General features: G+C 43.8%; 2 protein-coding genes across 6 annotated transcripts; one reads left to right on the top strand and one right to left on the bottom strand.

Moving 5' to 3' along the window:
- Positions 1-18,693: 18,693 nt before the first annotated feature.
- On the top strand, positions 18,694-77,250 carry LOC134035195 (cadherin-7-like). Its single transcript, XM_062480109.1, has 12 exons — positions 18,694-18,927; positions 23,173-23,812; positions 37,508-37,802; positions 45,847-45,966; positions 53,671-53,838; positions 56,026-56,213; positions 57,608-57,861; positions 59,384-59,520; positions 61,187-61,308; positions 68,616-68,733; positions 70,361-70,609; positions 75,254-77,250. The coding sequence occupies exons 2-12, from the start codon at positions 23,546-23,548 to the stop codon at positions 75,775-75,777; spliced, it is 2,442 nt and encodes an 813-aa protein (XP_062336093.1). The 5' UTR covers positions 18,694-18,927; positions 23,173-23,545; the 3' UTR covers positions 75,778-77,250.
- A 13,604-nt stretch (positions 77,251-90,854) lies between these two features.
- On the bottom strand, positions 90,855-105,203 carry cdh19 (cadherin 19, type 2). 5 transcript variants are annotated; one of them, XM_062479810.1, is made up of 13 exons: positions 104,993-105,202; positions 100,472-100,871; positions 100,055-100,349; positions 98,632-98,751; positions 97,814-97,981; positions 96,665-96,852; positions 95,856-96,109; positions 94,353-94,486; positions 93,835-93,956; positions 93,341-93,458; positions 92,827-93,078; positions 92,493-92,539; positions 91,585-91,723 (listed from the first exon to the last, which is right to left on the bottom strand). In XM_062479810.1, exons 2-12 carry the CDS (start codon positions 100,703-100,705, stop codon positions 92,526-92,528), a joined length of 1,899 nt encoding a protein of 632 aa, XP_062335794.1. In that variant the 5' UTR covers positions 100,706-100,871; positions 104,993-105,202; the 3' UTR covers positions 91,585-91,723; positions 92,493-92,525. The 5 variants fall into 5 exon arrangements, with proteins under 5 accessions (XP_062335791.1, XP_062335790.1, XP_062335794.1 ...); XM_062479811.1 differs by having other exon boundaries at positions 91,600-91,723; positions 92,489-92,539; XM_062479807.1 differs by lacking the exon at positions 92,493-92,539 and having other exon boundaries at positions 90,855-91,723; positions 100,472-100,893; positions 104,993-105,203.
- Positions 105,204-107,500: the final 2,297 nt, after the last annotated feature.

Below are 107,500 nucleotides of genomic sequence, written 5' to 3'. Positions count from 1 at the left end.
GTGTAAAATATAAATCCATAGCCTTCATTCCCTCATGACTCTCATGCCTTTACCTCTGTAAAGGATCCGTCTCCTGATATCCTCCCCCTTTCTGCTCCTCCTCTTCCTCCTCCCTCTTTCAGTCTCCCACTGTCCTTCAGACGGACGGTCTGCAGGCCCTGCTGCAGTAATTAAGCTGCAGCGGTATATCTGGGGAGATCCTGGCAGCGACCATGGAAAATTAGACTGTGGGATAATGAGGGGTGAGGGACATGTACTGACGCTCCACACTGCTGCATTAAAATAAAAGGACTTTCACAGCTAATTGGAGATGGGTTAAACTGCTTGGCCCGCACCCCCCTCGCACCCCCCCCCCCCCATTTCACCCCTAGGATACAACTGCCGTGCTTGGATTGTGGTTCTGTGTGCCTTTTTCCTTATCAAGTCATTATTTTGGAGATCTGTAGTGGATATTTACAACACAAGAGAAGGTGGCTTGGTCTCAACGCATCATGGGGCGAATGTAGACATTACATGTATTGTGCTGTAAATACTTCTTGCAACGTTCACCCACCCCCCCACCCCACCTACATCTCATTCTTCCCTAATCTAAAGGGGTCAGACTGTTCTCTTATATTGGTTCTGTCTCACGAAAAGCAGATGTATAATATTAATGCAGTGTTCAGTGGTAAGTTATGGTTATATATATTTTTATACCATGCTACTGAACGCACTGGACTGGTCATTGCTTGGTTCACGCCTCCACAAGTTTGAATTCCAGCACACAACATTTAGACTCACTATCAAGAAGTTGTCATAACTCCCATTGGTAATGTTGATATTTAACTTTTCAAATGAACACTGTCTACCAGTGTGTCTGCCTGCTGCTAAGCACGTAACCCAGAGTCTCAGTCAAGCATCTACCACTGCCGACACCGTCAGTCATTAGTGATGGGTACAATAGGTTCTGACAGATGAAAGGAGCCAATTACTGCAGGAATTATATTAAAATCCGAGGTTTTGTAAACCTTGAGTGTGTTATGAGGCTGACTCCGGGAAACCTGCACATTCTGGAAAAAATATATTTGAGGCATTCTCAGGTTGGTGACAGCTTTATGAATAAACTATTTCAGTTTTAAGAAAGGCTCTTTTTATTCACACCTATCCTTCTTTTATCCTGTCACACAATCAAAGTGTACATCAAACACACAGAGAAATAAGCCAGGTGATTTTTTTCATATGTTAAAAATGACGGCTTTGCTATATTCTTTTACCAACGTTGGTTTCTGGAGGATTCTGGAGAGGATGGAATTATATTCCACATGTCAAAATACAATCAGGACAAACGCTTTTATATGGATAGAGAATACTATTTATTAGACAAGCCAGAATAAGACTCTTGGATTCATTATATAAACAAACCCGATACAAACAAAGTCCATACCCTTCACTAATGTGCTTCAATGTGATTAATCAATTTATTTATTTTTCTTTCCTCAACAACTATATTGAATGACTAAATAAGTCATTTCTTCAATTTTTTTCAAATGTTCCACTCTAACCAAGCCCTATTTTTTCATTATTTTATTATCCAGTTTTCAGACCAAAGAGTTTCTGGCGTGTGAGAGAAGCTTGGCTCGTGATAGTTAGGCGGAGGCAGGGATGTCCATAGGGATGGGCTGGAGAGGACAGAAGCATAGAGGAGATCTGAGGAGTCTTTCTGCTGTTCACCAACCAAATAAAGCTGGCTGGTAGACGATATTATACTTCATGGTTCCTTCGGCTATTCAATGGTGAATTGTTAAACCCATAGCAATGATTTCTTACAGTAAATGGTGTTGTTCTTCTGTTACATAAAAACAAGTGATTTCACTTTCAGTGTCTTCAGAGAAGTGACCCTGCTACAGGAGACTAAGGGCCAGTGTCCCTTTCTGTGAGTAAACATGTCTTGCTATTGATGTGTGTGTGTCTGAATATGTTGATGCCTGTGCGAACTTTCCACCCAGAGGGAACTCCTAACAGCAGCATCGCCGTACAAAACACACACAAAAAGATCCAGACTATCCATTAACCCAGCAAAAACATCTTGTTGTGTGTGGCAACGATTACTTCTGCTTTCCATAATCACACTCATGTGGAAAGAACAGCAAGAATTTATGTTAAAAAATCAGAATGAGACAAAAAAGTACAGCAACTGCTGTTAGTCAACTCCCTTCAGCTGCATTGTGTCTGGTAATGAAATGTATGAGACTGAGAGAGAGAGAGAGAGAGAGAGAGAGAGAGAGAGAGAGAGCCTTCCGAGACCAGGGATCCCTCTCTGCCAACAGATGTTTGTGGAATGAAAGGCCCAGTTGAAAGGAAAAGAAAGCTGGTTAGGGAGAGAAAGAGAGAGTGAGTGAGAAGGAGATAGAGAGAGAGAGAGAGAGAGAGAAGGGGGGGGGCAGGAAAACAGCAAAATTGCAATCTTGAGATGGAAGGAATGTGGTTGAATGCATTCTTTATTTTCGACAAGGGCTACAGGGACAAAGGGACCGGGGCTGATTTCTACATTGTAAATGTATTAGAGTGCCATCTCGCCAGCCCAGGAACGCTGCGTCAGGATCTAGAGTTAAACAATGTCGCCCGCCCTTTATCTCTCTACCACACTCTCCGGAGGACCCCGTGGAATAGACTTGTTAGCGATCCCCAGAGGAGAACAGCCCAAGAAGCTACCCTCGTTCAAGTGCCAGGGGTTGAATCCTGCTTGAAATATGCTCAAATCCAAGTTCACTCCAGTGTGACTGCTTGTCACTTGGCAGAGACCTCCACAGTCTGCTGGTTTGTGGAAGAATGAGTTTCAATTGGCTGAATGAGGAAAAGAGCTGCTCTTCATTTAGATCCTTTGGGCGGCATGGGGATGGGGTGAGGGGGTTGGGGGCTGGGGGATGGTGGGGGAGTGACGTAAGTTACTTTTAATTTTACAATGTTATTTGCACTATTGTGCCCTAATACACCTTCTTCTACACATGAGCCAGAAGTAGAGACCATTACACATTTAAAAGTGTGTTAAGTAAACCTTAATAAGTAAAGTATTTATTTCTCGAGTCAAGGACTTCAGCTTTCAAAAGACAGAAAGGAAGAATAACTTGTTCTTAAGATGGCTTCATGAAGTACACTACATGTATAATATACAGTATATTGCTTATATAAAGAATTCATGTAAAGTCTGTGTATGTAATGTATTCACTAAATAAAATAAATAAATGTATATCCAGTGAATAACCTTAACTACATTTACATTTACATTTATTCATTTAGCAGACGCTTTTATCCAAAGCGACTTCCAAGAGAGAGCTTTACAAAGTGCATAGGTCACTGATCATAACAACGAGATAGCCACAAAACATTGCGAGTAGCCAAAACATGAAGCACACATTGTGAACAAGCAAAATAAGTGCCAAAGGCAGCGAGATTTTTCTCCCCCTCAGACAGGGGAGAAAAATAGTTTAGACATTTAGTCGGGTCAGTCATGGAGGGTGAGAGGGTAGGACAGGTGGGCTTAGGGAACCGACTGCTAATGTCGGCGACTTTTTTCTCAAAGAAGGAGGAGAAGTCGTCTGTTGTCAGGGTGGAGGGAGGGGGTGGGGGAGGTGGGTTAAGAAGCGTGGAGAAGGTAGAAAAAAGTTTGTGGGGGTTTGAAGCAGAGTTAATTTTGTTCAGAAAGTAGAGGGTTTTATCACCAGTTATGTGAAGAGAAGGATTTGAGGAGGGAGTGATACTTATCAAGGTCCGGACCGCATTTGGACTTGCGCCATCTCCTCTCAGCTGCCCGAAGGGTGGACCGTTCTTCACGGATAACATCCGTAAGCCACGGGCAGGAGGGAGAAGATCGTGCAGGCCTGGTTGACAGGGGACAGAGAGAGTCAAGTGATGCAGTTAAAGTGGTTAACAAGGTGTCAGTGGCAGTGTTAGTGGGGTGGGACGAGAACTCGTCAATGGGGGGGAGGGAGGATGTTACAATAGAGGAGAAATGGGAGGGGGATAGGGAGCGGAGGTTGCGCCGGAAAGTTACAAGGGGAGGGGAGGTAGAAGGAGTTGGAGGGAGAGAGATAGAGAATTGGATAAAGTAGTGATCAGAAATATGCAGTGGGGTTACAGAGGTAACCCCTATTGAAACTAGAAAGCACATTGAATGACTTGCAGCACAAAGAAACAAGGACACAGAGTGCAATACCTCCAAACCAACCTTCTCCTTTTTGGAAGCAGATGTCCTTGTCTTCAACTTCATTCACATACCCTGCACATTGGCCATGTCAGGGTTGGGTGAAATTGCAGTATGTTTTACTTTTAATAAACCGACAAAGATGGCCTCCATCGACCTTCAGGTAAGACAAAACATCAGCGTGTACAAGAATCGAGGAGTTAGATGGATTGAAGAGGTTAAGACACCGTCATTCTCTCTTCTCAGCCCTTGCCTCTGTATGGACGCTAGTTAAAGAGCCTCTCTCTGCGGGTCCTGGGGTGTCTCTTTTGATCAAACTCACTGAAAACACAGTGTGTTCCCACGAGGGACAGACAAGTACAGGTGATTGACATTGCCACAGCTGTGTGACACTGTGAGGCACTCTTCCATCATCTCTGCCATGTTATTATCACTTAATAGATGAAGCAAATGAAATCCAACCACTCTGTCTTCAACATGATCCTTATCTGCAGACACAAACGGCGGACCACACTTGAACAGCACTAGTGGCTTGCAGCGATTTATTGAATACAAGTTACGATGACAGTTAGATAACACACCCAATCTACGTGCAAACAAAATCAAATCCTGAAAACGTAGGCATCTGGGAGAGAGGAGGGCTTTAATTACAATAATGAAAAAGCTGAGGAACAACTTTGAGTTTCAGTGTGGAATCTGGAATGAACACATTAGCGGCCTCTGACAGATGAGTTCTAATTGTTACCTCTGGCAAAGAAAGAGACTTCACAGGAGAGAACAAAAGACACCCTTCCAGCGCCTGGCTTAATGCAATGTGAGGATGACCTTGGTGCATCGCACTCTTCTGAAACATCCTTAAAGAGTTGATCCTGACCAACTCCCCAAATGCAGTCTTCTAGGTGTCTGGCTGATAGACTGATTCATTTACCTCTGTCACGATTTCAGGCTGCCGCGACGGTCGCTCGCGCACAGATAAATGTTCTCTTGTTTCTCTGTCCCTTTGACTTCCTGCACTTTGCGAGTCTCTTTGTTACGTCCTCTCCTCCTGTCCTTGAGCGATTACCTCATCACAGTTATCGTTTTCATGAAACAATTACTTTTTGGAGGTGACTGCTGATTTCGTATTCCAATAGATGCACTGCACCTGAATTGTAGGTATTGCTTGAAGGAAGATTTGGAAGTTTGTGCCATAATTGTCACCACTTGCATCAAAGGAAAATGTGTTTATGTGTCCGTGCCTGTCAAGACGTAAAACAACAGGAAATGTTTGTCTTCAGAATGTGTGTAAAGTAATGTCTGTCACTGTTTCTCTTCTGTCCTGTCACCATGGTGACCTTGTCTGCACCCAGCCCCTTGCCCCCCCTTGCCCCCGTTGCCCCAGTGGCATTCTGATTGACGTCTCAATGATGCAAACAAACAAACTTGCAGAGTCAAGAAACCACGACTGTCTGCCTCTCCGCCTGAAGAATGACTTAAGATGGGATCTCCTTATTTCCTCTCTCAACATGTTGACGCCCCCCCCCCCCCCTCTACCCCCCCCCCCCCTCTGTGTTTAGAAGGATGAGTGTGAGAGGTGAAAGCTTCACGCTTGTCAAGGAGAGGGAAATAGAATCCGTGGGCAGTCAAGTCATCACTCAACACGGTCAAGGTTCCCTTTGGCCAACCAAGGCCGGAGTCCAATAAAAAAACATCCATTCAGATTCAGTTAATGTGAATCCTTGACTTCTTCTCTGATGCTTCCTCTCTTTGCTGTTAATGACAATGCATTGATGGTCTTCTCTGTCTGTTTGACCGGTAGTGGACAAAGGTTCTATTATGAAATTATATACTTAATATAGTTTATAATACATGTTCAACCCATGAATGAAAGTGGTGTTATTGCAGAGGAATTTCCCTGAAAGACCTTCCACTGTGTCACTATTATAAATACCTCAGTTGACTGTCTGTGTTTTTCTGGACTACACCAAAGGACATGAACAGTCATCCCTGCACACGCTTTGCTTGTATATATATATATACATCCTTAATACTGGTCTATATATATACATAAATATACTGTATATATACATTCGTATGTGTTTGAGATTTGCTAACAGAGTTATCCAGTTAGCACAACTTAAATTGCTTCCAAGTTGTGAGTATAGTGTGAGATGAGCTTGTCTGTGTTTGTGTGGGCTTGGGTTTGGGGGGTTAAGTTGGGGGGGTTGTGCTAGATGAGCCATTGATCCCTCCCAGCGTGCTGTCCCTCTGGGTCCCCCCTCCCACACCTCCCCTCTCTCTCTCACCTCCCCTCTCTCACCTCCCCTCTCCCTCACCTCTCCTCTCTCCCCAACCCCTCTCTCCCCCACCTCCCCTCTCTCTCTCCCCTCCCCTCTCTCCCCCACCTCTCCTCTCTCCCCCACCTCCCCTCTCTCTCTCACCTCCCCTCTCTCCCCCACCTCTCCTCTCTCCCCAACCCCTCTCTCCCCCACCTCCCTTCTCTCTCCCACCTCCCCCTGCCACCATTGACTTCCTGCCCAGACGTTCCGCTGTCACGGCAGGACCTGACATTTAATGATCCTTTGATGGAGTAACGTCACATTTATCACCGATCGCGGCCCTACGTGAGAGAGCGCTGTCCGAGTGGTGAACACACGCCAGGAGAACAAACACAGCGAGGAGAGCTGGCAGGAGGGGAGCTACCGTGTGCTGAATGACAACAGAGCCTAACCCATCAGGAGTAATATAGAACTAACCCATCAGGAGTAATATACAACTAACCCATCAGGAGTAATATACAACTAACCCTGTCTAGAGTGATATAGAACTAACCCTGTCTGGAGTAATATAGAACTAACCCTGTCTAGAGTGATATAGAACTAACCCTGTCTAGAGTGATATAGAACTAACCCTGTCTGGAGTAATATAGAACTAACCCTGTCTAGAGTGATATAGAACTAACCCTGTCTAGAGTGATATAGAACTAACCCTGTCTGGAGTAATATAGAACTAACCCTGTCTGGAGTAATATAGAACTAACCATGTCTGGAGTAATATAGAACTAACCGTGTCTGGAGCTAACACTGTATTCCATGTCACAGGTGTGTCTGAAATGAATTAGATTTGTTTCCTAAACACTCAAGCTACTTGGACTGTATACCACTGTCCACTATACTTACGTACATCGGCCTAGGACTGATTTGCCTATGAAAGGGTTTTAAATGCCTCAGCTAACAGGATAATGTCCAACAGTCAGCTGAAAGCCAAGCCCATTATCTGAACCCTTCTCAGTTCATTATCTGAACTCTATCCTCCTAGCATAGGAATAAAAGTAGCTCATTACAGAACCAAGGGTTACACCTTAAGCACTGGTGAGTACAAAGACATCCAGAACACTCTTTAGCCCAGAGCGCTCGGCGCGTGTCGCCCGAGTGGTGGAAACTGCTCCGTAAGTTAAAACAGGGACTACTCTGAGCTGGGGTAATTATGCATCGCTCCCTGTGACATATCACTGCACAGAAAAAGCTGCTTCGCTAATTTTCCATTTTCTCTGCAAAAGAGAAGGCGAGGCTAAACACTGGAGCAGCTTTGGAAGAGATGTGTTAATTTACAAAAGGCTCGAGGAAGACTTAATTAAGCCAGCTGCGGGATGTGGGGAAAAAAACGCTGAGTCCTGGAGACACAAAATATTTATTCATCAGCATATTAATGTTTAATTCCTTTTTTCCTATTTTTAAATGGAGGGAGAATGGAGGAAAGCTTTGAACATTTGACCCTATATGTAAAAGTATAGGCTCAGTAAGGATCGCCTTGGGGAGATTCATAGTCATAAAAAGTCCATTATGAACTGGCGGGGAAGCAATGCACCTATGAATATGTAGAACATCTCTTTTAAATCCTCTTAAACACCTCCTCCGCCATGTAATGGTCAATCTGAAGGAGCGGTTTAATCTCTTCTCCATCAAATATGTGTTCAGGAAATGAAAGATTAGTAGGTTAGTGGGGAGCTAACGCTCGTTCTTTCCTTCAATACGTTCCTCTAAAAGCATGTGTGTGTGTGTGTGTGCGTGTGTGTGTGTGTGTGTGTGCGTGTGTGCGTGTGTGTGTGTGCAGTGTGCGTGTGTGCGCGTGTGTGTGTGTGTGTGCATGTGTGCGTGTGTGTGTGTGTGTGACCTTTGTCCCAGACTTGTTTTCCTCATTGTGGATGGGTGGGTGGATGGGTGTGTTTGCAGTTCACAGATTTCTTCAGACTTCTCAGGATAACCATAAAACCAACCATAGTCACAATCTGGAACAAAGACGATACATCGAGATGGTTATCAGCAACATTTGGCATTTGACATGAATCCCAGCTTTACCAAACCATGTGGTGATCTCACTCACTTAACCCTCCAGTTGGTAATTGATTGACATAAGGGACACATGACATTTAACATCAAAGCTTCAACTGGACTGAACTCAGAAATGCAATACTGATATTGGAAGCTTAAATAACATTCTATATCTCTCACCCATGCACTCCTAGCACTGTTGGAGCCATAAGAATGGGAAATAAAGATAAATAGATGATGAGAGATGCCTGATGACGAGAGTAAACTGAGCCAGAGGAAATGGTGTGTTTTGACTCAAGCCTAATTACATAGCAACAAATGAGTTGTCAATCCTGAGAACGCATTGTGTGCCCTATCTTTGGAACCATCAAGTCCACCCAATTAGAAGCCACAATGAAAGAGAGAGAGAGAGAGAGAGAGAGAGAGAAAAGGAGAGAGAGAGAGAGAGGAGAGAGAGAGAGGAGAGAGAGAGAGAGAGAGAGAGAGAGAGAGAGAGAGAGAGAGAGAGAGATGAGAGAGAGAGAGAGAGAGAGAGAGAAAGGAGAGAGAGAAGGACAGAGAGAGAGAGACACAAAGGAGAGAGAGACAGAGAGAGACAGAAAGAGAGAAAGGACAGAGACAGAAAAGAGAGAGAGAGGAGAGCGATGGCAGCAATGAGCGGACCCCTCGTTCAGCTAATTCATGATTGCCAATTAAACAGAATAGCGAGCAAAGTTGTAAAGCTGTCGGGAAGGGGCCAGATGAATTACCCTCTTCCTCTTTGAATGATGGATGCTTTCATTTCTCTACCTTATCTTATTTATTCTCAAGGTGTGAGAGGGAGGAGGTGTGTGTGTGTATATATGTGTGTGTGGTGGGGGGAGCTGCAACCATTTAGTGTGTGTCGCTAATGAACAAGGCGTTGAGACTCTGACAGTAACTTTTGCACAGTTTGTTTTCACTCCCAGTCACCTCTCAGATGATGTCAGCTTGCCTAATTAAATCACTGATCTGAGTCCCAGGCTGCACCGTACCTGAGACGTGCACCCTTAAACGCCTTCCTCTGAACTAAAACAACCACCTGCTGTAAAGTTGCCACCATTACCAGTCACCTCACCAGTGGATGGATACATTTCTTTCTTTCATTGGTGGCTGAAATATGATTTGTAGGGCTATTACAACAACGTTTTCAAATTGTCACACAACTCCAGAACATTCTGTGTTCATGTACCGTCCATAGCCTGCCCAGGAGAAACAGCAACCAGCTATACAATTAATCTTGTCATTTCTGAGAAAAAAAGTCCCCCACTGGCCCAATCCCCCCCCCCCCTCCTTTGCAGTAAATGTTGTGTAAGAACAATAGTGAAATGTAGGCAAGGTATCGTGTCCTGACAGTGTCTTCTGCCCCATTAGCCAGTGTTGCCTCACTATTGATGGTCTAATTAAAACACGTCAGCATGAAGTACTGAAATATGTCCCCATATTTTAAGGCTTGAATTGATAGCTTACATTAATTTCCACTTTCTCAATATGACTTTTAATTTCACTGGCAAAATGTGAACTTGTGTCTTCACATGCACTCCCCCCACCCTCACCCTGCTCACAGGATCATACATCAAAGTCCAACCATGACAGTGTTCATCACCTTTGCCGCAGTGATGCTTTCCAGACATACACACCTACACCCGCACACTTAGGCTCTCGTATAACTGTTGAACTTGGTGTTCAGGGAATATCAAGCCTATCTGCTGCCAAAGTGCGACGCAACTGATGGTTTGTTGGAACAGTTATTTAGAGAATTGCGTCCTCTCTCCTCCCCCACTGTCTCCTGTAGGTCAAAGGGACAAACCAACAAGGCCCCTCCAATCAGAAGTCTGGCTCCCCCCGTGTTACCATTAAAACCCTGTTGTATCCTCTTGATGAGATCGCCCCCCTGGCGGATTCAAGAAGCCTATGATGAAGACACCTTGCTGACCTCATTGGCCAGATTTATTTATTCACTATGCTGCAAGGGAGGAGGGGGTGGGGGGTAGGGGCTCGGTAGGTCAGGCCTTTTGTAGCAGATTAAAAGAGGCTGTCACCAATGTCAGCTATCCCGGGAATCGATGAAGTGGCGCCGGAAATGAAAGCTGTGACGGACACGGACCACCCAGTCAAGCCGCCCTCGCCCTGCCGGTCCCCGCTCCCGGCCTCATCTTACCGGCCGCGTGGGAGCCCCGGGAGGCCCCATGTCAGCCTAAGCCAGTGTGGCCCACACACACCCCAGGCCCCCTGAGTGGAAGGGGGGCTCTGAGCCAGGCGGAGGTCCTCTGCCACAGCACCCCTGGGGGCCCTGGCTCAATCAAGTGCTGCCAGCCTGGACCGCTGATCCACAGCTTCACTGCTGAGGGAAACTCTGATGTGAAGGGAGACAGGAAGTGCTGGACCCCTGTCTCACTCTCTCTTTCGCTCTCTCTTTCTCTCTGTCTTTTTCTGCTTCCAAATTGACTTTTCCCTCTAGCAGTGCATGGCTTTAGACATATGTGAAAGTTACTGTTGGAGTTTGATTTAAGAGGGGTTAGAGAGACAGAGAGAGAGTGAGTGAGTGAGAGAAAGAGACATTGAGGGAAAGGATTGAAAGGGAGTGGATGGTGTTGATGTTATGAGCTAGAAGCACTGTTTGGCTTTGTTTGAGAAATGCTGTGTTATTCCTATTGGCACCCAGAGATGCTAATCTTTGTGCAATTTCTGTTTTGTGTTTCAATTGCTTCCATTCATCAGGGACAATGTATTAATGAGTATGTGTCACCATCCTGCTAGGAATAGGCTGGTACATACTGATGATAATAATGTATCCAAAAATCTCTCTCTCTCTCTCTCTCTCTCTCTCTCTCTCTCTCTCTCTCTCTCTCTCTCTCTCTCTCTCTCTCTCTCTCTCTCTCTCTCTCTCTCTCTCTCTCTCACTCTCTCGCTGTCTCTCTCTGTCTCTCTCTCTCTCTCTCTTTCTCCCTCCCCTGCAGTCCAAACCAATATGATCCTTTCTTCGTTTCACAGATAAACATAGAACATGTTTTCATGAAAGAGAATCATGTGCCCCACGAGAGATGGGAAATGCTAACGTAGCAAACCCTCGCAACAGTCCTTACTCTCTCATGACATCTGCAAAAGAGAGGTAGTGGGTGCTATGTGTCATCCCTGGCCTGGCTCCTTCCACTCATTAGACCCAGCCATTCATCCTGCCTCCACCTTCTTCTTCGAGTTCATCAGAGATCCTCGAATACCTGTTTTGCTCTGGTCCCTCTGTCAACTCCACAATCATGTCACAGGAGAATTTTGCCTGCAGACTTGTGTGGGACACAGCTCTATTTGGTGTTATCCAAGGGGGTCTTTTGTGAGGCCAGAAGCAGCAGGATAGTTGGAGCTCTGCCTCCGGGCCTGTTTGTTGTTCTCCTTTGTCCCACAGTGAGAATGAGAGACCTTGTTAGTTGCCTCTGCGCTGCGGTGGCTGGAATCCCTCTGTTTTGTCCGAGCATACAGTGCACAGGTGTCTGGGAGGCTGGGGAGGAAGGGTGTGGAGGGAGGAGAGGAAATGGATGAGAGGATGGGGAGGTGGGAGGAGGGAGGAGGGAGGGGGGTGTTAACAAGCTCTTTGCCAGCCAGGCAACCATGAGGACCGAGGCCCAGTGAGGTGAGTGTGAATGCTACAGGCCTCTGTGTTTTTCAGCCCGACCAGTGAAGCATGTGAACACACATTTCTCCTCCTGGGAAAAGAGTCTTGAATGACAAAGGCCCGCTATTTCTGTTGTTTCTCTCGTTCCCCCTCCTCCAATATCTATCTCTCTCTGTTTCTCTTTCTTGCTCTCCTTTCATTTTCTTTCTCTTTCTCCCTTCTCTCTTTCCATTTCTGTCACTCTCTAGCCCTCTCTCTGTCTCTGTTCTGTCTCTCTCTCCTCTATTTTTCTTCTATTCATCCCGCCTCTTGAATAACGCTTACCTACAAAACATCATTTCTCTCCTCTCTCACAAAAGGAGCGTCTGGAGGTGACACACATCAAAAGGCCTGCTGTCAGAATCTCTGGAGCATCTGTTGCGAAGCCTCTCTGACACGTCCTGATGGAAACCCCGAGCTCTGCAACGACCCTAGCACCAAGCACAACAGGAGAATGAAGAGAGCAGCAGATTGAATTATCATAAGCTATAAAATGGAATAAAATGTGTTTGAAACCCCCACCTGAACTCTGAACAGTTCTACTGTATATAGTTGGTGGGCAAACATCAGGTTTCCACTGTGCACATAACGATATAACCAATATTTACATTCCCCTGGCAGGCAGTATTTCATCCTTTTCTTCAATTTTACAAAGTCAAGTTTGCTTCATAAGATGCAAGTCCCATTGTCTATTTTGCAGGGCATGTCAGAGCATTAAAGCATGTGAAATTTAGACTTTAGAGGCAAGTTTTGAAAAATGTGCCATTGGGGAGGTGCGCAACCTTAATAACTTCAAATTCTTCATAAACTAAATGTTTACTCTCAACTCTTCCTTCCTATTCTGTCTCGTGTCTTGAGTGTTCATGTAGCTCGCTGTTTTGTCAAGTATGTGATTTTACTCAAGCTGTCACAGCCATCCATCTCCGTGACAGACACACACACATGAGGGCACACACAGACCCACATAATGCACGCATGCACACTTACACAGGCCTAGACACCCAGACACACAAGCATGCACGCACGCGCACCCATGCGCACACTCACACACACACACACACACACACACACACACACACACGCGTCCCCACGCAGGAGCAGAGACAGCGCTGCTCTGGGTTGTCATTAGGATTCGGATCAGGATCCTGTCTCTGCCGACACAAACAGAGGTGAATGAACACGTCTGTCCTCCGCTCTGTGTGATTCTCTGTAGCTGCCTGCGATGCTCTGCCTGGGGGAGGGGGAGCAGTGGATGATGACTTGCCATCTCCATGCACCTCCAGACTATCTCAACTATTCATCAACTTTTTCATCAACTCATTTCCATGATGTCAATACCAGGGGAAGTAAGAGGGTGTTGGTTTAAGTGTGTGTGTGTGTGTGTGTGTGTGTGCGTGCGTGTGTGCGCGTGCATGTAGTGAAAAAGGATTCTCTTGAGTATCGGAAGATGTTGACATAACAACTATTAACTATGTAAACCCCATATTAAACAAGATTGTGCTTTCCATGGGTAAAGAATGTCATGGGTTCACATCTTAGTAATCTTGCAACACTCATTTAATACCAATGAGCAAGATTGTCCTTGAGGAGAGTTTGTGCTTATATGTGATGTTAACAGCTGTGGTCACCAATCATATTAGCTGGAGACTGAGTCATCAGTTTGCTGGCGGTCATGTACTAGGCTTGCCATCGGCTGTGGTTTGATGTCCAACATTTAGAGGGACCAGCATATCCAGCTTAAGGCAGGGTAGAGCGCTCGTCATCCAGAATTTCATGATGCCGATTCAACATTTTAGATTTCAGTTAAGTGATTAAAATGGAAAAATTATACGTAAATAAATGTACGGAAAAAGTATCCCTAAACATTTTTGTCTTCGCATTTTTCCTGCACGTTTAAGGATGTAGGCAGGTCAGCAGCGTGGTAGAGGGTGTAGGCAGCGTGGTAGAGGGTGTAGGCAGCGTGGTAGAGGGTGTATGCAGCGTGGTAGAGGGTGTAGGCAGCATGGTAGAGGGTGTATGCAGCGTGGTAGAGGGTGTAGGCAGCGTGGTAGAGGGTGTAGGCAGCGTGGTAGAGGGTGTAGGCAGCGTGGTAGAGGGTGTATGCAGCGTGGTAGAGGGTGTATGCAGCGTGGTAGAGGGTGTAGGCAGCGTGGTAGAGGGTGTAGGCAGCATGGTAGAGGGTGTAGGCAGCGTGGTAGAGGGTGTATGCAGCGTGGTAGAGGGTGTAGGCAGCGTGGTAGAGGGTGTAGGCAGCGTGGTAGAGGGTGTAGGCAGCGTGGTAGAGGGTGTAGGCAGCGTGGTAGAGGGTGTAGGCAGCGTGGTAGAGGGTGTAGGCAGCGTGGTAGAGGGTGTAGGCAGCGTGGTAGAGGGTGTAGGCAGCGTGGTAGAGGGTGTAGGCAGCGTGGTAGAGGGTGTAGGCAGCGTGGTAGAGGGTGTAGGCAGCGTGGTAGAGGGTGTAGGCAGCGTGGTAGAGGGTGTAGGCAGCGTGGTAGAGGGTGTAGGCAGGTCAGCAACATGGTAGACAGAGTTTAATGCTTCTCTAACCCAGTGTGCTCGCCAGCCTGAACATGTCATTTGAAATGAGGACATCAAATATCTCTGGATCGTTCTCTCTGTCCAGAGCTTACACAGTTTGCACCAACCCATCACTCTGAGCCCCCTTCTGCAAGTCAAGTCCTGAGCTGCAATTCAGCAACATTTCCAGACCTCCCTTAATCTATACGAACCCGAGGGGAGGAGGAGAGGCCAAGTTAAATGAGTGTAATCTGAATGAGTTTTTTCTGAAACTAAGGAATGGTACTCAGCGCACGGGGGAGTGAATGATCGTATCCTGCAGCTACTGCTGCCTCACTGACAATGAGGACATGACCATATCGATCAATATGCTGAATCCACTTTGATTAGATCCACCATTAGAACATTTGATCCCCCGACCCTCTCACAGAGCGTCTTATGAAAATGTAATCGCTCAATATTTAATGGATGGACAATTAGTCTGGAAACCGCCCGGTTTCTGAGAGCCGACGAGGACTTTTTGAGGCCTGCTTCATGCAAATGGGTTCAGCTTCCATGTTTTTGTGTTGATGCTGTCTTGTGAGTACAAGAGAGGGGGAGGCTTTCCTGTGGGGGGGGCGGGGGGGCGGGGGGGGGGTAGGGGGGGCGGCTGTCTTTGTCTCAGGAACATCAAGGTCCCGTCCCTCTGATCCAAGGCTGCCTCCCCTTCCTGTGAGCTTCACAAAGCAGCTGGGAGACCAGGAACCGACGGACCAGCACTGACAGACCAGGCCTCTTCTGTCCATTCTTATTATGCAGACACCAAACACCTTCTGATGTGCCCTCACATCAATAGGAAAACAATTAAGCGGTTTTATATCCGCCATTTGTAACAGGCTCTGTGTGCGATTAGTACTGTCTGGAAGGTCCGCCACGTTTAGGCATACGTGGAAACAGGAGCCAGCCTCGAGTTTGTAACATCAAATGAATAATTATCTACGTGTGCAGAAAATGCGAAGTCTCTTTACGATGACATTTTTTGCTTATCAGTGGCAAACACTGAAGGTGTTGAGGACGGTGTCTTTTTAGGAAACTATGGAAAGATAAATAAACAACCGTGAACCTGTTCCATTTAAGATTTTAATTATGCCAGACTGTATTATCGAAGAAAGCAGCTGATTTGTCCTGTATATTTCCAGTGTGTTGTCATTCTACTTAGTAATAGAGTTATTCCAGACATTACGGGTGCATAAATGACGGTTTCCATGGAATAGTTGACTGAAAACAACCAGAATTTAGGAAGATTTTGTGTTGAAATTGACAAATCAATTCAACAATTATCTGTTTGAAGCGACAGTGAGAAGTGTTTACTGAAAAAGGAATTCCAACCTTCATTTAGATAGCTAATAGTCATATTTATTGTGTTGCTTTAAAATGTACATTTTGTCTTTGTCTATCTATCTATCCATCCATCCATCTATTTATCTCCAGTTTTCCTACCTCTATCTCTTTCCTCCTGGTGTTGTTTGTGTTTTGCTCTCGTTAGACTTTGAACAAAGACACAAATCAGACGCGTCCTCCTAGAGGGGGCTGGTGGGGTCAGGGAGGTGGGGTTGAGAGTGGAGGGAGAGTCAGCTGGGCAGGAAGAGGCGGGGCGGCCCGGGGGGTCGGGGGAGTGGGTAGTGGCAGGCCGAGCACCACATCACTCCGGGCATCTCCTGACCCTGTGTGATTGATGGGGAAGAGCTGACTAGCACAGCTCCCAATGTCACTCTGCAATTAAATAACTCCCACTGCTGACCTGCCTCCTCCCCCTCCCGCTGCTCCCCCTCCGCCTGTTTCTCCTCTCTTTTCTTATCACTCTCTCTCACTCCCTTACTGTCCGTCCTCTCCGTCGCTCTAGCTCGCCCATCTCGCTCTGTCCGTCTCTCTCTCCTCTCTCATTGTTTTTAGTACAACACTCTCTGATCCCTCTCACTTTCTCTCTCCATCCAACTCTGGTTTTGTTATTCCCCTTTCGTCTTATCACTACTCAACTTCTGTTTAGTGACAATATCCAACCTTGACTCCTTTTTTTGTTCATCTTTAGCAGTCCATCCTTTCCCAACACACACATATACATATGTGTGCGGGTGTTTTTCTTTCTCAGTCTTTCTTTACCTCCAGTTTATCTATTCTCCTTCACTGACCCACTCCTTTTCCGGGCTCTTCCTCCTGGTTGCGTCTCGGTTCAGGCTGCCGTCCCCCGTCTGACAGACAGGGGCTGCTCTTTCTATTAGTTAGGGTCACCTGCTTCACCATCCGTACATCACAGAGCACAGCAGAAGATTCCAGAAAGAAAAGAGTGACAAATAGATGAGTACGGACTGCCATGAATATTGTAAAGCAGGGACAGGAATGTCCTTGAGGCTGGCAGCAAGCCTGCAAATCGAAAAGCATCGAACAAAATGCCTTAAATATAATAATTGTTCTGTTGGATAATCATTTTGTTTCTTTCACAATTGCTTTGAGGTTGACCTTTTGATACTTTACTTCATTCAGTGAGTCCGTGGAAACTTAAAAACTTGATTACAGGTGTATTTCAAGAAACGTAAGTTCAGTGCAAGTGACAAAACACATACTAATGACACTTAACTCTGCAATTTCTTTTCACTTTGCTGGAAGCTGTTCTCTCCTAATTGGACATGCTACAGTAGGCTACTTGCAAAGCTCCTCACTCTGAAACAAAATATTGTTCTTGTTTCACACATTTAATGCCCCCGACCCCCGCCCCAGCCCCCCCCCCCCCCCCTCCGATTGGACTGCGACATCTGGGCTTCATTAGACTACGTTCACATAGTACGTAAACTGCAGTACTGTACCAAGGTTATATTTAATTGGAGACAGTTCTGTGTATTCATTTACTGCATGTTAACGAGGGGTCTGGAACAACATTCTGTCTAATATTGGATTATTTTAGAAGATGAGCATTGCTTCAGCAGGGTCAGTCTCCTCCCCAGTATCTGCAGCCCAAGGAGATGTTTTACTAATTGGATAAAAAACAACCCTTTTTTGTGACACAACATATTTATAGTTAGCTTTACTCAGAAATGAGGGATACTAAATGGATCAATTTCAAATCTCTGAGACAGGCCCCACAGGTCAAACTGGAGGTGCAATTAAACAAAATGTAAGAGCATGTTCTGTTACAAATGTATGTTTCTGTTGTCCTTGTACATTAATCAATAATTGTAATTCTTGATTAAAATTCAGTAAGGCAATCTTCAAAGCTAATTAGACAGTCAACACTCCACTGCAAGTAAGTTGAGACTGCATTTTTAAATAAAATGAAATGTTGAAAATAGGAGCCATTCATTTTGGCTAGAAGGAGTTATGATAGTTTTGATAGATGGAAGCGAGAAATTCATTTCATCACTTCATAATTTCAAAGTAGAGTAAAGTACATGTTGATATGTCATATGTTGATTTTCAAGGTCATTGACGACTTTGTTCAACTTTGTGCATATTACTGTAAATAAACACATTTTATTTCAATTGATTGTGGCAAGGTCAAGACCTTCCTATAGGAGTCTTGACTTCATGTTTCATACTGTAGGCCTAGATTTCAGAAGAACTCTCGTTATAATTGCATGTTGCCATGTAAATCTTAGCCTGTTGCGTATGTTAAGCCATTGCTTTGAGTTAGTAACAAGATTGTGCGTTACCAGCTGAGGTTAAAAGTAAACCACTGAAGGTGTCAGAAGTATGCTTCCTCGGTGTTTGGTGTTTCTAGTGGTTTCTGGTGTTCTTCTGGGCTTTTCTTCCTCAGTGTTTGGTGGTGTGTCCGCCTGTGTGGGAGTAGCCAAACACCTCGCAGCTGGGTGCCACGGAGCAAGCACTGGTCAGATACTAGCGTTCGGAACAACTCAGAGAGCATCGGCTCGTTTGAGTGAGTGACTGTGAGAGGGCGTGTGTGCGAACGAAAGAGAGAGCGAGTGAGAGAGAGAGAGAGAGAGAGAGAGGGACAGAGTGAGAGAGAGAGAGAGTAGCTGGTCGGACTTGAGCGCGGAGTGACTGTGCCGCATCTCACTGCTCCTGCTTGTGTGCGCATTTACGCGCTGTTTGGTTCGTAGTTCAGTTTCGTCCTAATTACTCTGGATGCGACCAGGAATAATTCCTACGATGCTCACAAGTGGTACGCCGCACGCATTTGAGGGACGCGGTGAAACCTCAACTTTTATCACTTAAAACCAACCTCGGCTGCCAGATGTGTGATGAAGTTGAATCCTTTCTACTCGGTGAGTACATTCTAAACGTATTTGAGCATGTGCGTGCAGTTGCGGCTCGCAGCAGTTGCGTTTCAGGGATAGATCAGTTTCCCATAGGATCTACAGAAGTTGTTGTATGGTTAGTTCATGAAAAACGGTTTGGTCGTTAATTCTGTAATTAGTATTCAGTAGACACGGGTTTCCTGCAGTGGTCGGTCGTTAACTAAGATGTTGACTAAGGTTTTCTGTGGAATGTTTTGCCATCATGGGTCTTTTTTGATATTTGAAATTATATATACAACTCCCCTTTCCTGTAGGATTACCTTCCAGCTGACCCTGAGCTGTTATTGGTAAAATGTTGTCAGTCTAGTGGAGGATTTCGAATGGAACAGTCTAGGTTGAATATACATTAAGAATGAGGTTGATCGCTCTACGCATGCAACAAGATGATCTTGGAAAACAGGTGCATCTTTGTTGTATACTGAAATAAAAATATAAATTACATAAAAATTGAATGACATGAAAAAACTTTGTTATAACGGTGTCTGGTTTATTTTGTACTCCGCCCAATGGCATTTAGTATGATCTTAACATACTACAGCCCGGCGTTCTAGATACTTACAGAAGTAGGAAGGTAGCCTAAGGGGGAGGTATGACGCTTTTTGAGAGGCTGAGAAGCTATTTGAATTCTGCTCGTCTGTTGGCGGTAAGATAGACTAGAATTGAGTTCCCAGGTAGCCCAGCCTTGATGCTTCCGTGGGGCACTCAAGCATGACAGGATTGTGTGCAAAACATCCTGCAAACGTACGAAGGACTTATTCTGTCTTCGTTTTGGATTAGAGAAACTATACTGCCTTTAAGGGTAGAGCTGAAAGTAGATAGCCTAGGTGGGTGTTCAACACGGAATAGTTACAGCTCAGATTTTAAGATATTATATTAATGTACGTTTTCATGCTCTCCAGCTATAATTGATTAATTTCTTCGCCAATAAAGGGTTGAATTAATAAGCAATGCTTTCATAATTGGAAAATTAATTAAATGAATGAATGTCACTTGATATTGGAATCTTTATAGTGTCATGAATCAGCAGTTATTTTGCCCTACCAAATTAATCAGCTAATTTTTTTTATTAGAGCAATGCTATTAATCACTGCAAAACCTAATTTCAAACGTTGTTTACTGTTGCAGGTGGACACATTGCAATTTAAAAGATTAATTAATGAATTCATTTATTTGTATTCGTTTGTATTGGCTAAGAATGTATTAATTAATTCATATGGTAGGTTGCACCTGACTTTTAGAATTTCTTTATTTGTATTGAACTCACGAAATACTTAGTCTCTATGTCTTCACTCAGGCCAATTGCTATTTCTATTAGCTATCATAACCACCTATTCTATGTTGCTGTGATCAAACCAAGAGGATCACGGAACTCGAATTACAGTAAGAGCTTGGTTATAGCACACTCGTCATGTACCATAGAAAATTGCTCACAGACCGCACCAAAACTTTAGTAGTACTAAAGTCTGAGTCAGTCAGGGTCCCTGGTTTGAATTCCCATATTGAATTGGGGTGAACTATACACAATTTTGAAGGATATGAAAGAAAGAAAGTGAATGATTGGTTACTATGCAGTTGTAATCCTGTTTCTGGTAAATGGGATTTGGCCCCTCAGTGAGAGACGAAGGGATAGAAAGAGGAAAGAGAGAGAGAGAGAGAGGGAGAGGGAAGAGAGAGACAGATGGAGGGGGAAAGAGAGAGAGAGCAATATAAGGGAGAGAACGGCAGAGGGGGAAAGAGGGAATGGGAAGGAGAGAGAGACGGAGGGGGAAAAAGAGAGTGGGAAGGAGAGATATTCAGAGAGATATGAGAAAGAGAAGGTTTTTTGGTGTTGCTACATCTTTGCAAGAACAAATTAAAATGCTACACACAAGACGAACAGTTTCAAAATTAAATTAGTTTAGAACGAAATTCATCCTATCGTCTTTTAAAAACCTCACAAGATGAACAGAAAGAAGGAAGTCTCAAAGCTGAAGACTGAATACAGCTGCCCCCCCCCCCCCGCCACTCCCCATCTTCCCTCCTAGTCTTCAGTGATGCAGATCACATCAAGCTCCTGATTCCCCTGACAACTCACTCCCAGTTCTCATCTATATGGCTGTGGGTTAAGCACAAACAAGGGGCATTAATTCTAGACTCCACCTCAGCCTGACCCTTTGCCTAGCTTCTCCGCCACAGAGTTACCATCTAACGTAGCCCACCTCCACGGGCTTAACTCTGCCTCAAGCTGGATGTGCTCCACTTTCTGCTGCTTCCATTAAATTGCCATGCAGAGGCATTACGTGTGTGTGTATGTGTGTGTGTGTGTGTGTGTGTGTGTGGGGGGCATTTGTGTCCGTCTACTGTATGTTTGTATGTACGATTTGTATGTTTGGGTGCAAAGTGTGTGCGTGTGTGTGCGTGTGTGTGTGTGTGTGTGTGTGGGAAGAGTCCAGCTAGTTTCTTTAACAAGCACAAAGGCAGGGTACCCTGAAGGTTTTCTTGTCTAAAGGTTTGTCTGTGTGTGTGTTTGTGTGTTTGTGTGCACACCAGCTGGGAACAGAAATGTCAGAGAGGTGGGAGGGGTCATCAGAAAAAATGGCCAATTCTGTCATTGGGTATTTGAGCATTGTTGTTAGAACTATCGCTTTCAAACCTAGATGAACTAAGACGTCTTCCTGAAATGATTTGTTGAACTGTGACATATTTCTAAAATGCAAGCTATACATGATTCAACCCCTTTTGTAAATCTAGAGTATCTATGGCGAAGCCTGGTGCATGACTTCCACAGGATTTGATGGCGACACATTTTGCTTGGAGGGGAAGAACAGACAGTCAAATTAGTGTTTCGAGAGTGTGTGAAGGAAAGAAGAGGTCACAATGTGCCAAGGCTATTATCTCTATTGCTCAGGCACCTGCCAATACTATTCATAGAGGAGAGGAAAAAGAGAGGTCAGTGAGGAAATAAATACATGTGCGGTCAAGCTTCTCAGTTTCTCAAGAGTCTGTTTTCAGCACCTCCCCAGCAGACTGTGTGTGGTTTCTGACCCCAGCACATCCTCATTCAAAGTCCTGACTGGAGCAGCGATCTTGTTACCCTCCCATGTTTCCTCTTCTGCAGTCACCTGTGGATTTAAAGTTATACCCAACATACCACTATTGGCAACACTTTTTAAATGATCTGTTACCTAGTTACTCTTCAGTATGGTTATTGCACATGTGGAACTTGGTGTGGGGGTGGTTGGAATTTGGAGGTAAAATGATGAGTCTACATGCTAGAAACACAGTATGACTTTCATTCACTCGATAAAGATACACTTGTCAAGTTGTTTGCAGAAGAACAGAAATCTTCCTCTGTCATGCTGTGTTGTGACTACACCTCATCCTTTAAACACAATATGAACCAGTTTGATCTGTTTCTCTCACTGTGCTCGTTGTTGAGCCGAGGCTTGTGTGGCTGGTGAGACTGGTGTCTGAGAGACAGCTCTCCTAGCCTCGTCCTGGCTAGCCTCGTCCTGGCTAGCCTCGTCCTGGCTAGCCTCGTCCTGGCTAGCCTCGTCCTGGCTAGCCTCGTCCTGGCTAGCCTCGTCCTGGCTAGCCTCGTCCTGGCTAGCGGGCCCTGGGGACCAGGGGTCAGGGGCGCTCAGGTCCATCATGCTGCTGACGGCTCCGATTTATTTTTAATCTGGGGGATGTTGAGGGCTCACCACGCAGATCATGTGGCTTGTTAGGTGTGAGTGGTGAGCCTTCCTGCCCCCTGCTTTGCTCTCCCACACAAAAGAAATGTGACAGAATAGCGACCTTGGTGGATTTGCAGGAGAGGTGATGGGAGCCCTGCAGAACGACACTAATTGATATTCCAAACACCTGCTATTGTTACCCTCTACGGGGGAAAAACTCTGCTTGTGTGTACATTGAAAAGGCAGGCCATCTCCCCCCACTTATGCTCTAAGTAACATTTGACCTTATTCAATTTCCTTGATTTATGCATGCAAGGGTGTATACAGTCAAGCTCCCCGAAGGATGTGTTGATTGTATTTACTATATTTACTGTCTATTCATTTTTTGCCAATTCCTTTTATCATTGCCGAAAAAATGTCATTATCGTTGCATCAGCAAGCACATTACTTGCTGTCGAAAGTGGCTGCGGTCACAGAGGCAATTTTGCTGACAGATATTTCTCCCTCTCTCTCCTTCTCTCCCTTTGCTTCTCGTTCTCTCTCTCTGTTCTGATAGGTGTCAATTACTTCACCTCTACAGTGAAGAATCAAGCTTGTCCATCGCCATCGACCTCCCCAAAGCAGCCTTCAATGTCAACCTTCTTCAGACTGGAGGGAGATACCACATAGTCTTTCAAGGTGCCACACCAAGGACCACCAACCACCACAGCCGACAGGACAGCTGGACTTCCTCCTCCAATCCCAGCCCTCCAGTACAGTCCTTCAGGGTTGTATTCTCTCCGAGTCATCTTGGTCTCTGGAGAAACTGAGACTCACTACATGTGTGGATAAGACTCGTTTTTTATCCTGACGTTTGTACTCCCCCCGTTTGTTTGTTTTTTTAACCGGCTGATCTGGAACTTGGGCTGCTTTTGGGAAACGGGGCCCAGATGAGGTGGTGTGGCTGGGGTGTGTGGAGAGCCTCCGTGACTCTCCTGCTTCTGCTGCTCCCCCTGTGGGAGAAGGTCTGCTGGGGGGTGAGCTCCATCTCTGGGGCCCTGGAGGAGGTGGAGTCCCCTGAGGATAAGCCCCACAGGCCTTGGAGCTCTTCCCTAAACCAGCGGGACGGCCTCCGCAGACAGAAACGCAGCTGGGTGTGGAATCAGTTCTTTGTGCTGGAGGAGTACACTGGCAATGAGCCGCTGTACGTTGGCAAGGTACGTGTTCACATCCCTGTTTTGCTCGGTAATCACATCTCAGTGGATTTGCAGCTTTGTCAAAACATGCTGTCAATACTGTTGCCTGTGTTTTGAAATCCTGAACAAATTTGGAAGATTTAATCAGAGAAATGACTGAGAAGAACCCACAACCCACGCAGTTAACTCTCTGATTTTCTTATGTTTTGTTTAACACGTATTTACGTATTTATTTACAGAGTTAAATTCAGCAGATGGTACAAATTAGCAGCCCTGTTTGCGTTCTTACATGTCTAACTTTAGGAGATTTTCTATTTTAAATTGTTACACACAACATAGCAACACATTGGACATATGTCTCAATACAGCCATTATCTACTGTACTGTACCTGGTGTGCCACTGTCACAATAACACCTGATGTGTCATATCAGGAACAAGCAGTACAATGTGAACCTATTTATTTACATTTACATTTAGTCATTTAGCAGACGCTCTTATCCAGAGTGACTTACAGTAAGTACAGGGACATTCCCCCCAAGGCAAATAGGGTGAAGTGCCTTGCCCAAGGACACAACGTCATTTTGCACAGCCGGGAATCGAACTGGCAACCTTCAGATTACTAGCCCGATTTCCTAACCGCTCAGCCACCTGACTCCCGATATATCCATTACTGACTCCCGATTTATAAATTACATTACATATTACACATACCGTTCCATTCACTTTCAGGTCATACAGAACAGTTTTGGCTTCCAAACTGCACATTGTATGGGATTTCACATGGATGAAAAGTTCTGTTTACGACACAGAAGTGGTTCTAGAATGTTTTTGTCATTGGCCTCCCCTAGACAGACGCATAGCTTCACATAGAAACATTGGTTCCTCAAAGTGTTGTTTCAGCACCACGTAACAGACGGACAGCTCCTTCACACAGAGTTGGCTGGTCTCTCAGTGTCGGCCAGATGGGTCGTGTGTGGGCTCCTGGATCCATGCATCCATGAGGAATTTTCTAGTGTTAATATCAGATCAGATCTCATCTTCCAGCTCATGTGCAGGATAATCTTCCAGGCCTGGGTGTTATTTACTGGGTCTGGACTCCTCGACTCTGAACTAGATTACCGCCCGCAGCAGGAGTTTAAAGGGGGGTTGGTTCTCACAATACTCTCCAGTCTCTTGCTTCCTATCTCTGTATGCTGGAGCAGGAAGCATACCAACATTAGCATTTTTATGAACATTGTTATGGAGATAGTTATAGACATGGTTAGGGATTGAGGCAGCGTCCCTTCCTGAGTAAGCATCTAATGATGTCAAATATTATTGATGTGTTTTGTCATGTATGTTGGTGTGCACTGCATCAACAATCAGGCTGAATCTGCATTTAACCTTTGAAAGAACTCTTTTTTTTTATATACATACACTTTGAGGTGGTCTTGTGTCGGCCTTATTCTGACATTTTAAATTAGCATGGGGAGGTAAACCAAAGGTACGACTGATCAGGCTCAGGCTCTTTTCCGGCAGGTTCTCGTCCCAAGAGGCAATGTTGAAGATCCACTCCCATTGCTGAACTCATATTGAACAGTTACAACGAAATCTCACATGCAGGGATGTGAGACAATTAGAACACCCTGATAAACCTTTCCCTCAAACATTCCAGAAGAAAGTTTTAAAATAGCACAATGTTGGTTCTACAAGGTTTTATAGAGCGTTCTGTAGAGATACAAAAGTCGAAACCCTTCTGCTCCTGCACATATTTGATACACTTGATATTACTGCGAGCTTATTGGTGTTGGATGGCTCTGCCTCCTCCCTAGCCTGAATCCTACCCTCAGCTCATACTGACCCTTTCACACCCCTGACAGATCATATCTATTTATTCCCAGAGGCCGTGCGAGTTGCCTGGGAGGTGTCACATGACTCGTCCTCTAACATGGCGCTTGTCACACGGCGTGTGTGACATGGCAACAGCACAGTTCTGCAGAGGCTTGTGTGCCGTGACCTCATGGTGTGTAGTGAGGGACGGGCTGACCCCGTGTCTTGTCATAGAGAGGAAATTCCTGATACGCAAGATGGTTTGATATGTGCTTTGACTCGGGGGCACAGAATGGCAATTCCAATTCAGATCATTTATAAAGTGTTATCTTGGTTGGATTAATCCTGCATGTCATCGACATTTTGTTACAGAGTTTCACAAGACTGCAGTAGAATTGCTTCTGTCAGTCCAATACAGTATCTAATATAGTCAATAATCCATAGTATAATCCTAATTCAAGGACTAAACTGTATCTAGCATGATTCCCTCAGCTTTTTTAGGCCATTTGTGGGAAAGAAGAAGAAAAAAAAATAGTAACGATTGAAATCTCAATGGCAATCTGGCATTTGAGTGCAAACAATGTAACATCCACCACATGGATCCGGCCATTTGTGTTACCAGAACTGGAGGGAAATATGATGTAATGGGTAGGAAATGAGAAGTCATCACTTTGGCATGGCTGCTCCCTCTGCATCTGCAGTCTGTTGGGCTTTAATGCATTCTGTCAGATTCCGAATTTCACAACCAAATGTCTCATTATGCCTTGGCACTCTGCCTGGGGTAAGTGCACTGGCCTGAAATCAGCTGCAGTCACAGAAAGCCAGAGAAAACATACATTAAAGCCTCACAAACTACACAGACTGAACTGAAAATTGGTGACACATTTTTTTTAGGGAAGTGACATGGCGGAGTTGCTCATCCTCTTAAGCAGGCATACGCTGGTAAACACGACTTGATTATAATTTTACGAAGGGTGTTCATGTGACAAAATATTTGCGACAGTTTGAATGAGATGATCTGTAGCTGGTGCCAAATTAGTGATCTAACTATGCATGCTATAAAAGACAAATAGAAAACACCACTTTTTGGCTAATTTACTTATTTTCCCATAATTTTTTTCAAGATATTATTAAATTTGTTTTGCCTGAGCTATATTTTCAAACACAACACATGTTCAGAACCTCTGGCTTCTCCAGAAACAACTTTCAACTACGTCTATGTGTTATGTTGTGGCTGTGTTGACAGCAACCCACTAAGACTGCTTCAGCCATCCTCGTAGCTCTGTTCACGATTCACTGAGTACAGAGATTTTCCCATCATGCCCGAGGCAGAAGATCTCCTCCCTCAGATCAGATGGTCGGCCGAGGAGCACATCAGACCGGACCCTTGTGTTCCGTCTTTTGCTTCTTTACAGAGCCATGTCCAAGACTAACCGTCCAATTAACCGACAGACTTATTTTTACTGTTCATCCTCTAATGGCAGCGTTTGGGCAGCAGTGAGTTTTGTCTTCCTGCCTAGCACATAACATAAGGACTCATGCCCCATGCTATAAAGAAGCACAAGATTATGTATGATGGTTGACTTGGTCCATTATTGAGTGTCCCAAAAACATTGAGGCCGTGCTTGAAGAGTAGTTGCATGTATAGTTAAATGTGGCTACCACATGGTTTCTATGGACAAAATCTGGTAATTGGGTCACAGTATCATGTTAATAAATCATTGGTTGACAGATTTTTTCCCTCCTTGGCCGAGCTTTTCCCACCGGGTGGCTGACACTATGTGCTGTAAGCCTGTAACCACAGTCATTCAATTTAGATGGGAACGAAAAAGAAAAAAAACATCCTGCAACATGTGTCACGGGCATTAAGTGTGGCCCTCGCAGGCGCTAACATCGGAACATGCAGCTCTTGTAAGAGCTGTGCCAGCTAGCTAACTCATTAGCATTCTGTTAGGGGGTTCTCTTTCAAATGGATTAGCATCAGCGCACGGCGCTACCACAGAGGGGGTCACTCTCAATCGCTGCTACTCACGCTCCATACCTTAGCACAAACAGACCAGCACAGCTGCCGATTGGGCAGAGAGCAGCATGGCTAGCCTGGGAGGACTGGATGCAAGCTGACAGGGGGGACAGTATACACGGGGTACCCAGGTAGGAGATCAGAGGTTGGGGGAAGCTCAGTGCCGAGGACCCCTAGGGACGTGGGGAGGCCTATCTGTGAACCAAAGCATCAAAGTGGACGGAATGAAGACGTGATGCAACTGGCAATCAGTCAGTTTTTCAAAACGGAGAAAACATGTTTGCATGATGTCTAATTGCAAGATTGGACATTTGCATTGTCACCTCTTATTCACAATACAGTATGTCAGTAAGCACTGAGCAGTTAAAAACTCTAGCAAACTCCTTGGAGTGTCAGGTAAGGTTTGATCTTGTCATAGTTTAGATACAATACTTTATGCCGAATTACCTTATTATCATGTTTGGGTAAATTGATTGAAAGCATTGAAGGGTGCAGACTTGAGTTACAAGTTTGAGTAGTTCTTGGAAATGTTTCGAGTCAGATGGCTGAGCGGTGAGGGAGTCGGGCTAGTAATCTGAAGGTTGCCAGTTCGATTCCCTGCCGTGTCAAGTGACGTTGTGTCCTTGGGCAAGGCACTTCACCCTACTTGCTTCGGGGGGAATGTCCCTGTACTTACTGTAAGTCGCTCTGGATAAGAGCGTCTGCTAAATGTTGATGATGTAATTTATCTGCCTTTGATACAGTCCTCCGGGTTTATTTCTCTCACTTTATAGTATTTTTTCGGTGCGTTGCTAAGAAACAGAGGTATGAAAAAATAAGTAAAATCATTGTTGAAATGATTGTACCATTCGGGTTTGTTTGATGCCCTTGTTAACAGTGTTTCCTCATACTGCATGGGTGCAGCAGATAGGCGTTCATGGTGTTAATGTAAAATAGCTGCTTGTTTATTCATCATCACACACACATTTTAGTTTTTAACTGTGGTTGGAAGTTTGTTTTAGATTTTGGGGTAATTCAACAATACAGATCTTTTGAATTATTAAAAAGGTAGCCTCAAACAATGTAGAAATTATTGTTTGAATTAAAATGTTTTTTGGGGGGATACAGACACACCACCTTTTGTTTTCCAACACAAACGGTTTCGATTTAAACAGACTTTAGATAAAGAGTCGTGGAAAAGACATGATTGTCTTAGACCTGCCTGTGGAAATTAGACTGATAAAGTAATCTGATCCATTTGTATAAATGATCCAGATAGTATGAATTAGAGGGAGTCAACATACATTGTCAACTGTGTGTCTAACGTAATAGGACAAGTCAATAAAGGAGGGCGTCCATTTTCATGAGAGCAGTAATTAGATTACAGTATTGATGTAGAAGAGCTGATGAACGTCTTTTTCTAATGAAAGCAGTCAGATCTGGGTGTATCAAATATCAGTTAACTGGTAACTATTTTCATTTGTTGTCTCATCTACCATATTACAGAAGAGACTCTGGAATAATGTTCAAATTATTTAAAAGGAAAAAGGATTTAAGGCAAGATGCTACTGTACTCTGTGGTGCACACTCTGCGATTCATTCAGGTTTTCAAAATAATGTATCGTTTCGACAGTTAGTCTAGTTTTACTCTACTGAAGACAAACACTTTAATTTTAAAAGGTTCCTGTATATTCTTTATGAATCCATCGCTATAAGTTATCATTGTCACTTATATCACTTTGTTATCATCACTGTAGCTTAAATTCACATGCTCCATGGTTGTTGGATATATTTCTGAGAAGTCATTCTATTCTTAGCTCATTCATTTTCAGCAAAGGTGATGAGTCTTTAGTCTTGACAGTGTTAAATTATGCCCCGGGCTGACACTATGCAAAGACTAGAAGATGATTCACAGCTGGGATGGCCTGTGGTCTACAGTAAGGTTCTTTGAGCATATGTTCTGGAAATGCTTCAGAAAGGATGTGGAAGTGGAGAGAATGATTCACTGTGTTTTTGTGGACAGGACTGAATGTATTCACTTCTGGAGGTAGTGTGTTCTCTCCCAAAGGCGCTCTCAAGCTTAGGTTTAAGGTAGCGTATTGTTTGAAGTACTACTGCTTGTGTGAGACGCTTTTAATCCCCTCAGCTAGAGCCACTTTACTTGGCAACAGCACTGAGAGACTGGCATTGTCCTTACATCCACATCACTACACCACAGGTATCAACTTTCACCAACATTCTCAAGGTATTAGAGTTTCCGAAATGAAATATTTCACCCAATTTATAGTCTATTTTCTCTGAACGGGGCAACATCTTCTATCTCAGGACAAAAGACAGTTATGGATTTTAAACAAACTTGATTGGATGGAGGCCTATAGTGTTCTATTGCCACCTTGTTCTATCCCCCCCGCACCCCTATGTTCCAGTACGTTAGTCACAGTGTGGCTCATGCATGTGTTTACCCCTGGGGATCTATGATGGTAATGTATGTATTGGATTCTCTGCCGTGCTTGGTCCATACACGCTATCCAATCAATATCTTGTTTCAGTTTCTATTTGACAAATTAGTGGCTTAATGAATCTAATACAAGCTGGTTCAAATTAGACTGAGCAGAAGTCATTGATAGAGTACAGTACATATATTACAGTATTATCTGCATGCAATCAGAGGATGGACAGGAGGTCAAGTTGGTTCTACCTTGATACAAGAGATTTGAGTTAATGATGGCAATGTCTGAAACCTTTAAGTTCTTTTGTAAAGTAAAATAAGTACTTGCACAGAACTAAGAATGTGATCTGAGAATGTGTTTTAAATATTTTCAAATACATAAATGTTGATTTAACTTTTTGCAATATGACCAATGGGCTTGTCCCAACACATCAGAATCAGAATCAGCTTTACTCGCCAAGTAAATTTGCACAAACAAGGAATTTACTGTGGCAGGAAGGTGCATACGGTAAACATATAAGAGTTTTAAATATAAAATGTAGAAAATATAAAATTTAGAAAACTGACAATAGTATCTAAATAATTCTAAGCACTACTATACAATGAATTTAAAAAATATATAAAATATACAATACAAATAAAATAAGATATAAAGAAGAGTGCAATGTGATTTGTGGAATGCGCAATAAGTGATCCAGCATCCACCTCACTGTCCCGGCAGACTCAAATAAACACAGAGTATTTGAAAGGATTTTTAGTACTAATTGATTGAAGTTGTTCTTCCTTCCACCTTCCACAGTATTGTAGGAGAAGGCCAGCCTCATCTCTAAACCTCTTCACGCCTCAGCTATGACTTTTACTAAAGGCCACTTTCAACAAATGTCAATCGCCGCCGAACATTGGTAAACAGTTTTAGTTCTGACCAAATTTCAGAGCACTGACATACATGCTAAGGTTGCCATTAGGGTAGAAATACCACAGTTCAGACCTGAAGAAAAAGGGCATTTTAAAATGGAACACGTCTCCAGTGACTTGATATGTTTATTCAGTTATGGGCTGATGTTTTTCCAAGACTCTTGTTCAGGGTTGTGTAAATGTTGACAATCTTGACTTCTGACAGTCTTGACTTCTGGTGAATCAACACCACACTCCGATGCAATGAAATTTGAAGTGTAAAGATTTTAAATGCAGAAATGTGCTTCTACAGTAAATGTGTAATGGCATAGATACATAAGTTGGTACAATTATGGAAGGTATACTTATTCTTCAACAACTGTTGATAAGTCAATGTTTAATTTTTGTAATGTGTGGCAAAGACGCTGCACTTTATACAGTTCAATCGATTACAAACAGTAATGTTCCAATTCAAGGCTTTGTATTTCCCTTCGATTATGAATTCCCTTTTTCAACCCCATGACATCCTTCCCTCACAAATACTCTTCTGACAACATTTTCTGTACGAGGATGATAAAGTTGCCTGGCTCTTAGAGGAAACTATTGATATAATTGCTGTCAAGTGGTTACATGGAAGTTCTTGTCGACACAGGAACCCTTCAATGAACAGGTTTTTAATCTAAATAATGTGTGTCAAGCTTGGCTATCACAACCTGTTAACTATGAAGAGGACTCGAGAGAGTGTGCGCGAACGTCAAGTGTAAACAAACACCGGCAATTATGTTTTAGCCCTTGTACATATGTAGATACATTATTTACATAGAACACAGAGATTGTTTGCATTGCCTGTTGAAGAGAGGGATTGAGTAGTTGAAGTAGTCCTTTTGGCAAGGACATTAGCGTTAGCAGATTGTAGCTACGTTGTTAACATATATGTTGTCAACATAGACAATGGCTACAGAATTCATTATATCAAATGTTTTAGTCCTTTTCATTGCATTTGAAAAGCAGTGTATGTTCCAAAGACCCATTGTTGTAGATTGGCTTCTCTCCCTAATTTGAATGAATGAAGCCATTATAGGAAGTGTCGAAGGTCTGTCTAGACAACTTACATTTCACCTTGCCAGATGCAATGAGATGATGTTGTTCACGTCTGAAGGAATGGCATGGCCAGTCATTGCAACATAGGCACTCTCACACACACCTACACATGCACACACACACACCTACACATGCACACACTCACACACACACCTGTATCATCCATTGCCCATCTCAGCCTTCAAACAAAGGCTTTACAGTACATCTCATCTCATGTTTTCACAGCTACCATCTGCCTGTCTTTAGAGTTGCACTTGACATGTGTTTTTAATTAAAGACATGTAGGAGTGTGTGTCTCCGAGGCCTTAAAATCCCCCTCCCCCCTCCCCCTCCCCCTCCTAATACCCCTCCCCCCTCCCCCTCCCCCCCCTCCCCTGTCGCCTCAGTCTTGTCATTATTGCCACCGTGAAAATTTGTCATCGCTGCCAATGAAAGTCATCAAGCTGGCTTCCCCTTTTTTTCCTTCCTCAGTGTGTCTGACATTTGGCTGGCTGCCCCCATCCCGTACACGTTCACACACAGAGGACATGAATAGGCGTCCTGCTCAAAGGGGGGAGGGAATCAAAGCTCTTTTTCTCACTAACAGGCTCCTTAGATACAATCTTTGTGACCTTTGTTCTGTTCTGGGAGCAATACGGATCCCGAACTGACAGCTCACTGACATACACTTTTGAGTGTGCCTACAGAGTGCTTCCATGAACAGAGTTGCAATACAAGAACCTGGAATTTGCATTTATATTATTTTCCTCTATTGACAACCCTCATTCTGCCCCAATAGTAGGAGCATCATGTGCTAGACTTGAAGTGGATTAGGAGGAGATGAGAGAAAAGGAAATTTCCGAACAAACAGCTCATGACACCAAACAAACCACCAGAGTAATGAGAAGACCTGAGGATTGAATCTTGGGATTCATTTTATTGGCACAATTCATGCCTCCCCCAAAAAGCCTTCTGCTGATGGTGTGTAAATGATCAGGGTGGTGGATAAATGGGACAACTCAAAACCTTCAGTAACATTCACTGGACGCACTGTGTTGTGTAAATACCCTGCTTGTGCTTCCATGTTTGGTGGACATTTTCTCAGTTTCTCATTCTCCATTATCCAATAAGGTTTTGTATTTGAAATCTTGGCTATATATTAACACCCTCCCTCCCCACCAACCACAATTTCATAGTCATTTCTTATTTATTTTTTTCCCTTTGGTAACTGGGCTGTGTTCCTGAGTTATTAAGAGGATGCCAGCAGGTGCACATACTGTATGAAGTTTCCCTCCTCCGAGGGAGAGGAAAAATGCATAAATGGCAATCAGAATAGTGAAAATCATTGATTGAATGTTGAATCTTTTCGACGTTGATTGAAAGGCGATTCGTTCATGTGCTCAGCAGCAGAGATCAGTGAGGCTTACGTTACCCTCACTGGGAGGCTGGCTGTGTGTACTTCTCCATGTATCCTGTGAAAGGATTTCCAGATTCTTTGTAACTACTGTCAAGCATTTATACACATGGTGGTGCCAGCCACATGGAGTCAGACGGCTGATAAACTACCTTTAAACTCACTTGAATCGGCTTATTCAGAGAAGAAAATTATTTTTTTAATTTGCTTTAGAGAGAGGGAAAAATACTTTTTTTGTGAATCTGTATAATTTTCTGTACAGTGTGAATTGAAATGTCATTTTTATGTTGAGTGTCTGTGTTGGTGTGTGGTAAGTCACATGCGACCAGGCTGAGGAGGGACTTTACAGTTTGACATGAAGGTAACACTTAATAATCCATCTTGATAGCGATCTTTCCTCTGAAGAAGGGTGTTAATTGGTCTGATCCTAAGAATCCCCAATAAATATTCTCTCTCTTGTTCGCACAATCAAAATCAGACACATTTCTCATCTCACCTCAGCTTTCTGAATCTTTGCCTGGTTTCATTTGCTAGTCAAATCAGTGTTTTACATCTTTAAGCCATGACGACGAAATAGGTGGACTAACACCAAAGGAACTGGATGCACAGCCTCTTCATTAAACACTTGGAGCTGATGGCTGGTGGCTGTCCCAGATAACTCAGTCAGACAAACGGCTTGTCTCTGTCTGACACGTAGAATCCCTACGCTAATTTACTTGATGCATCATAGGGGCAATATGTTCCTCATGATAACCTTGATGGTACTGTTTGATGGATATTACCGCAATTGTGACTCTCTGTGGCCTTTCTCTGTTACCGCACCAGAGTGTCTGGAGCGACAGGTCACTTTATTTAAGTATGAACCTAATTCACCATGAGATTCTATGGTGTTATCCCTCACACACAGAAAGACAGGCCCATCTCTCCACCTCTCCATCACACCTCAGTCTTATAGTGGGAATGTGCCATATGTTGCTATATCTCTATAATGAGTGGGTGTACAGTAGCAGTCTGATGGATTACTGATGGATGTTTTTGTTCAGTAATGCTCTAAAAGGTTTTGGTTGGTATTGATACAATCAATAATTAATACAATGATATCGAAATGAAAAGCGGTGTTGGCTTCAAGTCAATGCTGGTGTCAAAATCCTCGTCATCAAACACAAAACTTTGTTTACATGAGGAGACTCAGAGCACATAATGGGACATTAACTTAATTACATTCTAACTGCATGTGTCTCCCAGATTGAAGAAACATGGGTAGGAAACAGATGTGCTGTGTGGTTTTTGGTTGAGGAGTTCTCAGCATCCTGGTGGTCTGTATTTGTATGTGTGTTTGTGTGGAGGTGCGTGTTTGTTTGTTTCTGTGTGTTTGGGGTTATTAAGCATAAAAGACAATTGCCTCTATAGATCCAGGCAGAGTAAATAGGAGAGGATGTTGTGACTCCCCAGCACCCCACCTCTTTCACTGGGCCTCATGCTTATTTGTAGACTCCACTTTGACAGTGGATGACTACATTGGCATTGTTATATTGTAATCGCTGCAACTATGTGACGAGAGGACAACAGGAAAGCATATACCACTGGTTCACAATTGTATTGCTTTCTTACCCATATATCTGTTTGACACTGTAGACAGACAGAGATATATTTTGACTGACAGCGGGGGAGGCTGTTTCTGTTTGACTCTCCACCTTCAAAACGTTAAGCTCAGCAGCGGGGAGAAGCACAGGAGCACACCAGGGCAGCATCACAGATGCTGTTTCTTTTAAGGTTTTTATTTTGGGCTGTTTGTGAAACATTTTACAATTCTTGTGGAAACCCCATTACACTCGACCGTTCGAACCGCGCTGCGAATGTTTCTTGGGGGCGATTGTTGATTAAGGGCTTGTGAGCAGCTGTGGAGGCTGTTTGGGTGTACTGGAGCCAGTGTTGCTCACAGGATGCTTCTGGGTATGAACTTTGTATCTGTGGTTGGCTCAAAACTGTGTACACAGTCCACTGAATGGAAGAAAATACCCTCTCCTCCTGAGAGGGAAATTATACAAAAGCTGAAACAAGTATCCAGGCTTTTTTATTTGTTTTTTTATTTATATATTCAGTTTTCCCCTTTTTTATTGCCAAAGGACTCCTTTCTTTCTCCATTTCTTTGTATCCCCACCGTAAAAAGGAGAAATGCATCAGGTGCAATTTTACTGCAAGTACTTTCAGCCATACTAGATTGCTAACAGAAACATTCATACACACATACTTCTTATACACATATTATCTATATAAGACACTGAAAATTGCATCCAGAGGGAGTAAATTTGCTGAAGCGAAATAGGTCAAAAAGAGGTACAGTGGTGTACGCCATATTACCCAGAATACATTGCAGTGGAAATATCATTCTGTTTATCCCTGAAACTGGATTTAATGAATTCTCTAGAGAAGTGCCAATCATTAGGGCCAAAAATATTCAACAAGGCAAAACATATAATGGTTTAAACTTTACATTAGCTGCTGCCTTTTTCAGAGTATTAAGGTATCTCCTGCGGTATCTCCTGCGTCTTCTACAATCTGACACATTTTCAACAAATTCCAGGCCCAGTCCCGTGCAGACAACCCCACTGTAACCTAGCTGAGAACATCACACAAATAGCACAGTAAATCACACTTTCAAGTCACACACTGCCATTCAAAACCACACATTGCCTTATCGTTATCATGATGGGATGCCCCATATTATACTGTGCACGGTAACCAGGTGCAGCAATAAAGTTCTGTCAGGCTGCTCACCTGTACAGTTTCCGCTTTCTTCTTCCACGCCCCCGAGGTAAACAACACAAACACAAAACCAGTGTGATTGTCCTGAGGGAGAGCTGCCTGCATACAGATTGCGGATAAGTGTCAGCCTTGATTCCACTTCTGGTTTCCTCTCAGATCTGGCTGGCTCCAGCCCCTGTGCTCTCTGGCGTGTGTTTTTTAAGCAAGGCTCGCCACCACGGCCCACTGAGCTATGCTCCCCTCCAGGGAGGCAAAGACAGAAATTATAGAAAAAGGTATTTACATTTTTGCAAGAGAAGCAACTATGGCTCTAGATGAAAGTCCAGCGTAACGAGAGGAGGTTCCAAACACCACCTGTAAATGAGCAGCGACAGTTCAAAAACGGGCGAGATTAAGGAAAAGGGGTGGAAAGTGTTCAACTGGGGTTTTCTTTAAATAAGACATGCTGGGACATGCGGTTTTTCATATGCTGCTCTTACTGTTGATTAGATCTGAATATAAAACTCTGGGGGGCAGTAGTTTCCAAACTTTATCTGACTGCTGTACTAACACAGTGGAGGTACTGAATTACAGAAAGCAAAAAGCAATTTGACTCAAGTTTTCTCCTGACAGCAGCATGAGGTGAATAAACATACTGAGGCCATTTTGAGAGTGGCAATTGAAGCAGTTTGAGGCATGAACATGAAACTAGTACTGTCATTATGCCAGCCAACCTGTAAACTATAGTCTGATGGATTTCTTTACAGACAAATCTGAGTGATCTGGAAAAAAAGTTTGCATGAATGAAACTTACATATAGAGTCGAGTGACTCACAGACAATCTCTTTTTATTCAAGACATTGAAACAATGTTATGACTGTCTGGCTTTGTCTGCGGTAGCATCATTGACAACGTTTTGTTTGAGAGAACAACCTTGAACATCACCAGCTTCGGAAGCATTCAACCAGACAGCAGTTCACTGGACAACGTTGCCTTTTTATTCAGTTGACACTGTGACAACCCTGCCTACTGTCAAGTGCAGTACAGTATTCATGCTCCGGTTGCTGTAAAGTATGTCTCATACAATACTTCTTTTCACAGCACTGACAATCTTCATCTCGGTTGTGAAAAAATGCAATCATTTGTATTAGCATCAATGACTGAATAATGAATTAATTTAAATTACAAAAAATATGACTTCTGTTTAGGATAACAACAACACACATGGCATGTCTTCCTGTTATGACAGAATGTTTCAGTTGGTTTGACAACACCAGCCTCCAGGACATCTGTCACACCAGCTTTTGTGGTCTCTCTCTTTGCAGCTCCACTCAGATGTAGACAGAGGAGATGGCAACGTGAAGTACGTCTTGTCAGGGGAGGGCGCTACGTCCATCTTCACTATCGATGAGAACACGGGTGACATCCACGCCACTAAGCGTCTGGACCGGGAGGCCCAGGCTTACTATACTCTACAGGCCCAGGCGGTGGACCGCATCTCCAACATCCCCGTGGAGCCCAAGTCGGAGTTTGTGGTCAAGGTCCAGGACATCAACGACAATGAGCCAAAGTTTCTGGACGGGCCGTACCTGGCTGGAGTGCCGGAGATGTCTCCCCTAGGTGAGCCTGTGTGACTCTCCCTCTCTTCACCTCCACTCTCGTCTCTCTCTCTCTTTCTTTCTCTCTCTCTCTCTCTCTCTCTCTCTCTCTCTCTCTCTCTCTCTCGTCTCTCTCTCTCTCTCTCCATCTCATTCTCTCACTTCCTCCCTCTCTTTCTCGAGCAGCTTCTGTACTGTCTTGCTTTTCCCCTCAACAAATCACCCCTTTTCACTTTCCTTGTCACATTCTATCTGTTCTCATTTCTCTCTCTCCGTACACTTCACATGTTAATGACTACTGAGACGGCAAACTCTGTCTCGACAAAAAATGAAATTGCAGATGATCATTTTTCGTCTTTCAGGCTATAATATCCGTTACCTTGGTCACAGTAATGGGAAGCAAGATTAGCACTGAAGAGGTCATCTCCCATGCTGTGCACATCTCTTTTGATCAACCATACTTTCTATTTATATAGATTTATTTATTTATTTTACACACAAGTTGGTTGGGTAACACTTTATAATAAGTCAACGCTTTTTGGCATTTACTAAGTGTTAACTAATAGTTAGTTAATTCTTTATAAAACGTTTTGAAACATTAACAATACATTATTAAATAGTTAATAATCTTATTATTAAACACTATGTTGATCATTAATAAACACTGTTAAATATTATAGATTTTATTCATAATACAATTCATAAGGTGTTTGATAACTGCATTATCATACTTTATAGACAGCTTGTTAATATAGTTGCAAACCAGTAGTTTAAAAGGTGTTAATGGTACATGAGCTGCTATAGAAAGCATTAGCAAATGGTGAACAAACCATTTACATTACCTTTACAAAGCATGAGTAAATAACTAACAACATATTTACTTATGTCTTTAATTAATGTACGCCAAGTCGAATACATTATGTACACCAATACTTAGCAGATATCTTAACAACTATTTTATAAAGACTTACTAATGATGCAACTTCTGATTAGTAATGCAAGTTATAAAGCATTCACTAACTGTTAGTTAAGGCTGTTGCGTGACCTAATCTAAAGTGTGAACTATCTATGCCTTATTAAACATTTATAAGTTATTTATTAAGGTATTCTTGTCCATTCTCGAACCTCACATTCACAAAGGCTGAACATACGTTTCTCAAAAGGAAACAGACACAACACAATGTGATACACAAAATTACTATTTTATTAAAGTAATGACAGGCATGTGTCTTACTAACTACTTAGCTCTAACGCTACTAGCCGAGAGTGACAGCGGTCGATACGTTAAAACCTCAGTTTGATATTTCCCGGCATGACCGAACGGTCGAGGTAAGTTGTTTATTATATGGCATTTTTAGCTCTTTTCATTTAGCTAAAACATGTCGTTTTGTCCAGCTCTACTCAAGTCTTCTCACGGTGTGTTTCAGGTGTTAGCACCTAGCAACCAATCTGAAATATGAGCAACCAAACCTAGCAATCTGCCTAGCGCTTGTCGTTTATCTCTCTGTGTTCACACTTTTCTGCTCTTTTAGAAAGTTAAGAATTTCCTCGTCGCTGTTGATGTCTTCACTGTCATCTGGTTACTAAAACTCTTCGATCTCGCTCATTTTGAAGATGACATCAGCGGAGGGCAATAAGAACACGTATCAGACCGCAGATGAGGTCAATACGCGCATAGATATATATAAAGACTTAATACGCGGCTGGCATGACTACCCATTAGCCAATCAGAACGCTCGTACTGTTGTTGCAATTGAACCAATATGCTGTTCTTATTGGTTCAGAAGACGTTCTCAAAAGAGTTGTTGATATGTTGCCTTGGAGATGTAGTGACGTCACCAGTACAAGTGCAGCTGATTGCTCTGACAAGATGGCGTCTGCTCCAGATTCGCCGTGTTTGATTTGGGATCTTCCCACGTATTGTTGTAGTATATAAGAAACCAAATGTTTACTCTTTGACAGGTCAGCAAACGCTTTGTCGCCTCAATTTGTTAAAACGATTTGAACGTTTTAACAAATCTCTGCTTTCAAAGGCGTTTGCAGACCTGTTGAGGAGTAGCTAAACATTTCCAGTTTATTACAGCCATTTTTGGAAAATAAAATACAGCTTTGAGTAACCAACTTTTATACCAATTCTACTGTATTGCTTCTTAATGGAAATAAAATACTATTTTATTACCCAGGTAAATAAATTAACAGCTATTTCTTCTAAAAAACAAAAACACAACATCTATAGGCCTATAGTATTTCTATAAATGCTTAATAAGGCATAAATAGTTCACACTTTAGATTAGGTCACGCAAAAGCCTTAACTAACAGTTAGTAAATGCTTTATAACTTGCATTACTAATCAGAAGTTGCATCATTAGTAAGTCTTTATAAAATAGTTGTTAAGATATCTGCAAAGCATAGTGTACATCCTGTATTTGACTTGGCATACATTAATTAAAGACATAAGTAAATATGTTGTTAGTTATTTACTCATGCTTTATAAAGGTAATGTAAATGGTTTGTTCACCATTTGCTAATGCTTTCTATACCAGCTCATGTACCATTAACACCTTTTAAACTACTGGTTTGCAACTATATTAACAAGCTGTCTATAAAGTATGATAATGCAGTTATCAAACACCTTATGAATTGTATTATGAATAAAATACATAATTTTTAACAGTGTTTATTAATGATCAACATAGTGTTTAATAATAATCTTATTAACTATTTAATAACTTATTAGTATTGTTAATGTTTCAAAATGTTTTATAAAGGATTAACTAACTATTAGTTAACACTTTGTAAATGCCAAAAAGCGTTGACTTATTATAAAGTGTTACCGTTGGTTGTTAAGTTTTCTATGCTTTCACATTTGTTGCTATTACACATTGTGTAATTAATAGCTTTGAAGATCAACTACTTGTCCTGTTCAAACAAATACAACACCTCAAAATAGTGCCCAAACTGTGAATTCAGAGATGTTTAGATTGTTTAAATCCAACAGGACATGTTTGGAGCACCTACTGAGGTATTTCACCATGGAAACAAAAGCTTAGCTCATGCAGCTCAGGGACCCTGGGAGCCAATCCTGTCAGAATGGAAAATGTGGATTAAGGCTCCATTTAAAATGCATGTGACAATCTGCCAGGAATGGAAAAACAGCCGCCACATGCCCAGTGGCAGACAATGTCTCCCGATCTCAGGGTTAAGTGATATGACAGCAAACACATCCAGGCTCAATATTAGACACAACAAGACGGGAGGAAACATCCCGGCCCTACATCCTCCCCTCAGTACAGGATGATATAGGCAAGATGATGGGAAACTTAAGGGACATGGGTCGATCGTGGCATTTTTCAGTATCTTCGCTCATTTGAAATGAAAACCATTCCAGGCTGGAGGAGGGTGGCAGATCCAGGGAGTGCTTTGCTTGTGATTTCGGCACTGAGATCTCATAAGGATTAAAGCGCCTACAGCAAACGGATGGAGTGTGTGTGTGTGATGGGGGGGGGGGGGGGGGGGGGGGGAGTACAAGGACTCAGGCTTAAGGAACTCATGGATTAGAGTACAAGGGCTGGAGAATCTTGTGTCCAACCGGAGATGAGAGAAACTTAGCGCATCAACGCCACAGAAGAACGCCACGGGAAGCAAAGACAGAGCAGAGCCCCAGGTCGCTCTGGCGAGGTTATTTACTCAGCCCAGCCCTGTGAAGGTCTTCATCTCCAGTTGTTTGAACAACACGTGAATAATGCATGTTTCGCCTTTTTGTAAATATCTGCTCAAAGCAATTATCAGAGCGGTAAAGCACAGAGGGGTCCTGGAACCTTGTGTGCTCAATATCTCCTTTATAGATGTCTTTAAATCATTAATGGGCAAAGACCTGGACCGTTGATGAATGGCTTCAATTTAGAGGAAATCATGAATTGAATTAATTAAGTAATTAGGTGGTGCTCGTCCACACACACGGAGACCTTAAGGCCTGAGGATTTCGGAGGGCTTTTGTCTTAATCACGCTCGGGATGTCAAATAAAAGACAAGAGGGCTTGAGGACGGTTGGCTGTGTGACAACCCTGAGCCCGGGCAGACTCCTGTTCCAGGGAGGAGGACCCAGGGAGAGGATTGAGGGCTCATTACAAGAATAGGGAATGTAATGTCAACCCAAGGCCACAGCTTTTGAATTTACTACCCAGAAGTCCTCTATCCACCTGTCATTGTTCTTGTCTAATTCATGAGGCCCCCCCAGATCAAGGATGGAACAGTCGTTTAATACCGGGAGAGAAAGGGGGTGGGGGGTGTTTTGCTGAAGTTGACAGACAGACGAACTCCAGAAAGCCGTGGTAATGCGACAGTTGATTCCAATTATTATTTTCCTGTGGTTAGAAATTTGAGTTTAACTTTTTGATAGTGTGTTGATTTTGGAAATGTTCAAGTGAAGATTATGAAAGTATTGCCACCCTTGGAACAAAAGAACCCAAATCTCGAGCACAGCAGGCAATTATGAACTCTAATGGTAACAAAAAGGTGAATTTTGTCATTCACTTCCACTCAGCAAATACTGTAACTCGACTCAGAGCAATAATCCCTGCTTATCCGAAACAGAGGGGCACTGGTGTGTGAACATGCATGAATGTAATCAACTAATCATGTATGGCAGTGTTGAATACTCATCAAAGCCTTGCAAAATTGGTGAGCTTAAATGGCTTCCTTGATAGAGCTTTCTTTAAATAGGCAGTTATCAGACACAACTACATGTTGAATACTTTTTTGTTATCACGTTGAAAGTGAGTTTGTTTAAAAGTCGCTCTTCAGTGGTCTCAGACTTTGCGGACTGTTATGTACTGTATGTATGTACAGGTTTTTTGTAATAAACAATACGGTGCAGACTAAACATTAAAGCTTAAAAACAAGACATTAAATATTCTGAAAGAGATGACTAACAAGTTAAAACTTTGGAATGTGCAGAAACGAGAATTCAAAATGACAGTTGTATCTAGCGGTTTCTATCTGTGAGAACATCGCTCTCCCATTCAAATGTGATGGGGTATATTTATTTTCATTACTGTCAGATGACAATTGTTCTCCCAAGAAGCGGAATTGATTAGGAAACACTTTTTGTTGACATTCTCTGAAAATAAATGAAAATATGAAAATTTGATCAATCATAGCAATGAAGATGGACAAATAAGGAAGTGACACGGACAGGAGAAATGCTTAAGTGGAAGATGGTGCTGGAGTGGAACCGTGTAATGGATTCATATTTCAGGGTATTTATCAGTTTGAGACAAGCACAAATCCTTGATGCCTGTCTATTCTTATATTACTGTTTCTGTCGAAAACCCGGAACAATCTTCAGTTACTAAACAGCACATAAGCCACACAAAGCAGAAACACAACCACAACACAGAAACCTTGAGCTAGCCATATCCCTCATCAGAGTCCAGATTTAGTGATAACTAAATCCAGAAAATAATTTTGAGCCTTCTGTAAAACACTTTTAGATGACATACTGTGCGACAGTGAAACGCTTTTCAATACCTTACTGTAGTCAATCGTTAATCTTGATTGTTTCAAAATGTTGTATTTGAACTTGTCAGAAATGTAGGTGTTAATATAATCTAAGGCTCCACATGGAACCAAACCTGTTTAAACTTCTTCTGGTCTAAGAGGCTATTTCCTACTACCTTCAGATTCAGGGCCAAGCCTGTTAATTTTGGTTTATAGCTCCAACGGGGGGCCCTAATCTTCAATTTCCATGATCACTTCATTCTGTAAAAGCTTGTAAAATACAGCTCAAGCTAGAAAGAGGGATTTTTTTATTAGGGTGTTTGCCACAAAATAAAATATAACCTACTTATAAGACGGCACTTTCCTTTATATGCTCCAGTGTAGGCAATTGCGTAGCTTGCCTGAGTGGCTAGTTATTAAAGTGAAATATACAAACATAAAGCACCTATTCATCTGATAATGTTCCAAACAATGTTTTTATTTCAAGGTTACTTCACCAGTGATGTCTACCAAGGATAACGACACGTTTTGATAAGCAAAGGGGCGTCAGCTTTTATACGGCCGTTGACGTCAAGTCTGAGTCTTCCTTGGCTTGATTGTCTTCTTCAATCTATTAGACAGCAGGTCTTGTACTAAAACAGCTCAAGAATAGATCATCGTTTAAAAAATATTTCACAACAGAAGAAAAAGCATAGAATAGAAAAACATTTGGACTTTTTGATCAGACATTTTATTCTTGTGATCTTCGTCAGATGTTTATAAACATCACATTTCTAATAAAGTTAATTTTGGTCAACCTGTAAAATCACTTTATTAACTGTATGCACAATTGCCCGAACAGCGTATTCAGCAATTTTTTTACAATGTTTTCTCATATTAGCCAAGTAGCCAGTGGTCAGTGTCAAATGCCTCTGCTTTGCCGGGATGGTTGAAATGCACCTGTATTTTTGTATAATGTACCATGAGTATAAGCATATCACATACTAAGGCTAATACTACAACCCTCGTTTTATTCTATGGTTTTCCTTACAAAGCCTTAATGAAGGTCCTCCTAAGCCTTTGAAAAGTCTTCACAAACTATAATTCAATCCGAGTGGCAACTATGCGTTTCTATAGCCACTGCTAAACTGTGACACTGAAGCCAGGCCCTCGCTGTAATGGTTCCTTTTATTAATGCTACATGTGAATAGTCTGATTAGGTTGATTAGCAGAACTGTTCTAGGCGGGATCTCGCACGGTACTCATGCCTCCGTTCCCCCTAGGCCGCACTCTTAACCTCAATCAGATCGTCCGACATCATGCTGAGTAAATGGACGCAAACGAAAGACTTGTGGGAAAAATATTAGATTTTTTCGGGTTGGAAAAAGTCCTAATCAACAATCACTTCAAAAATCAAATCCCATTGTGCTGTGTTGATATGGCTAGAGGACAGTTTTGTATATTAGCGTAGATGAACAAGGACTGTTTTAAAGTTCTGGCTGGGGGTTGCCAGAATGCTGAATTTCAGAAAGATAATGGAACACAATAGTGAAGAACAACATACACTACTTCTAGTGCTTCCCTCGCCTTCCTGTTTAGTCAACATCCTTCACCACCCAACATCAGCTTATATTGTTCTACATTGTCCTACATAATACTATATAATTTGTCAAATTGTTCTCTGTTATGGGAGGTCTAAAACCCTCCCCACTTGTTGGGATGATGTCAATCAGTGACCGGAAAGATGAATGACACCTTAAAAGTGTTGACTAGATTTATTAGAGCGAGCTCGGATCAATCAACCATCAACATATGAGCGGAGCTAGTTCAGGCATGGCACTCGGGCAGCGCGTCATCCGCTCATTAACCACACCTGTGTAGCCAGCACAAGCCCATTGTGCCACGTCCGATAAGACGGCCTTAAAAGGCCACGCGGATACGCAAACACTCACCCCTGGTTGCTGTATGATCTGTGCTGCTGCCACCCTCCACCATCCCCTTCTCCCCCATGCTGTCTGTATGTTCTATCATCAGGGGGATTATATCTCTATTGCTCCCTGCCTCATATGTCATGTATGTATGTGTCGCATCGAGGAGGCAGGGAGTGCTTCCCTTAGATCATCCACTCCGCCAAAGTCAAACCTATTTCCATGTCATGGTTATCAATAAATGGTCAAATCTAATACGTGACTGTTTTGACTGAACTAGCACTTGGTGGTTGAATGAATGAAGTGGGTTGGTTACAGAGTGGCTAATATACACTGGAGTACAGTTTGAACATAGGTTCCATAGAATATTTCCTTACTGGGCACAGAATGTAGTCAGCATATTCGGATTCTTGAAAGGTCATACCTGACAGTATCATAACTCATTAATGCCTTGTCTAATAAGTTCTCCTCCCTTGCTCCTGTCTGTCTCTATCAAGAGAGGCCCCAAGTTATATATGGACCTTGTGTAAAGTCCCCCAGGTGACCTCTTGACCATATACAGACTAAAGCCCTTCTCACACAGAAACTGCACATCCACACTATAACTCTCACCAGGTATGATGTTGTCTTGTAAACTAAAAAGCCCCCTCTGTTTCACAGGGACCATGGTGGTCCAAGTGGCAGCCACTGACGCAGACGACCCCACCTATGGGAACAGTGCCAGAGTGGTGTACAGCATCATCCATGGCCAGCCGTACTTCTCTGTGGAGCCCAAGACTGGTAGGTGCAGCAGTGATGACCTCTAAGCAATGGATTTTTGGGGGGGTGATTCTCTTCCAGGGGAGAAGCCTGACATTCTACTTAGTCTGGTTTCTTGTATGTTTATCTCGAGGGCCACAGTGGGAGTGCACCCATTTCCAAGCCCTGTAGATAGAACTTCCAGCTTAATTATGACTCCAGGCTAGCTTCATTTCCATCCCTGATCGACAGTATTGATGTTGTGAAGTCATGTCCTGAGTTTAGAGTTTGGAGATCTAGTACTGCAGCACTGCTGTCGGTGGTTTATTAATTACAGGTCTGTTTGGCTTCTGGACATACTCAAGAACACCTGCTGAACTGTTGTCTTGACACTTTTGCATTTTTCCAAACGCAGTCAAGCTGTTTTTTAGAACCTGGCTTCTTTAGTAAAAATAATTCCCCAGAAAGCGTTGTGGTACCATTTATTGTATCTATTTATTTGTTACCTGGTTGCTATTTGAAAGCAGGGTCTTTGTTCCTTGGTGCAAAGTGTGGAAAATGCTTTTTCAAAATGCCCAAGTGCTTCTCTCCAGGTATTAAAGAAACATGAGGTTGGGAAAGAACTCTAGGGGTGATAAAAAATATGAGTTGGTTTTAAGACTCTTGGGGTGGTTGGTGTATAGTGTATGCTGGTGTGTACAGCTGTTGTCCTCCCCCCCTATATCTTCCTTCCTGGCTCATTAGCCACTGTCCCACTGCGGCTTGTCTGCCTCATGCAAAGCACTCTGAGAAGAAAACTATGAAAATACGGGCCATCCCATAATATTTGGCATATCACCGTCCTCTTCTATGGCACCTCACACACCAGAGATCTGACCACATGCTGGGGTTGTATAACAACTGTTCCGCCACTAAGACAATTACTGTGTTGCAGCATTGATGAACCATCATTGCTACACGGACCTCTTGTTGAGTGAATCTTTGAGATTATTACTCACCTGCAGATGAGTTCTCATGCACTAAACACTTTTAATAAGCTTTTAATGCTTTATATCAAGTGCACTGTATTACTATGTAATTAACTTGTGTTCCTGTCCAGTACTCTGCATAATGCAGCATAGTTACATGGCATAGACAAAGGTAAAGTGTTATTTTGTTTTGTGTTTGGGCCTGAAGTTTAAAGGCTAGGTCTACTTTTAGAATAACAGATACTAGTCACAGAAAACTTTTAACTGTATTTGAAGAAAGGCTTATGACTGACTCTTGAAACTTTATTAAAGTAAAGCCACTTCTTGTAATTATCTTAAGTTTTCCATTAGCTCATGAGTCACTATTATAATTACATAGTTCTATATGCTATTGTAGGTGGCCTTCCCATTCTGTTGATTCTTTGACTTGCAAACACATTAGTTGATAGCAGAATATCGTAGTTAGGGACTGTTTCGTCATACGGCCTGCTGTGAGGCCATTCATTATACTGATTTGAACACTTTAATGGTTCTTTTCAATGATTTTTAACTAAGTAACAGATATCAATTTAGCTCAGCAATGACCCTCAAGTGAAACCCCTTGACGTCTATACCAGCTGGAGTGAAGGTGTATGTTCATGTTAAGTGTTTCACCAGCATGTCTTCCTCACAAAGACCCATTACTCTCCCAGAGTGGCTACGCTAACTGATGAATGCTTCAAGGAACTTCTCTTCAAGGAAGCTCTTCACATACTTTTCATTTTATTAGCTGAGTAGGATTCAATAAATGATTACAGCTTAAGTGCTCAACCTGTGCTTGTTATTAGTAATGCACGTTTAGTAAGCATACCCTTCTTATGTTTACATTTTACATTTAGTCATTTAGCAGACGCTCTTATCCAGAGCGACTTACAGTAAGTCCCCCAAGTAAGTAAGTAAGTCCCCCCGAGGGGAATGTCCGGGACATTTCCCCCCCGAGGCAAGTAGGGTGAAGTGCCTTGCCCAAGGACACAACGTCATTTTGCACGGGCGGGGAATCAAACCAGCAACCTTCTGATTAATAGCCCGACTCCTTGACCGCTCAGCCATCTGACCCGCCTCATGTTTCCGATCAATTGAAAGGTGCTATGAGAAGAATGAGAATTCTAACAGTCAAACCATTGGATAATTTATTTGTCCTTTTAAATGGAAGGAGTACATAACCAATGTACTTTGTGCTACGCTTATCTTCCCATGATCCTCGATGTTCCACGTTGGAATATCGAGGAGAGACTCACTACCATACCGCACGGTCAGTTAAGTGATTGAAAAGTAGTGGGCAGGGAGCTGGACATGAGACCTGGAGTTTGGGTGTGTGGGTGTGTGGGTTGCACCCTGTCTCACATTGGTCCAGCAAGTCTCTTTACTGGGTTTCTTAATCCCAAATTGAATCCGCAAGGTGCCCTTGGGATGGATGCTTAATCCCAAATAGCTCCAATAACTTCCAGGCGGTAAACGTAATGAATAATGTTGTGAACAAAATACACAGGTTGCCCTTAGTAACCTTGTTTGCCTCCATTTTGCGATGTGGGAACTCGTGCAACAGAAGCACACATTAGTGGCGAAAGGTGAAATTACAATGTACGCACTGGTCGCTGCTTGATAATTGATGAAAAACACTGAAGAATGAAACGGTGTGTGTCATGACACACACTCAGAGGCACACACACACACATACACACAAACACAATTTTGAGGCAGATATGCCCAGTGAAGCATATCAGCCTGGATAGAAATGCCTACCTTTCCACAGACACTGCACGTCCCAAATGATGAGCGCGAGCAAAAAAAGCCTGATGCCCGAGTGAGGATTAATGATGTTTTGAGGGCTTATTTAAGACGGAGACTGCGTGTGTCTCCATGTGACGTACACGGCACTACTGAGATGACAGCCTTTCTAGATCCAGCCTCATCTCGTCTGTCTGCCTGTCACTAGAAAGGAGATAATTTAATTAAAGATAAAAACACGCTCAAATAAATTAAAAGGCCAAATCGGGTCTATTTTCCAGGTGCTCCGTCAGCTCATTGTGTATCAAGCCGAGATACCGAAGCCTGGGGACGGTGTGGACACCTGTAATCCCATTCTGATTAAGATATTGGCATGGCCTTTACAGAGCTTTACGGTGGGGTGTCGTCTAATCTGTTCAAATCAGTTTTTTTTTTTTGCTTGAACGCCACTCTTTGGAGCTGAGCGCCTCGTCCCTGGACTGGATCCTGCCTCTGCACGCTCCAGTGACTGGGAGACACTGCAGCAGTGGGCAGATAGGAAGATGACCTAACACCCTCCAGACTGGTACACTGCTCCGCTCTGTGTCTGAGGCCCTAATCAGACTGAGATAGCGTGTACAGACAGAGAAATAAATAGAGATTTGTAACGTCACTGGGTTGTTTGATATGCTTTCAAATTGTAGGATGGCTGTATTAGCTCCTTTCATTATCACATGAATCATTCAGGTCAGTTGAGATGGCACACTTCACTACTCCACTTTGTACCTTTTTCATACATTTATGCAACAGTAGCCAGCCCTGGAGAGAGGGAACTCCTTCGAGGCAAGTGTAGCACAGCCAAGTCTGAAACTTCCCAAGTTAGCTCGGCAGGTTACAATTAAGATGTTCCAAAAATTGGCTGTATTTGAAAGACGGGTCATCTTGGCAATACAAACTACCAGGTGCCAGTTATTTCTTCCTATATGGTCTGTTTCCACGGTACCACAGGATCTTGTTCTATTTAAGTGGGCCACCTGGAGGTTCAGGAAAACACACTGCTCTTGTTTAAGTGTCCATCTCCCCTCTCTACTACCTCTCGTACAGCTGCCTGGACACAACAGCCAGGGGATTTCTCCAAAGGCCCCCCCCCCCCACCCACCCACCCCCATATCCCGACACACACACTTTTATTTCCTCTTCCAAAGACAAATGTCAGGGATGTAGGCTTTAGCAGGGAGCGTGGCCCACTCGTCTGCCGCCAGCGTCGGGGAGACAGCTAGATAAATGCGTGGCTACGGCGCGTCTGCCTCCCTCGCACCGGAGGCACCGGGAGTTGCGGCGCGGCGCGGGGCCGTGCCGCACTGGCAACAGAAGGATTTTAATCATCGGCTCTCCCCAGGAATGACACCAGCGAGGCGCGGGGTACAGAGATAGAGAGCAGAGGGGGGCCAGGCACCCAGCAGACAAACAACAGCCCTGAGAACATAGCCGCACGGATTAGCCATGTCTCTCTGTGAGAAATATGTGTGCTTCTGGCCAGGCGGGGGAGAAAACACATTGCCGTTTTTTTTTCTTTTTCTTTCTTTCCTTCTTTTCTTTTTTTCTTCGGCGCCGGAATCAGGATTCATGGCATCATTAAACAAGACAATATCTCCCAGGCTCCTAACGCACAGAGCTGATATTAAATAAGTATATCAATTGTATGTGAAGCCCATCTTTGGTTAGTGGGATCATTCATTTGTCTCTCTCTCACTGCCGGATGCACACCCTCAACAACTCTTCTGCTGGCTTGATCTCAAGTTTGAGCCTGTTTAGTTGCTGGAGTTGTTGTTGTTTAAATACCAACCATTAGGCAACTTTTCTCTGGCAGCCTTTACCCGAATTTTGAAAAGACTGCTCTTTCAACCTCTCTTTCACTCTCTTGTTTTTGTCCCTATGGTGATGCTGTGTGAACTTGAAAGGAGAGAAAAGCTGTGTTCATTTTGTACCTTACCGGGATTGAGGAACCTCAGTTGGAGTGAAGAGTTGAAGCATGCTCTCTCATGCGTGTCAGTAGGAACAGGGTTCACAGGTGTCACAACAGCCGACACTGTTGATGCTCTTAAATTGGCTGCGAGGTTGCTCTGTGGAGGAAACATCTCCCTCCCAAAAAACAAGGGATGAATGGAAGGAAGGATGGATGGATGAAGGAAGGAAGGAGAGGATGGCTGCTACAGCAGTGGAGGGCTGCAGCTGCACATCCACACAGACCTACTGTAGACAGATGCTTTGATAAATCACATGAAGGGTGCTGGCTTTAAAAATAACCCCACTCCTGGCCTGACATGTTGTGACTCCTTGTCCTGAAAGAGCAAGCAGAGCAGTACGCAGGCAGCTGAGCCTTCACCCTGCATCTCAGCCCCCCTGCTGTTTATTAGCTTCAGCCATATGGAAATGACACGTTTTTGAGGACAGCGACAACACTGCTTTATTGACAGTTGTTATCCAGTAGCTGGCATGTGACAAAGGCCTTGGATAAAAAAAGGCGGACAGCTCGCTCTAATTTCTCTAATTGAACGATTTAGTTAGGCTGGCCAATAACACTTTTCAGCTTGAGGGCTTTAATGGTATTGATAAAGACAGACAGAGAGAGAAAATGAAACACTTAATAGGATGGTTTATTTTGCTAGCACAACACAGGTCTCTTGTCAAGATAACCAGGTACTTTGGCTCCTTGTTCCTCTTCAAGCATTTAGACCTCATTTAAGAGATTTATTTGTCCTTCTTTCAGGGTATCCAGTTTGTTTCAATTACAAAACCTTGTGAAAGTGTTGCCTTTTCAGCGTATTGCCTTTTGAACTGCAAATGAGTTGGTCCATTTTAGGATACGACCAGATTTTTTTCCTCTCCAAATTACATAATCTTTTGGAAATGATTCATAGCATATCTACCAAAATCCCAACATCAGAGTGGCTATGAGCCTTCTGCTCTGGATAATACAACACTCCTCTACTCACCTTTATTATCTTAGAAGAAAATGAACCTTCATCAAATCAACCAAATGCTCTATATCTTACGTGGTTACGATTACATTTATTCATTTTGATTTTATCCAAAGCAATTTCCAGGAGAAAGCTTTACAAAAGTGCATAGGTCAATGATCATAAACAACGAGATGCAATCAAAATCATTGCGGGTAGCCAAAACATGAAGCATACATTGTGAAAAGCAAATAAGTGCCAATGGGAAGAAACATAAGAGCATGTAGTTAAACAAATTGCAAATTAAACAACATGAACCTCAAAAGTGCAAGAGTGTACCTGTAGGAAAGCAAGCAACAATAATATAATTCACAGCGAGTACAAGTAGTTAAATCAGCTAACCAATAAGTGCAACAAGTCACTAATAAGTGTCACTGTGTTCCTGGAGGAAATAAAGTAACATCTGATCCAACAAATCTTTCTTAAGTATCGTTTTACTCCCGGAACAAGTGCGTCTTTAACCTTTTCTTGAAGGTGGGGAGACAGTCAGTGTCTCTGATGGAGGTGGGGAGGTGATTCCACCATTGGGGGGCCAGACAGGAGAAGAGCTTGGGTTGGGAGCGGGCGCTCTTGAGAAGTGGGAGCACCAGACGGTTGTCAGAAGAAGACCGAAGGTGGCGGGTGGGGGTGTAAGGCTGGTTAAAAAAAGAAATTTAATTTTGTCACATTTTGAGAGGAGTTACAGAAATCCCTTGGCATCCTTGACTTATAACCACACCTCTGTAAATAACCACAACTCTGTAAAGCACCAGACATGGACTACTGCAGTCAATCACCGGCTAAGTATTGTAGTAGCATATGGATCATGTATGGTGGTCCTAAATATCTGGTTGTCCTCATATTTTGCTCTGTGGACTCAGACACCCAAAAATACTAAATCTTTGCTAAGTCTTTACTGAAAAGAAATTCAACTTTGCCCATTTTGATAATGACTTTAGTCACATTCCTATTTACCAGCCAGATGGTCAATTATGGGAGTCAGGTGGCTGAGCGGTGAGGGTGTCGGACTAGTAATCCGAAGGTCGCCAGTTCGATTCCCGGTCATGCCAACTGACGTTGTGTCCTTGGGCAAGGCACTTCACCCTACTTGCCTCGGGGGAATGTCCCTGTACTTACTGTAAGTCGCTCTGGATAAGAGCGTCTGCTAAATGACTAAATGTAAATTATGATAGTTGTTTTATGGCTCCTTTTGGACTTTTTCCATTGAAAATAATCTCAGACAATAATCTCAGACCTTAAAGATCAAAACAGCTGTACATACAACTTCAATCACAGAAATCCTTACTGGGGTCCAATACAATTTTTCCTAAGATTCTGAAAAAGGATAAAAGTTAAATAGAGCAAAAACAGCTGTGATTCATTTTGACAGGAACTCTGATTTGTATTGTGAGTTATTTAATGGGTAATCCTTCATGTTCTGCAGGACTCCCCAATAAGTGCTTTTAATGAATGAAACAGAAATGTGTTGTAAGCCATTAACTCTGAAAGCAACAGCAATTCCACAAGAGGGATAAGGACAATTTATTGCATAAACGCTTTGTAGTAATTTAGTGGGATTATTTTGATTGCCATCTTTTGAATTGGGGAGATAACATTTTGATTTCCTTTTCATTAGTTGGGATATTATTTCAAAAGCAATCAAAGAAGTGTGTGTGTGTGCATGTAAATGGGTGTGTTTACTTCTCTCTAACTTAACAAGATTTATTTCTCTCTATCACTCTCTCCCTGTTCTTCCTCTCTCTCTCTCTCTCTCTCTCTCTCTCTCTCTCTCTCTCTCTCTCTCTCTCTCTCTCTGTCTCTCTCTCTGTCTCTCTCTCTCTCTCTCTCTCTCTCTCTCTCTCTCTCTCTCTCTCTCTCTCTCTCTCTCTCTCTCTCTCTCTCTCTCTCTCTCTCTGTCTCTCTCTGTCTCCCTCTCTCTCTGTCTCTCTCTCTCTCTATCGTTGTCTCCCTCTCTCTCTCGTTATCTCTCTCTCTCGTTATCTCTCTCTCTCGTTATCTCTCTCTCTCTCCAGGCATAATCAGGACAGCTCTGCCCAACATGGATCGTGAGACCCGGGACCAGTATGTTCTAGTCATCCAGGCCAAGGACATGGTGGGGCAGATGGGTGGTCTGTCGGGCACGACCTCCGTCACTGTCACACTCACAGATGTCAATGACAACCCACCACGCTTCTCACACAGTAAGATCCAGACATTTACAGTATTACCCTCTCTCCTCCTCATTAGGCCTTTTGCTGTCTCTCTCTCTCTCTGTCTCTCTCTCTCTCTGTCTCTCTCTCTCTCTCTCACTCTCCCCCCCATTAGCTCTTTGGTCTATGTGTTTGTCTGTGTGTGCATGCAAGTCTGTTCGTCTGTCTGTCTGTTCATCTGTCTGTCTGCCTGTCTATATGTCTATCCGTCACTATGGTTTCTCAGATTCCTGTGGACCTCATCTGACTGTTCACTCTAACTGACCTTGACAAGAGGTTGTCAGGAAGCTTTGACAAGAAGTAGACAGCATACATGCACTACATGGTATGAGGAGCACATGTATCGTTAGAGCAAGACTAAACCACCAATCAAACACAGTTCATCCTTTGAAGTGTGCCCTATGTGTAATATCCCCTTCAACCCTTCAACCTTTTTCCAATCTTATCTATTTGCTGGAGTGTTTTCAGCACTTTTTCCATGGGTAGACTTTCAATGCAGTCACCCAGGGGTGTATGCACCTCTGCCCCCACCCACCCGCCCACTTCCCTCATCGCCCAACCACCCACACCCCCACCCCCTCCCCACAGTATCTTCCCCTTGCCCCCTCTCATGGTCAGAGAGGGGTGGCAGCAGTGCAGGTGGATAAGCTAGGATCAATCAGGCTACTTTTTTTGTCATCAGCCTATTTCACGGACTGCTAATGGGTTCCAGGGCTGGCTTGGGGATTCAAAGGGGCGAGGTGCTTCCCATGATAATCGCTTTACTACTGATAGCCCTCACTGAACAACCGACCTGCTGCTGCCTCTCTCCCTGCCTCTCTTCCTGCCTCTCTTCCTGCCTCTCTTCCTGCCTCTTTCTATCTGGCTTCTTCCGAGACCTATCTTCTTTCCTCCCTGTCTCCCTGCATCCTCCCTCCTTCCCAACCTGCCTTTCTGTCTCCCTGCCTCCCTGCCTCTCTCTCTCCATCCCTCTCTCCTTCCTTGCCTGTCTGCCTGCCTGCCTGCAGCACTCACCGCTGGACTGCATTGAAGTCAAGTCAATTTGCAGGACCCCGGGGGGTGAGGCAGGTTCAACGTTTTGCACAACAAGTCGTCAATGATGCTTTAACCCAGCACCATCACGCTGGGAAGAAAGAGGCTTTAGAAGAGTGCAGCCCCCGATGCATCTCTCTCCCCCCCCCCTCCACCGTCCTTACGGGGTTATAGGTCAGAATCGATAGAGCATTACAGTGCATCTCAACTGATAGACTGTAGTGGCGATATAACTTTCTCTCCCTCTTTTTCTCTTTCTATCTCTCGGATGAAAGGATAGAGAAGGAAAGACAAGGGTGAGGGCATGGGGGGGGGTGAAGGGGGAGAGAACGGAATTGGGGGGGAAGAAGACAAGCGCACAGGTTGAAAATAGAGGTTGGAAAGCAATTTTTGGGGGAGGTGTAGGGTGGGGTCCGGGGGGTCTTTTAAGGAACCGCTATTCCACGGCGAATTAAAAAGCCATTACAGAGATTACACGGACGCAAACAGTGTCAGGCTCATTAGCATTTAGACGGCGAGGGAGGGATCTACTGGGGTGGGGAACACGGAACATTCTAGTAATGAGCTTCACCATGATGATTGGGAAGATTATGATTATGAATATGATTCCTTTATTCTTATGAGAGGGCTTTAACATCAGAAGGTGCAGACAAAAGCTGTGGGAACATTTGGTCATTTTTTTGTTGCGTTTAATAGAATCTTACAGTGGACATTTCATCCAATGAAACATTATTACTCTGGAATCATTGATTTGTATTCTTCTTGGTCTAAAATATATTCCATGGATATTCATATTATTCCGAGAATTTTCAGGGGCGCTCAGATAGTGTTCATTTGGATGTGAATGCATACCATTGTCACTAAAACTAAATTGTACTAAAAGCTGATTCAAAAGGTTGTTAAAAAGATGCTGAATTACAGTTGTCATTGAATTATGGAACGTCTCACACGTTTTTTACTGTATATACTTTTATTATTAATCTAATTTCTGTTTAGTTCTTTTGGAAGAGATACAGCTCTTGTCACTTACATCTGTCCCCAAGTGTGTATGGCAATGTAACACTGAATTCTGAGAGAGCTGCTGAACATAGCTGAGGTGTATGAATCTGTAACTTCAATCTCTTTTTCTCCTCTCCTCTCCTTCAGAGAGCTACCAGTACACAGTACAGGAGTCCCTCCCCGTGGCGTCCGTGGTGGCAAAGATCAAGGCGGTGGACGCAGACATCGGCAGTAATGCTGAGATGGACTACAAGATAACGGACGGCGACGGCCCAGGCTTGTTCAACATCACCACGGACGAGGACACCCAGGAAGGAGTCATCCTTCTCCTCAGGGTACAAACACATTTTCCTTCCACATCTGTCACACCTCCTCTCTAGTTCTTCAGTCTCCTGTGGGCGAGCGACAGGGGCCACACCCTGGACTGAGAAAGGAACCAACACACTTCTGGAGTTGCATTGATTCTGTGTGAATGTGTGGTGTCCAGTCAATAATTTCTACTGGTGCTGGTAATCCATTTAAAAAAAAAAAGTTTTTCTGTTGTTGCTTCTTGTTTTTCAAAGGGTTGGACCGGTCTTCTCAGTGTTTTGACATTTTGTTCTCCTCAGTTGAGAGACTATTGTTAGCTATCTGCCACTATTGGGAGTCAGGTGGCTGAGCGGTGAGGGAATCGGGCTAGTAATCAGAAGGTTGCTAGTTCGATTCCCGGCTATGCCAACCAAATGACGTTGTGTCCTTGGGCAAGGCACTTCACCCTACCTGCCTCGGGGGAATGTCCCTGTACTTACTGTAAGTCGCTCTGGTTAAGAGCATCTGCTAAATGACTAAATGTAAATGTATTGTCAAGGAAAACATAGCATCTATTGTGTGTTTACTGAACTGCTGCTTAGTCCCTAACTTTACAACAGAGAGGCTAGTCTCAGACAATGAATGTGTCACAATGTTCTTCTGCATTGGCCACAAAATTCAAGAGTCCAATAATCCAAACACATATGAACATTTTATGTCAACACTTTCTCAAAAAATGCCTTTGACAATAATGTGTGCCTTTTGTTGCAATCAATAGTTTGCCTTCACACCACCACAGTAAGTCAATATAAAAATGTCTGGATGAAAGATGTCTTTGGTGGGTTCTGATCATGTGCAAGTCAAGGTTACCTAGAAGCTTTGGATTCTACAGTCAACATCATTTTTATTTGTTCATATATATTTTTCTTTCTGTTTTAAAGTGTGAGTGCATCTCTAGACCACGAAAATGCTAAACACACAGACGTGCTTTTATGACATTGTCAAATCAAATCAAATTTATTTGTATAGCCCTTTTTACACGCAAGCATGTCACAGAGGGCTTCACATATGCCCATAGAACTGCCCCTCATTGTCCTTCCAGTCTACTGCAAATAGTGCCATTAAGCTGCACTCTGAACTGTCCAATCAGTGGGTAGCATAATGGGAAGTCAGTGAATGGATCGCTTGGGAGCCAATCATGTCCTCCCTTACGCTTTCATTTGATCAGGTATAAATATTCCTCCAGGGACAGTTGTGAGCTTTTATGGGCCCCTTAATGATCTTTGCGTATAACAATATAGAGACAATGGATCCAAAAAGGTTATATATGGTGAAGAATCTTCTATTGTCTTAAAACTCTATATGTGGCTGAGGGAAAAAAGCTAGCTGTTGTTGACACACGACTCTTTTCTCTACCCCCCCATCTCAACGCTGTTTGCAGCCATTAGACTTCGAGACAAAGAGCAGCTTCTCCCTCCGTGTCGAGGCCACCAACCGGCACATCAACACCAACTTCCTGACCGCGGGTCCATTTAGCGACACCGCCACCGTCAAGGTGATCGTCGAAGATGTGAATGAGCCACCACTCTTCTCCTCACCACTCAGTAAGATGGTGGTATCTGAGGATGCCAGAGTGGGAACATCCATCGGGAGGGTGTCTGCTCATGACCCCGACAACTCCAACAGTGCCATCAGGTAATCACTGTACTTCAGGACTTGTGGAGTAACTCACCATTACAGGCACCATCTCTCTGTTGTAACTGTTATTTTGATCTGAAGTGCCTGACTTAATGTTTTGTCAAACAATCTAGAGGCAGTTGACTTTCCTTCAGCATAGTGGCCTAAGCAAAACATTCTACCTGTATACTAGCCCCCTATACTTTTCTACTATGTGCTCTTGACAAAAGACACCACCACTTGGAGAAGTACTACTCAGAACGCTAATTTGCTTATATTCAGGCTTTTCTTTTCATCCATAAGTGGATTTGTTCGTTTAACAGCGCCATGGCAGTTAGAGTTATCTACAAAACACCGAGACAGACAGCCCAGATCCCTAGATCCCTCGGTGACTGCCATGAACCCAGGCCAGATGGTGTGTGTATTCTGAGCACTGCAACATGAGCAAAAGTGAAATGCCATCTTCAACAGGAACAGAGCCTCCTGAGGGTCAATACTCACAACTTGTGCTTTGGCATTTCAACCACAAAACAAGCCTTCCAAGAGGCAATATGTGGAGTGTCTTTCACAAGACTCTTGCCCATTATGCATTAATTGAAAGAATATTGGGGCTGTATTCACGCCTGGACCGTGCGGATTATTCGTAATCTTAATCAGAAAATCAAATTACTCCACCATTGTGGTTGCAAATTGCTTCTTTTTCCTGTCGTTCCCTGCTATCAGCTTCTGCAGTTCATGCCTTTACTTCTGTTGAAATTAACATTATTGTGGAACTAATATGCAACCCTGAGTCAAATTACATTGAATAATACCCCTTGGATATAGGCTAATTGAAGATGTCATTTTATCCACAGAAATGCGAGCCACGCAGTGCCTAAATGGTGTTTGTTTTGTATTCAGGAACTTATAAAAGTGGATGTAGATCAGTTTCCATCACAATTAAAAGTTTTTTTCCCTGACAACCCACACACATTCTGCTAATCTGAAATGAAATAATGACACTGAATATTAGGTTGCACCTGGACTTGATGATGATGAGATAATAGCCCGAGAAACTAGCAGGAATCAGAAATGATAGAGAATAAACCATGATGGTGCATGTTAATACAATCCACTAATGGTGCTGATGAACTGGATCCAAAAATGTTCTCCACATTGTATATTTGGCTCATGTTTTAAAGGATAAAAGGGGTTATTGATCTAAATATTGTTCAGAAGGTGATTCTGGGATTATTAAATCAATAGTTTTGTGCTCAAGCCAAATATTTCATACACTCACACACAAAAAAGAACACGTTCTTTAAGTTCTCTGATAACACTGGCTTACTTTCAGTTGAACCATTTTTTTTTTTTAATATATAACCCCTTATTAGTTGTGCCTTTTTGTATAGAACCTTTGTTTGATTAGGCGGTTCTGCTTGCGACTCCAAATACATTGACATTAGTTTTTTCGAGGGTTATGTATTCTGTGGAACCCTTCATGATTCTACGGTAGAACCCAGTTTTGATGCTGACATGGTGTCTCTCCATCCTTCTCCAGGTACTCAATAGACAGGAACACAGACTTGGAGCGGTTCTTCAATGTGGACGCGCTCAGCGGGGTCATTAGCACTGCCAAACTCCTGGACAGAGAAGTCAACTCAGTCCACAACATAACCATCTTTGCAATGGAAAGCCGTAAGTCCAGAACAATCTGTCGGCCCTTTTCAATACATGAACCGGAGAGCGAACGATCACTCTTCTCGCCCTCGGCCCTAGTCACAGTTGTCAAGTTGTGACTCCTCTGTGTCATCTGGTCTGGATGATTCCAGTCTCCTCATCCTGTCATAAAGACAACTCAGTGTCCCATCCTCCCATCCCTCTGTCCCTCTGTCACCCCCCCCACTCCCCCCACCTCAGTGCTTACATTAATACGGGCAGGCGTGCGCCCAGGCATGGGGGTCATGCGGGGGCTGCTGGGGAATGTTAATTTGGAGGGGGAGGGAGAGGGGAGGTCGCCCTGACCTCCGGGTCTCCCTGAGCCGTAGTGTGTGCTAGGTTGGGAGGTGCTGACTAAGGCCGGGCCAGCTCACCCATTGGTGAACTATGCTAATGTGACGTGGCAAGGTGTCGCCGTGTTTCGCCTTTGACTCAACCCTTCTCCGCTTCAAGGACAAAGACTGCTCCTCTCTGTGTCTCTCCCCCACCGTGTTATTTGACAGCCATGCAAGCACACATGTCGCTACCCAGACCATAAACACTCCAGGCACCTCAGTGTGCGTTAGAAAGGGCCTAATGTCGCAAGATCATCGATTCCCCTTCAATGCCTGTCTATTGGTCTAAATTAAGTCTTGTTTGTACCATGAGGTAAATGTCACAGCACATAGATCTCTCATCATCACAAATAGTCCTCTGCTCTATTTTGTTCTTGCATTTCAAGTAGGATACAACTCTTAAAGATTCTTCAGAGAATGGTACGCTTGAATCTTCCGTAATGACTATGTGGAATGTAGCTGTCATTCACAGACGAGGTCTGGCCTCTGACACACACAGTGACACTTCTATTCTCAGCGAGCAACTTTAAGGTCCAGAAAGTACACAGCCGTTTTCCTCCGCTCCGAAGTCATATTTATAGAAAATTGGCTTTTAATGTTCCTAAAGAGGGCATGAAGGGAGAGAGAGACGAAGAGATAGAGAAAAGGACAAATATAGACATTGCTGCTGACAGAGGGATGTTGTGCACTTGCGCTGTGGACGCTCAGATTTCACCTCTTCTTCCTCGAGACCCCATGCCAACCACAACAAGCCTATGCCCTGGGGGCGTCACGCGGGCTTTTTATTATCGTCAAATCAGCCACCCCCGAATGTCAGCGACGCGTCAGTCCTCGTCAGGCAAGGCAGGGACGCCAGGCCAAATCATCGTCCTGTCCTCCCAGATGAAGCTGCAGCCATTTTGGCCATCACTGTATGTGAGCCAGGGTGTCCAGCCCCCAGGGTGCTGGATGGCTTGTTCTACACGGGCAGCTTCTATGCCGCATCAACCAGGCGACGGTTCTAATGAGCTGCCTGATCACTTTGGCTCCTCGCTCCCAGGCCCGCCAGCTGATAGCAGAGAACATTGCATATTCCATCAGAGCAGCAGTTTTGGCTTAATTTGCCTCGTTTCGCACAACCTTTGTGATTAATTAAAAAGGCATGAGGAAGATCAATATCCCGGAGAATGGATGAGCACAAACAAGAAGTTAAGTCAGGGGACGTTTTTTTATTGGGAAATTGGCTAAAATGCACTGATATGAGCATGTCTCTCTCTGGCTCTCTCCGTCTACCTCTCCTCCTCCTCTCTCTCTTTCCATCTCTTTTTCAGAGGATCCAACCCAAATTGGAAAAGGTGTTGCTGTTATTACTGTACTGGACATAAATGACAACGCCCCTGTGTTCGCCATAGAATATCAGACCATTCTCTGTGAGAATGCCATTCCAGGGCAGGTAAGAGGCTGTCTGTCTTATCCAATATGGTGGCGGGGGGACGAGGTGCTGGGGGATGGGGGGCTGGGGGGCTGGTAAGAGGCTGTTTCCTATTATCCAGTATGGTGTTGGGGGGAGGGGGTGTAATGGGGTGGTGGGTTTATACTGCATTCACAAACATTACTGCTGCACTTTTCATTTTCATCCTCCACAATGACCAAGATTTATTATCCTGAGAGTTTTCTCCCCCACCTCCAAGGAGCTCTGCCCTACTCTGCAAAAAATCTCTGAAAGTTTGTCGCTCGCCTTTATCCGAGTATGATGCCAGAGTTTCAGGCCACCTTATATGGTCTTAAATAGCTTGTGATTTCTCTCCTGTGCTGGAGGTCATGTCAGGGAGACAGAGTCATTTGTTTGAGCCACGTAGCGCAGATCAAATTGCAGGTATCATCTGTGTTCGTACACCTCGTTGGAGATGGTTCCCCCTCATCTCTGCCAGATGAATTAATGTCTGTGTTTGAATTTCCCTGTGGCTCGACTCCACAATGCTATCACACACCAACATGATATTTCATGGCAGGGTGGCATTGGGTGTCTGCCCTGGTCTGATTCCCTATTCGCGGAGTGTGTGTAATTAGCAGATCTGTGTGCTGGGCACTGGGGCGGAAAATGCATCACAACAGCGTACGAGCCGAACGAGGAGGAGAGAGAAGAAGGCGCTCGCAATTCAGGTCCTGTAAAGCGAGGCGTGTCAGGGCTCCCATGAGATGCGCCCCTCCTTCTCCCCCCCTGTGTTTAGCACTTGGCCTCATCATCGCTGCATGACTCGTGCGTCCTCTCTGCCTATTTGTCTGCTCCTGGCATCTGGAAAACACAATGAGACGCAGCACGGAATAACCACAATTGATCAGGATGATGCATTTGTATTGGAAATTGGAAATCAGGGCCCCTTTTAAGTGTGTTATTTTCCAACTGCCCCTCTTTGTTGTTAGTCATCTTGTTCACGGAAGGCCGCACCTGAAAAGCTACATGATTTCATCTGCGAAATGAGGGTGTTTTCAGGCGGCCATGTTTCTTCTGAGCCGCAGGTGAGGAGGCAGAATGGAGGTTCTGCTCCTCTGGACCTCACGGGGACTCATCTTGACTTGATTTTGCCTTCAGCTTGGTCATTTTCACTGCAGGGGGGTGGTGCTCTGGTGTTTAAACTTCTGCCTCCAGGCTCCCAGAAAAAAACATCTAGTTTAGCCAGCATTCAAAGCCATAAACTGTGGACTCCAACTCTGTAGACCTTTACAATGGATTACCCGTGTGGAGTGTGTCTGTGTGTGATGTGTGCATGTGTATGTGTGTACAATATTCGGCAACACTCCACAAATGAGGATTTTTTATATTTTGTTGTTTCCATCTCGTTACCCCGGTTGTGTTTCTAGAAGTCTGTACCTTTTATAGGTGCCTCGCATCACTGTCCTACCCTTTTATCTTCTGCTTTTAATAGAGAGCTCTCGGCTGCTCTTTTAACCCAGCCAGTATATCATATACATATGTCCTTGTCACTTGTTACATGGTGAAATTGGTTTGCTTTTACACACTATCATCTCCTTCACCGGGGTCAAGAGGGTGAAGTTGTAAACCCTAGCGACAGAATCTCCTCTGAAGGGAGCTGACGATGGTTCCACACACGCGTCGCTGGGAGAGATGCTTTGTGAGAAGGGCGCCTGCAGGTCTGAACTTCCTGGGTTGTTGGACCCAACTCTAGGTAGTATGGTGAAGTCACATGCCGAGCTTAGAATCAAAAGGGTGAAACATTCCTTCCACTCCAAGAATTCTATTCTTTCATAATACTACCACGGTGATGGAATCAGTTTGTTTCATAACCGCCGTCTTGGATATTTCGTAAGTTCCAAAACTGGGTTTATCAAGATACGACATGACTGTCGGAGTCAGGTGGCTGAGCGGTGAGGGAGTCGGGCTAGTAATCAGAAGGTTGCTGGTTCGATTCCCGGCCGTGCAAAAATGAAGTTGTGTCCTTGGGCAAGGCACTTCACCCTACTTGCCTCGGCGGAATGTCCCTGTACTTACTGTGAGTCGCTTTGTATAAGACAGTCTGCTAAATGACTAAATGTGTCTGAATGAGTCATGAAGGACAAGACTACCAGACATCTGTCCTTCCTCTTCACATCATACTCTGAACCCCTGTGCAACACTGTCGACCACACACATGACGGTCAGTCTGCTTAAGATACTGCCTTCTTTCGCCTGTGGCGCTATGTAAATGTACACCTAATAAACACTCAGACACATTCAAGAAACAGAGCAATAAAAGAGTTGCCATTTTGAGTGCAAAAACAGCATTTGAATAACAACTATACATCAACTGGTAGAATGGATGGACAGGGTGAGGCTGTCAGTAGTCCTATCTCCCCTGCCAGACCAAGATGTCCTCATTAATGTGTTTCTCTCTCCGTGTTCACCCTGGGGATGGGCCGCAAGCTCCAACCCTTCCCACAGACGGCTCCACACGTGAAACATCCTCACCTCGGCCAGCTCAGCTCCAATCCAGGTGCACCCACTTCCTTTCCCTGGCCTGGCCCGTTGGCGCAGCTAGCTCGCTAAGGCTCGGATTAAATAAGAAAGGCAGATATTTCTGGTGGGGGGGGGCCCGAGGCGGAGGGTGTGGGCCGGCACTGTGGCGCTGTACAGGCAGATTAACAGGGAGCACGGAGGTTGGAATACCCTGCCATCTTTCTGGCTTAATTAGGGGCGTCTCGTGGCGCTAGCCCTCTCCTGAGACTCCACTTGTTACGGATCAGCGCTGCGTCTGTCTCCTGCCATAATATTAATTGATATTAAAACAGTGGGGGGAGGGGGCAGAAGGGAGATTGGGGGAGGGCACAGGGGCCGAGGGAGGGGGGAGGTGGGGTTGTGTAGATACAATCGTTACCATCAGTGTAGCCATTACATACATGAGTGGATTTTCCCTGGAACTACGATGGCCCCAATCTGCTGCCACCCTGCCCTTCATGCTACTCTCCTCCCCTTCTGCTACCACCTACCCCTGTTTTCCACCCTCCAGACTACCCCCCCCCTCCCGTGGGTCCAGCATGGACTCTTTGTCAGCATTTAGTTGAGATTAGTTTGTTAGTATTTAATGTTACGTTTAAGATTATTGTTCCAAATAGGTGGTTGGAATTGGAAAATGTACAGGTACATTTTGGTTTGTCAACAATAGGACTGAATTCAAGAGATGTTTGTTCCACGTTGCCCCCACCCTTCTTTGTAATTATCAGTTCTTTCTAGGTGTTTTTTTGAAGTGGGAAATGAAATCAACAATCATACCACAGGCAACAGGGGGTGGCGCGGGGGGGGGGGTCAGTGGGTGGTGATCGTGTATACTTGTGTGTGTGCGTGTGTGCTTCTGGAGTGTGTTTGTGTGAGGGTGTTTCGGTCCTTGTGTGTGTGCGCTTGTGTGTGAGGGGGTGTGTGAGTAGATGCGTGTGTGTGTGTGTGTGATTGTGGTGTTCTATATAAAGGCAGCACCTGGGTGTAGGATCCATGTTCACCCTGACAGCAGGAGATTCAGCGCTGCAGTGCAGGTGCTCCAGAACCTCTGCTCAGGGCTGTTCTTCATTAGTATTTGAGGTGTCATCTTGGTTCTAGACCAACTCAGACATCATTTTAGATAATCAATAGAGAAATCCACAGAGCTGACATATAGAAATGAACGGAGATTGAAAGACGACATTTGTTGAGAGCCACGTATTGATTGCAATCACACCCAGCATCTGTCAGAATTAGGGTCCTCAGCAGGGGGTGGGGGGGTGGGGTAGGTTGTGGGCTCTGCTTGGTGATTTGTAAGTGCTGGCTGCCACTGATGTGCTGGGTGTTGTTGTGGGTGTTCATGTTGCACATGGGGGCATGAGAGACACAGACAGCTAGGGGTGTGAAAACCACAGCACCCCCATCCTAAACCCCCTGCCCCCTTTGACAACATCACGCCCCCCTCCCCCCGGCTCTCCTCCAAACTCACACCCATCACCGCAAGCAACTTGCCAGCGCCTCCGTGTCTCCATGGCAACAGCCGGTTGTCACTCAGACACTCTGTCACTCACTCAGAGTCGATTATATTCACACTGTCAATCCAACTTTGAATTACTGTGCCCGTTATCTTGTTGTGGTGCGCTCCCCTCAGAAGACAAACTCCCTTTCAGTGTCCAGCCTCATCTAGATTTGGAGAAACGAGATTGCTGTGCAGGAAGGCACGTCAAAGACTTTTGGGCCGACCAGTCCTATCCTGATCCGTCTGTGGCGAATGCCGGGGTCATGAACTCCCACAGAGAGACATGAACGGCACATAGATTAAACATACCAACCTGATTCACGTGCCGTGTCCAAGAGGGTCCAAGAGAATGAAACCACTCCTTCATCAAGTTCTGGGGGAACTTCTGAAACAACAATCACTGTACTTATTGCAGCTGAAAACGAACCATGCAGTTGGTTTAGAGCCAGATCCCACTCTATATGTCTGGAGCCCCAACCACACTGAGAGTGCTCATGTCCTAACACTAGCAGATAAGGGCCTGCTTTGCCTTATCTGCCTTTGTTGCTCCAGGCAAACTGTGAGGTCATCCTACATTATGGGAACCAATTTATCTGTCATTTCTATAAGTATGTTGGGTAGCAGCAGTATGACCTATGTGTGTGAGTGTGTGTGTGTCCACTCTGCGAGTGTATGCTAGCCAGTGAATGTGTGCTCGCATGAGTTTATGTTAGCGAGAGTGTGTGTTAGTTGTGTGTGTGTGTGTGTTCAGGGCGCGAGTGTGCAAACAGCCCCCAGCTTTCCCATGTGTGTTTACTCACTTCTCTTCAAAAAAAGTCACAAATGAAACCACGGCCACCCCTTTAACATCTATTACATCTGACACCCAGACTTGTGTAAACTCAAAACCCCTTTAATTCTCTGATTTATCTGGCTGCTCTGTCTCCTGGCTGACAGGCACCGTTCAGCTGGTGCCCGTTAATGTCTCTTCATGTGAATTTATGTTCACAGCCCTGTCTTTCTCCTTCCGTATCCTATTCAGCCCATTAGAGGATTCAGCGACCAAAGCCCCATGAAAAGGGTTTGCCTGGAAGCGGTGCTAATGAAAGGCATAAGATGTTACAGAGTGGTTGAAACAAGGTTGGATTGACAATTTTCGAGCTGTATGAACTTGTTTGTTCATAAGGTCAGATACAGTCTGTATCAATAGATACATGTGTACACACATATACTGTATGTGTGTGTGATCTATTGTTAGTTGGTGAACCTTGGTGAGGCATAACCATCTGATGCTAAACACACATTGCACTGCTCAGGTAGGGGAAGATAGGAATGAATTGTCTGTTCAGTATGTTCATCTGAAAAATAACATATTTTATGACGGACTGCATAGAACATGTCCATCTGCACTAATGATTCACACAACATGATCAACAGCCCAAAATATGTCAGTTATGTAGGATTAGTCAGGAGGAATGTGTACATATGCTAGAGCTAGTGTAGATAACATGTGCTCCGTCAGTCCCTGGAAAATATTTGAATCTGACAAGAACTATGTGGAGCCAAGAAAACCGCCACGGTTTCTGTTTTGTTGATTTATTTCTGTTTTTGTTGAGTATTAGAGTGTAAATTATTCATCAAATTTCACTGTATTCTGCCAGTTTTAATTGGCAGGCAGTCTCCCAAACCTACTCAGAGTCCTCCTACCTGACAGTCTATAGACACAAGCATTTAATCACAGATGGCAACTGATAATCCTGGTCGACCACTGCGATGCACCAAGCCATGGAAGACAAGGCTTCTGTATCAGGTCTACTTTAAATGCAGGCCTGAATGTTGTGACTATGTGATAATTAACTGTGAAGGGCTTTTAAGATAGCTCGTGGACGCTCTCCCTGGGTTTTCATGGTCTTGGGAGAGGTTGGAGTTCGACATTCTCCACATTTAGACTGTGTGATTAGAAGCACAGAGGGACAGCTGTTAAGTCTGTGAGGTGTGCTTGTGTCATACTGGAACAGGAAGTGTGTTTTTGACTTTAGCTGTGGCCTGGATGTTTGTTCAGAGGTTATTGGTTCCGGAGAAACAACTCTTTGCAAAAATGTGTGCCAGCATTGAGATATTCAACCGTGGTGGATTTGCTACTGGATGTTGTTGTCTAGAAGTGTACTTGTAAGGTATAAGACAGCGGCCAAGAGAGTCTTTAGCAGTATGATTAATTAATTTAATGGGGGTCTTGAAGGTCTCACCTGGCCAAGCTTTAAATTAGATTTTTAGGACTTTCGAAGCAAACCTAAAACATCTTAAAACTACAGTAGAAGTTGTACAAAAACACTTACTTCAGGCTGTTTGATTTGTGTGGCAACAATTGTTTAAACATGCAGTACATTATACATGTAAAAGGGAGTGAGAACACAATACACAAATACTGTTTACTCCCCATTGAATCTCCCATGAACAAGATCCCAGAGATGTTCTTCTGTTTGGCCTGCAGCAAGCTATAAAGCACAGCTCATCACAAGTCAATTTAACAATATGAATTCTGTACAGTTGCTGAGTTGCCTGGTGTGGTTTTTATGGTAAATCTTCATTATGAATAGACTTCTGTGTTTCTGAGCTTTATCGGGATATAAACCTCGCCTTTCAGCAACATTTAAATCTGTATATTATGACTCTGACAGTGTCCAGCAGTCTGCTGATGAAGTGCATAATTTCAGATGGAGAAACACACTTACGTTGAGCTGTCTCGTGTTCATTCTATGTTGAAGACCATTGGTGAAGAGTCCCTGAGTGTAACATCCCCAATAGACAAACAGATTTGACTCCTTCATATCCTGTGCCTTTTAGAAAGCGTTAGATTTGTAAAAGGAAATGTCATCCTTAAGAGCCTCAATGGCTCTTGCCAAATAAGCACTTACTGCAAGTGATAAGTGATGTAAAACCATTGCCAATGTCATAAAATACATTTTTTCAATAAATCAAATTCAAGTTGATTTGCTCCATTTTACTCAGGCTATTACCTTGGCTTGGTGTTGGCAGCGATTTATATGGTTATGTGCATTAGCCTATACCAGAATAGAACCAAGTCACCCAACCATGTTTTTCTAACAGAGCTTATTTATACCGCCACCAACAGAGAAAACATGTCCTCGGCTTTAGATTTATGGCCAGAAGATAATCAAGCCATTGGGGTTGGATTCAATCAATCAACCAGCCAATCAGAGGCCGTAATAGCCAATTTGAAGAACAGGGGGAGCCAATCAGGAGTGATTCAGCCTGTCCTCTGCATCCCCAGGTGATCCAGACCATCAGTGCGGTGGACAGTGACGAGCCACCCAGCGGGCATCGCTTCTACTTCTCCCTTGCTGCAGCGGTCGCAGGAAATCCCAACTTTACCCTGAGAGACAACAAAGGTACCGCTAGTGTCATACATGTACATCCTCCACTTACATGTACAACCTCCACTTACATGTACATCCTCCACTTACATGTGCATCCTCCACTTACATGTGCATCCTCCACTTACATGTGCATCCTCCACTTACATGTGCATCCTCCACTTACATGCTCGACCTCCTCACACACTCACACTGCCAACCAAGAACAACACAAGCACATTCACAGTCCCTACATTCAACAACACACACATTCACAGTGCCTACATTCAACAACACAAGCACATTCACAGTGCCTACATTCAACAACACACACATTCACAGAGCCTACATTCAACAACACAAGCACATTCACAGTGCCTACACACACACACACACATCCAGTGCCTACTGTTTCTCTACACTGACTTGATACCACCATACCCACTAAGTCTCCACTGTAGCTCTTTAAGATCACATTTACTAGCTCTTTAAGCTTGCATGCCATTTACTTGCAGGTAATTAAGTTCCTACCCCTACACCATAACAAGCCAATCACTCACACCCTGACCAAGTCTTACTGTAACACACACTGAGAAACAGCTATTGTAGTTCAGTGTTGAGCGGTTACCTGGCACCTGGCTGTGCTGGGTGCTGTGTAGTTACAGTGTAAGTTGCAGGGGTTTGACATGCTTTCCACTTTACAGTAAAGCAACATTAGCCTAGAAGCCGTACAAGGACTTTGTATGTCAAACTAAGCTATAGATTCTTACAAATGCTCAGTCAAGAGTCAATGCTGAAGGATTATTTCTGTACTTGTTCATTGAAATGTACTATATTATTATTATGATGTATGGATGTATGTGTTGGTGTATGAATGTTAGATTTATGGTGTATGGTAAATATACAGAATATTACATATGTATTGTAGAGTGTTAAATGTTATGGCTAAACAAGGTTTTAGTGTACTGTAAGGATCCCATTTTGAAAGTGTTTAATCTGCAAGATTATCAAGCCCCTTTTACCTTCATGAGTTTAAATGTCAATGTTGTTTGAATGTGAATGTGTTCATGGAACAAATGGCCAAACCTACTCAATAAATGGTCAATGGAGGACTCTGATGGCCTCTTCATATATGAGATTGTGTTAAAGACGAATGACTTGGCTGCTGCAATACTAAACTTCATAAATGACTCTTCATGACCCCGCAGAACTCATTCTGTTTGTGTTAATGAAAATTATCAGACAGCTGGTCCCATCTATCCCATTAGTGAGACTCTTATGTCTATCTAAATAGATGTTGTTGCAGTGGCGCATACAACAGCTGTTGATGAGATGTTAATGATTGACAGTTTTGTCTTTAGTACACCTAGGTTGAAAATAATTTAAATTAAGGAAGTATATTTAATGCGTCTTGTGTGGCACAATGGAAACCCTAAACCACCTCTCCCTCCAAAAACTCCACCCACCTGGCCCTTCAGGCAGTCAAAAACAAACAGACCAGTATTTTAGTGGGATTATAAACAGTTAGTGGGATTATTAGTGGGATTATAAACAGTATATTAGTGGGATTGTTGTTCCTAATCTGTCCTGGTGGTAATACAATAATGATAGGAAGGTTCTTGTCTTCGTCCTGACTGATCGGTGTCTTCGCCCTCCTTCGCAGACAACACGGCGTCCATCGTGACGAAGCGAGCCGGGTTCAGGAGGCGGGAGCAGTCCATGTACCGCCTGCCAGTGCTGATCATGGACAGTGGTAGCCCCGCCCTTAGCAGCACCAACACCCTATCGGTGAGCGTGTGTGACTGCGACTCGGACGGCGAGGCCCTATCATGTGGAGCGGTGGCGTACACGGCGACCGGCCTCAGCACCGGAGCTCTGCTCGCCATCCTGGGCTGCATCCTCACTCTGCTGGGTGAGATCACACCCATACACACTCACATATATACTGTACATATGAACACACACACGCACACACATACGTAGACATGCACACTCACACACTTATAGAGTACACATAAACATACGCGCACACACACAAACATGAATAAATTGACATCAACGCATTAGCTGTCTGAAATATGCTTGTTTTCTATGTAGGTCTAACAGTTATAGTGGTGTACTTATCTCCTATCTAAGGGCCATCAGGCTAGGTTGTCTGCAGATAGCGAGGTGGGGGTCAATTCCCTTTCAATTCAATTTGTTCCGAATTTTAATTGACTTTGGCAGTTCAGCTTAATTGAGGTTAGTCATACTGGCTAATGATTTACATGATATTAATGATTAAGAAAAAAACTTTGGGAATTTAGAACATTTTTCCGGGAGTTGCGTTCTTAATGAAGCACCCACCCTGACCCTTCTATGATAGAAGTAGATCTGTTGGATTGATGACAGGTGATTGGTTAATTAACTCTCTAGAGATGTTTTAGTTTCAGGGAATACAATTATCCATCTTAGTCTACTTCACTCTTATTTTTTACTTAATTTAACCTTAATTTAGGCAGGCCGCTCCTTTGAGAGATAGTGGTGTGTTTGTGTGTGCCAGTCTCACAGTGATAACCGCATCGTTTGGTGAGCTATTTGTAATAATGCTTTGAACTTTTAAATGAGATTTAATTAACAAAGTTAAAGTAAGATGCAGCATCGAACAATCGTAAATGGGGTGTTTCATAGCCAATAAAACCCACATTCACAACCTGTAACCACACAGCACAGGCAGGCCCATTGTTTTATGCACTGGTACACTTTACTGGAAGTTGAGATTGAGTCTAAGCAGAAACACATCATAACAAAAAAAGTGTATCTGAGAGGGTCTAAAGTCACTTTTATTTCAGTTCTCAGAAATGTGCCTCATTCATTGCAACAAGGGAATACTTTGGTGATAAATGAGAATTTCAAAGGAGCAGCAGGGAGGAGAGGGAGTCCGCAGAGCTCTGAACTCAGCATGGATAATAGAACGCAGGCTCCATGGCCCCAGGCCACATTAGAAGAACTAATGGCCTCTAGTTTAATATACCTCCAACCCTGTGAGTGTGTAGGTGTGTGTGTGTGCACACACCTACACTTGCATGTGTGTACCTGCTCCAGCGTATGCGTGTACATCTCTTAAAGTGCCCTCAACAGTGGCTCTGTCAGGCCAAATTGTGTCCTAGGGCCAAATACTGTCCTACCTGACGTCACAATGCCGTTCCGATGCAAGGATGCGTCCGTCGCTATGCCGACCTTAAATTCCAGAGATATCTACGCGTGCTAGCAGGAAACTGCAGAGCTGCCAACTCTCACGGTTGCGCCGTGTGACACACGCATTTCAACCATTTCTCACGCTCTCACGCCACACATTGTATATCTCACGCTGAAAAGGCAACGCCAAACAAGTAGCCACGCTAACCAGTATAGCAACCATGACAGTTTCCTGCTAGCACTCGTAAGTATCTCAGGAATTTAAGGTCGGCATAGCGACGGACGCATCCTTGCATCGGAACGGCATTGTGACGTCAGGTAGGACAGTATTTGGCCCTAGGACACTATTTGGCCTGACAGAGCCACTGTCTCAGACAGTTGCATTCTCTTCTCAATCCTGCAGAAGTTCCCTCCTTTCCTTCTCCTCCCTCTTCCACTTTTTTCCTCTGTCCTTTTTTCTCTCCGCTCTCTTTTCTTTTTCCTCTATACTCTATCATTTCTTACATCCCTGTTTGCCCCTTCTTTTCTCTCTCCCCCTCCCACACCTACACACACACACACACTTTCACACACACACACACACACACACACACACGCACACACACACACACTGTGGTGCATTAACACCCCACGCACAGCCTTCTCCCCCTCTTCCTGGTCCATCAAGACCCGGTTCAATCTGCCATCCTGCAATTGTGCCTGTGATTGCATGTGATTGCATTGTTTGGCCTGCAAGGAAAGCCTTGAATCAGACCTGTGGAGGTGTTGCCGTCTTCCTCAGGTGCTGTCAGCTGCTCAGACCTGGTCTCTCATCACAGCCAACGCTGCAGGCCAATCCAGCCCCCATTCCCACCTGATTCCAGTCATCTTTCATCATTGTAGTCTAATAGCCCCATGGGATTTCCTTTTGAAACCGAGCCGTGCCTCTCAAGTCTGGCCGCCCCTAAACCGGGCTTGGTGTTCATTAGGAGGCACCAGGTAGACCTCCATCTGGAACCTAGCTTAGCTGCTGTAGCTTACTGAACCACCTGTTGTAAGAGGGCCTGTGTCTGTTTAGATTTTAGTGAGTGCCTTTCTGTGTGTTCGATTGTGTGTGTGTGTGTTGTGTGCCTGTGTATGTGTGAGTGTGGGTGATAAAAAAAGGAGAGAGAGTATATCATCGCACACTTTCACACAAGGCGGTCGTTAGTCATAGTTTAATTCCCCACCGTGACAATGGATTTGATTGTCATCACTGCAAAGTTTTCACCTCCGAGCACTACTAGACAATCTTCACACTCTCCATCTTTGTTTTATTCAAATGTCATTTCCTTTTATTCCAGATGAATATGCACAAGGTTACTGCCACATTCCACAGAGCAAAGTTGGTTGACACATCATTCATTGATAAGACGTAGAATGTCTCTCCAAGTCTGAGTGCAGGTCAGGGAAGGCTTCATCTCAGAAATGTCTCATTAAAACAGTTGCCATGGGCCACTTGTGCTGTCATGGTGGCATCGGTCATTAGCCTTTTATAGAGACTTGAGTTTTCAAACTGCAGGGAATATTCTGGTTTCCTCTGGGAAGCTGAATTGTAGTCCTCTGTCTGTCTGTTTGTCTGCCTGTCTGTCTGTCTGTCTGTCTGTGTCTCTGTCTGTCTGTCTGTTTGTTTGTCTGTGTCTCTGTATGCCTGTCTGTCTGCCTGTCTGCCTTCCTGGCTCCCTGCCTGTCTGTCTGTCTATTTACCTGCCTGTCTTCGTGTCTGCCTACCTGCCTGTCTGTCTCGACTGTTTAGTGTGCACACATTCAAATGGTAGCATAGCCTGAAATGTGCAGCATAGCATTTCCTATAAATCACTAAGTGACTGTCCTACCAAGTAAGCGATCAGCCTTGGGTTTGCATGAACTCAGCATGACAGAGTCCAGACGGTCTGCATTCTGCCCCGAGAACAAGACTGCATGCTACACTTCATTATAATCATTGTACTGGTTAGGAGAGAGCTGCAAAGAAAACCATCCTTGCTCAGCATTGATTGTGCTTGATGGATCGTTTAAACAATTCAATTACTGCAAATCCAGGATAACACCGAATTGCTGTTTTATTTTCCCCTTACATGGTTTAGTGTCTTCAGTGTATATCCGACATGAAAGGCGTATTCACTGTGTGATAGCGCCGGGCTTTAGTGGAAGAGGCTAGTGTGTGGATATCATACAGGCCTCTTCATGGCTGTCACGGTGGAGTAGTTCATATGCCCGGCCACGCTGCTTCCCTCTCTCAATTGGCAGTTGGCCGACACCCAGCATGTGACATACGGCCCCCAGCTCTGAGGTAAGGCACCAAAACGGAAAGAGCTTAGCTCGAAAGTACGGGAAATGTTCAATTTTAACATGCCATGTGCCTCGTAATTCACGCAGCCTGGCGGAATGATCTGGAAATTTTGAACAAGAGCTACTGCGAATTCTATGAGAGGTGACTCTATGTCTATAGACGCCATGCTAGAATGCTTTCTCCCCGAGGCAACATTTACCACAGCCCCAGGCACAGTGCATGTTCACACTAGGAATGATCTGAGGTGAACAGGCAGCACTGCCAGGAAGTGATCTGACACTCTAGGTAGACTGACCACTCCGGTACTGAATAAGACAAGGCTGAGTTCTACCTACATACCACTGCAGCGGACTACAGCCAGCCAGCCAGCCACTCACTAACAGCAGCAGGAAGAGGGCTATCCATTCATCAGCTTCTCCCCCAGCCTTTCATGTGACACTGCCTCCCCTCCTCCTCCTCCATTTGCTCTCTTATTATGAGGTGTGAAGCGGTGTTTGCCTTCGGTTCCACGGTCTCTCTCCCTTGCCCGCGGAGCCCAGACACGGCTAAGGGAAGAAATATGGGGCCACGGAGCGATATTTCACTGGCACCAGCGTGACAGTGATGGATGGAGGATCATTAGACATTTGCCAGTTTGCGAGGGTGCGGAGAGTTATTTTGAGAAATAATATATGGGAGAAGGAACAGGGATTGGAGGAGGGGTTCACGGAACTTCTGAGAAGGCCCAAGATTCCAGTTTGGGGAACTTTCCCACCAGTTAGGAAGTTGTGTGCAAAATGGAGGAAGGTGGAAGTAATGGAGTATATATTACTCTGTGTTGTGCAAGGGTGTCTGTAAATTATTTTCCCTTTTTGTAAAATTAGACTCATGATTCTTATTTCAAATAAAAACACGGATTAGTACTCCTCCCATATCAATATTCCTTTAGGTCTTAGTTAATAGTTTCATCAGTATACTTTTTGTATACAAAAAGTATACTGATGCAACTATTAACTAAGACCTAAAGTATACTGATATATATATCAATATTGGACGTGTAATGTAAAGTTATGCTGCTGCTCTGGTCCTCAGTTATGGTGCTGCTGATCGTGAGCATGAGACGGAGAAAGAAGGAGCCTCTGATCCTGGAGGAGGAGCGGGACATCCGGGAGAACATCGTCCGCTACGACGACGAGGGTGGCGGGGAAGAGGACACCGAGGCCTTCGACATGGTCACCCTGCGCAACCTCAACGTCATCCGGGACCCCAAGGTCCGGCGCGACGTCACCCCAGACACGCCCACCTTCTTCCCGTACCCTTCCTCCTCCTCTTCCTCGCGCCCCGCCTACAAGACGCTGCCGGACAACGTGGTGTTCCGAGAGTTCATCTGGGACCGGCTGAAGGACGCCGACGTGGACCCGTCCGCTCCGCCCTACGACTCTTTGCAGACGTACGCTTTCGAGGGAAGTGGCTCGGTAGCAGAGTCCCTGAGCTCACTGGAGTCCCTAAGTACAGAATCAGAGCACAACTACGACTATCTCAGCAACTGGGGTCCACGTTTCAAAAAGCTGGCCGATCTCTACGGCAACAGCGACAGCAGCAGCGTCTTCTCATAGCCGAAACTTATTTTCCTCCGCCCGCCCCCACCCTCCATCCCCGAGTTCGAGCCGAACTTAGAAAAAGCCAACAATAGGCGTTTATTGTTACAGTACCTGAGGATAAAATGATCTCTTCTGCCATAGTGGGGCAAGCTTCTGTGACAACAAACGTGATTGATAAGGAAAAAAAAGAGAACATGCCGATCTTGACTTCAAAGGATTTGGTTTGTTTACTTCCCTTGTTAGGATTTTCAAAAGTGTGACACCGCAAGTTCTGAAATGGACTTCAAAAGGGACATGACTGAAGGTGAAACCTTGTGAGCAGAGACATTAAAAGGTTTTGTGATGCTGGGCCGGGGTCCAGTCATTGACAGCAGATTACATTCACAGTACAGTACTTTTAAGAGAAGGCACCTGCTCTTTCATTACAGCAATGGGCACAGACCCAGCACTCAGACCCAGCATTCCTGCTTTAATGGGTTTCTTTGCTCTTTTGGCAAAACAAACGAAAAAAAAAGAACAAAAAATCCCCCAAACTTGAACAGAAGTACTGTGCCACTTGGCTAATTGGTAGTCCCTCGCCCGTTCCTTTTTCAAGTCATTGAGTGTGTCGATGTTTTGTTCCGTTGGTCAATTTGAAACAGATCTGGAAGACAATCGCCTTGGACTTGAGACAGATTCCAGACAAACAGCTTATCAGGCGGTTGAACCTCTCTGTTGTTTACAAGAGCCCATAGCCAGCCACACACACTGTACCTACCTGTTAGGGGGGTGTATTCACAGCTAAATAATGACATGTTGCCAGTTTGTTTGTCTCCTTTGGTATGGAGGTAAACATGCATTTTATTCCTCTTAACAATGCATTTTTCTGATATTACCGTGTGGTGTTTGCCTTTCAATCTCTTATCCTTAGGCCGGACTTGTTCTATTGCCAAGTCGAATTTTGTGTAACAACAATGTGGTAATTATGTAAAACACAGTACCAAGATTATTTTTTTCTTTGCCCTTGTTTGCCCTTGTTTGCCAAGGAATTGTTTATGGTCAAACCTGTTACATTTGGAAAGCTTTGTTGAAAGGGTTGGCGTCAACGCTGTGCTGGGTCCTGAAAGGTTCCTGTAAACAAGACGCCGACGCCTGAAGAACGTCTTTGAATCTGGGAATGATTCGCTTGAGTGACTTAACTGGACAAAAATTCCCTGGTATTTGTAGAGAGAGTGTATCAAATCTTTCTTTCAGAGATGTGGTTGGCAGAGTTAGATGAAGGTTGTCTGTGGCTCTTATTGTGTTTATTGATGATAAAGGACACACTGTACGACAATGGTATTGTGACGACAAATTTGTCATATTTTCAAACAAAATTGGTTTTGAACTGTTACCACTGGACGTCAAAATGTTAATCGAAAATGTATTCCTATTTATTTAGCAGAAGGCAGAAATATGTGACAGATCTTTTTATCCTTTTTGCTGACAATAAAACGGACATTCAGTTCCTCAAGAGACTGGGCTGACTTCTTTCACTTTCACAAAACGAAACAAAACCCATTTCCCTTTCCTCAAGAACCCAGATGGGAGGGTGGGGAGGGTGGGGGTATGTGGAGGAGGGAGGGAAGAAAGGAGGAAGGTTTTCTGTTTATTTCACGTCTCCTTTCAATGGGGCTTTGTAGTTGAAAGGCCCGTATGAAACAAAGTGTCAGACTCGGCGCTCTGCAGAGGCGTGTGATGAATGGAGGCTGCTCTGCCAGTCACCTTAACTAGCCTTTTGCAAATTAGGCAGGTTCTGCCCCTGTGGTTGGTGAGGCTCTAGGTAAGGGCAGATACCTCTGCTGGGGGCATGGGACAACACACACTTATTGTAGTGTATTTGTGTCATCCCTGTTGTTTTTCCAATTGGTTGTGTGTTTGTGTGTGTGTGTGTGTGTGTGTGTGTATACTGTACCTCACCCTCTTCAAGGTAATAACTACACACAAAAGCTTAAAGATGTGTTCTTGACCCCATCAGCAATGCAATTTCCTTATAACCTGATGAGTAACTCAGTCAATTTGCCAAGTAAAAAAAATGAAAAAATATATATATTTAAGGGGATTTTATGATTGGACTGTTACAACAAACACATTTGAGATAGATGTTGGTTGATTGTTTGGTTTGAATGCTATCTTTAGCTCCACTGTCAACATTATCTTGGCCTCTGAATTCTCACTTTAAATCAACTGAATATGTGGGAGTTTATTTTACAAGCCAATTCCACAGCTTTGACAGCAAGGACTATTACTTATTGAAGTGTAACCCAACATTTAACCTCTTTTATATTACAGGTAAAGAGCCTGTTAGATGTAATTGAAATGCACCATAACCAGTGTTTTCATTAAATCCAATTAACTTCCATATCTGTCACAACGATTTTTAGGGAATCAAAAGTACTGTGATTATTGTGTAGAATCCCAGTCAGTGTTCCTCCTATATTGATAAAATGAAGTGATGCAACACTGAATACAATGCCTGCTCCGGCTCTCTAAGTCTCCCTCAATAGCTTTGAGTCGTATGAATACAATTGACGGTGCTGTAATTCACCGTGATGCAACAATCAGCAATGGGACTGTTATGCATCCTCGCCCGGGCCGGGTAAATATGCAGTCTTTCTTCTTACAGGTATTGACATAGTTTGCTAAGCTTTGAAGAAAGGCAAAAGTAGAACATCAGAAGAGTAGCCTGTGTAGAGGACCCCCCACCCCAACATTTAAAAAAAATAAAAATAAAGGCCGCTATTATCTTCATAATGGCTGGGGAACAAAGAGGGCTTCTTTGACTGGACACTTTAAAACGTTTTTGATGTTAGCGACAAGGAAAGTTAGTTTTCTTCTCCAAAGACTTCAATGTCAAATGCCTTTATATTGTCAAGTATTATGTATTCTCAGATTCCAAAAGATGCTACTGTGCACAAATAATTTATAAACTTGACATTTTACAACTTTAACGTTTTGTACCAGGGATAAAGTATGGTTTGAGCAAGCACAATCAATAATCCCAACTTTCTGTTTAGCCATGTAGTTCGGCAGCAATTTTACAGTCACACTTCAACATTGATTCTCTGGCTTCTCTAGCTGGATAATGTCCAGTAGTAATTATTTGAAACAATGTTTTGGGCTACAGACTGTTTTACAGGCTCCTTTGTGATCTTGTGTGCAGCAATAATCTGAACAGGTGGTTAGAACTAGAATTATAATGAAGCTTTATACTGAGCTTTTTGTCCGGAAAATTAAGAAAATAATGATTAATTGACGTGTCTCATAAGTTCATTACCAGGCTGTGTGCCCGTCCTCCTTGATCTCCTGAAGAATTTTTTCAGTTCCAGGGCAGTAAGGTTCTGTATATCAATCACACAGTGGTCTCCTGTCCCATGGGCTTATGACACAGATCCAAGTTTTTGTACTTTATATTAGGGAGCTGGTCTGAATCAATACACATCGAGATTTTGCTTTAGCCTGTCTGGGGCTTTCAGGGTTTGAACTTCGCAGACTACTTTTAGAGGACCATTGCATTGTAGATACAGATAGAAAACGTTTCTATCCACAATAATGGAGATGGCCTTTTATCCTGGCAGCAGCACAAGCACATTTGGAATCCAGCATTCACCTGTCAATCAAAATCAGAAGAAAGTGTCTTGGAAGCCAAGGGCCGGGGGGTACTTAGTAGCAATCAGGACACTCTGGTATCACAGGCTCAATCTGAACCTGGGCAGATTAAGCTTGCTGGCCCAGGGGCTGGGTAGGCATCAGACCTTTCACTCTGTCCTTATCATAACCATGCATCAGCAACAGATTGTTCTGAAGAGGCGCTGGCCATTTTTAGAGACAAGAGAAAATAGACATCCCCTGCTCCAGACTGTCAGGTAGAACACTGCTAATAGAGTCTGACCTCCCTGTATTCGGCTGCAGAAATCACTTGTGTGTAATAGCCTTATCTTCTGGCATGAAGGAGGACTGGTGGAGGGGAGAACGTTCATCTGGCAGCCAATCACTGCTGGGACGCCATCATTATTCCAAGACTACTCCTGCAAATACAAATGTATCCAAGTGCATCTTTACTTTTGCGTATTTACCAAAACAGCTGTGATGTCTACCTATGTATGGTTGGCAGGTGTTGTTGCTACCTGTCAGGATATTCTGGCGAAGTGAACATTGACGCTGTCCAAGTGTGCTTTCTACTGGTGCAGTGAAAAGGACAATTTAATGAGAGACCACAGAAATCCCCGCTATCATCTGAGATGTACTGGATATCAGCAATTAAAATTTTCAACAGCAATTTCTGACCTAAAACTGTCTGATGACTTAAGCTGTAAAGATAATCAGCACAAGAGGCATTGCTGACGGCAACATCACATGGAAACAGGTTGCTTGCCCATAAGAGCAGTCAGATATTATATACTTTTTCTGTGTGTATATTTACCTTCTCTTCAAATCTGACCTAACAACAGCCTGTACCAGTGCTATAATGGCAATACACACCACATTGTTGTGGCCTTTGGCTGAAAATAGATAAAAGCAGGGCTCAGCCTTCACAAACCACATATTGATGCATGTGTCTTCAAAGATATACTCAGCATGAAACTAAACTGCCAAAACTGGGCGAGTTCAAACTTTTTGTCCTTCCCCACTGATAGAAAACTTGCCAGTGCTACCCCTGGCCATCCATGGGTGCCTGACGGTGGCAGGTGTGTACACAGAAGACAGTCTGGGCTCGTCTGGGCCACACCTCTCCCCACAGCTAGTCTTTTGAAAAAGAGAAAAGGATGGAAAGGAAGATCAAAGGGGCTTGCCAGCACCATGTTTTATTCTCTCTCTCTTCTCTGCTGCACACACGGTTGTCAGGGCCTTCAGCCTCTGGAGTGTTAGACTGCAGGGCGCTGTAAGGTTCCACTCAAATGAGACCGGTCCTGGACCTGGGCAATATAAATAATTCTCTTGTGAGGTGTGAATAAGCAAAATCTTATCCTAGGGCACCCAGAGAGGCCGAAGGACTGTGAAAGTAGACCAGCAATGGGAGAAACAAAAGAATTAGAAAATTTAAATGAACCCAAAAAATTAACTTCAATTGAATTCACATTTGACTTATTATTGAAATATATTTGTAGCTTGGGCCATGTAGTGATTTATTCTAGATGTAACTATTTATCACAGAACAGAGTAGAAGGCATTGAAGAAGGAGTCAGACAAGAGGCTTTCAATGTTTACTAAGGCTCAGCAAACAATTCTATTATCAGTGTTGGCACAGCATCAAAAGGAAACCAACAGTTTGAAACAAGATGTTTAAAGACAATTATAACTTGTCTCCTGTGCAAAAACAAAGACAGTTATATTACAAAGACTTGAATATTTCCAATTACCTGTTACTGTTTTGAGTACCTTTCAAAACCTCTCAAAAGAGGTACTCAACCTTCAGGGTATGACCAGTTAACCAGAAGATGAAGTTAAATGACCAAGCTTATCTTTTTTCATCAGTAACTGTAGAGAATCTAACACCCAACATAATAAACATAAAGGTGCTGGACGGTCTTAAGCCAGCCAATGTTGTTATGTTGTACAAACTATAACAACATCGAAATTCAAGTAACTAGGAGACTTAAGTAACAAATACCTTAGTGATGATTGACAAAAGCCTGTCAAAGTCCTGTCAGTACTTAATGAGCCTTAATGGACCAAGGCCTAATTAGCAGAAGTGTATTCTCTTACATATGTTTGCTGTGTTATCATTAGCCAAGCTTGGTGAGATACGTGTGGGTGGTGTGTGTGCTTGTTTATCCTGTATACATGGAAAACTGTTACACGCTACAGAGCAAGCATCTCGTCAGTGGGACCTGTTCTGTATTAATGGGTACGGACTTCAAGACTAATTGATCCTCTACAGACTTGAGAAACGGATGCGAGCAACAAAGCAATCTTTCCAAATGATTAGATTTGGGATTTGCTCGTACCTTTCGCTGTCTTTGTGTTGAATTGTAAATGCTGGTTAACGAAGAGAAATATAAAAAGGCCAGACCCAATGAGTCTTATGTCCTCTTTAAAAGCCTTGATACATTTGCTACCATGTGAGAGTGTTTTTATTTGGATTTTCGAATGAAAAATGATTTTCCTATGGGGAAGTCCTTGAACACCTGTGGTCCATAGGACATGGGTCCACTTCCCAGTTTTCTAGCACTGCAGCCCAGACCAACATGATCACTATAGAGAATACTTACTCTAACCTTTCTGCTGGACCTTCTTTATGCTGTATTTGTACTTGGCTTTGGATGAAACCTGCTAAAGTGCATTTGGTTAGAAAATTTGAACCATGTATTTTGTAGAACTTACATAACTCCCCCCCCCCCCCCAAAAAAAAAAAATCTACATTTCACCCAATCCCTCACAAAATACACCTACCGCCTACCGGTACTCCTTAATTTCAATCTTCAACCAGCCTGTCCCCCCAGCCCACTTGCTGCCCACTTGAAATTCTGGTTATTTAGTTTGTAAGGAGACCGTGTGATGATTTTTGCAACATTCTTTGTTTGATTATCTGTTGGATTAATATGTTTTGGATTTAATGTTCTGATTTTTGTGTAATAGTTGTGTTTGTTCAATAAATACTTAATACTATAATCAAAAGAGATTTAACCATTTTGATTGTGTGCTCAGATTTACACTACACTGCACAAGGATATGTCTGTGCTCTTTCTAGATAATAATTTAAGGTTAACATACAGCAAAACTCCACCTTAAATATTGTAGTTTGTCCATCAATACCAAATTATTTTTGCAACATTACCATCCGGATGTACATGAAAGGGTGGGGTTCAAACTATTATTAACAGTATTATCTTCCCCTGGCTCACTCTTCCCCTGTGCCAAGGAACTGCAGATGTGCTGATCACAGTCAACCTGCACACACACACACACACACACACAAACAAACACACAAACAAACACACACACAAATAAACACACACAAACACACCCACCACGCACACAAACACACAACTCTTTCACTACATCCCCCTACTTCCACCACACCTCACCCCTCTCTCTCCCGCTGTCTGCTTGGTCTACATAATTCATGAGGTGAGGACCGGAGCATCTCCAGATGACCTGTCGTTTCCCCTTAGTCTCCATCACGATGGCCATACGCTGCCGACACTGGAGGCGGCCGGGGGAGATCTATCTGAGAGCTGCCTGAGACACTAACACATAAACTTATATGCGGGCAACACCCACTCACTTCCCAAATATGCAGGTGAGGCCTCTCGGGGCCCCAAGTCTGCCATGGCATATTTCAATCTTGTATCGTTCACTATCCAGCTTCCCTCTGCCACTGTTTCCTCCCCCACGGTGCTCTCTCACAAGTAAGCAGTGCATGGTTGTTACCTCAGCCCGCCTGCCAAAAATGGAGTCGGTGTCAGTTTGGGTTGCGGAGTTATGAAAAGAAAACAGGAAAGAAGTGATGGGGTTCCTCTATTGTTTTCAGTAATAATCCATATGTCCATTGCAGCCTCTTGGATGTGAACACTTCACACAATATCTGTGGACTTTGAAATACTCAGCAGATACTGAAGACCTACAACGGCTGACAAAAAACACATTTTATGTTCAAAATGTTTATTGCCTTGGTTGTCTTGATGCAGCGATGAACAGTAAATGAATCATAGGGAGTTGCAACAACGCAACTCAAAAAAACTTTTAGACTAACAATCATACAATGCTTCTAACTTTCAGACTTTCTCTGGTTCCACCCCTGTGACATCTTGTCAGCTGCCTCGAAGACAGCCTTTTCCAGCCTGGCCTCCCACTTGCTATTTGTATTTACGGAGTTTATTTGCGTGACAAATTCCCACAAGGCCTTTTTCCTCTGAGGTAATTGGGATTGCTGTCATTTGGCCTCCCCATCGTCTAAGAGACGACATTAACATATCATTAGCTCTTTCTGGGACCGTTCACTCAGAAAATTAGAGGTCTCCGTGGACCCCAGGCTCCATCAGAACGGAAAAACACATGACGTCCTCCTTTCAGTCCTGGAGTCAGTTTCAAATGTCCCCTTCCTCACCACGGAGGGGACAAGGGCAACAAGCAGACATCGGAAATAAGGAAGGAACTTCCTTATTTTTTTACAGTTGATGTGGAATATATTTTTATTTTAGTGAGGTTACTTTCACAGATCCATTATTTGAGTTTCATACAAAAATGAGAGTGCTAAGAGAGAATCAGCTCAGGTTTGCTTATGAACACACTCTTGAAAGCTGTGATTTGCACTGCCTAATTAGAATTTACTGTTCTTAATGATTCTCAAAGTTTTTATATGAGCTAAATTCCGGTTCCTGACAGTTATCGCTTGAGAAAATGGCGTTAGAAGTTACACCAGTGCCTCGTTTAGGTAAAGTAATTTCTGTTGACAAGACACCTGCAAGATAGAAAATATGTTTTGATTAAACACCCTTTTGTGTTGTAAATCAACCATAATATCCTGTGCGGATGTGTTTATTGTCTAACTGTTTGTGTAATCTACTATACCTTGATCTCAACATTACAAGGTGTTTCTTACTGAAGCTTTGTCTAATCAGAATACATTGCAAGATGATATTAAAAAGCAATACCATCAAAGGAGATATAAAATAAACTCTCTCCTGTTGTCTATCTGCAGTGTCAGCTGTACCACAAAATCCCCTCTGTGAATTACAGTAAGAGCTGGATCAGCGAGGAGACGTGCTCCAGAAGGATGGCGTGGGAGTCCCATGTCCTGAGCTCTCCTCAGCTGGCTTCTAGCGAAGGGGCTCTGGGTAACTGATCTGTTTCCTCCTCCTCCTGCAGGACACCAATCTGCATTTCCTCTGCACGCTTTGATGAAGGAGCAGCCAAGCTGTCCAGCTCCGTTAGAGGCCTCTCTGATTCTGCACCGCACACTGACAAGCTGCTGAGAGAGAGGAGAGGGAAAAGAGATGGGAGGAGAGAGAGTGGGGGATGGAGGGAGGGAGGGAAAGAGTGCAAGAGAAGCTGAGGGGAAAAGAGAAAAGGAGAGAGTGTGAAAAAGAGAGAGAAACTGAGAGAGAGACAGGGAGAGAGAGAGAGAGAGAGAGAGAGAGAGAGAGAGAGAGAGAGAGAGAGAGAGAGAGAGAGAGAAAGACTGCATGAATGTGTCCAGTGAGTGTGTGGGTGTATGAGCTTGTTTTTCTGTTTGTGCTTGTGTGTGTTTTTCTTGTATGTTTGTGAGTGACTTACAGTGAAATTCATAACCGGAGCTGCCAGCTTTCCCTATTTGGACAGCATGAAGGATTTAGGTGGAAACTTCAACAGAGCTGTCCCAAATGTTCAACATTGTGACACCACACGTGGGAGAGAAAGTCACACATTTTCTGTTTCCCAAAATGTTGAATATTCTTGTACAGAAAAAAAAACTATACAGAATAATTTAGATGAGACTTTGACCTCTGGCATTTTGACTTTGTTTTTCGAAAAGAAATGGTATTATGACATATGATATGCCCCCTCTCACCACAGAGCACCATTTCCAAAGTTTGAGAGGAATGTGAAAATGTCAGCAGTGTCTTGTCCCACTTCAAACAGTACAATGGTCCAAATATCTTGAAGGGCACAAGAAATACATACAATCCAACTCACCACACACACCACACCTACACACACACACGCAAAAACACACACACAAACACACTTGAGGTGTATACACAGGATGGTTAGCCGCGATAAATTGAGCTGAAATTGGGCAATGAGTTCCGACGCGCTTGTAATGTGGCTTAAATTGCCTGCCCTTTGAGGAGGGTCAGTGGACCCTCTCAATGTCAGTACACTCCCCCACACATGTTGAGTGCTTAGTTTGCCATGCAGGGCACAATCCTGGGATCTGTTTAGTATTCATTCACTTGAGTTTCCTAAAGGTTACCAAACCTAATTAGACATTTATGCAGGATCTTCAAAGGTCCTGGTGTTATTAATGATGTGTCGGCTCTAAGGAGAGCATCGATGCCTTGTTTTCTGTCTGTGAGAATACACCCCTCACAATATGTTCATCCAAAACACTGAGAACAATCTGGAAATGTGATTACTCACACCGGAGGGCAAGGTGGAGAGATTTGATTCTTATATAAAGATTTAGATTTAATGTACTGAAGCACTGCTCTTTTATGTTACATAATGGAGTCATACATATCAGAATACCCTATGTGAATTATTTAATAGAATCTGATCTTGGTCATCTTCATTTTGTCTATCCTCCACTTTTCACAAAGTATATGAGAAGTTTAAGACAAGTAAAGTTAGGAAAGTAAAGAGAATACATTGGCTGCCCTTTCAAGTGATTAACTGAATATGATTGGCAAATTACTCTGCAATTACAGGGGCATGTTTGCATCGAGAATGAGCAACGCCTTGGGTAACAGTAAATGACAAAACATCCAGAATAAAATTACATTTCTGTTCATTATTTATATTCTGACTTTAATCAATTATGAATGGCAGCTAATTAGTGGTATCCCTGTGCCATTCCTCTCTTCAATGTCAGTTCCTTGTCAGTACATAAGACTGTGATGACATCACTGTACACCTCGGCACAGTGGGCGACGAATCTTTAACTCAAGAGACTTCACTAATAACCTGTGAAAGTAGAGATCGGTGCTTTTGTATGTTTGTGCGTGTGTGTGTGTGCGAGTGTGTGCGCGCAATCGTAATAAGCCAAGTGAAAATGAAGAGGGTCTGAATTGTGGGTGAGTCATTTTGCATTTTGCCTGCTCCACTGCACGTCTGTGAAAGCCCTGCATTTTGAATGATGGGCCAAACAACGCACAGTGAACAACACACCCTGTGGCTCAAACAGAAGGGGAGAGAGGGAGAAAAACAGAGAGAGAAAGAAAGTAAAGAGAGGAAAGAAAAGAAAAATAAAGATAAAGAGGGTGAAAGAAACATCCAATATCAATACCTCGATAAGCCCATTGAACAGAACCAGAAAAGTGGAAAATAATACAAAGCAAAGATAAAAAGTCACCTACAGTTGGCACTTGGGTAGTTCTGTAAGGACCTTTCAATGGACAGATTTAATGAGGAAGCATCAATCCTTTAGCAGGCAGAAAGCCCTGACAGCGGGTGAAAGTAATCTCTTCTTTATTAATGGGACTTTTCACTTTGGACCCTGAGCTTTGGTATTCCATAATAGTATTCTCCCAGTGTGAACCTCAGGTAGGAACAATATGAAATCAGATCATGGAGTTGTGAGATGAATGATGAGTAAACCACCAGCCTCACTCAGTTTGAACAGCTGGGCTCGCAGAGACAAAATGAAACATCAATGAGCTGAAAAAGAATAAAAGAATGATGGCTATAAGGGGTTAGTGTTCATGCAAAGCAATGGTATTAAAGACACAGGTGAACCCACCTTTTTAGATGCCTTGAAGGTCATTCTTAACCCAGTATGAGTCCAACCGATAGTGGAAAGAGTATGGCAGATCATGTTATTTGTTATAGTGTTCAATTTGCTATGGAATAATATGTACTCAATGTGTGCAAAGAAGAGTTTCATGTTGATCGAAAAAAGTGTCAGATTATAATATATTTTCCACATGTAGCAGAACATATTGGCAGGGTTCCTAGAGAGAACCCCTTTCAGACAACCCAGAAGTGAGTGGTTTCCATTAAAATGTTCTTGGTGCAAGCGGAAAAACCCCAGGAGTTTCATCCAATTTGAAAGTGGTTGTATCTGGTATATTTTTTAACATAGCGTTCCATCTTTCTACCATCCTAGGATCAGAAGTTAACCACCAATACACGTGTGAAGCTTCTCGTTAAATACTTGAAGGAACATGTATTCAGAACAGCCTGAAATATTCACGTTTGCATAATGTCAGACTGCATTTTCTGTCAGATTCCACTCCAACACACCGCATGGCAATCACAGAAGTGGCACAGTACAAGAGCTTGCAGATAAAAAACTATTTCTCTTGGTACCAGTTTAGTAAAATGCAAACCAAGTGTGGTTAAATATTGATTTTTGCAATGCATATATTAATTCCAGATGAATATCTAAGCTTTTCTATTGACTTTATAAGATCATCCCAGACCTTCACTGTCCCTGACAGTGCTTTGATCAGTTTAATAATCAGTTGGGATGGAAGTGTGAATTTCCAATAAATGAGAATCTCAATCTCTGATATTTTACAAAATATCCACATACAGACCTCATTAAAGTGAACTTCTGTACAGTATTCCGTAACATTAGGTTAATTAATACATGAATACATACAAGTACCATGTAGCTTATTACATGGTACTCATGTTTTGGGTCTCTCACATTCTAAAATCTTTAAAGATTAAAAAAATCTTTTAGTGTGTACCCAGCATAAGGAGAAGCAGAGACAGCCACAGTGGTGTCTCCATCAACCTGCCTGCCATGTAAACAAATCTTCAAAGAAATCTTCAAGACCCCCCCATGTCTCCCTCCTTCTAATGCACCCTGCCCTTCTGGTGCCAGACAGAGCACCACAGTGGGATTGGGAATGGCTTTAAAAGAGGAGCTAAACTGAATGCCTGGAGAGGACCCTGAGCCACAAGACATTTGACAGTGTGAAATCTCTCACATCCCAGTAATGGACTTTATGTAAAGAAAAGACGGCTGTTATGTTAAATTAAGCGTGATATTCACTATGGGTAGTGGCCAAAGAAGAAGGAGAAGTCTGGAAGGTTAAATAGCTCTCTGGGCTTAAAAGCTCCAGTAGGAACCCTTTGGAAAATGGAATTACAAGAGAGGATTCACAGGCTAATTCAATGTGGTGACTGGTGTGAAAGGGTTTGAAAGGATGACACCTGAATGCCTTCTTGGAAATCAATTGACAGTCTACTCAAATTTCATAGGAACTCTTTGATAGATTGCCCATGTAAAAAGTTTCAAGTTCATGTTGTCCAGCAATGATATTACAACTCACAGCATCAGCTGTGCAGTGTGTAGTAGCCGAAAGGACAGTCAGAAGCAGCAAAATACTAATTGTGCTTTAGGTCAAACTCAACATCCGCCCCCCACACCTCCCTCCCAAGTTACCACTTATCCCCTTTTGTCATCCTGTTTCGCCCGCGAGACAAAAATGCTGCCTCCCCCTCCCTCAGTTACGACGCACTAAATTCTAACAAATATATTTTTTAGACGCTACACATGTTATACATCATTGGAAAGCTACGATTCTTGTGCTTCCATTGAAATAAACCAATTCAAGATCAAGTCGCAATAGCAAGCAGTCAACGTCTTTTTCCGGTGAACATTCCTTCAACAATGCCAAAGAAAAAAGTTTTACTCACCCTAAGTGGTTCAAATAGGTCCAGGTGTGCAAATCATGCCATCAAAACTTGATCTGCTTACAGTCCCAAGGGTTCAAAGTATCTAACCATGTAAATTAATTCGTCCAAATACAATGTTTTACGTTCATGAATAGCCATTATCCTTTGTTTCATTATGCAAGTTAGCCGACGGAAGAAACAACTTTTTCACATAAAAGTGTTCTTTTCTCCGGTTAGCAACGGAGTATTTACAATATGAAGGCATCAAAATGTCCGTTGAACCCTCCCCTTTTGATTGACACCTTGTTTGACCCAATAGGAGCTTCCATGCCCCGTTGACAGCCCTCTAAAGCCAACTAGGTCTGTGCGTCCTGCCCCCCCGCTTCAGTTTTTGTGTTTCAGTAATACTAATTAGGGATTTAGCTATTATATATGATAGTTCTAAGTACCACCTTTCGTTAGAGATAACAATTAATAAAAAATAATACCTTTTTATCCTGAGTATTTGACCTTGGTTACAAAGGGTCATTTTGGAGTCTCCAAAAGGCCCTTTTAGAAAATGCCTGGATGTACTCTTATAAAAACATGTGTCAAATATGAATATATTGTGGTATTATGTTTGACTTTTGATTTGAATTGGGTAAGGCTTCAACCTGTGGTCCAATTTAGTCTTCCAGCTAATACCTACCACCTCTAGGCCTCTTCAGGCCTCTGTTTTCAAAACAAAATCTAGGCGGAAATATAAATTTTCACTTTCCTTGTGTTCAAGCTTCTATTACTCAACACTAGTAGGACTGACAGGGGTCCTGACAACAGGGGACATAACTTCAGAGTGTCAGCTTTCAAAAGAGATCATTTACATGCATGTACTCCAAATGGTTCAAGAACAGCTTCCAATTTACTTTGGGTATGCTGTTTAGGCGTTTTTAGGCCCATTTAACAGGAGGCTTTATACCTTAAAACCTGAGATTGTTCTCAATGCGCTAAAACAAGTTAAATAATGATTGGAGAAAGCAATATCCCTGCAAATCATCACTGACCTTCACCGACGACGACAAATCGACCAATCAGCCAATGAGGAGGATGTTGAGGGCTGGACCGTTGCACACGCTTGTTGCCTTGAAATGCCATCCCTTCTTTCACCCATTCACCAGCTCCGCACAACCACTCTCTCCTTTCTTTTTTGAAACACTCTTTGTGAGTAATCTGAATCACTTGAGCAGACCTCGAGCCTCCCAACACCACTCACCACACACAGACACCACTTTTCTCCCCTGTTTTTTTCTTCCACTTTCCCTGCCGTAGTCTTTTCACTGCTTGTTTTGCCTCTCTCCACTGGCAGTCTGAAGAGGATGTTCGGTGTCCAAGGCTCTCCTCTGCTGTCCGGCCTGATTACAGGTCAGCTCAGCCTGATAAAGGCTGTGTGTGACTCACAGAGCAGCAGAAGGCTTTGGCACATGTGCAGTACAGGCACGGTATCCATGTTCACATGTCCCACTGGTTTGGTGTGAATGTAAACCAATCAGGATGTACGAGTGGTTTGGTGTGAATGTAAACCAATCAGGATGTACGAGTGAGATCGTGGCCCAGGAATCCAAAATACAGACTCGCCCTCGCCTCTCGGGGGAAACACAGCTCTCCTCCTCTCATCGGTTCTGAGGTTGGCTGTGTTTGACTTCTAGTATACAGGGAATGTTTTTAGGTCTGCATAGGTCCTCTGCATGGAAGGTAATCTAAGTCCTTTCATTTCAAAAGTGTTTATGGATATGCTCTATGTACTGAATAATAAAAACAAACTGTACTGTGAGAGGTTACCTAGAGCTTTATATGAATTAACATGAGATCAATTAACACAGCATAGCACAGCTTATATATCACAAACAAACATGAAGGGTGTTAATTAGAACATTTGCTTGAATGTGACTCAAAACAATGCATTTAAATACTTTTGTCATAACACTGAAATTAGCCACACATCCATGGCCAATGCTCCTTGTCATACATTAGCAGGTGTATGTCCAGGAAGGTTATATGTATTAATTTAAATTTAGACCAATGCACATATGTATATATCGTAACTGACTTTGCATATTGTGTCTCCTACTATCTGTATGTAACACTCATCATCATACCAGGCCTCAGAAGGTGGTCTCCTCCTCAGCTGCCCCGAACCAGGGGGTGAGCCTGACCAGGTGTGGTCTGGGGTCACGGGGACATGCGTGCCGCTCAGCGCTAGCCTCGGAGCCGTACGACTCCAGGGAGCTGAGGGAGCCTGTGGCAGAGCCGGTCCCCTCAAAGGCGTAGGTCCTCAGACAGTCAAACGGTGGGGCGTAGGGGTCTTGGTCGGCTTCCTCCAGCCTGTCCAGGATGAACTGGCTGAAGACCTCGTCGTCGGGCCCCACCAGATGGGAGTGGCGGAGAGACATGCGGATGCTGGCGGCCACCTCCTCCCTGCGGAGCCTCCGGTCCCGGCGCCGGGGGTGGGGGCGGAGGGGGACGGGCTGGCAGGACGCCATATCCCCTCCTCCTCCTCTTCCGCCTCCTCTTCCTGGTTCTCCGTAGCGTAGCACCTTTTCAGTCAGTTCCAGGCCCTTCTCCTCCTCCCCCTCCTCCAGGGCCTGCTGCTGCTTGCGCCTGTGTCGCCTCACTCCCAGCAGCAGCACAGACAAAGCTGGAGACAGACACATGGGAGGGAAGCTTCACAGTTTCAACAGCACGGCTGGAGCAGAGAAGAGAGCTTCTAGGGTCTGGATAAACCATGGCCCCCCGTAACACCCACCCCACCCCGCCCCGCCCTCCCTACCCACGTACCCCTCTCTACCCCCACCCCTGCCCCCTCCCTACCCCTGTCCCCCTCCCTGCACGGGCATTTCGCTAATGATTTGGGTCGGGCCAGAATAGATTCTATCATCTGGGATTAATGTGAAAATCTTTTAACGAGAGGACAAATTAGATGCAATTATTTTTGCAAAGAAAATTATATTTGATCTCAGTCGTTTGCATTCCAATTCGCACACACAGACACACACACACTCACTCACTCAAAGGAGGCATTCCTCCTGAGTGTTTCTTAGCCTCAGGAATCTTAAATAGTGCATTGTCTATTGTAACTCGCAAGGACCGTTGCTTATCTGAATGTTATCTGGATGTTAGCCTAGCAAGCATGGCTATTAAAGTTTCATGGCGTGTGCAGGGGGAGTACCCCAAGCAGCGTAGGTCATAATGAATCTTCACACTATGCAAACCCACCAGTGTCCCAACACAACATTGGCACTGAGATATATCTACAGACACACTCATTGCTTGGAAATTTTGGTCAAGAATAGCGTTAAGTGTTTTAACTGTTGCGTTAAGGGAACACTGTATTTGTGGAAGTTATGCTGTGTTATTCTATGGGAGAGGAATTGTCCATCTGTTTTGGGGGCAGGCTTCATACTTGCCGTGTTGATGTGGTGGCGGAGCCTTAGCGCACACTAACACAACAGATCTGCTGAGAAAGAATAACTTATAACTTATAACCATAACAGTTGTATTGGCATTGAACTGCAACAACTTATGTTACGCAAACACATTATATGGACTGAAAAGATGACACTGAAGAAGAAGAAAACAAGCTATCACACAAGAGCTCTCGTCAAGCTCGAGATTCTAACAGAACGTCCCTGTCCTTCAGAGTCTCAATTTCCAGACCATCTCTCCTTCTCAACTTTCCCCTTTTTCTTAGGGGAATAACTAAAAAAGAAGGCTTAAAAAAAAAAAATGAAGTCTGTTCACCTGTGAGTGTCGCCAGGCAGACCAGCAGGCCCAGGGTGGTCTGGAGGCTGACCCCCATGGAGAGCGCCAGGGCCTCCACTCCTCCAGAGGGGCAGCGCCCCCCAGCCTGGCAGCTGCACACGATGATGGTCAGGGTGCTGGTGCTGGAGAGAGCAGGGGAGCCACTGTCTGCCACCACCACAGGCAGCTCGTACTGGACACGATCCCTACGGGTAAATGAGCTGCGACGAGCCAGGATACTGGCTGTGTTGTCTGTGGAGGAGATGGAGGAAGAGGATTGGGTTTAGGAAAAAAATGGGATTGGGAGTTTAGGGTTCATTTAGGGTATTTTGGGTTAGGGAGGGGTAGGGTAAGGGTTAGATTTCAGTGAGTCTTATGTGCTGAAGTATAACCATGTGTAATGTAGTATTCATACACAAAAACAGTGGGCCTAAGAGCACTTAGCATAAGTAAGCACTGACACGGCTCAGCTCATTCAGACAGGAAGCCTTGTCAGGTGTCAGCAGTGCCCGACCTTGGTTGTCTCTGATGGTGAAGTTGGGGTTGATGTGCTTATCTGGGACCATAGAGAAGTAGAAGTGATGTCCCTCGGACGGCTCGTCAGGATCCACAGCGCTGAGCAGCTGGATGAGCTGAGGAACACAGGGACGGGCCCATGGTGGGAGGGGGTCCTGCTTGTCATATCTCACCATGAGGACTTTCTTTTTATGGGGCTCAACATTTCCTGGTAGCACCCCTTGTGAAGATGTCGCATCAACACGTTTCTTATAGCTTATCTGGAGGTAAAGCTTAGCCTTGTGGCCACACAATAACGTTCTCTCTAGGTTGTACCAGGAAGAAGACCATTTGTCATGTGTGGCATTTCCTTTTCAATTCACCTTACGTAAGTACTTATGACATTTTTTAAATATTCCGTCTGTATACATTCTCACCTCAAGTGTACTTCCAGTATGTGGACAATAGGTAAACATTGTCAGACTGACCAGTGAAATGGAGTGGAGTTCATACCTCGCCAGCTTGAGTCCCCTCACAGATATATGGCTGGTATTCTCTGGCCAGCCGTGGCGCATTGTCGTTTGTGTCCAACACTTTGATGAACACAGCCACCCAGGAGGATAAATGGTTTTGCTCTAGTGGTTATGAAGAGACAAGACATTTAGTTGGAGTCTATCATAAATGCTTTCTTAAAGGCTCTTGTCAAAACCGCTGTTTAAAGTGATAAATATAACTGTAAGGTCCATCTTGAAATACAGTGGAGATACAAATGGATACTGGCAGCAATGCTCCTCCCCCCCCCCCCCCCCCTTTTCCCTCTAACTCCGAAGGAAGACAGAAGTATTGAACAGACTAAAAAGCAATAAAAACATTTGAGATCCCATTAATACTTTATTGTGCTCAGCCCTGTCTTTTAACTTTGTATTTGTGCTGTTCCACCAGTGTTATCAGTAAAAAATAAATGATCTGAAGCAATGTACTCTAGATCTATTATCGTAATGTTATTCAGTAGAGGTATTGATTTGTCTTACTTGTTTCCTTGGCTGTGATAGTCATATTATGCCAGGCTGCTGACTCGCGGTCCAAAGGTTTCGCCACAGTGACAGTTCCATTGTTGGGGTCTATTTTGAAAACTTTCCTGATATCGCTTTTGTCAATCGAATATCTTGAAGACAGATCACCAGGGCACACATTAAGGGAGCTGTGCTGTTTTGAGCACACACACAGAGCAGAGAGGCTTCATAGAGAGATGGATTAGGAGAAACATCAAATTTTTCTCGCTCTGCTGACAGGGATCTAACTAAGATCTCCACACGACCCAAGATGACAAGACTAACAAACACAACCACAACAAAACAATATGCCAACATTAATGAATTCACATCATTTTTGGGAGTTGAACACTGCTACTGTTAGACACAATGGGGTTGATCCGTCACCATACAGTTGTTAGTAAACACTATTTCAAGTCCATCAGTATGAAGGATGGTGTAGGGATTGTTTCTTTAGCCTAGCTGGGTGTAGCATTGGTGGCTTACTTTTCCTAGGCCTTATCTGAAACAAATGTTATCCATGGAAAACATTTGAAAGATGTGCGACTTCACCTCATGAATATTTTGGTTTGTTACTGAAGCTTTACGATTAAAGGCAGAAATGCCGAACACTAGTCTCTACCTACACTCGTTAGTTAACTCTTCCCTTACAACAATATCCCCTCTCAACAGAGCTCATCAGCCAATTTCAACAGGAGCATCGCACCATGTGACAGGAAGCCTCAGTTGATCAAACAACAATGGGGGGGAAACAAACAAGGCCAAATTGGACACGTAAAGTTATCTCTCACATCATTAAGCCACCGAAGGCTGATTTACTCCATCTCACCGATGTGCCAATAACTTGACCCCGGGGCCTATGGTGAGCGCTGTACTCTGACGGTGAACTGCGGCAGCTGCCAGTCCTAAGCAGCACTGGGGAGGGCTAGGGGCGACACACCGTCACCACAGCAACGTGACGCACTTGCAAATGACTGCAGATCTGAATTCCATATGCCACCTCGTACAGCTCTTTATTACATCCCAGCGTCCTGCGCCTCTCCCTTTGTGATAATACCATGGCAATAGATTGAAAAGCCTGCGAGGTATAAAAATGGCCATGATTTATTCAGCAGGCCTCATTTCCTACTAAAGTAATATAAGATAAATATGACCATGTACAGGGTATCCACGGAGATCAAGGGTAAAAATGGATGCACCAAGCCTCTAACACTATTGGAAAAGGAATGATTTTTCACCGCATGGACGAAGCTGTCTTGGGAAGTGACACAACCCAACACCCCCTCCCACAATTCAACAGCACACACACTCATACACTGACACTACCAAACATGCACACGCGCGCACACACACACATACACACTGCCATCCCCCTATCCCCTAAACTGATTATACAGTGTAGTGAAACATACTGTAGGGCAACCTGATAAGCAGTTACAGGGTTTGTAACAGATTAGTTTCCAGTTGCAGACTCATATCTACCTGATAGGGTTGTTGACAGCATCATTGTCCCTGGCGGTCACAGAGCCAACCACTGTCCCCACCACCACGTTCTCCACAACCTTCCATTCATATACGGGGGTGAGGAACACGGGAGGCTCATCCACATCCTCAACCACGATCTTCAGTGTGGTCCGGTCCTGGAATTCGTTGTAGCTTAGAAAACGCGTGTCCACAATGTTGTTGATTGCCTCAGCAGCCATCACAAAACGTCGCTTGGTCTCGTAGTCCAGGGGCTGGCAAAGTTCAAAGATCAGTACAACCCACTCGTCTGGAAGCTACTTCTACATTGTACTGCTCTTTTGTTTGTTACTTTGTACTCTGTTGATTGGGTTTGACGGCATGCTGCATGCCACTTTAAACGAATTGGCACTGTTGACCACTGACAGGTAAATAACAGCTAAACAGAGTGAACATTTACATACAAACACATACATAGAATTCCTACAGATCAAGAGTGAAGAATGTTTTTTCAATCAAGTCAATGGGCCACCAGCTGTGAGTTTGCACTTAACTGATGCTGCCTGTTTGATTGTTAAGATGACACTGAACTAAAAACCCTTAACCCTCTCCCAAAGCAGTGTTATTTAGCCACTTTTCACCTTCCCTAGCGACAAAAAAAATCTAATTTAGCCACTAGCCACCAATCATATTAAGTTACCCCCGCCCCCAGACACACACACACACACTAGACATAATCAAAAGACGTTGACACATTTGAATTCCTATTTAAGACTATATTTGGCAAGATAAGATTGTTTTTGCCAAGATAACCCAGGCCAGGTTTTTACCTTGGCCAGCAAAACAACCCCCTCCTGTGTGACGGGGTCTGTCTGGATCCTGAAGGTTGCGCTCTCTTCCAGGTCCTCCAGGCTGTAGTTCATCCTGGCGTTGACCCCCATGTCTCCATCCTCCGCCATGATCCTCCCCACCGTGGTGCCCACCATCGCTGACTCGGGCACGGAGAACGTGTACTGGTCTGGGGGCACAGGCAGGGTGAGATCCCCGTCACGAAGTGGCTGTAAAACTTGAGAGGTCTCGTACAATCAGTGTTACCCAGTACACCACCCACTTCCTTGGGACCCCGCATGTGTTCTGTCATGATTGACGTTGTGAAACTAAGGATGCCTGGAGATCTGTTCTATGGACTTGAGAACAGGATAACTGAGTCAGTAAGGAGAGGCTGCACTGTTGCTGAAGATGATAACAAGAAGAGAGGAGATCATTTATTTGGTTGGAGTCAATTTGTGGGAGTCAAAGATAAGTCTCTGTGAGTCTATACAATCTTGACCTGACTCTAATAAGAAGATAAGAAAATGTGATTATGTGCTCTGGTGAGGCTGTTTGGATGAGACCAGACAAACAACAAACAACAAAATGTTTCAAGTCTATTGAAACTTAAAACTTTCTCACACAAGTTTACTTGTAGAATGTGTATTGTTTACTGTATTCTCTTGCAGAGTGAGAACCCTCCTCATTGTACAAGGGATACCAGAATAGCATGCATAGTTAAGAGCCCCATCCTTGTTTTTCCATTTCCGTGGAATTGATTTCTTCCTAAGGCCTTCATTTGGAGAGGTTTATCTCTGAGAAGGCCAGGTTTGTTTCCAAAGGTCATGACAAATGTCCTTTCATGTGTGAATGATTAAATTCATCCAGCGGGCTGGCGCACGTACCTCTCGTGCACACAGACACACACAAACACACACACGCAACACACATTCACAGATGAACCTACTGTTGCAGCAACACACACACACACAACTCTGTTTTGAATTGCAGAGTGAATAACATGGGGTGATACAGCATTGTAGGGGTATGGTTTGAACCAAACACCGACAAGGCTCGATAGCTGCATTATGAAGGCATTGCAGCTGGTACTGCCGGCACTGCAATGTGTTTTTGTGTGGGTGTGCGTGAGTTTGATTGATGCCACTCACTGTGCTGGAAGGTGGGTCCGTTGTCATTGACATCGGTCAGGCTGACGGTAACAGTGGTGGAGGAGGAGTATCCCCCACTGAGCCCCAGCATGTCTTTTACCTGCACCACCACTAGGTAGAGCTCTCTGGCCTCCCGGTCCATGTTGGCCCATGAGGTCACGATGATGCCTGGGAGGGGCGGGGTTGGGGGTCGGAGAGTTTAATTTTGATAACATCTTTATTATCGTCAAAGAACTGGAACGGATCCTGAGCTGATAACTCTTAGCATCTTGTCTGACAGTCATAGCACATAACATGACCTCACAGGTAAAAATACAACACCCCAAAGGTGTAAAAATAAAACAAACAAAAAACTGACAAACTGACAAAAAGGGAGGGTGGGAAACCTTCAAACACAGGAAACTAGAGAAGGAAGGATTGAGACAGAGGTTCAGGAAGTCAACAGAATTAATCTGTGGGTGGTACCATTTTTGTCTAAATGTACCTACTTTCTGTCTCACTGCATGCCCAGCTCAAGTATATATATAAAAAATGTGTGTGGAGAGAAAGCACTGAGTGCACCATCTTATACGTTCTTCATCAAATGTATGAAGTGATAAGTGAAATGAGTGGCCAAAAACTATACTAAAAGAAGGCAATGGCCAAATTGTTCCAACAAGAACTTTACGTTCATCAAGGAGCTTCTCCAAATGTTCAAAAACAACCAACATCAAAAAGTTGAAATGAACTCAAAATATAATTTTTTCTTTCTTTCTTTCTTTCTTTCTTTCTTTCTTTCTTTCTAAATATTTCAGGGTGTGTTCAGTAGTTTCAGGTACCTGTCTTAGGCTCCACAGAGAAGTAAGGCTCCCCCTGTAGAATGGAGTAGATGAGTTTGGCGTTGTTTCCGAACAGGGGATCATCTGCATCTGTTGCTGTCACCTGGGCAACAGTGGTTCCTGCAGTGGGGAGGAGGGGGGAGAACAGGGTGTGGGAGGGTAAAGGATTGGAGGAGCAGAGGGGGAGGGGAGAGATCACACAGAGCAGAGTTGGCTCAGGTTGCAGTTCCAGTCGACGGGGGAAATAAAGTGATTATGCCACAGTCCCGTGGGGGCTGTCTGGCTCTGGGGGGGGGGGGGGGGGGGCATGGAGTGGGGTGCTGAGAGGGCAGTGGAGGGGGAGGGAGGTGAGGGTGGAGGGGAGGAGGGGGAGAGCAGCCTTTCACAAACCACTGAGGCTGTGCAGGTGTGCGTGACAACCTCTCCAGCCCTGCTGTGCACATCTTTCTCGCTCTCTCTCTCCCTCCTTCTACCTCCCTTCCTTTCTCTCTGCCAACCTCCCTTTATAACCTTCCTTCTTTCTCTTCCTCCTCTCTTTCCCTCTTTTTGTCCATTTCTCTACCCTTTTCTTTGGCACTTTTTTCTCACTTCCAACGACTGACACTCTATCCTTCTCTTTCTCTCCACTACTCTCTCCCTATCTTCCGCTGTCTCTCTTGTGGTCTGTGTGTTTTCTTCCAGTGATCATTCCGGTTCTCTTTTTCTATCTTTTAGCCATGGTATTACATCTATGTCTCTCTTTCTCCATACCCCCACTCTGTATGTCTCCTTCCCTTCTCTTAAGCTTTCTTACTCTCTCTTTCTCTCGCTTTCAAGTGAAATGCATTATGATTTATTACGAGTAAGATATTATTCGCCAAAAAGCAGATTACATATAAATTGAAATGGTAATGCTTGCGCTATGGAACAGCACTGGTAATAATAACATTATTTAAGGAAAAATAAATCATATGAAGGGATTTCGAGGTGTGATACCTAAACCAATACTTGAACTTCCTGAAGGACAGACAGAGAACGTTGTATTCGTGGGACAGAGGAAGCAGTTTCCTCTACTTTCTAAAAAGGATCTGATGAGACTATTAATTTTGAATTGGTCTCATTTTAAAGCTGACTTACCTTCAAGCCTGAGCGGTGGGACATAATAAAAGAATTGGGTGGAAATATAATTACAATCACAAATTCCTTTGTATCTGACTTTTATTAGACTAATTTGAATTATATTTTGCTATATATATTACAGTACTTGGTTAATTCTAACCTCCTCTGAGTTACTTTGTTAAACGTATCGTTGAAGGACAAATTTAACTATTGTATAAATGCAACTGCGCATATTAAACTACTGTAGTTTCTTTCACCAGGGTGGCTGAATGTCAGACAAGAAAATATATTTTTATAAAAGATTCTAAATGACAACTCAACGTACCAACAGGGCACATCTCAGGGATGCTGGACACGTAGGGCTCGTTCTGAAACTGCGGGACATTGTCGTTGATGTCTTGGACCTTGATGATGAACTCTGACTGGGGCTCAACAGGTTCCTCAGTCCTCCTGTTGATAGCTTGTGCCTGGAGGACATAGAAGGCCTTCTCCTCACGATCCAGCCTCTGCAGTGTCCGGATCTCCCCGGAGAACTCGTCGATCTCAAACACATTCCCAGCTCCCTCACCTGCCAGGATATACTTGATAGAGAACTCCCCTCTATCATAGTCAGATTTAAGCTGGGGGAAAACAATTTTTATTTAAATGTGTTTGCTTAACAAATAGGGATGCAGCGCAAGATGTAGGAAAAAAGTCCCTGAAGCAGAAGGCCATTCAGAAAGGTTCAGAGTATCGCTGGTACCTGCCCAATGACGCGAGGAGTAGGGTCTTCTTCAGGGACGAACAGCTGCTTCCAGATCCAGCCTCGTCGGAGGCGGCGATGCGTGGAGCCTGAGCCAGAGCCTGGAGAGAGATGGTCGGCTTCCACACCCAGCGAGGCTCTCTCCTCACCCCACGCCCAGCAGGTTATCATGGACAGTATAATAACTATGGCCAGCGCTCCAGGGCTGCTCATTCTCACGGTCCATTGGTGCATTTTCTCCCCTTATCGTCCCACTGGTCCAGAACACAGAAGTTGCAGGTGTCACTGGGCCAACACCTCCATGCCACCTTTCAGCATCACAGCAAGGCAGCTTGAATATGACCACAGAGGGGCAGTCAGCCATCCACACATGGGCTGGTCTCTGTGCACGTCCATACCTCTAAGAAATAAACATGAAGGACCTGTGGTGAGTTGTTTTCTTGGTCAAAGCCCTCAAATGCCAGGCACCGTTGCTATTAGAGACTGCGATTAGCCACACTGAATACAACCGTACAATCTCTCACTCAGGAAGTCCTCTGCCAAAATCACATTTCACAAGATCATGAACTTCTTGTTTACATCCTTTTTTCCACCCCAAGTTTTTTTGGGGGGGGGGTCCTGACATCACATCCTGTGAGGAATAAAAGTGTCTTTGTTGAGGTTGAGAACAAGACAGTGCTGTCTGTCATGAGTGGGACACAGACAGCATTACTTTACTATGGGCACCATAGCTGACTAATGGAGAGCTCTAATTGAATCACCCTATGCCGAGACATGGATTATAGAGACACATGCTTTTGGAGAAAGAACTGTGATGAAAATGAATGCTCCAATTATAGACCCAGTCCAGGGTCAAGAGCATGAAGAATCCTGGTGAACAATATCCTAGAGCTGTCCAGCAACATCAGAACAACCGTACAACATCCTATCACATCAAATGTTTAGATATGCTAATTAAATTGCAACGTTACGCTGATTTAAAGTACTTAATGGTGATCCGAAACTGAACTTCTTACGTCAAGTAGCCTTTGCTTGGAATTTAATACATCACATATATTAAAAAATAAGACTTTTGTCTGTTCATACATGGATTTCAGAAAACAATTTGCCCCCACAGCAATGAACAGAAGTAGAAATCAATAGTAACGCACTACAAAGAAGCTAGTGTATCACATTTTCCCCCCATATTATATAACACTATTTTCTTCTAATCCTTCCATTTTCATTCACTCAGAACCGCACACCTCAAGATTTTTTACATTCGTTTGTCCATCACACAGACTTAATTTGTTCCAGAACTTTCATTCCACTGCCATTTGAGAGAGCAGGTGTGTGATTGGTCTGCAACGGAATCCAATAGTCAATGTTCTCTCGCGATGTAGATATTGGCCAGAATTTCCTCTTAGGTTTTCTATTTACATTTACATTTAGTCATTTAGCAGACGCTCTTATCCAGAGCGACTTACAGTAAGTACAGGGACATTCCCCCGAGGCAAGTAGGGTGAAGTGCCTTGCCCAAGGACACAACGTCATTGGACAAGGCCGGGAATTGGGAATTTGTGGAGTATCTCAGATGGCTGGTTGAAATTAGACTCAGAATTGACAGTTAGACCTAGAGATTTAACAGCTAGCTTTGAACAGGCTGTCCAACACATTCAACAGATCAACAAATTGGATTTTTTTGTCGTTCAATTTAAATCGGATTCTTTGACAACCAACCAACCAACCGCAAATGGCTGCTTCCCTAATATTACACAGTAAATATGTGTAATCCATCCATTTATTAATAATCAATTTACAATGACTGAACATAGTGATTTCACTCAATTGAAAAATATCTTATGTTAGCTGATTTACTTTATCTATAGATGAACCGATGGTTGAGGTAGGCTACTTTTATAAAATTTACTTTCTATAATATTAGACATGAAAATCTAATAGTTAGAATTTGTTGCAGTTGTAGTATCAGTATTAATGTTTGAAGAAAGGAATAGTTGCAGTAGTAGTATCAGTATTCAGTACTTCATGTTTGAAGAATGCATAATGTTCTTGTTTAATAAAGTGATGTTGAATTGGCTGCCAAGCTCAATTTAAAATGATGGGATGGTAAAAATCAATTACTAATGCTTGATTTCCTTTCTGAAATTCAATTTAGTTACTCAATGTGAGTGAGTGAGAGTGTATGTGTTTGTCTCAATGCAAGTCTCAACTGAGCATATTCATATCTGGGAGCCTTGTGGAGTGACAGTCCAATTAGTGGCCAGTGAATCGTGAGCTAATGACGGACTTTCCTAGAGCTGCCAGGAAACCGCCTTGGGCCAAAACAACAGACAACGGCCCCTGACATTACAGAGAAGAACTCTCATCTGCCAATGTTTAGCATCTCACAAGTATGCCAACCGCCCTCAGACAGGAACAAGGCGCCCGCCACTGCGGTTGACGCGGGCCGGCATGCTACACTGCCCGGTACATTCTGAGATGGTCACCTGACAAAATGGGCACATGGTGAAGGATCAGACTGAAGGCAAAAAGAGAGCTTGTGGACAAACATCTTTTAAAGCCCCTCACATGTCTTGTTATTTAGATAGATTTACTGTCTTACTGTGAAGGCCTATGCTATTTTGTCATGCTTAGTATCAACAGCACTGTAGAACGGGATACTTTTGAACAAATAATTCTTTCCTTGTGATGTGTTTTTACTCACGTTGTATAAAATTATGTTCAAATGTATTTTGTCTTATTTATGGTTGGTAACTTGCAGCTAACCTGAAATTTATTTTTATGTGAACTGAGAATATACAGTTTGGATGAAAAAAAAAGAAGTGAAGTCTTATTTTTACGTTTTAAAGTACAGTACATTGCATGAGGTACCACTCTATGTTTGACATCAACAGTTTGATGTCAAACTGTCTAAGAGAACCATGTTTAAATTTACACTGAAAAAGTCACATAGATAGAAGCTGGCAGAGAAATCACACTTAAACTCAGGGAGTTGAGTGAAACCTGACAAAAATCAGTCGAGAAGTGCAAACGAACGCTGGGATGTACCCCTCTGAAAACTCTGAGGGGTCTATTTCCTTCAGATAATTTCTCACCTCTCGGGTTCAGAACATGCCGCTCTGGGAGAGCTGGCAGCTATTCATTACCCATAATAGTCTTTTCCTTCCATCTGACTATACCTCCCGCAGCCTCCACATACACTGTTCCAGCACATGACAGAGTGTGAATTAGACCGGGTCTCACAGTGTTAAGCACAAGATTCAAAGAGACCAGTACTTTATTTCCTTTTGTGAAGATTCCGTGGAGCTCCCTTTTCAGACATTACAGTGTGGCCGTGAGATTTTAACAATGGACAGAACAGACACTTGGAATCAACAGAACAAGAACAGTAGTCTCGGGTGTTGACATCTGTACGCAACTGTGAGACCCTTTGAGAAATTAACTGTAAAAAGAACGATATCTACAACAACAAAAAACACAGACCACACTGTAACGACGAACGCTGTCAAAGTAAAACATGATTACAGCAGCTGCAACTCAACATCGTTTCAGCAACCACAAGTGTTCCTCTGAAAACCTTCGGTTTTATCGAGACAGCCTAACGATCCACACGGCACTTTGAAGGACCAGCTGAAGTAACACAACCATCCAACCTCTGTTCACTACTTACTCCAGATCACTGCAACTAAACACTCTGTAATTGGTCATTGGGGAGCCCATGTTGGGACTTGTTGTTTACAGTTCTGCGCGAGAACACAACGACATCCAGCCCCCCCTGTATCAGGACCAGGGTGAACCCAAGCAGAGCAGGAACAATAGCAGAGTGTCTCCTCGTCACACACTTTCCCTGTGATTAGAACTTTCCATTTGTTTGTTTTCTTTGTGTATGGAAAAAGTATCGCTGTGTGGGATTTCTGACAGATTTGGTAAATTTCCAGGGACTTGACTGTTCTTTGGCATATTTTCAACCTCCCAGACAGAAATATCATTTAGAGAGCCTCATTAACGAACCAGAAGCTTCAAATTTGTCCACTTGTCATGTAAATTCATTAAACTGTCAGATGGTGAGTACATTCAAATGATAATGATTACCATGAAAACTATTATTAGTGTTGAATTGCCGTGAAGACCACTGAAGTCTGTATTATCCAGGGGATTCTATGAAGAGCTGTATCAGTGACGACCACTAGACAGACAATATGATGAACAGTTACTGGTTCATTGAGAAACAGTGAGGTCATTTTCCAGCAATGGAATCCACTGTGTCCCAAAGGCCACAGTGGGTTTCAGGACAGGATACATACACAGCATCTATTGTATTTCTCCCCATGTATAACGCATTAACTTGGTATTTAGAGTATTTTGTTACATTTTATGTTGATATTAAATAAAATACACGGGGAGACTTATAGTCATTCTCTCATAAAAAACTGACAATGCATTCATTTCAATATCTATATGATTGAAAATGCAAAAACTAAATATTTTTCAGAAGCATCAGTCAGTAAGCACCACACCCACCTTCAATTGTGTTTTTGCTGTCCCTTAAACCACTCATCCCCAGCGCCTGCCAAGGAGCATCATCATGGAGTAAAAGAAACCAAACGAAGGCTTAACTACAGGCCCTGATAGTGCTGTTCATCCTCTCTCAACAGTAGGGGCAAATATACATGGTTCTCACAAAGTGTAATCCCCTTCACTGACATCCTCCTCTTATTCTTTTCTGACCACTTTTCTCTCTCTCTCTCTCTCTCTCTCTCTCTCTCTCTCTCTTTCTTTCTCTCTCTCTCTTTCTTTCTTTCTTTCTCTCTCTCTCTCTCTCTCTCTCTCTCTCTCTCTCTCTCTCTCTCTCTCTCTCTCTCTCTCTCTCTCTCTCTCTCTCTCTTTCTCTCTCTCTCTCTCTCCCTCTGTCTCTCTCAAACATCCCCGGGAAGAACAAACACAGGGATTATTGTCAGGGTGCACATCTGACCAATGCTGACACTCACAGCCTTCATTGCCATGCAAATAGTCACAGCCTGGAGATACAAATGGATTTCTATCTTAGCTTTTCTATCTCAGCCTCTCTCTCCCTCTGCTCTCTCTCTCTCTCTCTCTCTCTCTCTCTCTCTCTCTCTCTCTCTCTCTCTCTCTCTCTCTCTCTCTCTCTCTCTCTCTCTCCCTCCATATTGCTCTCACCCTCACTCTCTCTTTCTCCCTTTGCAAACAATCACCTCTTTTAGGATCTCACTGGTGTGGCAGGATGGCAATTCATCTGAGGCCTCTGTTCCTGTGTGTGATAAGAGGCCCAAAGTGTGTTTTTGACATTTAAACACAAGGAGACCTCCATCATGCTCGCTTTCATATTGTGTTGTGGAGGATCACAGTTCCACGCCATTGTAAAAAGGCTCACTCTACCACAGCTATTATAATGGTGCAGTTATCACCCGTGACGATGATTGAGCTCACAAACTGAAATGCCTTTTTAAAATTCTGACCAATTTCTTCATTTTGACACAGAGTTGCCAACATGTACTTGCATGTAGAACCCCTCCGCACCCATACAACCCGCACATAAACACAGATTTTCCAAACAGCAGATTCAGGTTTTGACACGCTGACGTAGCTAGGTTAATTGGAATCCTAAACATGCTAATAGATTCCATCATTAAGACCGGCCACTGGGAAAAACTAGTGTCACCTAAAGGAGATCTCTCCCTGGTGCCTGTTCTCTCTCTCTCTGTCTCTATGTCTCTCTGTCTCTCTCTCTGGTCTCAAACACTGTCCTCTTTATGTTTCTCTGTCCCTCACTGTGCACTCGTTCTCTATCTCTCTCGCCCCTCCCTCTCTCTCAGAGCCAAAGCAGGACTGGGCATGTCAGCTTCTGTGTTATTGGTCCAGCTCCGACATGCACTCTTCTTTTTTTGATTCCTTATCAAACAGAGAAATGTCAAGACCTGCTCTATGACATTTCAAACCCCTGTGCTAGACTGTGTCTAATTGTGCCTCCCTCATTATAATTTCACTATCTTTCCTTTTTCTTCCCATTGCAAGATAGCAACGCAAACGTTGGTGTGCCGTTCTGTCCCCCTGCAGAGTGACAGGCCAACCCATCTGGTTAGATGGTTCCTCCTATCACTCCTCCCTGTCTGCTCCAATCAACAAGTACAATATAACTAGCAGCTTGAAATGTGATAACATGACATGTGAATGGGAATTATATGTTATACTACTGTATGTGAGCAGTCATGGTTATCTAAAATAAAACAGGCACACTGTGCTGTACAGTATGGGTACTCTGGAAGATGTATTTTTCCTATTGGCATTACTTATTCATTTCATCGATAGGTTGACATAACTGATGCCCTTTACACACTTTTGTTTTACAACACAACATTTGCACAGACTGTATCCTTAACACACAATTCAGGCAGCAAAACACTGTTCCGACTGGAATCGCAAACGCGCAGTCTTCCTCTCCTGGGTGCTGGAGGATAGCTGCCCTTCATCCACCCCGTTCAGGCCCGCTCACTCTTTCGTTTTTTGGAGGGAAGAATGTTTTAGTAACGTCATTGGAATTCCGCCCATTCCGCCGTTGAGAATTTGATGAGGACGTCACATTAAAAATGCATGTCGCTCATACGTTCCGTGGCCTTTGTCTGCAGCCGAGGGAAACGACGGGCACTTATGACAAATAAGGACACAGCTGACACCGCCTGGGGTGTGTCTTTCCACTCGACAGGAAACCTGGGCGTCCTCTCCTCTTCCTGTCCGCCTCCTCTGCAGGAGCACTCACATCTGTAAACTGTCTGCCTGGGAAAGACACAGAGACAGAGAACCGGCTGTGTTACATTACATTCCTCTAGCTTTGCACTTGATCTGCCTGTTGTTACTGACATACTGCAACTGTTTGTTAATCCTACCATACTCCACGCTGTAGTGACTGTTTGTTATTGCACACTCCATACCATACTCCATACTATACTCCATTCTGATATACATATTATTATTTTTTTTTCAAGTAATCAATTTTAACAAGCTGACTCTGTA

The sequence above is a fragment of the Osmerus eperlanus genome, chromosome 15 (genome assembly GCF_963692335.1).
Source record: "Osmerus eperlanus chromosome 15, fOsmEpe2.1, whole genome shotgun sequence".
In the NCBI taxonomy this organism is placed as follows: Eukaryota; Metazoa; Chordata; class Actinopteri; order Osmeriformes; family Osmeridae; genus Osmerus; species Osmerus eperlanus.
The sequence above is the reverse complement of the archived record's forward strand: the minus strand, read 5'-3'. Positions and strand labels throughout refer to the sequence as shown.

Coding starts and splice junctions, on each gene's coding strand:
- LOC134035195 (XM_062480109.1), top strand. CDS start 23,546: ATGAGGTGGTGTGGCTGGGGTGTGTGGAGAGCCTCCGTGACTCTCCTG. Junction 23,813..37,507: donor AGCCGCTGTACGTTGGCAAG/GTACGTGTTCAC, acceptor CTCTCTTTGCAG/CTCCACTCAGATGTAGACAG. Junction 61,309..68,615: donor AGAATGCCATTCCAGGGCAG/GTAAGAGGCTGT, acceptor CTGCATCCCCAG/GTGATCCAGACCATCAGTGC.
- cdh19 (XM_062479807.1), bottom strand. CDS start 100,705: ATGCACCAATGGACCGTGAGAATGAGCAGCCCTGGAGCGCTGGCCATA. Junction 98,752..100,054: donor CCCTGAGATGTGCCCTGTTG/GTACGTTGAGTT, acceptor TCCCCACTGCAG/GAACCACTGTTGCCCAGGTG. Junction 93,957..94,352: donor TATCACAGCCAAGGAAACAA/GTAAGACAAATC, acceptor CATAACCACTAG/AGCAAAACCATTTATCCTCC.